The following is a 134,064-nucleotide window of genomic DNA, read 5'->3' on the forward strand; positions in this document are numbered from 1 at the left end:
GGCACAGCGCTGAGGCCTGGGGGCGGGAGGGGGCCGGGCGGGAGGCCTGAGAGCCCCCAGGGGAAATGGGGTGGGGGTGGGCGGGGGCGGCGCTCCCCACGGGGGGGCCCAGGCCTGCACCCTGGAGACTGCTGGGAACGCTCACTCCTGGGCGCAGCGCAGCCCCACGGGGCCGGAGCCCAGCGGTGCTAACAGGCCCTCTGGGGCCCTGGCCCAAGCCCACTGCAGTCGGGGGGCTGTGCCTTCACCCCTGAATGTGAGTAGGAAGGAGGGGCTGTGCCCAGGTCCCAGCTGGGTGGGGGTCAGGAGAGGGAGGGGCCAAGGGAAGGAGGCAGGGAGGGGTCAGCCGGGGCCTCAGGGCCGGGCCTGAAGGGCTGTCAGCGTGGACGCTGCACCCAGCATGCCCAGGAGCGGGGTGAGGGGCCACGTGGCCAGGGACACCGGGCCCGGTGTGGGCGATCCCCCCACGGCCGCGGCATCTGCTTAGGGCCAGCGTGTCTTATCCTTCACTTAGGGCTGATAGCTCTTCTCTCTCATAATTTCAGACGTGTTTCTTTTCTGCCTTCGCTCCCAAGCTGGTATCTTGTCATCGTTTACTCTTGGAGCTTTGATCGCCCCGCGGTGGTCGTCACTCCCGTGGGTGTTCCCCGCGAGGCCTGCGGTTTTCACAGGGGCTCATCTCAGTGCAGCCCATCCTTTCTGGTGGCCAAGGGCCAGGCCCAGAGGCGTCCCCAGGACTGACCCCCTGAGCACACACGCAAACCCCCCGGGGGCCCCGGCCCTGTGTTGGCACCCCAAGGCAGCCTGGGGTCTCCCCTGTGCTCACTGTGCCTGGTGGCCTGGGGTCCTCACAGACAGCATCCACCCGACGCTCGAGGAAGAGTCCGCGTTTCGTCCTTGCGAGCCCTGCCCAGTGGCCAGAGAACAGCGGGTTTAAAGTCACAAGGACGTGAGTGGATGTCGCTCTAGGAGCGTCCTGGGGAGCCCACCCAGGGTGGGGCCACAGCCATGCCCCTGCTGAGACCTGCCACCCAACGGTGGCCCCTGAGCCCCAGGCTGAGCATGGCAGAGGTGTTTGTGGGGGAAAGGCTCACACAGGCAGGAAGGGGGTGACACCGGGGGTCTCGGGCCTAAAGAATGCTTTCCCAGGTGAGGGCGTCAGATGGCAGCGGGGCCCTGGTGAGGGGGTCAGAGGGCGGCGGGGCCCAGGTGAGGGCGTCAGAGGGCGGCGGGGCCATGGTGAGGGCATCAGAAGGTAGAGGGCCCCTGGCCTCGCTGATGACTGCATCTCCATTGCTCAATCTTGTGGTGGGAGGGCTGAGACGTGGGCTTTGTCAGCAGGGCCCTGGGGAGGTCTTGGGACTGCGGGGAGGTCTGCACTCTCTGGGCAACACCAGAGCAGGTCCAGGCGTCCCTGGGCCCTCCACGATTGCAAGGTGTGAGCCAGACCTGCAGACCCCAGGGCGCAGCTCCTGTCTCGGCACCTGGTCGGGCGACGGCCATGTCCACGATGGTCTCAGGGAGGGTGGGGGGACTGCCTGCTCCTCGGGGGTCTCAGAGAAGGTGCGGGGGGACTGCCCGCTCCTCGGGGGTCTCAGAGAAGGTGCGGGGGGACTGCCCGCTCCTCAGGGGTCTCAGAGAAGGTGCGGGGGGACTGCCCCGCTCCTTGGGGTCTCGGGGAAGGTGCGGGGGGACTGCCTGCTCCTCGGGGGTCTCAGAGAAGGTGCGGGGGACTGCCCTCTCCTCGGGGGTCTCGGGGAAGGTGTGGGGGGACTGCCCGCTCCTCGGGGGTCTCAGAGAAGGTGGGGGGGTTTGCCTGCTTCTCAGGAGTCTTGGGGAAGGTGAGGGGGACTCTGCTGCTTGGGGGTCTCAGGGAAGGTGCAAGGGGACTGCCCACTCCTCCGGGGTCTTGGGGAAGGTGTGGGGCCTGCCCGCTCCTCCGGGGTCTCAGGGAAGGTCTGGGGGGACTGCCCGCTCCTCCGGGGTCTCGGAGAAGATGGGGGGCTGCCCGTTCCTCAGGGGTCTCAGGGAATGTGGTGGGGGACTGCCTGCTCTTCTGGGGTCTCGGGGAAAGTCAGGAGGACTGACCGCTCCTCGGGGGTCTAGGGGAAGTTGGGGGACATTGCCTGCTTCTCGGGGGTCTTGGAGACAGTGCAATGGGACTGCCTGCTCTTCTGGGGTCTCAAACAAGGTATGGGGGGACTGCCCGCTCCTCTGGGGTCTCGAAGAAGGTGCGGGGGGACTGCCTGCTCCTCGGGGGTCTCGGGGAAGGTATGGGGGGACTGCCCGCTCCTCTGGGGTCTCAGAGAAGGTATGGGGGGACTGCCCGCTCCTCAGGGGTCTCGGGGAAGGTATGGGGGGACTGCCCGCTCCTCAGGGGTCTCAGGGAAGGTATGGGGGGACTGCCCGCTCTTCAGGGGTCTCGGGGAAGGTGCGGGGGGACTGCCTGCTCCTCGGGGGTCTCGGGGAAGGTATGGGGGGACTGCCCGCTCCTCGGGGGTCTCGGGGAAGGTATGGGGGGGACTGCCCGCTCCTCAGGGGTCTCGGGGAAGGTGGGGGGACTGCCCGCTCCTCGGGGGTCTCAGGGAAGGCAGAGGGACTGCCTGCTCCTTGTGGTCTTGGGGAAGGTGCCTGGCCGTTTCTGCTCTGAGTGTGAGGCAGTGTCTCTGCCCCCAACCCCTTTCCCCTGAGTACTTTCGGTCGAGGGCCCCGTGTCTGGCAGCAGCAGGATGGGGCCCTGGAAGCTGCTGCACTGCAGGGTATCTCGGGGGAGGGTGAGCAAGCCAACCCCCAGTTGTTGAGGTCAGAGCCTCGGGCCGGCCAGGGAGCAGAGCCTGACCTCCGGAGGACGCGCCGCCTCCCTTGCCCTTCCCAGGCCTCTGCAGGTTGGCACGGGAGAGTCCATCCAGGGGCAGACTGGACACCTCAGAGGGAAGAGCTAGCCCTGCGCTCTGCCCGTCTCCGCGGTGGGGGGCTCCGTGGGCTCACAGGGTCCTCGAGGCAGCCTTCCTCCTGGCGATGCTCTGCACTCAGTGCTCTGACATCCCGGTCCCAGGACGGGGGCTTCCTGGGAAAACCTTTCTTCTCTGTGGCCTTGAGTGGGGTGGGGGGGTCTCTTCCTCCAGCCCCTGCCCTGGCCCATGGCTGCCTGCACACCCTCTGTGGGGCTGGAGGTGAGGGGCTGGCCATGCTCAGGGTCCCTGCTGGCCACGTAAAGGACACCGTGATGCTCGCCACTCCCCTGGACATGGCGGGCGGAGACACACGTGTTTGTCTCGTTCGGCTCTTACGTGTCTCTAGGAAGATAAACAGAAGGCAGGTTTCAGTTTGGGTTTCTCCTTCCTTTTCTCTGTCTCCTGTCATTTGTTAGGCCCACTGCCACGTCCCATGCGTACCACTCAGGTGGTCAGGGCGCAGAGGGGTGCCACCCAGCTTCTGGCCCGGGAAGCAAGCCTGGCCTTTGCAGGGCCATCCGCCTGGATGGCGCAGCTGGTGGGGAAGGTGGGCAGCTCCACTCTGGTGGGAGGGCTGGTGGTGAGGGCTCACCACAGTGGGGCCTTGTGTCTCCACAGCTCCGGGAGGAAGCCTGGAAGGGGTTCGCCACCCTGGATGACCCGCTCGCCACTCTTCTGGACATGCTGGACGCCAGCCGGGGCTTCAGGGGGCAGGGCCCCTCACTGGAGGCCTGGGTGGCCCGCGAGCTGGAGCGCTGGCTGCAGGCACAGCCGCGCCCGGGGCCCACCCAGGTGAGCCCCGCCCTCGGCCCAGGGCCTGTTCCCTTTCACCCCGTCCAGCCCTCCACATGGGGCCCCACGCCCACCTGACCTGGCCCCGGCAGCCCACGGGGGTCACCGACGGTGGGTGGGCCTCTAACAGCCATGTGCCAGGCAGCCTCGGCTCCCTTGTCTGTGCCCCTGCTCACCCACAAAATCTACCCACCAGCCTGAGGCTTCAGGCGCTGGCCGCCCCACACTAGGCCCACCCAGGCACCATGCCCCCTGCCCACATCAGGCCTCAAGACCCTGGCCACAGCTGCCGCCTCCACTGAGGTCAGGTCTGGGGTCTCCAGGGCGACCCAGCACTGAAGCCGCTGCAGGTCCGTGCAGTCCGGCTCCTCACTGAGGGCCCCCTCAGCCTAGTGGAGCCGCTGGTCAGCATCTTCCAGCTGCAGGACGCAGACCGGAGCCCCGTGCTGGCTCACATTCACCGGCTGCACCAGGAGGGCAAGTTCAAAGAGGTGAGTGAGCCCTTCCCTGTGGCTCTGGGCCTCTCTTCCACGGGCCGGGCCTCCATGTGGGTCAGTGGGGTGGGTGAGAGCCAGGCTGGGGGCGAGACGCCCACTCTGGAAGTGTCCCCTCTACCCTGGGGGCTGTGCAGAGGCCACAGGTCTGGGGTGCAGGGGACCAGTCCCCCGGGACCAGCCCAGGTTCATGCCTGGCGTGGGGGTCCTGGGCACCCTGACACTGACCCGTTGAGAGGTCTAGACACAGCCCCCCACATCCTGCCTGGTCTACAGCATGTGCCAGGGTCCTTTCTTCCCAGGTGCCCGCCAGCCTCTCACGCTTGGTCAGCAGCGTGGGGACGCCAGGTTCTGACCCAGGAACCCACACGGCTGTGGCCCACACTCCTTTGTTATTAATTCCGAGTGTGGGCGGGGAGGGGGCGTAGGGATGGGAGAAGCTTGCCACAGTCTCTGCCCACCCAGGCCACCCAGGGCCCAGGCCAGACCCTGGGCCTGCTTTCTCCTCCTGCCCCTGCCGATTCACCCCTGCTCACCCAGCCCCTGTTGGCACAGCCTGGAGGCATGGAGCCCATGGGCAGGAGCCGAGGCCCCTCTGCTTGAGGACAGGCCCTTCCTAGAACCACGGGTCGCGGCCACGACAGGCTGGAGGACTGGCCGCTTTGCCTCTGGGCCTGGGTGTCCAGCTGTCTATAGGGTGTCTGCCTTGGAGCCAGGGGCCTGCACTCTCTCTGGGTGGGGTCCACCCGTGCCTGTTTGCTGGGCCACTCTGGACTGGGTCGGGTCAGTGGTGGGGACCCTGTGAGGGATAGACTCCCTCAGGTCCTGCCAGATCCCCGCTGTCACCATCCTGCCAGCCCCAGCCCCCCAGCCCCCACCAGGGACCAGCCCTGGCACATCACGCGTCCTTTTCAGAAGATCGGGTGTGGGGTGTCATTCCAGTGTGGGGGTCCAGAGTCTCAGCCGTGTCAGTCACTCAGGAGCTCCCAGTGTGTGTGATGCGTGTGGCCGAGGGCGGGGAGGGCGGAGGGGTGGTGTTTTGCTCCCCTGTAGGAGGTAGGGCTGGCTCAGGGGGGCGTGTGGGCTTAGGAGTGCTGGCCTCTGGTGGGACTCCGGGGGCTTTTGGAAGCTCGGCGGTTTTGCTGATTCCTCTGTGAGCAGAGCTGGTTCTCGTTTAAGCCCAGAGGGTTCCGACATGAAGAGGAGCGCTGAAGTCGTGCTCTCGGTGTCCCTGGGCAAGGCGGGTGCTCTGGCGATAACTTCCGCTGAGGTGGGTGGGCGGGGCAGCGGCGGGAGGCCGGGCACCCGGCTGAGATCCCAGCGGCTGCTGCACCTGAGGTGCGGGCGCCCCGCTCCGAGGGGCCGCCTCCCTGGGGGATGAGTCTAGCGTCCAGGGGTCCAGAGGCCGCTCAGGACTCGCCTCCGCCACTGCCTCGTGGGGCCCGAAGGCGAGCCCACACACCAGGGGACGGTACTGCCGGCGCCCAGGAGGTCCCAGGTCCACCCCGCGCTCCCCCTCCCCGAAGGGGAGGCCCCTTGGAACGGAGGCGCGCGCCGGGCGGGCGGGCAGGCGGAGGACGCGCAGTCACAACGCGGCGGTGCGGGGCGGCCCGGCGGCCCGGCCGCGGGGAAGAGGCAGGCCGGTGTGTCGCGTCTCCTGTTACACTCGGGCCTTTCAGAGAGCGTCTGGACGGCGGAATGCGCCCCCCCTCGCGCTCCGAGGCTGGACTGGCACACAAAGAGCGCTCTTGTCCGGCGCGGGCCCCGCGTGCGAAGAAAGGCCATTGTCCCGGCAGGCGGGCCCGGCAGGCGGTGCACGCTCCAGTGCCCGCGCCGCGCCGCCGAGGGGCCGCCTTCAGGCCTGTCCGCTCGGATTAGCGGGGACTCACGGCTTCATGTGCTGCGATATTTCATGTCGAGGGCGGTGGCGGCTCCGGCCGCGTGAATGCCGGCTTTTGTCTGCCGAGTTATTTTATTTACGTTTTTTAAACAGCTTATCAAGGTAAAAAGATAGCTTTGCTTAAAAAAGAAAAAAGAAAAAGAAAAGGCCCCTTGGCGGCAGGCCCATGGCAAGCAGTGGGGGTGGGAGGCAGGTCGGTCCTGGGGTCTGGGCACCTGCCCCGGGCCCTGCTGGCCGGTCGGGGTCCTGCGTGCCTGCCCTTCCCGCTGTCACCGCCCCAGCCCCTCTGGTCTTAGTTACTTTTCACCAAAGCCACAGTTCTGGGGCCTGAGCTGTTTCCCACTGCCCCACCCTGACCCAGCCCAGGGCAGCCCTCTTCTCAGCAGCCCACTCTTGGCCTCCTGGGTGGAGGTCAGCGATGATGGCAAGGTGCCAGGTGGCCCAGCCCTGGTCTCGTCCCCTACCCTCCTCCCACTGTGGCTCCCCAGCCTGGCCTGGGGCAGGTCCCAGGCCCCTGGCTCAGCAGGCGATTCCCCCACCCTCAGGGCCTGCGTGACGGGTGAGCCATGAGCAGCCTGACCCAACAGAACCAAGGTGGGGCTTCCTGGAGGAGATGGTTCTGCTGCCACCCACAGCCTCCAGGCCACAACCCCCAGGGCTAGGGGGCAGAGAGGACCCTTCTCAGCCAGTCCCCAGGGGAGTCCCTGGCCTTCCAGCCCCGGTGCTCCGGCCACACCCTTGTGCCCACGCAGGCTGCCTGGCCGAAAGAGGGCAGCCTGGGTGCACAGACAGCTCTGGCGGGCCTGGTCAGGGGCTGGCTGCCGTGGAGGAAGCAGGCAGGAGAGAAGGGCTCCCAGGCCCTCTGGGGGCATCACCCTGTGCCCAGGGGTGTGCACCTCTCACAGGCAGGTCTGACCACACACCTGGGTGGGCAGGGCCAGACACTGAGCACCGCCTGCCCCGCTCCGCGGCCCCGCACTCTGCCCTGCCAGTGGACGCCGGGACCAGGGCCCTGACTGCAGGCCAGCGTGTGAGCCTCCCAGGCCTGGTCGGCACAGTGGGCCCCTGGGCCTTTCTGTCTCCTGGGAGGGGGAGGGAGAGGGGGAGGATGGAAGGAGAGAAAAGAGGGAGGGAGGGGGGTGTGGCCTACAGAGAAGGGTCTGGGGCGGTGGACTCTGCAGACTGTCCTCCTGCTGCTCTGAGGGGCAGTGCCTGGCCCGCCCTTGCCCCCACCGGACCAAGACCTGGGCCATTACCCCAGGCTGCCCCTCCAGTCTGAGGCTGGTTCTGGGGCTCAGAGTTCTTGGATGGGGGTGGCCTGCTGAGGAGCCAGACCCTCGGGTGATGGAGGCCAGCTGCCCTGGAGAGTGGTGAGGAGTCAGGGGCTCCCCTTGCTGCCTCTTCCGTCCTCTCCCAGGCCACTGCCCAGGGCCTGGCCTGGAGCGCAGAGGGTCCCAGGCCCCCAGTCCTCCCGCCCACGCCCCTTCTCCAACCCGCCTGTCCTGAGGGAGCCTGGGTCCAGATGCTGGCCCTGCGGGAGCCTGGAAGCCAGGATGCTGGTGGCGGGGCTCTAACGGGGTCTGAACGTGGTGTGTCCAGTGTGTGCACTCCACCCTTCTGGGCGGGTTCCAGAGCCCCCTCAACTTCCTGAGGGTCTCTTACCCAGAAGAGGTCAGAGCATCCAGTGAGGCTGCAGGGACACCTGGCCCCGCCCCCAGCCCTGCACCCGCTCCTCCACCCGGCCCGCCCCAGCCCCGCCCCAGGCCTTCGTCCCCTTTCCTGGCCCACCACCTCCCCTATTTTTGCCTTTCCCCCTCCCCCAAGCCCCGCACCCCTCTCCCCTGGCCCTGGGCCCCCCGGGGCCTGGCTGAGGCTGAGCTCCTGGATTCCGGCCAGGCCGCGGGGCGCTGGGTCAGCGCCGCGCAGGGAGAGTCCCCCAGCCCCGCGCCCCCCGCCCCGCGATCCCGGCCTCTGCCGGAGCTCCTTTCCCAGGCCGCTATTTTGGGCCTTTCTGTGAGCTGCGGGGGGCGGGGCCGGGCCGCCTGGCCAGTTATTTTTGCTCATAATGGGAGCGCGATGTATGGAAATTATTAATAGCAGCGCGGCCTGCTACGTGCGGGCGCTCAGGGCCGCCCGGTCTTCTTTGCAGAGTCCGGGGAGGGTCGCGCACCCTGCCCCATCTGAGGGACTGCCTGCGAGCCCGTGGCTTCAGAGCCACTTACTCTATGGATCCCAGGGCAGCTCTCTGCATGCCCCCGATGCACCGAGCACCCGGCCTGCCGCCCTGGGCCTGGGGTCAGCCCGCTCCATCAGACAGACTCTGAGTCGCTTTGGGGCGCACGCTGTGGCTTGTGGAAAGCGCTCAGAGGTCGGGAAGAGCCTGGCAGGTCAGGGCTGCAGTCCCTCAGGCGTCCAGAGCGCACAGAGCCCCACCGGCCCTCCCTGGGGGTACTGTGAATAACTGTGCCGGGCACATTCCTGGGCCGGTGGGGGAGCCTCTGGGAGGAGTGGGGACAGCAGTCCACACCCTGCCAGGCTCCGTGGGTGGGTGATGGAGGCCCTGCCCCTCCCTCCATCCACCCTCTCATCAGCAACCCCTGACCCAGGCCCCCTGCCCAGCAAGCACCTCAAGGCCCCATCTACATTGAACCCTAGCTGGGTGAGGGGGGACACAGGGGTCGTTCCAGCCACCCCACAGCACACATGGAGCCTGGCTTGGCACAGGGGCCTGTGGACTGGGATGCTTCCTGGTTCCAGGCCCCTTGGCCTGAGGCCACATGGCTGGAACTGAACAGGCCAGTGGCTGCCCCTACAGTGACTGGAGGCACCTGGGGGCCATGGGGAAGGGCGGGAGCCCCTTGGGTACACTCCTCACCCCCAGGGCACTGCCCATCCCCTGGCCCCGTGTAATCCTGACCCTCTGTGTTTCCCAGGCCATCGTGCTGGGCACGAAGCTGCAGCTGCAGGCAGATCTCGACGTGGAGAAGGTGAGAGTCTTTCTCATGTAGATCAGATCATGTCTAAGCCTCCAGAAGCATGGTTTAGGGAGGGTCCCCACCACTGAGCTGTGGGCTTTGTTCCCACAGGTGGAGCTGAGGTGCTGGAGGGCAGGGGTCACATGTGACCACCTGATTATGTGAGGAGGGCCAGGGAGGGGCCAGTGAGTGCCTGTGAGCCATCACAGGCTGGTATAGCAAGCTCAAAAAGCTGCCAGTCACTAGGGGCGTGCCAAGCTCTGGGGTGGCCTGAGGGGTTCTCAGGAGTGGGCGCCCCCATGAGGACTGTGCGCCTAGAGCCCTGGCCTGGCAGATGGGCCCACGACCGTCTGGTCTCCACACAGCCACGTGGGGGAGGGGAGGGCAGGTGAGGAGATTTCTGGGCACCTTTAGAGGTCTGGTTCTTCCAAGGGGGGTGGCCAGTATCTTCCAAGGCCCAATACCATGGCCAGGGGCTCCCTTGGGGCTTCCCAGGGGCTTGGGCAGCTTAGGGGATCTTGTGAGCGTGCACCAGGGCACGTGCTGGAGCCATCTTGACACAACCAGCATTTCTGGGCCACCAGGGCCGCGGCCGGTGGTTGATCTCCACCCTGCTCCTCCTCCTCCCCAGCCCACAGCACCCCCCCACTGGCTCAGGGACAACAGGGCTCCCCCAGGAGCCCCCAGGCCTGTTTGAGCCTCTAATCCTTCACAGTGGAGATGAGGGTGACCACAGAGCCCCCCAGGGATGGCCTAAGGAGCACCAGGGCCTGTGTGTGTATGTGTGTGTGTGAGCATGGGTGTGTGTGTATGTACATGGGTGTCTGTGTGTGCACATGGGTGTGTGTGTGCACATATGGATGTGTGTGTGAGCATGGATGTCTGTGCATGGGTGTGTGTGTGCACACATTGGGGGTGTACACACATGGGTGTGTGTGTGCATGTGTGTGTGAACATACATGGATGTGTGCATGTGTGTGCACTCAGGAGTGTGTGTGTGCACTGGGGGGGTGTGCGTGTGTGTGTGCACTGAGGGATGTGTGCACACATGGATGTGTGTGTTGTGCATGTGTGTGCGCACTGGAGTGTGTGTGCACACACATGGGTGTGTGTGTGCACATGTGTGTGCACTGGAGTGTGTGCACACACATGGATGTGTGTGTGTGCATGTGTGCGTGCACTGGGGGTGTGTGAATACACGTGGATGTGTGTGTGTGTGCGTGCACTGAGGGATGTGCACACACATGGATGTGTGTGTTGTGCATGTGTGTGTGCACTGGAGTGTGTGTGCACACACATGGATATGTGTGTGCACGTGTGTGTGCACTGGGGGTGTGTGAATACACGTGGATGTGTGTGTGTGTGTGCACTGGGGGTGTGTGCACACACATGGATGTATGTGTTGTGCATGTGTGTGTGCACTGGGGGTGTGTGAATATATGTGGATGTGTGTGTGTGTGTGTGCACTGAGGGATGTGCACACACATGGATGTGTGTGTGTGCATGTGTGTGTGCACTGGGGGGGTGTAAATACACGTGGATGTGTGTGTGTGTGCACTGGGGTGTGTGAATACACGTGGATGTGTGTGTGTGTGTGTGTGCAGGGGCCCGGGCGTGGGGCATGGCTAGGCGCAGTGGGTGGGCCTTCAGACTGCAGCGGGGCCCCTGAGCCCCCCAGGGGAGGCGAGTTGCACAGACCAGCCTCTGGGCCCTTTGGCACCGACACCCTGGCCACTCCCTGTGCTGGGCTGGCGGTGAGTCTGGGTCTCAGCTGCGCCGGAGCCGTGGCCTGAGTGGGTGTCTCCCCGCAGATGTGTGTGCCCCTGCTCCTGCAGGACAAGGTGGACCTCGTAGAGCGCTACGTGGACAGCTTGCCCCACCTCCAGCGGAGGCTGCTGACCCTCATGGACTCCTGGTGCCAGCCCGGCTTTGACATCAGGGTCGTCACCAGGTGAGCTCCACGGGGCCCAGGGTGGGGGTGGGGCTCGACGGGCAGCAGGCCTGTGGGGGAGCCGCCACACACCCCGCCCCGCCCGCCTTCACCCCGCTGAGTCCCAGCCAGTCAGCAAGGGGCCTGCTTCTGGAGCCAGGGGCCTGACTCCGGCAGCCACGCTCAGAGGGACCTAACTGCTGTGAGTCAGACAGAAATAGTTCTCCCCCGGGGGCCCCTTCCTTCCACGGTCCTGAGGTCGCACCTCTCATCCAGGCACTGACCCCTCTGTTCCTTCCTTTGTCTAATTAACCTGTATGGAGTGCCGGCAGTTACAGAGAAAAGGCAGCATGCCAGCAGGGAGCCCACATGTGTGCGTGCATGTGTGTGTGTGTGTGTGCATGCATGCGTGTGTGTGTGTGTGCGCCTGCATGTGCATGTGCCTGTGTGTGTGCATGTGTGTGCGTGTCTGTGTGTGTGACACCAGGGTGTCACCTGCGCATGGGCATCTGGAAGAAGGGCTTCCTTCCGCCTCCCTGGGGGTGGGTGAGGGGAAGTGGCGCTGAGGCTGCCCAGGCTCCCTGGGCACCTGTCCGTCAGCAGGCGGCAGCACTGGTCCCACGTCTGGGTGCCCTGTCCTGGCACCACACAGCCCTGACCATCTCACTTGAGAGTCAGGCCTTGGGCTCTGGTGGCAGGTCTCCCGGGGCCCTCCCTTCCCTGGAGCCATTGGGCAAGTCACTCCCATTTCTGGGTTTGTTTTCTCATCCATAAAATGGGGCTGATTCTGTCTCTAGGGGCCGCTGTGACTTCAGCTCCTATGGGACGGACAAAGCAGCAGGCCAGGCACGTGGCACATGGCTGCCATTGCTCTCATTATGTGTCAGAAACGAGAGGGAAACAGGTGGAGCAATAAGTGTGTGCAGATGGGGACGAAGGGAGACACAGGCAAGAAGTGGGAGGATCCTCAGGGTTAGATTTAACTGCAGATATTGTCTTAAATTAATGATTTTTTAAAAGATGTTCTCATTCTATGCCCTGAAAGGGTTCAGAAGCAGTGTCACCCTGTAGGAATGAGCACATCCAGCAATGAGATCTTGGCTCCTAGGGAACATTCTTCACTAAAAGAAACACAGGCTCTGTGGGGAATAGACTAAGAATGGAAACAGTAATAGAGTAAAAGACGGTAGCAGAGCACAACACCTTGGATTCGTAAACACGCAGGAGTCTTTAGGCTCAGATGGCTTCACTGGTGAATCCTTCAGACATTTAAGGAAAAACAGTACCAGTCTTACAAAAGTTCTTTCAGAGACTATAAAAAGAAAGAGCACATTCCACCATGTTTTATGCAAGAAGATGGGGAGGAAAGCTCTCCTTTACTCTGTTGTGCCAGCTAATACATGGAAAGGAACAATCAAGTTCGGAATCTCCATCTTGTAACTCCCAGAAAGATAACTGATTTAGGCACAACAGTGATAAAGATGATAAAGAGATGCTAAGAAAGGAAGATACAAATACAGATCTCCCATATCGGAAAAGAAAAGGATAACATCACTACAGACTCTAGAGACAGTAAATGATAATAAATGTTTACAACAATGCAAGTATATTTGACAGCTTAGATGTAATAGACCAAATTCTTGCAAAGCATAGTTGACAAAACCAAAAAATAGAAAATTTGAGTAGTCCTTTGTAGTTGTTCAGTCACTCAGTCGTGTCCAACTCTGCAACCCCATGGACTGCAGCACGCCAGGCTTCCCTGTCCTTCACCATTCAATTAAATAAATTGAATCTGTAGTTTAAAACTTCACCACAAAAAAACTTTAGGCTAAGATGGCTTCACTAGTGAATTCCTTCAAACATTTAAGGAAGAGAGCATATCAATCTTACAAAAATTTTTTTCAGAGACTATAAAAAGAAAGAGCACATCCCAGCATGTTTTATCAGCTAGTTTAAGCCTTGGTACTAAAACTTGAAAAGGACATTAGGAGAAAGAAAAGTTATACTCCAGTGTATCTCATGAGCACAGATGCAAAAATACTAAAAAAAAAAACAATTATCAATCAAATCAATTGACATGTTAAAGTGTTAATCAAGAAAAATGAATATACAAACTCAGAGTGTGAGATAATATTAGCAAATTCACATCTGGTAAAGGACTGTTATCCAAAAATACAGAAAGTTCTCTTAAAACTCAGCAGTAAGAAAACAAACAACCTGATTTAAAAGGTGGACCAAAGACCCAAATAGACGCCTCACCAGAGAAGATACACAGATGATGCATAAGCCCATGAAAAGATGCTGTACATCATATGTCATCAGGGAAATGCAAATTGAATCATGAGCACGCACCCCTATTAACATGGACAGAAGCTCACACCATGCACCCCTGCTAGAAGGGACAGAAGCTGACGCCACGCACCCCTGCTAGAAGGGACAGAAGCTCACACCACGCACCCCTGCTAGAAGGGACAGAAGCTCACACCACGCACCCATGCTAGCATGGACAGAAGCTGACGCCACGCACCCCTGCTAGCATGGACAGAAGCTGACACCACGCACCCCTGCTAGCATGGACAGAAGCTGACACCACGCACCCCTGCTAGAAGGGACGGAAGCTGACACCACCACCCCTGCTAGGATTTTGGACAGAAGGTGACGCCACGCACCCCTGCTAGCATGGACAGAAGCTGACACCACCACCCCTGCTAGAAGGGACAGAAGCTGACACCACGCACCCCTGCTAGAAGGGACAGAAGCTGACACCACGCACCCCTGCTAGAAGGGACAGAAGCTGACACCACCACCCCTGCTAGGATTTTGGACAGAAGCTGACACCACCACCCCTGCTAGCATGGACAGAAGCTGACACCACCACCCCTGCTAGCATGGACAGAAGCTCACACCACGCACCCCTGCTAGCATGGACAGAAGCTCGCACCACGCACCCCTGCTAGGATTTTGGACAGAAGCTGACACCACGCACCCCTGCTAGCATGGACAGAAGCTGACACCACCACCCCTGCTAGAAGAGACAGAAGCTGACACCACCGAGTGTTGGTGAGGATGTGGAGCAACAGAAACTGTCATCACTGCAGGTGGGGATGCAAAATGGTGTGGCCACTTTGCAGGACAGTTTGGTGGCTTCTTACAAAACTAAGCACATTCTCATGTTATGACAACCCATCATGTTCCTTGGTATTTACCCAAAGGCACTGAAAACCCCTGTCCACACAAAAACCTGTACTTGAGTGCTCATAGCAACACTATTCATAGTTGTCAAAGCCTGGAGGGAACCGAGATGTTCTCCAGTAGCTGACATGTGGGCATGCTAAGTCACCCAGTCGTGTCTGACTCTTTGCAACCCTACAGACTGTAGCCCACCAGACTCCTCTGTCCATGGGATTCTCCAGGCAAGAATACTGGAGTGGGTTGCTATGCCCTCCTCCAGGGCATCTATCCAACCCAGGGATCAAACCCGCATCTCTTACGTCTCTTGCATTGGCAGTCAGGTTCTTTACCACTAGCACCACCTAAGAAACCCCCAGTAGCTGGAGGGATAAGTAAACTGTGGCCCATCAACACAGCTGAATACTATTCAGAGCTAGAAGGACACGTGCTGTTAAGTCATGAAAGGATACTTGGGAAACTTAGATGAAGATTACAAAGTGAAAGGAGATTCCTGCTGTGTGACATTATGGAACAGGGGCCAAAATGCAGACAATCAGAGGATTAGGGATTGGGGCTGGGGCTGGGGTCTCAGGTGTGTACACACGTGTGCCTCCGTCGGCTGTGCACACACGTGTAGGTCTCTGGCCTGTTCCACTGCTCTGTCTGTACCACCTGTTTGACCGCTGTGGTCTTGTAGCAGCCCTGAGTCAGACAGGTGAGCCTCCCATGCTTTTCTTCTCTGTCAAAATTGTTCTTGTCTTATTCTGGACCCTCTGCATTTGTATATGGATTTTGGGATCAGTTTGTCAGTTTCTACCCCAAAAAGCTGCCTGTGCAGAGGGACCCAGTCAGGGCTCGGGGAACTCTGGCCAGCCTGCCTGGAGCCCAGAGGAAGTAGAAGAGCACTTGATGAGTATGAAAGCTGTAACTGAGATCTTCAGAGAGATTCCGTGTCCAGGATAAACCCCACAACTGTGCAAAGAGTGCCTTCGGGACTCAGAGCAGACTTGTCCATAGAAACGTGATGGCAGGATGGGACTGGAACTCTCAGTAAAAGGTTTGGAAGATAAACCTGAAGATTCTTCCTAGCCTTTCCAAAGAAGGAAAATCAGAGAGGAAAGGTTTAAAAAAAAAAAAAAAAAAGCCAACAGATTTTGTCAAGAACACCCAGCATCCAAATAATGGGGATTCCAGAAAGAAAGAGGGAAATGTGGAGGAATTCACTCCAGACACAGTCCTGAGTGGATGGAGAGAGACCCACACCAAGGACCAGGACTTGAACCCTCAGAAAGAGTAGGAGTCGGGCTCCGGGTTCCTGGAGCAGCAAATGTCCAGTGCAAATGGAGAGTTGCTTCTGCCGACCAGCCCTCCAGTGCAGTGTGAGTTGAAGGGCACCATACCCAGGTCGATTCCTGGCCCCAGGGAGCTGCCCGCAGAGTCACTTGGCTGCAGTCTGGAGGCAGGAGAGGTGCAGGGCGCCCTGGACAGGGAGGGGCTGTCCCCTTTGCGGTGGGGAGGGGAGTGACTCCGTCCTCATGACAGGTGGCTAAGGCAGCAATCAGACCAGCAAGGATTACCCCACCACCAGTCATACTTGCATGGCTATAATTCTGTGAAAGCAGCTGGCGCCCAACAAACTGGACCAAGGATGTCGTTGTCTGGGGAGGGGAGCCTTCCATGCTGAGGCCTCCGTGGAGAACGCCTAGAGCTGAATCCTCCAGAGGCCACCGTGCCAGGCTGTTCCTGGAAACACGGGACAGATCTAAGCCATCTCAGAATTGTTGAGCGGGGGGCTGTGATGGGCTGCCTTCCTCTGAGCCTTGAGGAAAACTTGGCTTCTGACCTGTGCACATGTATGATGATGCTGATGAAAATTAAGACCTTGAAATGCATCAGCCGAGAGAAAGCAGTGCTGACCAGAGCTGCGTCTCTCCCACAGGCGGTACCCGCACGTGCCCCTGCGGCTGGAGAGGCTGAGCCCCAGAGCCCTGGGTCGGCAGGTGCTGCGGCTGCTGGAGCAGTTCGGCCTGGATCCGGGTGAGTGAGCCCCCAACGTGCTGCTCGGGGGCAGGAGCTGGGCGGGTGCTGCTGGGGGTCCAGGGCCCACCGCCTCCCAGTGTTCGGTCTGGTCAGTGTCCGTCCAGGTCTCCTTGCTACACTTAGCAGCCTCTCTGCCCTTCTGGGGAGCCCCCGGGGAGTCTGGGCCCCATGGGTGAGGACCGCCGAGCCTGCATGGCACTTGCGCCCCTCCCCCACGGCGAGCACAGCGCCCTCATCCTGCGTCTCAGGGGAGCAGTCTTACTGACAGTGTCTTTAGCTTCACTTCATGATCATGGAAGTTCTTCTCACTTCCGGTCTGTGAGTGTTCATCAGAAACAGAGGTGGAATTGTGTCAGATCCTCTTTTTGCGCCTCTTGGGAAGATGCCGTGTGTTTCCCCTTTTGGTCTGTTAATGTGATGGGTTGCATTGACTGATTGCATAATGCTAAGTGATCCTCACGTGTCTGCTGTGGCTGAGTCTCCGCCAAGTTTACACTACCAGGTCTGGCTTGCCAACCTTGCTTTAACTTAAAGGACTTTGCGTCTGTGTTCGTAGCTGAAGCTGGACTCAGACTTCATCTTCCTGAGATGTCTGTTTCCAACTTCGTGTACAGATGACGCTGGCCTCTGAAAACAGTGGGTGTCCTTTCTTTCACGGAGGGTGTTTGTAAAAGTTGGACTTCTTTCTTCCTGAGAAGTTTGGTGGAAATGACCTGTGAATCTAGATTGCCTTTCCTTATGGAAACAGGACTCTTGACTCAGCTGTGGGATCTTTTCAAGGACTTTGTCTGTTTCACTTATGGTTCCAAACGTACTGCCATAAAGTGTCCCTAATACCCTTTCTTTCTTATGGCTGAGTGATATTCCACTTGTGTTTATAACAGGGCTGCTTTGTACATCCATCTGTGGGTAGACACTCGGGTGGCTTCCATGCCTCTGGGGTCGTGGGTGACTCTGCAGTCAGCGTAGGGGTGCAGATACCTTTTGGAGGCTGTGATTCCATAGCCTTTGAATAAACACCCAGAAGTGGAATAGCTGGATCGTATGGTAGTTCCATGTTTAATTTTTTTTGAGGAACCTCCACAGCGTTTTCCATAGTAGCTGCAATGATTTGCATTCCCATCAACAGCGCACAAGGGCGCTTCCCTGGCAGCGCAGTGGTTAGGGCTCTGTACTCCCCCCGCAGAAGGCACAGGTTTGATCCCTGGTAGAAGAACTATTATCCTGTAGGCTGAGCAGCCAAAAAAGAAAAGCACAGGGGCTCCCCTTCCCCCACATCCTTGCCAGCGTTTGTTATTTGTTCGTTTTGATGTGGCAGTTCTGACAGGTGTGAGGTGGTGCCTCTTTGTGTTTTGACTTGTGCTCCCCTGGAGATTAGGGATGTTGAACATATTTTCTTGGCCTGTCGACCATCTCTGTATCTTCCTTGGGAAAATGTCTCTTTAGTTCCTCTGCCTGTTTTTTAAATTCGGATTATTTGGCGGGTTTTTTGCTACTAAGTTCTATGAGTTCTTTACATAGTCTGACTATTAACCTCTTATCTTTACATAGTTTGCAAATATTTTCTCCCACTCCAGATATTTCCTTTCATTTTGTTGCTACTGATTTTGTTGCCCTGATTTTTGTGTTTTTGATCTTGTCAGTTGTATGCCCTGCTCAACCCACTAACTGAATCTTAGGCCTTTCTTCTTGAATGTATACCCCAAGTTTCAGTATGTATTACTTTTATTATTGCTCAGCTCAAGGCGTTTTTAATTCCGTTATAATTTTTTTTTCTTTTACCTGTGGAGGAACGCGCAGTGTGTTTGTAATTTCCAAGCTGTGACATTTTTGGTTTTCTCTTCATCTCACAGTGATTAGAGGCCATGCTTGCTGTGATGTCAGCCCTCTGATTGGGTTGAAATGTGTTGTTGAGAAGAAATCTAGCTTCTCACCTTTGGAAGCAGCCTCTCATCTTCTGGCCACTTTTAGTCTCTTCCCTTTGTCTTTGGTGTTCTGCAGTTTCGCTGTGAGGAGACTCATTAGAGGTTTCTCTTTATTGTTTTTGCTTGGGATTTATGGGACTTGGGGATCTATGGATCGGTGTCTTCAATCCGTCCTGGGAGGTTTTGGTCATTATTTCTTTTGGAGATCGCCTGTTCCCCCTTCCTTGCTCTGGTCTCTTCCCAGGACTCTGCACATATGTTGAGTCCACGCCGTTTTTGCTCTGCGGCTGCCCTTCTGCCGTGGGCCTCTGAGTGGGCAGACCCTGCGCTTTCTGTGGGAGGGCGGTCAGACGTGATGCAGGGTGAGCACTGCTCGCCCCTCTGCCCTGAGTGCACCCAGCCCTCTACCTGGGCCTGGATCCCGATGGAGCCCCCAGGCATCTGGCAGAGTCAGCAGGACCCGCCCGAGGTGGGTGGCTGAGTCTGGCTCACTTGCCACCTTTTCCTTTAAAAGATCTGCTTCCCAGAGGGGTGTGTGGGCTTAGATGAACCAGGCAGTGCAGAGGAGGTCTGAAGGTGATACTGTATCCATAGGCTTTTGACAAAGTATCTTATTGGTAAAATGATGTGTAACATTGTAGAAACTTCAGGAAAGCTGGTTTCTGTCTCCACTGGAAGGAGACAATTCTGTAATAGTTCTGGCTGCTTTTTCCCCCTTTCCTGACCATCCCTTCCTGCTGAGCACTTCATTCATCCATCCCTTCCTCCTGCAGTCTTGTCCCCAGCAGCCTATGGGGCACATGGTCCCTCGATGTCCTGCGTTCCTGCCTCAGCTGGAAAGGGGAGGGAAGGCTGCAGGGTGGTGGGCAGGCCCTGGCCCCAGGCAACCCTGACCTCTGCACTCCCGGACAGCGTCCCTGCAGTGAGGGTGCTCCCTGAGGACGTGCCCCTGTGACTGGGGCGGCCACACCTCTCTAGAACAGGGGGTCCTGGTCAGGGTCTGGTGGAGGCCTGAAGGTAGGCAGGCTCTGTGGTCAGCACCCCGCCAGACCACCAGGCTTCGAGGACAGCTGGCCCCGGGAGGGAGGAGCAGCAGCTGGCAAGAGGACAGGGGGTGAGTGGACAGTGGGCACCCTTCCCGGGCCTCCGTGGACTCTGAACAGAATGTGAAGGTGTAGCTGACAGGTCAGCGTAATTTGTAAACACAGAGCAGGATGGGCCCCTTTCTCTAGAAACGCGTGCTGGGGCATGGGGAGAAACAAAAGTGCCAGCTGCCTGGAGAGAATGGAGGAAAGCCCCGAGAGGTGGCTCCAGGAGACCCCAAGGGAGGGCAGGCCGGGGCGCCCTCCTTTACAGCCAGAGTGAAGGCCACTCGCGAGGAGTGTGCCGGGTGGGAGGGCAGGAAGACAGCGGGAGCCCCCGCGCCTGGCCCACACGCGCTTGTCCACCCAGCCCGGCTGGAGCACACCCTCTCTTTCAGCCCTGTGTCCCAGCGTGCTCGCTCAGCAGCGCCTGGCTGCCCTGCGGTACCTGTGCTACAAGCGGCTGGTGGAGGTGCGTGGACCGGGGCGGGGTGGAGGGAGCGCTAAGCGAGGCCTGCTCTCTGCTCCCGGAGCTGCTGAAAGGAAAGCTCACACTGGTGTCCACTTTTGCAGAGAACCATGTCCCAGGAGAGCTGGGCTGAGCTGGTGCAGGTGAGCTTGGAGGCCCCGGCACATGATGACCCGCCGTGGGGCAGGGTGGGATACAGTCAGAACGGCCGAGGGCCCAGGATCCTCCTTCCCCTCCCCATGGACAGAGCTCCCAGGTGCTGGGTGCGGAGAGGTTCACCAAGAGAAAATTCTAGACTGTCCTCAGGCGCCCTGTTTGTCATGGCTCTGTGATCTGAGGCCTGGGGTGCCCACGGACCCTGAGAAGGAGGCAGCTGCCCCTTGGGGTGATACAGGGACACAGAGGGCCGGACTGAAGGTCCAGTCCCAGGCTGGGGTCTGTCATCCCCTTAGGACACTGGCCTGCAGCCTTTGTCCCCAGTCCTGAGCTGGAGGCAGGGGTCATCACGGTGCAGAACCATCCCCAGCTCCAGGCAAAGTGGCCTGGGAGGAAGGTGGGCTCTCCGGGGACTGGGGGGCCGTGTGCAGGGCAGTCCGCAGTGGCGGGGAACCGGGGCCCTCCCCACCGAGTGCCCGCGCGGGGGTCTGCCAGCGGGGGGCAGTGCTGAGCCAACCCGCGCCTGCCCTCCCCCCACCCCGCGTGGCGGGCCAGGGCCGGTGAGTCATCAGAGAGGAACGCGGACCCGGGCAAGGCCCGGAAGGCCGGTCCCCCCTGGGTGCCAAGGCCGAGCCGGCGGAAGGGCAGCGGACATCCTGAAGAATGTGGAGGGGTTTCCACATATTGTCGTCCACGTGGGAACCTGCAGCTTGCGGGAAGCGGCCGCCGAGGCTGCCGGGGACAGAGCTGCGTGGGGAAGCGGCCCCGCCTGCCGGCCGGCAGGGACTCCTCAGAGGTGGGGTCCACTGCGGCCTGTGGCCCCGAGGATGCAGGCGGTCTGTGGGATGGAGCCCCCACCCCCACCAGGACCTCTATAGGCCGTGTGGGCCTTCATACAGAGGGACAGACAGACAGGAGACGTGGCCTTGTGAGCCCGCATGGCCCGTGCCTCCCCAAGGGCAGGTGGAGGCCCTGCGGACTCCCCCTCCCCCAGCACAGCAGTGCTGCGGGGAGATGCAGGCGGAGAGGAGGGCCCGGGAGAGGACGCCAGCTCGGTCACCGTGGAGCCTGTCATGGGGACTGCTGGTCTCCAGAGGACAGCCTCCACCTTGTGAAGGGCTTCAGGGCCTGAGAGAGGAGGTGGGGGCCAGGTGTGAGGGGGAGTTTGGGGCCAGGCGTGAGGGGGAGATCAGGGCCAGTCTGAGGGGTGGTCTTGGTCTGGGGGCTGACAGGATGGGCCCACCCCCTTGGGGCCGACCCTGTGGAGCAGCCCACACCCCATCCCCCAGGGCCTGGTGGGGCAGGACGAGTGGCTGCAGGAGCAGCTGCTACAGCTGCTGGCCTCTCAGGATGACGTGGCCATGGCCGCCCAGTGTGCCCTGGACCTCTCGTTGCCTGAGGAGCGACTCCCAGCCACAGTAGTGGCAGAAATGAGCCAACTCAGGCTCCAGGAGAGGTGAGCATCCCCCAGGCTCGGGGGGAGGGGAGCCAGAAGGAGGACATGCCCTTGGGCACCGCCCGTTGGAAAGTGACTGGGGGCTGGGGGTTAGAAGCAGGGAGGGCCAGGAGGGGCGCGGGGCACGTGAACGGCGTGCAGACACACAGGCACATCCTGGCCCTCCTCGGGTTCTGGCAAGGACCCAGCAGCCAGTGCCTCAGCCGGGCCACATGCCCCCCCGGCGAGGACCCAGTGTGCGAGGACAGAGGCATGGGAAGCAGGCCCCGAAGGCCCCGGGCACATGCCAGCCTTGAGGGCTCTCCAGCCCTGCAGTCAGCTGGGGATGTCCAGGGGGGCAGCAGAGGCTCTGCAGCTCTGCTCCTCCCCAGGACGGCCAAGGCACCTTCAGAGCACAGGCGGGACGACTGCTACCAGCTGCCCATCGCCAGGGAGGACATCTACTTCCTGGCCTCCTGGGAGGACCTGGCCAGGCATGAGGACGCGCTCCTGCAGGTGTGTGCCCGGCTCTCTCGGACGGCTGGCGCCCGGCGCTGCTCACCACAGCCTCTGGGGGCTCTGGCCACACTGGCACGCCCAGGGCCGGGCCAGCCCTCCCCACAGAGGCCGCCTCCCCTGGACCGCAGCGCTCGCCTCGCCGCTCCAACCGGTTCCTCTGTCTGCAGCCGGGTCAGGTGGTCGGTGTGGACCTGGAGTGGAGACCGTCTTTCGGCGCGGGCGGCCGGCCCCAGGTGTCACTCATGCAGGTGGCCGTGGCAGGCCGTGTGTTCCTGCTGGACCTGCCCCGGCTCTCGAGTCCCGCAGGAGGGCAGGCGCCCCGGGCCTTCTCCCAGCTGGTGTCCCGGCTGCTCTCAGACCCCTCCATCACCAAGCTGGGTCAGTAGCACCCGCCCTTGCCCCAGCCCTGCGGGACCTGGGGAAGGGTGTGAGACCGGCCTCTCCCTTGGCCCCCGTCACAGCGGTGCCCCCCAACTGCAGGTTATGGGATGGCGGGGGACCTGCGGAGCCTGGGTGCGTCCTACCCAGCCCTGGCGCAGGCCGTGCGGAAGCTGCAGGGGGGCCTGGACCTGCTGCAGGCACACAGACAGGTCAGTGCCGGGGGTGGGCTGGGGGCTCCCTGCTCCCTGCTCCACGGAGCTGCCTGCACGGCAACGCCTGGGCAACAGTCTCACTGAGGACTTGTCCCCCTCCTGGCCCAGCCCCGATCCCTGGCCACAGGTCACCAGGGACCCAGACACAGGGTCCCCCAGGAGAGAGTATCGCCACACATCCCCACACTGCCCAGGGCCAGCCCAGCTCTGCCCCTGCCCCCAGGATTCTCAGCACTACCCTGGGGGTTAAGATGTGGGCCCCAGAGCTGACTGGTGGGCGGGTGACCCCAGCCCTGAGGCCCTGAGACAGCCTGCCTGGGCCGCCGGCACCCCCTTTTGGGACGCTGTCCATCATGGAGGGCACAGGGCCTGCTCCAGGGAACCCCGTGGGACAGTGCAATGCTGTCTGCCCTCCAGGGCAGGCACCTCACCCCTGGGGGTGCTGTCTTGCAGATGCGGGTGGCGGACAGGCCAGCCCCAGCTGTGGACGGGGCCGCAGGGCCGCGAGGCCTTAGCCTCCTGGTGCAGCAGGTGCTGGGCAAGCCCCTGGACAAGACACAGCAGCTCTCCAACTGGGACCGGCGGCCGCTGGGCGAGGAGCAGCTGGTCTATGCAGGTGGGTGCCCCCTTTCCTGTCCCACGCCCCCACACCCCCCACACTGGAGCCTGAGGCTGACCTTGCCCACCCTAGCTGCGGATGCCTACTGCCTGCTGGAGGTGTACTGGGCGCTATGCAGAGAGCCTGCCCGCTTCCACCTGCCGGGGGCCCTGCCCTGGAGCCTGGGGCTGGGATGCAGCGAGAGACGCGGGACTCAGGAGCCGCCCCTGCAGAAGGCCTCAGCCTCCCCCCGACAAGTAGGTGAAGCCCCCCCAGGCCCTTTATCAGGATTCTCATGGGAAGAACCACTCTCCTTAAGACTGGGACCTCACAGAGTTGGAGACCTGGAGTGGGCGTTGGGGAGACCCTCTGCCCCGAAGGAAGGAAAGCAGGCAGGGGGTGAGCGTCCTACAAGAGGAGGGGTCCCCAGCCTGGCATGCCCCTCGCCAACATCCAGGGCAGCCTCTGGATGTCCCCGTGTGCCCCCGAGACCCTGGTGTACTCCAGTGTTCACCCCAGCCCCAGGAGACATGTGCCAGCCCCTGAGGTCCTGGGTGGTCTCGGTTGTGTTCCCTGCTTCCCTGCTGTTTTCTGTACTGAGTACACATCGCTTACAGGAACTGAGCACCCTGGGAGCCCTCCCTCCCCGCCTGCCCCCTGCCCCCTGCCCCGGACCCCGCCCGTCCCGGGTGGGCCAGACGGGCTGCAGCTGCTGAGCCAGGCTGTGTTGCAGGTACGCTCACCTGAGGACGCAGCCCCCGAGGTCCCGGCCCAGGCCTTCCGCGTGGTGTGTGACAATATGCTGGGGGGGCTGGCGCGGACCCTCCGCTGTCTGGGCGTCGACGTGCGGGTGCTGCACTCAGGCGAGGACCACCGGCAGGCCGCCGAGGTGAGCAGGCCTGGGCCCCCTGCGTCCCTGCGCAGCCACGGGGCTGGGGGAGTGTCAGGCAGCGGCTGTGCCCCAGCTGCGTGATCCCCCACCCCGAGCTGGGGCAAGGCTCCCCTGGCTGCCAGGGTGGAGACATTTGTTGCTGCCCGGCGCCTGTGGTCTGCAGGCTCCTTTGCGGGGTAGGCCTGGTGCGGGCAGACCCTGGGTGCTCCCGGCCCCTAGAGACGCCGCCACGTGCCCTTGGGCCCCTTCTTTCTGAGAAGCTGGTGCTCACCCCCAGGGGGGTGGGGGGAAACACAAACCCCGGGGCCCTGCCGAACACAAGCAGGGGTCTCAGAATTCAGGAGCAAGGACATGACCGGTAAACATTCTTTACCAGCTTCACTGAGAGGCGGCTCCCTCTCCCCACGATTCACGGCGTGCTTCGCACAGCTGTCCCCACGGTAGATTCTAGACTGTGCTCATCCCCCGTGAAGCCGCCCCTCCCGGCCCCGCCGCATCCAGGCACAGCCCCCCCCCGGCCCTGGCAGCCTGATTTCTGGCTGCTCTGGATGCTGCGTGCCCGCGGACCTGCTCAGGTGGCCTCTCGGTCCTGGCTTCTTTCGCCAGCGTGGTGTTTCCCAGGCTTGTCTGCGCTGTGGCATCTGTCAGCGCTTCACTCCTTTTTACAACCAAATAACATTCCATCGGATGGACCACAGCGGATCCATTCACTGGCCACTAGTGGACATCCAGGCTGTTGTGACTTGTGCAGCCACGAAAGAGCACAGAGGTGGCCAGGTCATAATTACGTAATTATGCGTGGTTTCTTTTATGCGTTTGGACACCTTCTTCTGGGTCCCCAGGCTCGGCAAGCGGGTGGCTGGGGCACAGGGCGGGGTTTGGGGGGGAGTGGGGTCTGAGCTTGGCAGGCGGCCCTTCCCCGGACACTGCACAGCCCGCTGGATGTTTCAGCAGCCTTCCCACACCTGCTAACGAGGAAGCTGGGGCCGGAAGGACAGAGGGGCTCTCTGCCCAGGGCTGCAGAGGTAGGGCTGAGCCATGAGGGAGCCGTCTGCCTCCCGAGCCAGCCCCCACGTCCAGGAGAGGATGTCCACCTTCCTCAGCCCTGGCCCCTCACAGCCAGCTCTTCCGGAGGCCTGGTCCTGGCTCCAGGGAAGGAGGCGTGATCGTGTCAAGAGTGGCTCTGGCTGCCGTCCCTGTCGGAAATCCCTGGGTCCTCCCACTGGGCTTGTTTCTAGCTTACAGAGGCTGAGACGAAAAGGCTAGCCTGGCTTCCTGAGGACCCCAGACAAGGTGTCTGCAGTCACGGGGGCCGAAGAGCACAGGGCCCCCCCAGAGCCTGGCCACTCGCACCCCCGCAGAACTCGGTTTGAGTTCACACTTCAGTGACTGCAGCCACAGAGGCAAACCAGTGGACACGGGAGCCAGGAGTCGGTGCTGCTGTAACAGGCGCCTCAGATGCAGCAGGGCCGCAGGAGGGGCAGAAGGAGTCCGGGACCTGACGGGGTCAGGATGGCCCAGACGGAGCAGACGCTGAGGCCCAGCAGGACCTGGACTAGAGCCAGGGGGTTGGACCTCAGAACCTGGAACATCGCAGTCTTGAGGCCCCAGGCCCAGTGCCCTCCCGGGGGGCGTGGCAGGCAAGGTGCTTCTTCCTGGGAACACGGCTGTAGCTCCAGCCCCTGTGGTTATGGACTGACTCTGCCCACTTGTCCCCTTGCCTTGTGCTTGGGGCTCCCAGGGCCTGTCCTCATGCCTGCCCTGCTGTGGGGGGCGTGGGGGGGTAATACTGTCACCTGTGTGTGTCACTCACGACGTGTTCTGGACGGCAGGGCGATGTGCCCGCCTCTCTCACACCTGTGATGCTCTCTGGTGCAGGTGGAGCCCTCTGGCCTTTTCTGGAGAGACTCTCTAGCCAGGGGACCCACGATGTCCCTTTGACATCTTCTCTTCTGTGGCTCTTTCCCAGCCATGTGTTTCCTGAGCAGACTCCCGAGGAGGTGACCTGGCTGTGGTGTACATCAGGGTTACCCTGTGGGTTTTATTGTCTATGATGAGCTCCGCTAACACTTATCAACATGCCTTTAACGAAAGACAGGATCACTGGCGAGGGAAGGGAGGAGGCTCCCGCCCCCGCAGCAGAAGCTCGGGGGCTGTGTCCGCACTTGCAGGGAGCAGACCTTTCAAGGATGAGCCGGGGTACCGGCCAAGGATCAGCCAGGCTGTGCTAAGGCGCCTCCCAGTCCTCCTGCTGCTAGTGGTCAAGTGTGAGTGAGGCCGTAGAGTCCACCGAGCAGAGAGCCGTCTGTCCGGCAAAGAGGAACCGGGCGTGACGGCTGGGGAGGTTCGCAGCCCGTGCAGATGCAGGAAGAGGCTAAAGCTCAGTGATTGATGGCTTCCCCCGGCATGGCCGGAGCTGAGCAGCCGCCCGCCCGGCAGGAGCCGGACTGGGAGCAGGTCCACCTGGGCGGCCGCCGCTCCGCCCAGGATCCTGATGGCCCCACTCTCCCCTACTGTCTGCAGTCAGTTCCCTGCAGCAAACCTCAGCGTGCCTCTGACTGGCTCCGCTGCCCCAGGGACCCGATGGATACAGGCACCAGGACAGACTCATCTGAACGGCTCCGATGTGTGCCTGGGCCACTAACCTAGTAGATTTAGGGCACTGAGGACCTGTCTCCACGGGTAAAGGGCTCACCAGTGTCCCTGACCTGCTGTGGCCTTGCTCCTCAGAATGTGGCTGTGGGCTTCCCCGTGGAGGTCCTGCAGGAGAGCCCGCGGGGCTGGCCGGTGGGCTGGGAACCGTGCCCAGGGCTCCATCCCGTGAGCGGCTGGATGGCACCCGCCGCAGTCGCCGCTTCACTGTCCTTTTACCCAGTCTTGGCAGTAGGCAGGCACGTCTCGCAGCACTTTCGCTCACCTTTCTCCAAGTATCGGTGAAGCCAAGCATCCTCTCTTGTGCTTGCTTGCAGCCTGTGCCCCTGCGAAGGGCCCTGGGCGGAAAGCTGCAGGTCTGACCCTGGCCTCGGAAGGCCCACTGGGCTGGCACAGTTGGTCTGCAACATGTGATGCTGCTTTATTTTCTGCTGATACACAGAACTGCATGGACCTTTAGTACTTAGTTGCCTGAGAATTGATCTTACCTCTGGAAACCTCGCAGAAGTCTCCTCAATTCTACTGAGTTGGCTGTCGATTCTTGGGTCTCCTTTGCGGACAAACCGTCTACAGACAGGAACAGTTTCATTCCTTCCTCTCCAGTCTTTACAGGTCTCGTTTCTGTCCATATCCTCTCACAGCAGTCGCAGCCTCCATGGTGGGGTTGAACAGATGGAACTGTGGCCGGCTGTCTCAGTTCTGACTTAACAGGGGCTGTTTCTCCGTGACGTGTGGTGGTTGCCAGGCCCCCACACCAGGATGCAGGCTCCATGTCTGCTGCACATTGTGTCAGGAAAGAAGCTGAATTCTACCCGATGCTGCCTCTGCAGCCATTGAGATCGTCCCTGTGATCTGTGCATGTGATGAGCCTTTTCAGTTTGGAGCCAACCTTGCATTCCAGTTACACCCAGCCTGGCCAACGTGTCACGTGGCTGGACCTGTCTTCAGGACCATTCTGACACAGGACTTCTCCTGCTCACCATCTTCTCTTCTGCTTCACAAACAAGCTGGGGAGTTTACCCTCCTGCTTTCTGCCACTTTGAGTAATACTTGGATTTTCCTCTCAAACACTGGCTGAGTTCCTTCAAGGCTGCCTTAGCCTCGTGTTTTTGGGGGAGGAATTTAGGAGTTCCTGACTCTTTTCACTTAACACTTTTAGGACTCCTTAGGCGACTGCGTCACTGAGTCACTCGGCAAGCCGTGCCTCTCTCTGGATGCGCCCCTTTCGCAGTGCAGGACCCGCTGCCCATGAGGCTCCGCGGGGCCTTGCGCTGACCAGGTTCACTCTGGCTGTTGTTCAGCTGTGCTTCACCTGTTTCCTGACCTTCCAGAGGGTTGTCACTTGAATGAGTCCCTGCAAATAACTGGTGTTTGGCTTTGCTGATCCTTTCTGTTGCATTTTTGTGTTTTTTAATATCATTAATTTCTCTTTTTATCTTTATAGTTTCCTTCCTTTTGCTTACCTGGGGTTATTTCCCCAAGAGCTAAGAGGAGTGCTTAGCTCTTTAACTTTCAGCCTCTTAAATCTTACGATGTAAACATGCAGGACAGTAAATTTTCTTGAAGTAATGTTTTCACTGCATTCCGTCCATTTTGATATGTAGTATTTTCATTACTTTTTAGTTCTAATAATTTTTGAGTTTTGAATTTGAGTTCAGATTATTTATTTGAAAGGCTGTTTTTCAGTTTCAGAAAGCTTGGGATTTGGGAGCTTTAACCTAAGTGAACTGTAGTCTGTATACTGCTGATTTAGACATTTGTGAGGACTAGCTTTCTAGCCAAGCAGACGATGCTTTTTATAAGTGTTCCATGTGGACTTTAAAAGGCCACAGCCTCTTCCAGTCACGTTCACTCCCCTCTCTTGCTTTCGCACACTCAGTAGGTCAAGCTTGCTCAATATTTCCTCAAATCATCTTATCTTGTTTTGTTATTTTTCTGCCCACTTCTATCGATGACCAAGAGAGCTGTACCGAAGTCTCCTGTGGACACTGGGTTTTTCAGGTTCTCCTTGTGGTTACGTCAGTGTTTGCTTTTCCTGTTTGAAGTTGTTATTAGTGGCACACGCACGCAGCTTTAGAGCTCATGTACCTCCCCGCTGAGACACTTCAATTATGAGAGAGGGGCCTCTTCGGCTCTACTGACGCTCTTTGCTATAAGGTCTATTTGAACTAATACTAATACCATCACTCCAGCATTTTTTGGTTAGTATTTGTGTATCATTTTCTCATCGTTTTGCTTTCAACCTTCCTTTGCTCTTGTTATAAATTGTTTCTAGCTGTTTTTTAAAAAATCTGTCTGACAGTCTTGTTTTTCAGCCTGTTAGTTTCATCCATTTACATTTATTGTAATTACTCATATAATTTGTGTTCAGTTGTAATATACTAATTTGTTCTATCTCTCCTACTTTTTCTGTTCTTTTTTCTCCTTTGTTTCTTATATTCTTTTCTCTTTTTCACCCTTGTTTCTATTTTTCCCTCTATTAATTTGAAAGTTATAACTCTTATTTCTCTTCTTTTAGGGGTTAGCCTGCATGTTTGAGTTAACAATGTCTGAAGTTAGAATCAATCCAAAGACTTCAGAGCGTGTTAGCTTTCTTACCTGCTTCCCGTCTTACTGTTATTTCCAGTATTTTTAACACATTGTGGTTTTCCTTAGTTTTGCAAAGTAGACATCACATTTCTTTTATATGTTCAGTGACTCTTAGAGTTTATGATGTATGGACATGCATAGACACTCTGAGAAAAGGCAGCCTTTTTTACTAAAGGGATTTCCTTTGCTATGACCTTTCACAGGGGCCATTTTTCCTTGAAAATTCTGTTTCCTCTCTCTCCTGAAAGAGCATGTTGCTGGGTTTGTGACTGGCTGGCAGGACTCTGAGAAGGGTCCTCTGCTCTTGTCATTGCTGTTGGACACCTGCCTCTGTCCTGTCACCCCTGGCTTTATTCTTGACTGCTCTGTTGTCTGGATCTTTCTTCATATTTACCTCAATTATGTGTGTTTATTTTTAATTCTGTTCTTATTCATCACATAGATGTGTATTTGTTTCCACTACAAAGTAACCACTTGCTTTATTGCGTTTTTTCTTTTATTGTGGTAAAATACACGTAACGGGAAATTGATCATCGTAACCGTATTTAAGTGTGCAGCTCAGCAACGTTACGTATGTGCAGTGTGTGACCATTGCCACTATTTCCACAACTTCTCATTGTCTCACACAAAACCTCTATATGCATTAAATAATCATTCTCCATTTGCCCCTCCCCCAACCCCTGGTAACTACTGTTTTACTTCCTGTCTCTATGAATTTAACCCCTCTAGGGACCTCACAGGAGAAGGCAATGGCACCCCACTCCAGTACTCTTGCCTGGAAAATCCCGTGGATGGAGGAGCCTGGTAGGCTGCAGTCAGTGGGGTCGCGAAGAGTCGGACACGACTGAGCAACTTCACTTTCACTTTTCACTTTCCTGTATTGGAGAAGGAAATGGCAACCCACTCCAGTGTTCTTGCCTGGAGAATCCCAGGGACGGCGGAGCCTGGTGGGCTGCCGTCTGTGGGGTCGCACAGAGTCGGACACGACTGAAGCGACTTAGCAGCAGCAGCGGTAGCAGGGACCTCACATAAGTGGAATCATATAAAATTTATCCTTTTGTGTCTGGCTTATTTCACTGAGCGTAATGTCTTCGAAGTCCATCTGTGCTGTAGCTGTATCGGATTTTCCTTCCTTTTAAAATCTGAATAAGTTCCATTATACATACATGTGTGTATGTGTGTGTGTGTGTGTATTTGTTTTTGTCACCTGCTGATGGACACTTGGGTTGTTCCATTTGGCTGTTGTGAATAGTGCTCCTACTATATACCATGATGTACAAGTATCTATTCACGGTTCTGCTTTCAGTTCTTTTGGATCTGACCTGGCAGTGGAATTGCTAGATCATACAGTAATTCTGTGTTTAATCTTTTGAGAAACTGTAGCACTGTTTTGCATGTCAGCCACACCACTTTACATTCCCATCAACAGTGCATAAGTGTTCCAGATTTCTGTACATTCTCATCAACACCTATTTTCCTTTTTAAACAGAAAGGCCGTGCTAACAGATGTGAGGTGAGGCCCGTGTATCGCGTGTCCCTGACGACTCGTGTTGAGCGTCCTTACATGTGCGTATTGGTCACCTGTGTGCCTTCTCTGGAGAAAATGCATTTCTCCAGAAGGTCAAGGTCCCTTGCCCACGTATTGACTGGTTTATCTGCTTTTCCTGTCATTGAGTTGTGGGAGTTATTTATATAATCTATATGTTAATCCCTGATCAGATATATGATTTGCAAATATTTTTCCCCATTCTGTGGGTTGTTTTTTCACTTTCTTGGCAGTGTCCTGTGATGTACAAAACTTTTTTAACTCTCACAAAGTCCAATTTATTTTTAATTGTGTTGTCTTTGCTTTTGGTGCCACAGCCAAGAAATTGTTGCCAAATACAACGTCATGACTATCCCTGGTGTTTCCTTCCCAGAGTTGCAGTGTTCAGCTCTCACGCTAGTGAGCTGGCCCCTTGCACTCTCCAAAGATAACACACGAGAAGGAACCAAACTGGACACGTCACAGCTGCCGCCTTACTGGTTCACACCGAGCCCCTCGTGGCACGCAGGGTGGGCCCAGTGGGTCCTGAGCCCTTTCAACGGGATCCTTGTAGACTTTGATAACTTCTCTGCTGTCCCATCTAAAGAGGTGCTCCAGCTCCTCAGATCTAGAATCAGCCGTTCCTCCAAAACTCCCTGGTTCCTTTTAGCACGAGCCCTGTCTGGAAATCAGCCTGCATGAGGGTGCTCACAGCGTCAGGGTTGGTTCTCATTTCTAGGCCTTTGTGGTGGGCAGAGTGATTAAGTACCTCTAAATATATATAACACCCATTAAGGGAGTCAAGAAGATCCCCTGGAGAAGGAAATGGCAACCCCGTCCAGTATTCTTGCCTGGAGAATCCCGTGGACAGAGGAGCCTGGCGGGCTACAGTCCATGGCGTTGTAAAGAGTCAGACACGACTGAGCAACTAACACAACATCCATCAAATATATATGACACCCATCCGAAGTTTCCCATTCAGATCTAGGGTTTATTGTGTGGTCTCCTTAATTTTCTCCCAAATCTTTCTCTTTCTAAGCTGAAAAATCCTAACACCACACCAGCATTACACATCTGTCTTATGTCAGAATTCACACACAAACATTTCAGAATAACCACGTTGACGTTGCCATCCCCGAACGTTTCAGAATAACCACGTTGACGTTGCCGTCCCCGAACGTTTCAGAATAACCGCGTTGACGTTGCCGTCCCCGAACGTTTCAGAATAACCGCGTTGATGTCACCAGCAGTCGTGTTACTGCAGGGTGTTCTTCATTTTGGTCTGTAGCCCGAGAGTCAAATGGTCAGTTCACTGTGGCTTCGTGTCATTTGGAATATTTCCCTATTTGTAGTTCATTTGTTTCATCATCTTTGGGTTTATAGAGATGGCTTTTTAAATTTAATTTTGTTAGCAATTCTGTGAGATGTTTGCATGATTCTAAGGCTAAATCTATTGCAGCCTGCAATGCCCAGCCTCAGGCTGCAGGAACCTGGTGGCTCAGATGGTAAAGAACCTGCTGGCAACGCAGGAGACCTGGATCCAATCCCCAGGTCAGGAAGATCCCCTGGAGAAGGAAATAGCTACCCACTCCAGTATTCTTGCCTGGACCACAACTCCAGGGACAGAGGAGCCCAGTGGGCTGCAGTCCATGGGGTCCCGGACAGCAGATCATAATTGAGCCACTAACACTTTCACTTTCCTTTACTTTCAGATGCGGGGGAGGCAGTGATGGGGGAGTGGGCTGGCGGGGGGCGGGGAGAGGGGGTGGCTGGCCCTGGGAGCGGGCCTGCAGCCTCACCTGCTGATCTCTCCTCCTGCACAGGTTGCCAGGCAGGAGGGGAGGGTCATCCTGACCGCAGGGCTGCCATACCACAAGGTGAGGACCCACGGCCCAGGCTGCCCCCCGCCCTCCCCCGCGGGCAGACTGGAGGCTCCGGGCTCACCTCAGTTGGGGGGGTGGGGCTTGGCTTCCGGCCCCACGTGAAAGCTGCTTCTGTCCGCAGCTCAGGGCCCAGGTTGGGGCTGGGCGCTGCCTGGCGGTGGACTGCTCCCTCAAGGCCCAGCAGCAGGCGAAGGCCGTCATCAGGCATTTCAACGTGCGTGTCACCCCTGCGGACATCTTCAGCCGCTGCCAGGTGGGTGCCGCGTGCCCCAGGCTGGGAGAGGGGCCCGTGTGTGCGGCCCAGGCTCTGTGACTGGCGAGGCCCCGCCATGTGGCTGGGCCTAGGTTTTCTGCTCCATGGAGCAGTAGCCTGATCTGTGCATTTCCTCCCAACCCCTTCCTCGGGAGGAGGGAAGGTGCACGTGTGGTGAAGACCCCAGGGCGTCGGGGGAGCCTGCGGGCACTTTTACCAGCTTTTCAGGACCTCTGCTGGTGCGTCATCTTGAGAAAACACAGTTGGGGAGCTGGGAGGACACCCCGCTGGCACCCCAGGGAGCCGGGGAGCCTTCAGACCCATGGGGGTGGCCGCTGCCCTTCACAGGAAGAATCCGGGCCGCATCCTAGCACCGTTCCCCTGCCCCAGCGGGAGCCCCGTGGAGGGCCCAGGCTGCAGGACACCCCCAGGGGTGGTGTGGGGCCAGTTCAAAGGCTGGGGTCAGAGCTGCACCCTGGTGGGGGGGAGCAGCAAGTGCCCTCAGGACAGGAGACAGTCCTGGGGGCAGCAGGGCCCAGGGAGGCGCTGGCTCTGACCCGGCTGCCGTGGGGAGGCGGGAGACCTGCAGTCCGTGGTGTACCTGCCCAGGTGAGCGGTGGTGGCAGGCGGGGGGCGAAGGTGGGGCGCAGGGGATCCAGGACACGCCTCACGGTGGGGCCAGGATCCCAGGTTTCAGGCTGAGACCCAGGTTGTCGACAGGGCAGGTCCTGGGTCTGGGCTCTCAGGCGGCTGGTCTAGGGGGTGGGCCAGGTGCCCCGAGCTCTCCCAGTGGGCGTGGGGGTGGCAGGAAAGGGGCTTCCTGCCCAGCTGTGGTCCTGCCAGCAGCGTCCCTGTGTGGTAGATGTGCGTCCCACACGTGGTCAGTGGGTGATGAGAGGTGAGGTCCCTGACCCCAGGACTGGAAGCGGAAGGCAGCCGCAGCAGCGGACACGGGGCTGCTGGGAGGGGGCAGGCGCCAGGCAGAGACCGTGTGCAGTTTATGGCCGCAGCCCAGGAGGGAGGCAGGGTTTCGGCACCCCATGGGTCTTTGTCGGGAGGGGTCCCCTGCAGAGCCTCTGAGGCCCAGGGCTGTCCAGCGGCCTCCAGCGGGACTCAGCTGCTGAGGAAGGTGGGCTGGGTGCACCCAGGGCAGGAACCCCCAGGTGGCAGACCGCTGTCCTGGGGCGCCTGCAGCCGTGCGCTGGGACCCCAGGAGGCAGGCGCAGCCACAGGCAGAGAGGGGTCCCTAAGAGCTTAGGGTGCTTGGATCCGCGCGCAGCCTCTCAGCACGCAGGCGTTGGGCGGGGCTCCCACCACGGTCCTCAGCCGTGGGCCTGGTCCCTGTGAGTGGAGGACGCTCCCTGCTGATGGACAGTGCCTGCTCCAGGGCGGGGCGCCTCAGGCCACACACCCCGCCTCCCCTGCCCGGAGCCCCCCAGCCACGACGCTCCCAGCCTCACCCAGGAGCTCAGCCCAGCGCGGTGGCTAGGAATGGCTTACCTTCCCGGTCCAGCGCACGGGCCACCTCACTTCCTGTCTGGTGCGTGAGCCGGCTGGTCTCAGGGCCTCCCACACGTGGATGGGGAAGCCCAGGAAGGGGCTGTGCAGATGCCCCGAGTGGATGCCCCAAGGCACGGTGACCAGTGGCTCCGTGTGACTGCGGACCCTGCCCTGCCTGAGGCCACGGCCCAGGCCCGCGTGGCCCCTGAGCCCGTGTGGACATCAGAGGGCACTGGCCACTGGCCAGCAGAGCGCCGCAAGCATAGGACTGACCGAGGGAGCACCTCCGAGCCGTTCTCGGCCAGCAGGGTCCCATCCTGTGCCCCCAGGGCCCGAGCTCCCTGGACGCTGGCTCAGAGCCACCACCGCCCCTGCCCAGGCCAGAGCTGGCTGCCTCCCTGGAGAGCTGCCGCCGCCAGGCTGAGTTTCCATTTTCTTTTCCTTCCTTCTGCTATTTTGGTGCTGTTCCCAGAGGGAAAGCCCACTGGACACACGAAGTGTTCCCAGAGCTGCCGGCCGCTCTCGGGGCTCCACATCGGGGTATGCGGCAGGAGCAAGTGAGGCTGGAGGGGCTGGTGGGCCCCGCCACGTGGAGGTGGCCCCTGACAGTAGGGAGGCAGCCCACCCACCCCAGGGCCCAGAGGGCGAGGAGCACTGGATCCCTCCAGCAGGGCAGGGTCGTGACCCCCGGAGCTGGTGACTGGGGCCTGGGACCGTCCATTGGGAACGTCCGCCAGGAGGACATTCCCAGTGCCGTCCACCCTGGGAAAGGATCTTATCAAAGAAATTTAAGCTTAAAAAAGTCCCAGAGCAGAAACCCAGGCACAGTTGGGCATAACGTCTATTTTACCGTCCCTGCGGCCCCTCTTCTGTGGTGGGGAGTGGGCTAAGCCCCAGTGAGGGGTGTCCTGGGGGTCAGTGACGTCGGCCCCTGGAAGTGGCCTCCAGGAGTACAGTCACCCCATTTGGGGGGGTGCACTCCGCAGGGGGTCCCCTTGGGAGCGGCGCTGGGGGAGGAGACTGCAGCTGGGGGCGGGGCCTCGGGGCGGGGCCTCAGGGGCGGGTTTACGCCCCCAGGATCCCCGCGCTGGGCAGAGGCCGTGGGAGGGAGGAGGGTGCTGCCTGGGCTGATGTCTGGTGGGGAGCTGGCTGAGCGAGGGCTCTCAGGGCCCGAGCACGCCAGGGCACCCTGGGCCAGCGGCCCCCAGCGCCTGCACCACACCTGGGAGGCCCGCAGTGACGGGGCCCGGAGTCCGGACGCAGGGGCCAGCGGGTCGCCGCTGCCCAGCCCGTCCCCAGGCGTGGAGACCCTCCCTGTGTCCTGAGGGGCAGCAGCAGACGTGGGGACAGACAGGAAGAGGCGGCGGCCCTGACCCCGCCCCTCCCCGGCCTTTGTGCTCTGCGGCCCCCAGCCCCGTTCCCACACTCGGTGCCCCTGGGGTCACGCAGGCACAAAGGCTGCGGGAGGAGGGGCCCCACCCTGTGCAGGCAGGGACCTGGGGCCACTGGCTCCCGAGGCCGCAGGAGGGGCCTGTCACAGGCCTCCAGGGCCGGGGCGTGGGGGGTGGCTATGGGGGCCCAGCATGCCCCCAGACTCGGGATGCCAGCCAGGATGCAGGGCCGTCAGCAAGCTCAGTACAGCCCCCTGGGGCAACACTCGGCTGGGCCCCGCAGATCGCCCCAGGCCTCCCCACAGCCCACGGGGCCGCCCTCCCGACACACTCCTCCCCTTCCGGGAACGCCCCGGGTCCACCAGAGCCCAACCCGGGTCCCAGCACTTGGCTCTTGGGGGACCTGGGGACCTGGGGACCTGGACCCCCCTGACCCGGGACCCCGCTCCTGGCAGCCCCCTTCTTTAGGAGGGCCCCGTGGCTGGCATGACGGCGGTGCCCACGCCCTCGCACTGAAGCTGGTGCCCCAGGTGCGGCGGCCAGCAGTCTGTCAGCGTACCGGCCCCACGTGGACCTCACACGCTCCTGCAGGGCTCCCAGGGGCCCGTGTTGTCCGAGATGTGTGAGGAGGCCCCTGGAGTGGCCGGGGCGGGGGCCCGGCTCAGTGCCCAGGGAGGTCCCTGGCCCAGCTGACTGCAGGTGCCCAGCAAGCACCCCCCTCCTGGCTCCGTCTGTCCTAGGGTCACTCCTCTCTGGACCTTGGTCCTGAGCATGTGTCCTGGGAGGGGCTCCTATCCCCCGTTGGGGGTCCCCCCGGGATGTACCTCCTGGACATTGACAGGTGCTCACTTGAAACACCTTGTCGCGCTGGGTCTGCTCTCAAGCTGCGATCCTCGGGTTTCTCCCGTTGGGGCACGCAGCATCTTGGGGTGCAGGCTTCAGTGGCTGTGGCGTGTGGGCTCTGCTGCCCCAAGGCCTGCGGGGTCTTCCCGGACCAGGGACTGGGTCGGTGTGCGTCTGTGCCCTCAGAGTTCTGACTCTAAGCGGGTCGGTCCTTTTCGAAAGTGAACATCTGGGGCTTCCCTGGAGGCCCAGATGGTAAAGAATCCACCTGCAATGCAGGAGACGCAGGTTCAATCCCTGGGTTGGTAAGAACCCTTAGAAAATGGAGTGGCTGCCCACTCCAGCGTCTTGCCTTGAAGACTTCACGGACAGCGGGACCTGGCAGTCTGCAGTCCACGGGGTTGCAAAGAATTGGACGCGACTGAGCAACTAACACTTTCATTTCCCTCGCTTTGCGAGGCAGATTCTTAGCCGCTGGACCACCAGGGAAGCCGCCAGAGGCTCACTGTTTAAGAGGGCCGACCTGCTTAAAATAGGAACTCCGAGGGTACAGACTCACCTCACAGAGGACAGGTGTGCGGCCCAGTGCCTGGGACGCAGCCTGGGATGCCCGGCCCCCGGTACACAGACCTGTGCGGTGGACGTGGTCCACAGCCACGACCAGGACGCTGCCCCTGCCAGGCCAGCATGACGTGGGCCTGAGGGGAGCCAGCGGGGGAGGGGGAGGACAGGCCTCTGGGGGCCGCCTGGTGCCCTCAGCTCCACCCTTCAGCCCGGGGTCAGTAAGGCACCTTGGGCAACAGGAGGGCACCCGAGGGTCTGGGGGCTCCTGTTCCTCTGCGTCCTCCCCCCAGCCCACAGCGGTGCCGGAACCAGCCACGGAGCCAGCAGGAGCCCCTGGACGGACATGTCAAAGTGTCGGTCCCTCAGTCGTGACTGACTCTTTGTGACCCGTGGACAGTAGCCCGCCAGGCTCCTCTATCCGTGGAGTTCTCCAGGCAAGAATACTGGAGTGGGTTGCCATGCCCTCCTCCAGGGGATCTTCCCCACCCAGGGGTCGAACCCAGGTCTCCTGCGTTTCAGGCAGATTCTTTACCGCCTGAGCCACCAGGGAAGCCCAGACACGTCAAAGGCCAGCTCTAGACCCACTGCCCAGTGAGCCCGAGAGGAACAGGGAGGGCAGGGCGCTGAGGACCTGCCTGCCTCAGGGTGAGGGGTGCGCGGGCCCAGCCGGGTCAGCAGGACGGGTGGAAAAGGGCCCATCTCACTGCCAGGGTCCCCCGCGGCCGGGCTGGCTGAAGGGCAGGAGACAACCTCCCCCAGAGGTCAGACTTCCCAGCCCAGGAGCCAGAGCCCGTGAGTGCAGGCCTCGGGATCTGCAGGGGAAGGTTCATTGCCAGCAGCCCTGCGTGTCACACACTGCCCACAGCTGCTCCTGCAGGGGCCCCACCCCAGCCCTGCTGCTGAGGCCAGTGCCAGAGAGGACCAGACGGACCCAGGGGCCTGGCCCACTGTCCCCCTCAGCCCTGGATGGAGCAGGCAGGACAGGCTTGGGGCCTCGGTGGGCAGCCCTGGTTGGGTGTGGGAGGGTCCTCGGGATGACAGAGTGGGGCCTGTGCAGGGGGTGCCCACGGGTGGACAAGCTCCAGGAAAGGCACGCGTCATCCCACCCCCACCTGGCCACCTTTCCCTCCCTGGCCGCAGAGTAGTTGGGGGGAGGGGACCCCCTTCCCACCCCCTCCCCACCCCCTCCCAGGCAGCCCCTCCGCCCACCCTCCGATGTGCCCATCAGAGGCACATCTGGGGTGAGCCAGGGTGGCTGGTGGGGCCTTGACCCGGGCGGGTGGGGGCCTCGGTGAGCCCACAGCCAGCCTGGGAGGGGGTGGGGGGGCCTCAGGAGAAGGTGGGCACTGGGCAGGGCAGTGAGTGGTGGAGTGGGGTCCCCTCCGGCGTGGCCTGACTCAGCAGCCCTGCTGACCTCACTGGGTCCCACACGTCTCCCCAGTCCTGGCAGCACCTGAGCAAGTGTTCTGCCCACCAGGCCGGCCAAGCCTGTTTAGATGCCACCTCCTCCAGGAAGTCTTCCAGGCCCCCCAGCCCAGTTTGCAGAGTCCCACCATCCTTTGGAGGAGGACTCCAGGGTGCGCCCTCCTTGGGCGCCCCCCGCTGTCTGAGGGCCAGGCCCCACTTGCCTGTGGCAGGGGCACACGGGGGGGCGGCCCCTCCCCGACGTCCCCAGCCCGCATCCCTCTCCCCGCCGGCTGGCGCCCGTCCCCTCCCACACGGCCCTGGGCGGCTGGGGTCCCCCGCCCCCCTCGGCCCCGCCGGCGCGGGAAGGCAGGCGGGCGGGCAGGCGGCCGTTTGCTTTTGAATCCGGGCCGGGCGCCCTGAGTGGCCCTTTCAAAGGCCGGCGGGGGTGGGGGCCGTTCCCAGGCGCGCCCCGCCCCCCGCGCCGCCCCTCCGCCCGCTTTCCCACGCGCCCGCCGCCGGCGGTTCTCACGGCCGCGCCCCTCCCCCGTCTGGGAACTGCCCGCGCCTGCTGCGCCGGGGGTGCCGGGGAGCCCCGGGAAAGGGGTGCCACCCGGGCTCCTGGGGACGGCGGAAGGGCACGGCCGCCCGGGGGGACCGCTGGGAGGGCTGGGTGCCGCCTAGGGGGGGTGCTGAGGGAAGGGTCTTGTGTGCTCCCAGTGGGGTCCTGGGGGGCCTAGGGGCACATACTGCCCGGTGGGGTAACCGGGAACCGCGGGAGGGGCTGTGTGCTGCCTCGGGCGTTGCTCGGGTGGGGGCCCAGGGACCTGCTGCCCAGGGGAGAATGAGGGGGCCCCAGGGGGTGGGGAACCGCCCCAGGGCCAGAGTCCCACTGCATTCTCTGACCCAGATTATATTTGAGTCAACCTGGAGCCTGTAGCTGCCCACCCACCCTGGCCTCACAGAGACACGGGGGTCCTGGCCATGCCTGCCTGTCCCCTGGGAACAGTGAGCTCTGCGACGCCTCCTCCCCGCGTTGGGGCCGCCCGATTGGGAGCAGGTCCCGGGGCAGCCGTTACTGCCTCTGCTCCTCCTAAGGGCCCGAGCGGCCGGTCGCTGGACTTGGCAAAGGCAAGGACAGAGCCTGTGGACGGGAGCGTCCGGCACACTCCCACCAGTGGTCTGAGACCCACGTGTCAGCCCCTGCACCCCCCTCAGGGGCTGTGACTGTCCACTGTGATGGTCCGGGAGGGTGGACTTTGCCACTCTTCTGGGCCATGCTCACAGCCCTCGGCCTGCCTGGGTGGACATCAGCGTCCAGGTGAGCGGACGTGGGGTCTTATCCTGGTGGCCTAAGCTGTCAGCCTGCTGTCCCCACACAGTGGTGCTGGGCTGGGACTGCGGCTGGGAGAGGAGGGGACGGCTTGAGAGGATTGGAGGACAAGGAGGGACCCCGACCGAAGCACAGCCTGCGGCCCGGACCCTGAGGGCGGGGCTCAGACACACCCCAGCCGGGGGCGAGCCAGGCGACGCTGGCTGGGCTGCCCCTCAGTCAGGCCCCTGTCGTCCAGGCTGCTTCTTGGACCCGTGCTGATCTTCCGCGGCACCAGACCTGCTTTCCTCTCACTGTCCCCAGTGCCCGTCCCCTCCCCATCTGCCTGCAGGGGCAGCGCTCCCGTCACGGCTCCTCCCGCCCCACAGTGGAGGCCGGGACACACCTCTGCAGCCTCATGCATGAGTGTCCATGCGTGCACAGGAGGGCCCCTCCACTCCTGCAGACACGTGTCCTCACCTGACACCCGACACACGGACACACGCGCAGACACACGTGCACACACGGACCCACATGTGCACACACGCATACAGGGACACAGGCACAGACACACGTGCACACCGGGACACACGCACAGACACACATGCACACATGGACCCACATGTGCACACACAGACACGTGCACACAGGGACACACGCACAGACACATGTGCACACACAGGGACACACACGGACACACACAGCCGCGCTGAGGTGGGTGCTCTTTCCCCTGAGGACCTGGGTGCTTCCAAGGCACCCTCGTGCAGAGAGGGGTCCACGCACCCGCCCAGACTTGCCCTGTCGGCGGGGTCTCCGGGCCCTAACCCGGTCCTGCCCCCCAGGGTGCCGACAGCGCCAGAGGCCCCACAAAGGGGCCGGGCCTGTGGGAACTGACCTCCCTGGGCCGGGGGGCGGGGCCGGCACCGAGCGGCCCCACGGGGCTGCTGGCCTGGGTCTCCAGCAGCAGGGACAGAGGCGCCGGCGGGGGGCTGGAGCCTGCTTCACGGGTCAGGAGAGCCCTGGCTGGGGTTTCAGACCTCCCCAAGCAGGCCCCACCCCAACCCCACACCTCCTCGGAGGCCTGGGGTGGGCCCTGCTGCCCCCAAGTGTGCTGGCGGGGAGGCGGGGGGGTCGCCCCCCCCAGCGCCTGAGGGCTCAGCCGGGGCAGGGGAGGGGCAGCAGGGCTCCCAAGCCCCCTCCAGGGGCCGCGGCTGGTCTGGCAGGAGGCTCACAGCCCTGCCTGGGTGCTCCAAGCCGACAGATGACCCAGGGCCCCTCCAGAGCCACCGGACAGCGTGGGAGAGCGAGGTGGAGGGCAGACCCAGGCAGCGCCTAATCGCTTCCTCCGCCGCCGCCTGTCCACGCACGCACGGGGTGTCAGGCCCGCCCCCGCCCCCAGGGGCCTTTCATACCAGCCCTCTGTCCCTGCGCCCATCACCATTTGTTGGGGCGGCTCTGGGGGGTCATGGTGCAAAAACTGGCCCAGGGAGGCCTCTGGACCCTGCCGCTCAGGACCTCAGGCAAGGATGTGGGGGCGGGTGGTGCTTGGCAAGGACCAAATGGGGCCAAGGGCCTGGGAACACACTGGTGTCCTGCAGCGGAGAACGGCTGTGCCCCCAAGGCCTCTGACGCGAGTGGGAGACGCCAAGTGCAGAGTGGGAGGTGTCTGCGACCCCCCGCCCCATGCAGAGTGTGGGGGCGTCTTCGAGCCCCTCCCCATGCAGAGTGGGAGGCGTCTGTGAGCCCCGCCCCACGTGTGCTTCTCTTGCCGCATGCTTGTGCAAAAGTGATGTTTATTTTTTTCTACTTTTTTCTGCTTTGCTGTAAATTTGCTCTAAATGAGTACATAAGGGGCATTATTCTAAAGCGTGTCATAGCTTCTCAGCCCAAGCCCCCATCTTCCCTGCCTGTGGGGCCTCCAGGGCCTGGGTACCAGACTGACCGCATCTCCCATCCTGGAGGGCCTAGCTCCCACTGGAGGTAGGCAGCGGGGCCTGTGGGGGTCCCCAGGGCGCCAGCCTACCAGGAGCGCAGTCCCAGCCTGCTGCTGGCAGGGCAGAGAGCCTTGCCCAGGTCCTCGGAAGTGGCTCCCTCCACTAGGCTCCCAGCCTGCGGCCCCGCCCCCTCAGGAGAGCTGGTTCTAGCATGCCCTGTGCCCCAGCGGCCGCTGGTGTGCCCCCCCCCCACCAGCCCCCGACTTGGCCCAGGACTGGTGGAGGCCTCAGGGTGTTCACAGGCAGTTTGCAGCAGGCTGTGCTGAGCCCGTGGGCAGGAGCATGGGTAAGGGTGAGGCCCCTGGCGTGCACGCCTGGCCTTCCCGTTGGCTTCTGTGGCCTGGCCAGGCCCACGGTGACAGCCCTCCCTGGCCCCCGACACCGGTGCACCAGCCGCCCCCGCCTGGTGGCGCAGCACACGCCGTGGGCTCTGGTGTGCGTGCGCCTGGGGCTGGTGGGAGCAGGCGTGCCTGGAGACACACAGCCCGGGACAGACCCGTGACCTCCCTCTCGGCAGGCGCTGCTGGATGCGGCCGGGATTCCTGGGCTCAGAGCTGAGAGCAGGCCTGCTTGCGGACGGGCTCCCAGTGCCTCTTCAGCTGTCCCTCCCCAGCTCTGTCTCAGAGGCTCACAGACCCGCCAGGCCCATCGAGGGCTGGGGTGCCTCCCAGGGAAGTAATTGGCCGGAGTAGCCTCTCGCCGCCCTCCTAGGGCTGTGGAGGGCGGGCCGCCCGGCCACGCCGGCCTGGCTTTGGGTCCTGGGCCACCACCAGCCCCCTGGGCCGGTCCCTGCTGGTGGCCTTCCCCCGGGGAGGCAGCCTCCCTGACGGTGGGCTCCAGCCCCTGCCTAGGAGGTCCTCACTCCTGCTCAGAGTCGGGCGGCTCAGCAGGCATGCGCTCCAGACAGCCTGGGCGCTGTGGGAGCCAGGCCCAGGCGGACCCCAGGACAGGGGAGCCAGGAGCCTGCCCATCCCTCCTGCCCCCACTCACCCGCCTGGCCAGGCTCTGGGGGTGGAGGCCCACCCTGCCCTCAGGCCCCCAGCCCGGATGGGGTCCCAGAGACCTCGAGGGACCCAGGAGACCACACTGTCCAGGGCACCCACAGCCCCCTGCTGGTATCTGCCCAGATTCGCTGACGTCCGAGCCTGGGGTCTGCACAGGCCCTACAGGGAGTGGGCCCGGCTCAGACACCACCTGCCTACACCCGCACAGTGGGGTGAGGCCCCTGCCGGGTGGGGCCCCCGGCCAGCAGATGGGTGACCATGAGCAGGTTCCTCAGCCCCTGGGAAGCTCCTTGAGAACAGGGGGTCAGAGGCTCCATCCTCCCTCGTCGGGCAGGGGAACGGGCTGTCAGCCTCTGACTGGGTGTGCGCTGAGCCCCCGGCTCTGCTCGGGGCACCGGGCAAGGGCGGCTGGACCCTGTGCTGGACAGGGAGGTCCTGGGTGCGGGCCCTCCTACAGACGGGGACCGCACGACGGGGTGGGCGGGTGGCTCAGAACCGGCTCTTCCAGCCGGGCGTGGCAGTGGAGGCAGGGGTGACCGCCGGGCCCGGCCGTGGGCAGCGGCCGTGGGAAAACCGGCACCGGCGCTTCCCGAGGGTGGGGCGGGCCTCACAGGGCACCGCGTGTTTGTCTGCGCGTGACTCAGCGTGAGCTGGCGCCCCGCCCCAGGCGTGCGCCACTGGGTGCTGGGAAGGCCGCAGACCCCATCAGCGGACCCCGCCCCACCGGGCTCCCGCACCTGCTGGTGCTGACCCTCGGGGGGCCTGGGCAGGGAGAGCCCGGCCCTGGGCAGGCAGCCCGGCCGGGAGGCCAGCTGGCCCGCCTCTTTGCAGCTCCTCCCCGGCTGGGCCTGGAGTGACCGCCGGCCTGACGTGCAGCCGGGCCCTGCCCACGCTCCTGCCCGCTCGGCCCTGGTATCTGCGATGAGAAGGCAGAAGCACCCAGGTGTCTCCCTGCGCTGGAGTCTGGCCGGGGGAGAGGAGGCCCTCCGGGGGGCTCTGGGGAATCGGCCTCGCCCCCCAGAGGTGGCCCTGCCCGTCTGGCACCTACTGTGCCACCTGCTGTGGCACCCCTGGCCGTGATGCTGGAGGCCGAGCTCCGTGATGAAAGGCTTTGGGGGGAAGAGGGTGTGTGTGAGTGGTGCAGGAGCCGCCCACCGTGGCTCCAGGGCCCCCGCCGCTGCCCGCCCCAGGCACTCCCCCTCCAGGGACTGACGGGGCTCACCAGGTGAGGGGGGTGCCAGGAACACCAAACAGGCACCGTCCTCCCGTGGACCAGCTCACCCCCTGACTGACAGGAAGCCTTGTGTGCCCATCTGGGAGCCGGCCAGCCCCCCGCCCTCACCCCGCTGTCCTGCTTGGCCCACCTTGCCTGCCCCTGGGAATCCTGTGTCTAGACCCCTGCCAGGCAGTGGCCATCGTGAAGTGATGGGGTGGCTGCATCGGGAGGCCCATCCCACCCCTGGGACGGTGAGGTTGGCGGGGCCGAGCCAAGGTCTTCACGGGCGCTCACTGCTAGACCAGGATCCTGCGTGGCTGGGCTCCTGCCCGCACACACTCGGTCCCAGCAGGCTCCAGACGGTGCCAGCCCCCGGGGGCAGGCGGGGCCAGGTGTCACTGAGAAGTATGGACGCCGGATTGGCCCTGGCTGGCTCCAAGATGGGCCGAGGAGTCAGAGCAGCTGTCGGGCCGCCCCCTTGGCTTTCTAATGCTGGGCCTCCGTCCCCCACCGGTGCTGAGCCATCAGGGGCCCAGGCTTGGCGCTGGGGTTGGGGAGGACCGCTGGGTGGTGGCAGAGTCCTGCCGGGGTCAAGAGTTGGACGAAGCTGCCCAGGGCCAGCTTGGAGCCCATGCAGTGGGGGAGGGCTCCCCGGAGGTGGTGTGCCCCGCGTCCTGCGGCGAGAGGAAGGGAAACGTCATGTGTCTGTGAAACCCCCTGGGCCGGGCCGGAACCACAGGGAGCACAGGGCCAGGGTCGGGGGGCTGCAAGAATGCCCCACGGCCCCAGCGCCTCCTCTGCCCCCCAGGCCTGCAACTGTGACCAGTACCTGAGGGTCTCCAAGGACGTGATGAAGCAGCTGGTGCGGCTCAGCGTCCACCCAGGAGGCCCCGGTGGTGCCGGTGAGTGGGGCTCCTTGGGGTCTGTGGGCAGTGGCCCCACCGCTGGGTGCTCCCGGGGCCAGCCCACTCGGGCTGCCAGGGCAGTGCCCGCGGGCAGGGGAGCCAGTGCTCAGGGCCAGGAAGAGGGCTGGGACCTCAGGCCCTCGGGGCCCCTGTGGCCGTGGCCCCTGCTTTCTCCCCAGTGGGCCCTGCTCAGTCACCCTGCCCCACGCGTGGAGTGTACAGGCAGACACACACACATGCACCTTGCAAGCAAAGACACATGCTCAGCAGCACATGCATGCTCACACGCCTGCCTGTGCACGCTCAGCCATGTGCACACACGTGTTCATCTGCTGGCCCTTGCATCACAGGCCTTGCCAAGCAGCAATCTGAACGTTGGGGAACCTGGGTGCCCGGGAAGGCGGGTGAGCCCTGGGCGTCCAGATCAGGGGCCCAGCCTCAGCTTCCCTGCCTGGCGGGCGGGCAGGAATGGAAGAAGGGCCTCTTGGGACCACCGAGGGGGAGCCTGAGCCCAGGGCGCCCCGGGCCCCTCTGCACCGTCGGTGCCCGGGTGCCATCTTCTCTGCCAGCCGCTCCTGTCCTGCCCACGTCCCTCGAAGGTTTGGGGCCACGCACGGTGGGTGAGCGCTAGTGATGGCAGTGTCCAGCGCTGGGCAGCTCTCTGCTCTCCAGAGCGTGGCTGTGACTTGCTTGAGGCGAGGAGGGGAGGGGCGGGGCATGAGCAGTGGCCGCCATAGGGGGCCCCCGACACCCCAACCAAGGGCTCGGCCTGGCCCTGGGCAGCAACCCTCGGGCTGTCAGGTGAGGCCTAAGGTCGTGGCCTCGCTAGGCCCCACAGAGGCAGCGGGACTGGGGGGGCCGCCTCCATTCAGACTCCGGCTGCAGTTAATCTGGAGCCATCTGCAAGGAGATGTTTGCCGAGCAAATTACCAGGGTCAGCGAGCCTGGGGCCGCTTCTCCCACCTGCTGGCAGGGCCCTCTGTGGGGGTGGGCCTCTCGCGGGGTCTCTCCTGCACCCCGAGGCCCCACGGTCCCCTGGGCCCCTGCCCGCCCCACCCCGCCCCATGCTAGCTGGTTGCGAAACTCACTCCTTGGCAGTGGGCTTATCTACTCATCGCCACGGATGGGCCGCCCCCACCCCGCCCGGCCCACGGTTCTCAGGCCCCCAAGTGCCCTAATCAGCCGATCTTGTGCCCAGAACTTGTTTCCCAAGGACCTTTGAGCCCCAAGAATGTCCCAAGGTGTGAGTTCCCATGGGAGGGAACTGGGCTGGCACAGAGCGTCTTGGCCCCCTGCCCTTTGCCCTGTCCCCGCGGGGTGGGGGCTCGGCACTCGGAGGTGCCTCGTGGGTGCTGGGGCCACCCACCCTTCCCTGGGACTGACCCTGACGTCCTTGATTGACAGGCAGTGAGGCCCCCCACAGCGATGGTGAGCAGGAGACAGGTGAGCCCGGGGGCCACCCACCAGGGACACAGGAGCCCCAGCATCGGGGGGAGGGAATGGGCCTGTGCCCCATGGGGAGGGCAGTGCCAGGGAAGGCCGGGAAGAAAGAGGCCAGTCCCCTGTGACCCAGAGGGCCCCTCGTAGGAGAGGCCGGGGGCTGAGGGAGGAGCCGCCGAACAGTGTGGGGTGGGGGCCGCCTGCCTGAGGGCGGGGCTCAGGGTGGCCGCTTCCATGTCCAGGCTCAGCCCTGGAGGAGGCCCCCGAGGGCTGCACCTATGACCCCCCTTGCCGTTGGCTGGAGGACACGGACCTGCAGACCCGCGTGCCAGCCACGCTGGCCAATGGCACCCGGCTGCAGCTGGCGGGCATCCCAGCAGGCGTGCTGCGGCGGCCTGGGCTGCAGCATTTCTACTGCTGCACCGGCTGCGGCAAAGTCTTCTGGGAAGGCTCCCACCTGGCCCGAGTCACCAGCAACTTCCAAGAGGTCCTGGAGGGCACCCCCCGCCCAGCCAGCGGCCCCTCCTGAGAGAGGGGCCCAGGCCGCCCAGAGTAAACGTGCAGAAGCTGCACAGGTGGTGGCTGTGGGCTCCTTCCTCTGGGCTCCGCTCCCACCACGCCCCTCGCTCGCCACCCCCTCGCAGCCTGAGGGCTGGACCCAGGTGGCCCCCCAAACCTGCTGGAGCTCAGTGGGTGGGAGGTGCTGTGGCCGTTCCCATCGCCTCCTCCACCAGGCACCCCCCAGGGCGAGGGCCAAGGCCCCAGGCCCCCGGGACAGGGTCTTCCCTGCTTTCCCCCAGTGAAGCCAGCCATGGGACTCCCCCGGGACGTCAGACTCCAGCGAGCACGGGAGGTGGTCCTGGGGGACAGACAGGCCCCTGCCCAGCCAGGCCATGACCCCGCGTGGCCTCAGCCATCGGGCTGGGAGGCCCCCGCTCAGGTCTTCGCCATGTAGAAGGCCCTGAACACACGTGCGTTGGAGCCTCATTGTCACAAGGCAGGAAGTAGCTGCCCTCTCGCCCAGGGAGACACAGGCTCAGACCCCGCGCTGACCCCCGGGGGGGGCTCATGCGAGCAGTGGGCCTGGGCCCAGACCACGGCCTGCCCTCGCCTGCCTCCCCCTGGCTCAGCCCCAGGAATGCACACCCACCCTGGCCCACATCCCTTTCCTGTCCTTCCTGCCCAGAACGGAAACCAGCACAGATTTGGCCGCGGGGCCGGGCGTCTGCACCCTCTGCCCCGCCCCGTGTTCCTGACCACACCAGGGACGGCCGTGGCCTCTGAGCCCCCCGGGGTGTAGCCCCCGCCGTGTGTTGGGCACGGACCCGCTCAGCCCCCCAGCAACGCTGGGCCTCGCTGGGCCAGGGCACAAACCACAGATGGGTTGGCCCGCCTGGGGTCGAGGGCAGTGTGCTGGGGCTGCTCTGCCCACCGGACTCCCCTCTCCCCTGAGGTCACTGGGCCTGGGCTGGGCAGGGGTGCCAGGGTGAATGGGTCCCCATGGGGGCAGGGACCCTCTGCAGCTGGGGTCCCGCTTCCAGGAGCAGGACCTCCGGCCCCATGTCCTGTCCTGGGACAGCAGCCCCGACCACTCCTCCCCCGCAGGGTTAAGAGGAAGCAGGGTGGGGGGGGGTCCCAGCCAGCTGCGTCCTGGGGACTCTGCCCTGACCCGCGGCCCCGGACAGACAGAGGCCAGGGCCACAGGCTCAGGGGGCCAAGCCATGTCCTTCCAGGCCCCAATGTGGGTCCGCCCCGGGTCCGCCCCAGCCCCGCCCAGCACTCCACGGAGAGGAGAGGACAGCTGAGCAGGACCCGGTCCTCAGGCCTCACGGCCCCGGCCCCGCCAGGCCTGCCTCCCGCCCCCCGCCCTCTGCTGCCAGGCCGGCTGCCTGCGTCCGTCCGTCCATTCGTCCGGGGACTCCCAGACTCACAGGCTCACTGCTAGCCCATCCAGGCCCCGGCCCCCTCCCTGGCCCTCGGCCTGCGGGAAGCACCCTCCGCGCCCCGTGACTGCCCTGCCCGCTCTGGGCTAGGGGTCAGACACTGGGCCGGCAGGGTGGGCTGCGCCCGGGTGCCAGGCCTCGGGGACTGTCTGCCGCAGTTCCTGCCCCGGGCTCCTTCCTCCGCGGCCGCTGGCCCGGGGCTGGTGTTTGTTATTTGATCTCTATCCTCGCGCCCTTCTACCAGGTGTCTGGGCTGCTGGGAAGAAACGCTCTCCTCTTTCCCACGCTCCCCGACACATTTTAATGAATTAGCTAGAAGCCCCGCCCCGCGGCCCGCAGCCCGCTCAGCCTCCCTCCCCTGCCGAGCACGTTAAGGTGGCCTCGGCCTCCTGTCTCCGGCCAGTGCCCCTCCCGCGATGTCCTCCCCGCCACCCCACCCAGTCCTCCCCAGCCGGGGAGGGGGGGAGCTTTCTGTCACCCACTGCTCTGAGCCTCTAAAGGAAAGGGGTCCCCCAGGGGAGGAGGCCATCCTCCAACCCTGGACTCCTCCTGGGGCCGCACCCCTGGGCCAGCTCCCAGGAGGACATCGGTTTAGCCTGGTAGTCAGCGTTGGGCCTGTCACCCCAGATCCAAGGTTGAGGGCTTCTCCTTCCCAGCCAGTGAGCCCCTTGTCTGTTTGTGTAAATGACATCACCAATGCCACAGACACTGGGGGCTTCTCCAAGCCCCAGGACAGGGCCTGTCAGGGTCCCCAACCCCCGCCTCCCCGCCCAGCACATCATTTGGAACAAATGTCCTCCTTTTGGACACGTCCTTCAGCAAACATCAGGAAGTGCCTCCTGGAGCCAGCGCCCCCCACGCCCCACTCTGGTCCCGTCCTTGGACGGGGCAGCTCCGGGCACACGGTGTGTGGACCACAGCCACCGAGCACAGTTCCCCTCGGCCTCGGAGAAGCAGGAGCCATGGGCTCCCCGCGGACAGGGTGGCCATCACCCTGGCCCCACAAATGAGCAGAGGGCTGGGGGCTGGGTGACCGCAGGGCTACACCTGTCTGACCCACACTCTGAGGCCGGGGTCGGGGGCAGGGGGGGGCAGCAGCGACCTCAGGCTGGGCTCCTGTGGCCTCTCTGGCCACACCGTCCCTGCCCGGGGGCACCGAGCTGACAATTTCATGCCCCGAGGTGGTGGCCTCGCGTTCCCACACTGAGCTCACAGGGCCCCTTTGTCTGCCGCCCGCTGCGGTGTCAATGGGACTTTTCTCCCAGGCTCTGCTCCCGGGCCCAGCGGGGTCTCCAGACGCTCTTCTCCAGGCCAGGGGGGCCTGAGCCCCCCACCTGGGTGGGGCCTCGCTCTGTGAACCTACCACCTTCTGGGGATGGGCCTGGGCGCAGCCGGGCCTGGCAGATACACAAAAAGCACAGACGCAGACCCGTCCTCAGAGTGCCAGCCCCTCCGTGCCACTCCGGAGAGCGGGTGCGGGGTGGCTGGGGTCCCCCGCAGGTCTCGGCTCTACACAGGGTCACCCCTTCTCACTCCGGAGGTGGACATGGGCCTCCCTCCCAACCACAACTCGTCTCTCGGGCTGGTGGGGAGGGCGGCTGGAGGTGGGCAGGGATCCCCACTCTCAAGGTGGTCAGCTCAGCAGCCACTGACCCCAGACCCCCTTACTGGGCCCAGGGACGTGTCTTTGCAGGATAAGTGGGCAAAGGAGGGGCTCCTCAAAGCAGCAGCACCCCAGTCACGCCAGGGCCAGGCTGAGCACAGGACCTGGGCCGGGTCTGTGCTCAGCTCAGGGCATAACCACCTGCATACTGGGGAGCAGAGCTGAGAAGGGGGGCTGGACCGCCAGCCTCAGGAAGAACAGAGCAGGGGCCTGGGTGGCCCTGGCCACCAGAAGGACCCCAAGGTGGGGCAGCCAGGGTCTGAGGTCTTGCCTAGTTCGTTCCGCGGTTTGGCTGTGACTCCTCCCAGGTCACAGAGCGGGGGTGGGCACTTCACCCACGTGGGTCTCCAGGCCTAGGGGACATGGGACAGACACCCACCCAGTTCATCACCAAACAGGGCCTAACAGGGTGGTCTCCCCAGCTGCCTCCTGGGAATCCCCAGCGGCCTCCGAAGGAATTCCAGTGGCTGCAGTCGCCCTGGGCCAACTGCTCTGAGGTTCATTCCTCCTTAATTTCCAACGACCACAGCAGAGCTATAAACTGTGAAATTCTAATGAGGAAATTTGGCGGCAGTGTTAGAGTGTCAATAAAAAGCAGGTTTACTGTTTAGAAGTGAGTCATTTCAGAGTTCCCTTTCAGCACAGCATTGGCACCTTACCTGGGGCCGCTCACCTGGCCAGGCCTCACCCGGCCCAGTTCCTGCCGATCGGGTCGGCCCGGGAGAGGAGGCAGGCCCCTCCAGAGCGGAGTGGCTGACTGCCAGGCCGACCCCAGCCCCGGGGCCACAGACTCGATTCTGCTGGGGCAGTGCTGAGAAAACCTCAGGGCCTGGCTCCTCTTGCCAGTCAAGTTAGGGAGCTAACGGGGTGACCGAGGCCCCTGGGGGAGCGGTTCTCCAGCGGAAAGGCCCCGCGTGGCTGAGGTCACAGGCCCGAGGTGTCCTGGAGTTGTCGCCCTGGAGGAAATGTGTCCCACAGGCCGGGCTGGGCGAGCCTCGTCCCTGCGAGCGCCTGGGGTGCTGGGGACGTGGAGGGCCCGCGGCCAGCACTCCAGGAGCAGGGAGCGAGACTGGGGGTCTCTACCCGAGCCCCGCCCCCCACCCCCAGTCTGAGATGCCAGCAAAAACCCAACCAGAGGAGGCGGCCCTCGCGCCCCTCGGGGTCGCGCTAGGCCCTGGGCTGGACCTGGTCTGTCCGCGCACGGAGCTTGGAATTCCCCGGGTGTCTAGAGGGAGCGTGGGAGCGGCGGCGGCCGAGACTCGGACCCCCGCCCACCCGTGGCCACCTGGCTCCTAGCCCCGCGCCGCCGGCGGCCAGCGCCCCCTGCCGCGCGGCCGCCCAACCGGACACGCCCCTCGCGGCCCCGCCCCGCGCGGGCGCTGCCCAATGGGCGGGCGGCGGGCGCGCGCGTCACGGGCGCCTATTGTCATGCAAATATAAAGGAGGTAAAAAGCGTCCTCGCGCGGCGGGCGGGCGAGTGCAGCGGCGCCTGGGGAGGCGCGTGGAGCCGCAGCCCGAGAGCGCAGGGACCGGGAACGCGGCGCCGCCGCTCCGGCCCGGCCGGCCCCGCGAACGCAGCGCCCGCCCCCGTCGCCCGCCCGCCGGGCGCGGCTGGATGTGGCGGGGGTCCCGAGGCGGCGGCCCCCGGCCCCCAGCGCCCGGAGCGCCCAGGGGTGGCGTGCAGGGCCCGGGGGCGCCGCCACTTCCATGCGCCGAGGCGCGCCCCGAGGCAGCCGGGGGCCAGCGCCGAAGCCGCCGCCCGCGCTGAGCCGCGGCCCGCGCCTGGCGGAAGCATGAGCCAAGCCGAGCTGTCCACCTGCTCGGCGCCGCAGACGCAGCGCATCTTCCAGGAGGCCGTGCGCAAGGGCAACACGCAGGAGCTGCAGTCGCTGCTGCAAAACATGACCAACTGCGAGTTCAACGTGAACTCGTTCGGGCCGGAGGGTCAGACTGCGTTGCACCAGTCGGTCATCGACGGCAACCTGGAGCTAGTGAAACTGCTGGTCAAGTTTGGCGCGGACATCCGCCTGGCAAACCGCGACGGCTGGAGCGCGCTACACATCGCCGCGTTCGGCGGCCACCAGGACATCGTGCTCTATCTCATCACCAAGGCCAAGTACTCCGGCGGCGGCCGGTGATGCCGGTCGAGACCCCGGCCCGCACGCGGGCCCCGCGCGCATCCTCCTTGCTGTACCTTCCCGCCAACTACCTCGGTGTGCGCCCGGCCCTTGGCGCCCGCGGCCACCACGAGTCCGGCGCGCACGTCCGTGCCCACCGGGGACCGCGCACGCCCGAGACAGGGGGCCGGGGCCGCCTCCCCCCGCGGCCACCGGGGACCGGCCGGGGCGCTTCCCACGGCCCCGCCCGCCGCCGCGCGGGTGGGGGAGGAGCGCGAGCCCCAGCCCCTTTGAAATTTGAGTCTCGCCACCAGCAAGTTCGGAATCCCGAGACACCGGATCCTCCTGCTCGAAATGTTTTCTCCCGAAGGTGGAAGGACCCGTGGCCGACGCGCGACGGAGGAGACGCTCTACCGTTCCCGGGGCTCTAAACTATTTATCACGTGTGTGCATATTTGTGGGTGATGTTTGTGCGCCTGAATTTTGTGTTTGGAAAATATTGTGCGTGGTCAATGTGGTTAAGTGGGGGGTGGGGGGGGTGGGCGGGGAGATGTACTTTTTTTTTTTTTTTAGTCTTAAAACTAAAAACTTGAGTCTTGTCATTTCTTGGTTGCACTGAAAATACCGCCGGCTTGATGGTTCCCCCGCGCTGCTCCGTCCCCTCCGGCTTCTCCCCCTCACCTCCCCTCCTCCGCCCGCCCCGCCTTCCCCTCTCACACACACGATTACGCGTGAGTTTTGGAAGCCCCGGGGGCCCCTCCCCTTCTCCGGTGAGAGGTCGCCATCCGCCAAGCCTGCCGGTTTGCAGAGCTTCCGTGGGAGCCTGGGTGCTCGGGTGTGGCGGTGACGGAGGTAGGGATCAAGCCTTTCTAGTTAGTTCTATTATAGTTAACAGTCGATTGCACACTTTTTTAAAAAAAGTAAATGGATTTGCCACAATTAAATGTCATAACATTTATGACAATATAAAATATTAACATTTTAAGCCAAGTTTTAGGTGTTATTTTTTGAATCTTGGTTATAGACCCAATTTTAAAGGGCGTTGTATCCAGCGTTGTGAAGGCAACTGTACCCATATTTATATTTTTATAAAATGCCTGTAAGACTGTGAATCTCTTGTGCTACTTGCCGAGTGAGCTGAAGGGCCCGTTACCCCTCTTCAGCCTCCCAGAGCTTCCAGGACCCGATTCGAATCCGAAAGCCCTGCCAGGCGGGAGGGGCCTCGCGAGGACCCAGGCCGGAGGCCGTCCCTCTGCGTCACTCTTAGTCCCGAAAGGCGCCCTTCCTGGTCTCCGAGGTTCCAATTTTCTATGCAACCCCACACCCCTTGTTGTTTTGATCCTGAGAAATAAAAGGGAGGCTGAATTATTCAAATTTAAATGAGGCTTCCCCAGGGTAGAAGTGCTGCTGACCCTTCGTGCAAAAATGGGGAGCACTTGAGGACACAGGTGGGTGGAGGCCCTTTGTGCGTGGCTGGTCAGATTTGGGCAGTCATCTGTGGCTTTTTATAAAACCTTGTGTGAGAAGAATATATTGATAATGTCAGTGAAAAGCAGACATTGAAACTGAGGCACAGATTACTCCAAAAGGAGTTTTTCTGTATATTTTTTTCTAGATGCAAATACCTTTTTAATTATGTTAATTAATGTTAAGACTCTAGGCTTACGTGGAAGCTGTGTATGGGTCCCGGTGTGATCACTTCTAACTGGATGAAGTCTGCAGCACATTCCTGAGTGTACGATATAGACTTGTAGCCCAGCGTGAAAAATTTATAAATAAATTTTTCATTGATCTTTTTATATTAAAGAGAGTCTGTTGGTTCTTCTTGGGCTTGGCACGGGATGAGAGTCAGGCTGCAACGTGCTGTTTGCAGTGACAACCGCACAGTGCTTGGCTTGTCTCCACCGCAAGACAGAGATGGCTCTGGGCTCAGCTCAGAGGCACCGCAGTGGCCACGCACAGGGCTTGTGAGGACCCCGCCTGCCCACCTTCTTCCAGCTGCAGGAGGGCGGCACCCCAGGGCGCCCAGAGCCGCTTCCTCTGCTCCTGGCAAAGCAGCCAAGGCCTCCCCATGGGAGTTCTGCTTGAAACTACCCCGCCCCCCTAAAGCCAGCCTGCCAGGGCCCCTCTTGTCTCCTCGCCCCCAGCTCCTGGGGGTTTCTGCTGGACCACCTGCTGCACAGAAAGGGTGCCCTTCAAATGTTGGGGGGCTTCTGATGACTGTAAGGCCCCTCCTTCCCCTCTGGTCCTAGTGGCTCCTGAGAGTTAAGGCCAGCATGCCCCAAGCAGCCACTCCCCCAGGGCACAGATGCTGAAGGCCACTCTAGTCCACCCCTGGGGCTGGCATAGGAGGGGGTGCAGGGCACAGACAACCACCCCCTACTCCCCCAGCCTGCCTTCCCCTGCAAGAGCCACCTGCCCAGAGGGGACTGGGAGAGCCAGGCCTAGAAGTTTTAACTTGTTCTTTCAGACACCCCTTCCAGAAGCCTGAGGGTGTCGGCTTCCCCTCAGGAGGGTTACAGCTACATTTTGTTCCCTAGACACAAAGACGCATTGTCATTTCCCTGTTCCTACTTTGCATCTCCAGCTCTGTTCTGCCCTGAGGATTTTCCAAGGGAATTTTCAGTTGGTTAAACAGACATTCACGGACCCCCAGCAGGCCCACCCGATGGGCCGGCTCCCTCCTAAAACACCACAGAGAGGAACAGAATATTTGATGCAAATGAGCCCCCAGGGGAGGTGGTGTCCACCTGGCCACTCAGGTCAAGTGAGAAGGTCTGTCCCGGGGGGAGGGGTGCCTGGCCTCAAAGGAAAAGGTGCTGCAAGAATTTGGACACCGTTGGGGCATCTGGCCTGGGTACTACCTGGCCACCCAAGTGGCCGGACCACAGTCTCCACTTCCCAGGCTGACACCGCAGGGGAGAGAGTCAAAGCTATCAATAAATGAAGGGAGGGTGCAGGCTCCTGCCGCAGGCCCCCAGCTGAGCGGTCAGGGCCGGGCGCTCACAGCGGTGAGTTGGCCAGCGCTTCACCTGGGGTCCCCACCACCCCGCCTCAAGCTTTAGATGCGGGAACAGCTCTTCAAGCCTCTTGGTGGCCTGGGTGACAAAGAGGTGCAGTGACCCCCCGACCTGGCCTCCAGGATCCCACGGTGTGTCCGAGGAGGCCAGGCCTCCCAGCCAGGGCACCCAGGGGGGAGCGGTCTGGCAGGCAGCCCTTGAGCCTCTGGGAAGCCCCGGAGTGGCTGCCGTGGAGGAGGCAGTCAGACCAGCGACCAAGGGCAGGGCGGGAGCCCTTCTCCCGGCCAGGACTGCCGGCAGCTCCTGGCCGCTGTCAGGCTCTCTGACCTAAGCCCGGCGGAACTCAGGAAGTGTTTACTGTTGGAAGGGATGCCAGAGAGACCAGGAAATGCAGGGAAATGGTCAGCCAGAAAGAGTGACGTCCAAAGCCAGCAGGCGTGGGAGCCAGGACAGAGCCGGCCAGAGCTGAGAGCGGGGGCGGCGGGTGAGGAGGGCGAGGGGGCCGGCGGCCCTCCGGCTCTGCCCCGCAAAGGCCCTGCGGTCAGCAGAGGCCGCTCAGCCGCGTGCACACGGGCAAGGGCCGCGGCGCGCAGGTCAGAGCTGCGGGAGGCAAGTGCCTCCTCGGGCCGCGTGGAGCCTGCGGGAGGAGGCTGGCTTGCCAGGCTCTGGGGGCAACTGGGAAACAAAGCCCGAGGCCAGAGTCTGCTCGCGCGGCCCCGGGAGGTCTGGGAACCGCCGAGGGCGCCTCCCGAGGCCTCCCGGGCACCCCCTCCCGAGGCTCCTGGGTTTGGGGAGGCCCCTCCCCCACCGCCCCGCCGCGGCCAGCCCGGGCTCCCCTCCTCTCTGCCCGGCGCATTCTTCTGCTTGCTGTACGTCGGGTCGTCGCGGCTCGCGTCCGTCTGTCGATCTTTCTTCTCGCGCCCCCTCCAAAGCCGCGGGCCCCATTCATTCTCGAGGCCTCTGCCCTTTCCTGCGCGCGGGTCCGCTCGGCGAGCAGCTGCTATGCTAATGAGGACGGGGCTGGGGGCGGCGGGGATCGGCGGGCGGGGGCGGCGAGGCTGCGGGGAGCGGGGCGGGGGCCCCCGCGGGGGGAGCCGGCGTGGAGAGGCCGGGGGCTCGGCAGTGGGGGGCGGCGGGGCAGTGGAGCCCGGCCGGGGGGCGGGGTGACGGGGGGCGGGCGCTCCCAGAGGCCGGATCTCTGCGCCGGCCGAGGGGTGTGCGGGGTAGAGACCAGCTGTCACCTTGCTCTGGGGTCGCGGCCTGGGGAGGCCGGCTGGTTCTGGAGGCTCCCGCCCCCGCGCCCACCGGTGCGCCCCCCGCAGGCGGGGGACTGGGCCGAGACGCGGAGCTCTCGGACGGCCCCGCTGCTCCCCGGCCCGGGAGGTTGGACGCTGGTCCCCCGAGGCGGTGCCCGGCGGGGAGAGGGGGCCGGTCGCGGCGAAAGGGGACGGGGCGAGACGGCCGGAGAGGACACGCGGCGTCCGAGGGGCGACGACGGCTGAAAGCGAGTGGCTTCTGAACCCGGCTCTCGGCCCGCCGGCGGGGCGCCCACGAGCGCAGACAGCGAGCAGCGCCCAAGGCCCGGCTCGGACCCGGGCGGGGAGGCCGGCGGCGCGGGCTGTGCTGCCGCCCCGCGGCCTCCGCGGACACTGCGCCAGGGGCAGGGGCTCCCGGGCCGCACGACCCCCGCCTGCCGCGGATCCCGGCCCAGGGGTCCTCCGCGCACCACCCTCGCGGGCCCGGCGCCCGCGACCTCGTCTTCTCCGAGGGGCCCGGGGCGGCTGAGGGCCGGGACCCGACGGTCAGGGTTCGAGCCGAAGGCGGTCGGGCTGCTCGCAGGCCTGGCTCGAGTGCCCGCGGGGGACAGCGCCCTGCAGGCCCCGGTCGGTCGCCGCTGCGGTGACAGCACCGGCCAGGCCCGGGGGCACCTGTGGAGGGGCGGCCGCGGAGGTCCGCTGCCCAGCGGGTAGGACGCTGGAGCAGGTTGGCAGTCCGAGGAAGGGGCAGCTGTGTTGACCCTATTGACGGACATTGAAAATGTACAATTTTCAGTGTCCTGAGCTGAGTTTTATTCGGGATCTTAGGGAGCACTGTAGCCCAGGAGACAGCTTCCCATAGCTCTGAGTGAGGGGCTGCTCCCTAACAGTGGGGGAGCAGCCAGCGTCCTTGCGACCTGGCCTGGGGGGTGGGGGGCGCCCCCAGGGGTGAACGCCTGTCATGCTGCAGCCAAGCACACAGTTCAGCAGAAGGTAGCTGGGAGCATTGATGATTTTGTTTTTCTATGTATGGAAAGACGCCACAAGTTTTCCTGAAATATATCTAACTCTCTAAGGGGCCTGTTTTCCCAAAGCACAAAGTGCCTCATCCCGTCTTTCATCCTGAATTCCGTTCAGGGTGCACTGTAGGTCAGTGACTGCAGTGGCTGACGACTTGATCTTTGTACAATCCATCGTGGCTTCTACAGGCCCCGGAAAGAGACCCAGACCAGGGCCGGGGGAAGTGAGCCCATCACGGCCCTCGTGGAGGGACTGGCTGTAGTGTGCTGTTCTCCTATTTGGTCAAAAGGGGAAGGAAGGACATTCCAGGGCCCCGGGCCACAAAGAGTGGATAGTCAGCAGGACACAGAATGAGCCCAAGCCCTGAGGACATGGCCACCACGTGACTCACTTCAAGACACAGACTGCATCCGTCAGAACCACCGGGTCCAGTCGTGGGCGCTTGTGGCACATCCACAGAGCCTGGAGCCCCAGCAGAGGGGCCCGGTGGGGGGCACGACTCCGGGGGTCAAATGAGGCTGGCCCTGGGACTGCAATCTGCTGGCCATCTCCCTGCTCCATCCCCCATGCCACAGAAAGTGTCTGTGCTGGGCGTGACCAAGGAAAAGACTTCTCTCTCTGTCCGAACTCTTGCCTGGCTCAGAGGTGGGGGCCTAGAGACCAGGTTTACCCCTGGTGAGTAAAATCTGCCTCTTCACGTCTGGGGGACCCTCACTGGTACCCTGTGGACAAGAACCCCCAAGGGAGCCAAGCCCAAACTGTCCCACAAACTTTCCAAAGGAATATGATAATATGCAAACAAGACAGAATGTATTTCTCATCGTGAAGTTAGAGTAGGTGGTATTGGGCTGGCATGTGGCATTAGGATACAGACTGCTGTTCTGCTGGGTGGACTTTCATTCACATGGCTCAGAACGGCAGCCCTGTCCAGCCATCAAGACTACATTCCAGCCAACAGTGAGGAGGAGGAGGAGGGGCGGGGAGGGGAAGAGGTGAACTAGAGCCTGGGCCTTCTTCCAGGACACTTCCTAGAAGCCTCTTTGCCAAATCTCCTCATATCCCATTGGCTAGAACACAGTCACATGACCAACCTCACAGCAAGAGAGGCTGGGAAGGGCAGTCTTTATTCAGTGATGTGCCCGGCTTAAAGCAGGGCCATAGGAGGAACCCAGCCTGGGGTGCTCTGTCTCTACTCTGGCAGCAGTGTCCGGGCCGGGTCATCAGGCAGGCTGGACTGTGTCTTGTTCTTGCCCGACGAGAGGTTTGTGCTGAAGAACTTTCTAAGAATTAAAAAACTGTCCAACAACGGACTGATCAGATGAAAAGCGGAAGCACTCCTGGGTGTGGACGACAGTCAGCCTCATGTGCACTGGGGTTTACACCTCCGGGGCCTGGCCGATTACACTTGCACCACCCCAGGAGAACCCCAAAGCAGGGGCACCTCGTCCCCTTCTCTCCCAGAGCCCTGACGCTGCAGGTCAGGTGAACAAGGCGCTGCCGTGTGGCCGTCGGGAGGTGGAAGGCCGGGCCGCACTCAGGACGCCCTGCTCCCTGAGTGCCCAGGGCAGGCCTGGGCACAGAGGAGGGTCAGCCTTTGCACCCTGCTCCCTGTTCCCGGTTCTCCAGCCTCCCGCTCCCTTATCTCAGGGCAAAGTAATGAGTAACCCAGGACTTGGAGTTCTCAAGGTTATTTTGTCAATAAAGTTCTCCTTCTCAAGTGTCCCAAGACGTCTTTTGGGGCATGGCTTCTTTTCATTTTAATCAAGGTTGAAAGAAAATCGTTAAGTTTATCATTCACATTCCTAAAAATCAACTTTACTGTGGTACAATCTACATACAATAAAAAGCAGCCATTTAGAGCGTGATAAGTACTGACAGATCTGGGCACCCAGATAATCAACACAGCCCAAACACAAAGCACTGCCATGGGCCCCGTGTTTCTCCCGGCTGGCTCCGCCTGCCCCAGCACCGGGTCGCCTTAGCTCTCCCCGTGGGTCACAGGATCACCTACAACAGGGCTGACGTGTGCACCTCCTGGATTTCTGACTCCCGCTACCACACTCACCCAAGTTGTGGCAGTAACTTTGGAGAGGTGGGTAGGTCTTTTTTACTTTATTTTTTCCACTAGAAAAATCTGGCTGCTACCACACAAAACACAGGATAGCTTTCATTGGTAGGATTCCTGTGAACAGAATTGTCCTAAATAAAGGTCCAGGCAGCACAGGGCCACCACAGAGAGCTCCGGGGCGGGTGGGCACAGGCCCCCCATTTCCCAGAGACCCCACTCCCGTCTCTCAGGCGCTGATCCCTAAGGCCTGGGGCTCTGACCCCAGGGTGCTGCTAGACAATCATCTTATCAAGTTAACGTTTAGAAAATAAAACATTACCCTGGGCATTTATCCAGAAAAGGTGAAAACTCCACTTCAAAAAGATACATGCACCCAGTGTTCACAGCACCACTATTATTTACAATAACCAAAACTGTCCAAGGGACTCTCAAGAGTCTTCTCCAACACCACAGTTCAAAAGCATCGGTTCTTCAGCCCTCAGCTTTCTTTATGGTCCAACTCTCACGTCCAGTCATAACTACTGGAAGAGCCATAGCTTTGACTAGACTGACTTTTGTCGGCAAAATTGCTTTTTAATACACTGGTAAGGTTTGTCATAGCTTTTCTTCCAAGGAGCAAGTGTCTTTTAATTTCATGGCTGCCACCATATGCAGTGATTTTTGGAGCTCAAGAAAATTAAAGTCTCTCACTGTTTCCATTGTTTCCCCATCTATTTGCCATGAAGCGATGAGACCAGATATGATGATCTTAGTTTTTTGAATGTTAGGCTTTAAGCCAGCTTTTTCACTCTCCTCTTTCACTTTCATCAAGAGGCTCTTTAGTTCTTCTTCACTTTCTGCCATAAGGGTGGTGTCATCTGCATATTTGAGGTTATTGATGTTTCTCCCAGCAATCTTGATTCCAGCTTGTGCTTCATCCAGCTCAGCATTTCTCATGATGTACTCTGCATATAAGTTAAATAAGCAGGGTGACAATATACAGCTTTGACATACTCCTTTCCCACTTTGAAACCAGTCTGTTATTCCATGTCCAGTTCTAACTGTTGCTTCCTGACCTGCATACAGGTTTCTCAGGAGGCAGGTCAGGTGGTCTGGTATTCCCATCTCTTTAAGAATTGTCCACAGTTTGTTGTGATCCACACAGTCAAAGGCTTTGGCATAGTCAATGAAGCAGAAGTAGATTTTTTCTGGAACTCTCTTGCCTTTTCTGTGATCCAATGGATGTTGGCAATTTGATCTCTGGTTCCTCTGCCTTTTCTAAATCTAGCTTGAATATCTGGAAGTTCTCGGTTCATGTACTGTTGAAGCCTGGCTTGGAGAATTTTGAGCATTGGTTTGCTAGTGTGTGAGATGAGTGCAATTGTGCAGCAGTTTGAGCATTCTTTGACATTGCCCTTTGGGACTGGACTGAAAACTGACCTTTTCCAGTCCTGTGGCCACTGCTGAGTTTTCCAAGCTTGCAGACATATTGAGTGCAGCACTTTCACAGCATCATCTTTCAGGATTTGAAATAGCTCAACTGGAATTCCATCACCTCCACTAGTTTTGTTTTCAGTAATGCTTCCTAAGGCCCACTTGACTTCACACTCCTGGATGTCTGGCTCTAGGTGAGTGATCACACTATCGTGATTATCTGAATCATTAAGATCTTTTTTGTATAGTTCCTCTATGAGACTCACAGACATAGAAAATGAACTTAGGACTTCCCTTGTGGTCCAACGGCTAAGACTCTGGGCTCCCAATTCCAGAGGATAGGGGGTTCGATCCCTGAGTCAGAGAACTAAATCCCTATGCCACAAATAGAAGTTCCCATGCAGCAACTAAGATCTGACACAGCCAAATAAATCATTACTTAATTAAAAAAAAAAAAGATGATCAACTATACTCCAATAAAGAGTAATTTTTTTTAAACAAGACAAACCTCTACAAACTACTATGCATATATTAGATAACTAATAAGAACCTGCTATATACAACAGGGAATTCTACTCAATACTCTGTAATGGTCTATTTGGGAAAAGAATCTTAAAAAAAAACAAAAACACAGTGGCTATTGATATATGTGTAACTGATTCACCTTGCCATATACCTGAAATTAACACAACATTGTAAATCAACTATACTACAATAAAAATTTTTTTTAACAAAACTAAATTAAAAAGACAAACCCCCCAATTTTTTAAATGGGTAAACCCAGAACAGACACTTCATATACACCTGTGCATACAAGCTAAGTCATTTCAGTCGTGTCCGACTCTTTGTGACCCTATGGACTGTAGCCCGGCAGGCTCATCTGTCCATGGGATTCTGTGGGCAAGAATACTGAAGTGGGTTGCCATGCTCTCCTCCAGGGGATCTTCCCGACCCAGGGATGGAACCTGCGGCTCCTGCATTACAGGCAGAGTCTTTACCACTGAGCCCCTGGGAAGCCCTCATAAACACACACTAACACCAGTGTTCAACAAGCGTGTGAAAACGTGCTCAGCATGATCAGTCAGCAGGGTGACACATATCGAAACAGCAACCAAATACCACCTGAGTCTAGACCGACTAGAATGGAAAGGCCCAAGAACACCCAGCGATGCTGTGGGCTGAGTCCGCCGGAGGCCACGCCCACTGCAGGAGGGTGTGTCAAACGGAGAAGACACCGCGCAAACCCGCCTGGCAGTTCTCACAGAGCCAAGTGTTCACCTACCCTTTGACCCCAAAGAAATAAAACATAAGAACACAACATACATTCAAGAATCTTCATAGATGCTATATTCCTTAGCACCCCAAACATCTGTCAAATTGTCATTTTAAAAATTGTGACATTCCTATAAAGGACCATGGCTTAGCAGTGGAAAGCTGGACATTGATGATGACTTCATATAATTCCATTTCTACCAAGTTCTAGAGGTTTTATAACAGATAAAACCACCCTCTGGTGGAAAGTAACTTCCCTGGTGTGGGGTGGGTGATGAAGGCTCAGGGTCCTTCCAAGGTGACGAGAATGTTCTCTATTATACGAGTGATGTGGGTCCCAGATACATGAATTTGTCACAGGTGTGTGCACACTGGCATCCCATTCTGTTGATTACTTCTCAGTTTAAATAAAAACACCAGAATGTGGTGAACCCACATAATAAAATGCTGTTAGTTCAGTTCAGTCACTCAGTTGTGTCCGACTCTTTGGGACCCCATGGACTGCAGCACACCAGGCTTACCTGTCCATCACCATCTCCCAGAGTTTACTCAAACTTATATCCATCAAGTCGGTGATGCTATCCAACCATCTCCTCCTCTGTCACCTCCTCCTCCTGCCTTCAGTCTTTCTCAGCATCAGGGTCTTTACCAATGAATCAGTTCTTCGCATCAGGTGGCCATAGTATTGGGGCTTCAGCTTCAGCAACAGTCCTTCCAATGAACACCCAGGACTTAGTTCCTTTAGGATGGACTGGTTGGATCTCCTTGCAGTCCAAGGGACTCTCAAGAGTCTTCTCTAACCCCACAGTTCAAAAGCATCAATTCTTCAGCACTCAGCTTTCTTTATAGTCCAACTCTCACATCCATACATGACTACTGGAAAAACTATAGCTTTGACTAGATGGACCTTTGTCAGCAAAGTAGTGTCTGCTTTTTAAGATGATATCTAGGTTGGTCATAGCTTTTATTTTAAGGAGCAAGCATCTTTTAATTTCATGGCTGCAATCATCATCTGCAGTGATTTTGGAGCCCAAAAAAATAAAGTCTGACACTGTTTGCACTGTTTCCCCATCTATTTTCTGTGAAGTGATGAGACCGCATGCCATGATCTTAGTTTTTTGAATTTTGAGTTTTAAGCCAACTTTCTCACTCTCCTCTTTCACTTTCATCAAGAGGCTCTTTAGTTCTTCTTCACTTTCTGCCATAAGGGTGGTGTCATCTGCATATCTGAGGTTATTGATATTTCTTCCGGCAATCTTGATTCCACCCTGTGCTTCATCCAGCCCAGCATTTCTCATGATGTGCTCTGCATATAGGTTAAATAAGCAGGGTAACAATATACAGCCTTGACGGACTCCTGTCCCAATTTGGAACCAGTCTGTTGTTCCATGTCTGGTTCTAACTGTTGCTTCTTGACCTGCATACAGATTTCTCAGGAGGCAGGTCAGGTGGTCTGGTATTCCCGTCTTTTAAGAACTGTCCACAGTTTGTTGCGATCCACACAGTCAAGGCCTTGGGTAGTCAATAAAGCAGAAGTAGATTATTTTCTGGGAACTCTCTTGCTTTTTTGGATGATCCAATGGATGTTGGCAATTTGATCTCTGGTTCCTCTGCCTTTTCTAAATCCAGCTTGAACATCTGGAAGTTCTCAGTTCACATACTGTTGAAGCCTAACTTGGAGAATTTTGAGCATTACTTTACTAGCGTGTGAGATGAGTGCAATTGTGCAGTAGTTTGAACGTTCTTTGGATTGCCTTTCTTTGGGATTGGAATGAAAACTGACCTTTTCCAGTCCTGTGGCCACTGCTGAGTTTTCCAAATTTGCTGGCATATGGAGTGCAGCACTTTCACAGCATCATCTTTTAGGATTTGAAATAGCTCAACTGGAATTCCATCACCTCCACTAGCTTTGTTTCATAGTGATGCTTCCTAGGCCCACTTGACTTTGCATTCCAGAATGTCTGGCTCTAGGTGAGTGATCACATCATCGTAGTTATCTGAGTCATTAAGATCTTTTTTGTATAGTTCTTCTCTGTATTCTTGCCACCTCTTCTTAATATCTTCTGCTTCTATTAGACAGAGAAGGCAATGGCAACCCACTCCCGTACTCTTGCCTGGTAGGCTGCAGTCCATGGGGTCGCTAGGAGTCGAACACAACTGTGCGACTTCACTTTCAGTTTTCACTTTCACGCATTGGAGAAGGAAATGGCAACCTACTCCAGTGTTCTTGCCAGGAGAATCCCAGGGACGGGGAAGCCTGATGGGCTACTGTCTATGGGGTCACACAGAGTCTGACACAACTGAAGCGACTTAGCAGCAGCAGCAGCTTCTGTTAGATCCATACCACTTCTGTCCTTTATTGTGCCCATCTTTGCATGAAATATTCCCTTTGGTATCTCTAATTTTCTTGAAGAGATCTCTAGTCTTTCCTATTCTATTGTTTTCCTCTATTTCTTTGCATTGATCACTGAGGAAGGCTTTCTTATCTCCTTCTATTCTTTGAAACTCTGCATTCAGATGGATATATCTTTCCTTTTCTCCTTTGCCTTTTTTTTTTTTTTTCTGGATCTATCTTTTTTTTTCCATTCATTTTTATTAGTTGAAGGCTAATTACTTTACAATATTGTAGTGGTTTTTGCCATACATTGACATGAATCAGCTATGGATTTACATGTATTCCCCATCCTGAACCCCCCTCCCACCTCCCTCTCTGCCCTATCCCTCTGGGTCTTCCCAGTGCACCAGGCCCGAGCACTTGTCTCATGCATCCAACCTGGGCTGGTGATCTGTTTCACCCTTGATAATATACATGTTTCGATGCTGTTCTCTCAAAACACCCCACCCTCGCCTTCTCCCACAGAGTCCAAAAGTCTGTTCTGTACATCTGTGTCTCTTTTTCTGTTTTGCATATAGGGTTATCATTACCATCTTTCTGAATTCCATATATATGCATTAGTATACTGTATTGGTCTTTATCTTTCTGGCTTACTTCACTCTGTATAATGGGCTCCAGTTTCATCCATCTCATTAGAACTGATTCAAATGAATTCTTTTTAATGGCTGAGTAATATTCCATGGTGTATATGTACCACAGCTTCCCTATCCATTCGTCTGCTGATGGACATCTAGGTTGCTTCCATGTCCTGGCTATTATAAACAGAGCTGCGATGAACATTGGGGTGCATGTGTCTCTTTCAGATCTGGTTTCCTCGGTGTGTATGCCCAGAAGTGGGATTGCTGGGTCATATGGCAGTTCTATTTCCGGTTTTTTAAGAAATCTCCACACTGTTCTCCATAGCGGCCGTACTAGTTTGCATTCCCACCAGCAGTGTAAGAGGGTTCCCCTTTCTCCAAACCCTCTCCAGCATTTATTGCTTGTAGACTTTTGGATGGCAGCCATCCTGACTGGCGTGTAATGGTACCTCATTGAGGTTTGGATTTGTATTTCTCTGATAACGAGTGATGTTGAGCATCTTTTCATGTGTTTGTAAGCCATCTGTCTCCTTTGCCTTTAGCTTCTCTTCTTTTCTCAGCTATTTGTAAGGTCTCCTCAACCATTTTGCCTCTTGCATTTCTTTTCCTTGGGAATGGCCTTGATCACTGTCTCCTGTACAATGTCACAAACCCCCATCCATAGTTCTTCAGGCACTTTATCTATGAAATCTAATCCCTTGAATCTATTTGTCACTCCCAGTGTATAATCATAAGGGATTTGATTTAGGTCACACCTGAATGGTCTAGTGGTTTTCTCTACTTTCTTCAATTTAAGTCTGAATTTGACAATAAGGATTTCATGATCTGAGCTACAGTCAGCTCCCAGTCTTGGTTTTTTTTAATTAATTTATTTTTTAATTGATAAGGATAATTGCTTTAAAGGATAATTGCTTTACAGAATTTTGTTGTTTTCTGTCAAACCTCAACATGAATCAGCCATAGGTGTACATCTATCCCCTCCCTTCTGAGCCTCCCTCCCATCTCCCTCCTCATCCCACCCCTCTAGGTTGACACAGAGCCCCTCTTTGAGTTTCCTGAGCCAGATAGCTAATTCCTGTTGGCTATTTTACAAATGGTGATGTAAGTTTCCATATTACTCTCCACACACCTCACCCTCTCCTCCCCTCTCCCCATGTCCATAAGTCTATTCTCTATGTCTGTTTCTCCATTGCTGCCCTGCAAATAAATTCTTCAGTACCCTTTTTCTAGATTCCTATATATGCAATAGTATATGATATTTCTCTTTCTCTTTCTGACTTACTTCACTCTGTATGATAGGCTCTAGGTTCATCCACCTCATTAGAACTGACTCAAATATGTTTCTTTTTATGACTGAGTAATATTCCATTGTGTATACGTACCACAACTTCTTTATCCATTCATCTGTCGATGGATATCTAGGTTGCTTCTGTGTTCTAGCTATTGTAAATAGTGCTGCAATGAACAATGGCATAGATGTGTCTTTTTCAATTTTGGTTTCCTCAGGGTATATGCCTAGGTGTGGGATTACTGGGTCATATGGTGGTTTTATTCCTAGTTTTTTAAGGAATCTCCATACCATCTTCCATAGTGGCTGCATCAATTTACATTCCTACCAACAGTGCAAGAGCGTTCCCTTTTCTTCACACCCTCTCCAGCATTTATTGTTTGTAGACTTTTTGATGATGGCCATTCTGACCAGTGTGACGTGATATCTCATTGTAGTTTTGATTTGCATTTCTCTAATAATGAGCAATGCTGAACATTTTTTCATGTGTTTGTTAGCCATCTGAATGTCTTCTTTGGAGAAATGTCTGTTTAGGTCTTTTCCCCACTTTTTGATTGGATTGTTTGTTTTTCTGGTATTGAGTTGTATGATCTGCTTGTATATTTTGGAAATTAGTCCTTTGTCAGTTGTTTCATTTGCTATTATTTTCTCCCATTCTGAGGGTTGTCTTTTCACCTTGCTTATAGTTTCCTTTGCTATGCAAAAGCTCTTAAGTTTAATTAGGTCCCACTAGTTTATTTTTTGTTTTATTTTCATTACTCTAGGAGTAATGGGTCTGTGACCGGTGGGTCATAGAAGATAATGCTTTATGTCATCAAGTGTTCTGCCTATGTTTTCCTCTAAGAGTTTTATAGTTTCTGGTCTTACATTTAGGTCTTTAATCCATTTCAAGTTTATCTTTGTGTATGGTGTTAGGAAGTGTTCTAATTTCATTCTTTTACATGTAGCTGTCCAGTTTTCCCAGCACCATTTACTGAAGAGGCTGTCTGCCCCATTGTATATTCTTGCTTCCTTTGTCAAAAATAAGGTACCCATAGGTGCATGGGTTTATTTCTGGGCTTTCTATCTTGTTCCATTGGTCTATATTTCTGTTTTTGCGCCAGTACCATACTGTCTTCATGACTGTAGCTCTGTAGTACAGTCTGAAGTCAGGAAGGATGATTCCTCCAGCTTCATTCTTCTTTCTCAAGACTGGTTTGGCTATTTGGGGTCTTTTGTGTTTCCATATGAATTGTGAAATTTTTTGTTCTAGTTCTGTGAAAAATGCTATTGGTAATTTGGTAGGGATCACATTGAATCTGTAGATTGCATTTGGTAGTAGAGTCATTTTCCCAGGATCATGGAATATCTCTCCATCTGTTTATGTCATCTTTGATTTCTTTCATGAGTGTCTTATAATTTTTGGTGTACAGTTCTTTTGTCTCCTTAGGTAAGTTTATTCCTAGATATTTTACTCTTTTTGTTGCAATGGAAAATAGGATTGATTCCTTAATTTCTCTAATTTTTCATTGTTAGTATATAGAAATGCAAGTGATTTATGTGTATTGATTTTGTATCCTGTGACTTTGCTAAATTCACTAACTCTGGTAATTTTCTGATAGTATCTTTAGAGTTTTCTATGTACAGTGTCATGTCATCTGCAAGCAGTGATAGCTTTACTTCTTCTTTTCCAATATGGATTCCTTTAATTTCTTTTTATTCTCTGATTGCTGTAGCTAGGACTTCCAAAACTATGTTGAATAGCAGTGGTGAAGGTGGACATCCTTGTCTTGTTCCTGATCTTAGAGGGAATGTTTTCAGTTTTTCACCATTGAGAATAATGTTTGCTGTGGGCTTATCATATATGGCTTTTACTATGTTGAGGTAGGTTCCTTCTATGCCCATTTTTTAAAGAGTTTTAATCATAAATGGGTGCTGAATTTTGTCAAAGGCTTTTTCTGCATCTATTGAGATTATCATATGGTTTTTACCTTTCAATTTGTTAATATGGTGTATCACATTGATTGACTTGCATATATTGAAGAATCCTTGCATCCCTGGAATAAACCTAACTTGATCATGGTTTATGAGCTCTTTAATATGTTGTTGAATTCTGTTTTGTAAAATTTTGTTACAGATTTTTGCATCTGTGTTCATCAGTGATGAACATAGTGGCCTGCAGTTTTCTTTTTAGTGTTGTCTTCACCTGGTTTTGGTATCAGGGTGATGGTGGCCCCACAGAATGAGTTTGGAAGTGTTCCATTCTCTGCAATTTTTTGGAAGAGTTTTAGAGGGATAGGCTTTAGCTCTTCTCTAAATGTTTGATAGAATTCTCCTGTAAAGCCATCTGGTCCTGGACTTTTGTTTTTTGGGAGATTTTTTTTTTATCACAGCTTCAATTTCAGTGCTTGTAATTGGATTGTTCATAATTTCTATTTCTTCCTGGTTCATTCTTGAAAGATTGAACTTTTCTAAGAATCTGTCCTCTTCCAGGTTATCCATTTTATTGCCACATAATAGTCTCTTATAGTTCATAATAGTCTCTTATAATCCTTGGTATTTCTGCATTGTCTGTTGTAACATTTTTTTCATTTCTAATTTTGTTGATTTGATTCTTCTCTCTTTTTTTCTTGATAAGTCTGGCTAAAGGTTTGCCAATTTTGGTTATCTTCTCAAAGAACCCACTTTTAGTTTTATTAATCTTTACTATTATTTCTTTCATTTCTTTTTTCATTTGTTTCTGCTGTTTTTTTATGATTTCCTTCCTTCTGATATTGGGGGGGGGGGGTTGTTCTTCTTTTTCCAGTTGTTTTAGGTATAAAGTTAGGTTGTCTATTTGATGTTTTTCTTGTTTCTTGAGGTAGGATTGTATTGCTATCAACTTCCCTCTTAGAACAGCTTTTGCTGCATCCCTTAGGTTTTGAGTTGTCATGTTTTCATTATCATTTCTAGAAATTTATTTCCCCTTTGATTTCTTCAGTAACCTGTTGTTTATTTAGAAATGTATTGTTTAATCTTCATGTGTTTGTGTTTCTACTTTTCTTGTAACTGATATCTAGTCTCATAGCATTGTGGTTGGAAAAGATGCTTGATACGACTTCAATTTTCTTAAATTTACTGAGTTTTGATTTGTGACCCAAGATGTGATCTATCCTGGAGAATGTTTCATGTGCGCTTGAGAAGAAGGTGTGTTCTGCATTTGGATGGAATGTCCTGAAGATATCAATGAGATCCACCTCATCTAATGTATCATTTAAACTTGTTTCCTTATTAATTTTCTGTTTTGATGATCTGTCCATTGGTGTGAGTGGGGTGTTAAAGTCTCCTGCTATTATTGTGTTACTGTCAATTTCTTCTTTTATGTCTGTTAGTGTTTGTCTTATGTATTGAGGTGCTCCTATGTTGGATGCATCAGTTCAGTTCAGTTCAGTCGCTCAGTCGTGTCCGACTCTTTGAGACCCCATGAACCACAGCACGCCAGGCCTCCCTGTCCATCACCAACTCCCGGAGTCCACCCAAACTCATGTTCATTGAGTCGGTGATGCCATCCAACCGTCTCATCCTCTCCTTCTCCTCCCGCCTTCAATCTTTCCCAGCATCAGGGTCTTTTCCAATGAGTCAACTCTTCGCATCAGGTGGCCAAAGTACTGGAGTTTCAGCTTCAGCATCAGTCCTTACAATGAACACCCAGGACTGATCTCCTTTAGGATGGACTGGTTGGATCTCCTTGCAGTCCAAGGGACTCTCAAGAGTCTTCTCCAACACCACAGTTCAAAAGCATCAATTTTTCGGCACTCAGCTTTCTTCACAGTCCAACTCTCACATCCATACATACATGACTGCTGGAAAAACCATAGCCTTGACCAGATGGACCTTTGTTGGCAAAGTAATGTCTCTGCTTTTTAATATTTTGTCTAGGTTGGTCATAACTTTCCAAGGAGTAAGCGTCTTTTAATTTCATGGCTGCAGTCAGCATCTGCAGTGATTTTGGAGCCCCAAAAAATAGTCTGACACTGTTTCCACTGTCTCCACACCTATTTCCCATGAGGTGATGGGACCAGATGCCATGATCTCAGTTTTCTGAATGTTAAACTTTAAGCAAATGTTTTCACTGTCCTCTTTCACTTTCAGCAAGAGGCTTTTTAGTTCCTCTTCACTTTCTGCCATAAGGGTGGTGTCATCTGCATATCTGAGGTTATTGATATTTCTAATGGTAATCTTGATTCTGGCTTGTGCTTCTTCCAGCCCAGCGTTTCTCATGATGTACTCTGCATGTAAGTTAAATAAGCAGGGTGACAATATACAGCCTTGATGTACTCCTTTTCTTATTGGGAACCAGTCTGTTGTTCTATGTCCAGTTCTAACTGTTGCTTCCTGACCTGCATACAGGTTTCTCAAGAGGCAGGTCAGGTGGTCTGGTATTCCCATGTCTTTCAGAATTTTCCACTGTTTATTGTGATCCACACAGTCAAAGGCTTTCGCGTAGTCAACAAAGCAGAAATAGATGTTTTTCTGGAACTCTGCTTTTGCGTAGTCAATTAAGCAGAAATAGATGTTTTTCTGGAACTCTCTTACTTTTTCAATGATCCAGTGGATATTGGCAATTTGATCTCTGGTCCCTCTGACTTTTCTAAAATCAGCTTGAACATCTGGAAGTTCACGGTTCACATATTGCTGAAGCCTGGCTTGGAGAATTTTGAGCATTACTTTACTAGCGTGTGAGATGAGTGCAATTGTGCGGTAGTTTGAGCATTCTTTGGGATTGCCTTTCTTAAGGATTGGAGTGAAAACTGACCTTTTCCAGTCCTGTGGCCACTGCTGAGTTTTCCAAATTTGCTGGCACATTGAGTGCAGCACTTTCACAGAATCATCTTTCAGGATTTGAAATAGCTCAACTGGAATTCCATCACATCCACTAGTTGGATGCACAGATATTTACAATTGCTATGTCTTCCTGTTGGATTGATCCCTTGATCATTATATAGTGTCCTTCCTTATTTCTTGTAATATTCTTTATTTTAAGGTCTATTTTGTCTGATATGTGGATTGCTACTCCAGCTTTCTTTTGCTTTCCATTTGCATGGAAGATATTTTCCATCCTCTAACTTTCACTTTATATGTGTCTTTAGGTCTGAAGTGGGTTTCTTGTAGTCAGCATATATGTGGGTCTTGTTTTGTATCCATTCAGCCAGTCTGTGTCTTTTGGTTGGAGCATTTAATCCATTTACATTTAAAGTTATTATTGATATATATGTTCCTATTATCATTTTCTTAATTGTCTGGGGTTTGATTTTGTAGCTCTTTTACTTCTCTTGTATTTCTCGACTATAGAAGTCTCTTTAACGTTTGTTGTAAAACTGGTTTGCTGGTATTAACTTTTGCTCGTCTGAAAAGCTTTTGATTTCTCCATCAATTTTGAATGAGATCCTTGCCAGGTAGAGTAATCATGGTTGCAGAATTTTCCCTTTCAGTACTTTAAATATATCCTGCCATTCCCTTCTGGCCCACGGAGTTTCTGCTGAAAGATCAGCTGTTAAATGTATGGGATTTCCCTTGTATGTTACTTGTTGCTTTTCTGTTGATGCTTTTAATATTCTTTCTTTGTGTTTAATCTTTGTTAGTTTGATTAGTATGTGTCTTGGCATGTTTCTCCTTGGGTTTATCCTGTATGGGGCTCTTTGTGCCTCTTGGACTTGATTGACTATTTCCTTTTCGGTGTTGGGGAAATTTTCAACTATAATCTCTTCAAATATTTTCTCATATCCTTTCATTTTCTCTTCTTATTCTGGGACCCCTATAATACAAGTGTTGGTGTGTTTGATATTGTCCCAGAGGTCTCTGAGACTATTCTCAGTTCTTTTCATTCTTTTTACTTTATTCTGATCTGCAGAAGTTATTTCCACCATTTTATCTTCCAGCTCACTGATTCTTCTCCTGCTTCAGATATTCTGCTATTTATTCCTTCTAGAGTATATTTAATTTCAGTGATTGTGCTGTTTGCCTCTGTATGTTTATTCTTATTTCTTCTAGGTCTTTGTTAATTGATTCTTGCATTTTACCCATTCTGTTTTGAAGGTTTTTGATCATCTTTACTATCATTATTCTGAACTCTTTTTCAAATAGTTTGCCTGTTTCCTCTTCATTTATTTGGACTTCTGTGTTTCTAGTTTGTTACTTCATTTGTGCAGTATTTCTCTGCCTTTTCATTACTTTTTTAAACTTATTGTGTTTGAGGTCTCCTTTTCCCAGGCTTCAAGGTTGAATTCTTTCTTCCTTTTGGAAGAAAGGTTGGTGCAGTGGTTTGTGTAAGCTTCTTATAGAGTGAGACTTGAGCTGAGTTTTTTTCCTCTGATGGGCAAGGCTGAGTGAGGTGGTCATCCTGTCTGCTGATGACTGGGTTTGTGTTTTTGTTTTGTTTGTTGTTTGGATGAGGTGTCCTGCACAGGGTGCTACTGGTGGTTGCCTGATGCTGGGTCTTGTATTCGAGTGGTTTCCTTTGTGTGAGTTCTCACTATTTGATGCTCCCTAGGGTTAGTTCTCTGGTAGTCTAGGGTCTTAGAGTCAGTGTTCCCACTCCAAAGGCTCAGGGCTTGATCTCTGGTCAGAAACAAAGATTCCACAAGTGGTTTGTTATGGCTTTAAGTGAGATTAAAACAAATACCCAAAACCAAGAAACCAAAGATAAACCCCAGACAAATGGCAGTTACAAAATCAGGCAAATAAAAATTAAAATAATGGAATATACACATATTCATATACACCTATAAGCAAAATCAAGAGTCCAACAAAAATAAAGTACAATAGATTGACCTGGCGAACAAAGGAAGCCAAAAATTATATCTACCAGTTAAGAACAAAACTAACTAAAGCACAAACTGGAAAATAAAACTACAGCAAGGTGCCAAGTGGGGAATAAAGCAATGAAAACAAAAACTAACAAATATGTTGTGAGGAAAGGAAAGAAAGAAAAGAAAGAATAGATATGCAAAGTTAAATAGAGGTAGATAAGGTTTATATACATTAAAGATTAGCTTCAAGGGGAAAAGAATAGTAGGAAAAGCAAACAAGCGAAAAAACATAGAAAAAATATTAATAGGCTTGAAAAAATTTTTAAAAAGAGGAAGAGGTAAGAAAAAAAAAAAAAGGAAAACTCCACAGAGCTGCAAAAGCCTAATGTAGAGGCAGAGATTTATAACGACAATAAAAAGTGTGACTGAAAAGAAGAAAAGAAACTCTAAAACTTAATTAGATTTCATAGTGCCAATAAAATCGACAACTACAAGAGGGGGAAAAAAGAAAAAAGGAAAGAAAAAAAAATCCAAAAGAAACTACAGAACAAGTCAAAACATAAGAATAACAAAAGTTTTTCTTGAGTCACTGCTGTCAGAGCCCTTTCCCTTGCTGGGAGTCACAGTCCGCCTCACCTCCCTAGGATGCCCTCCAACACTGCGCTGGTCTCTGGACCTGCTGTGGGGGCAGCTCAGACTCTAATCTGCTCCTACTCCTGTGTGTTCTTGCCTCCAATGTCCACAGCTATCAGAACTGGTGTCTTTTCTTTTGTGGGAGCTCTCAATGGCCTTTTATCTATTCCATAGACAGAGAGTCTGCCTAGTTGATCGTGTGGATTTAATCTGCAGATTGTGCAGCTGGTGGGAAGGTTTTGGGTTTTCTTCCTTAGCTACACTGCCCCTGGATTTCAATTGTGGTTTTATTTCCACCTCTGCATGTGGTTCATCCACTGGGGTTTGCTCCTGAGGCTGCCCTGGAGGACTTGGGATTGCCCAGTGAGGGCCAGGTGTGGAGGTGGTGCAGCTGCTTTGGTCGCAGGGGTTCTGGCAGCACCAGGTACTCAGGGGGTTGGCGGCTACGGCAGCAGGAAATATAGTGCCCTAGAAGGGTGTAGCAACCAGTATTGGCCAATACGCTCCACTATCCTTGCCTCGAGAGCTCCCCTGATAGAAAGCCTGGCATGTCACAGTCCACAGGGTCGCAAGGAGTTGGATACAACTGAGGCGATCCCGTGTGAATATATGCAAGACTTCTTTTGCCGGTGGCAGCTCTGCCCCAGTGAGGGTTGAACGTGAAGGTGGCGCAGCTGCTTGGCTTGCGGGGACCCTGGCGGCGCCAAGTGTGCAGGGACACGAACTGCCTCCACCGCAGGAGTTATCTGCCTATCAGAGTCTTTTTTTGAGCCTCTTGTAGCTGGCGATCAGAAGGCCTCTTTGGCCAGTCTTTCTCCATAGCTCTGCCTGTTGAGGTACTTGGAGGGCTCCCTTGCCCGGGGTCCTTCTCGCTTGTTCGGCATGTCAGGCACATAGAGGGGCCCCCCCTGGGTGGGGTCCTACTCTGTATTCAGTGCGTCAGGCCTTTGATGGGCCAGCCTCTCTATTGTTCAGCTGCAGATGCTGGCTGTGGGGAGAGAGGCTATGGTGATGGCTCCACCTCCTACACGTGACTCAGCAGTATCGCCTTGCTTCCAAGGCAGCCTGGCTTTCCTCCACAGGCATTTCCCACCAGTCTCCTCCCTCACCTCCCTCAATTCATCTCTCCACAGTCAACAGCAGCCCTCGCACTGGGGTTGCTCCACAGTCCCTAAGCTCCAGCTCCCAGCCTCTGTGCCTTCCAAGGGACCTGCAAACCTGTCCGGGATATGCAGGGCTGCGGCAAGGACTGTCCATCCTCATTCCATTTAGGCTGCCACAGATCAGCTGTTTCACTCTCAGCCTTAAATGTTTCTCCTCTGACTCAGACAATTGCCCCAGTGTGGGATTGGACCCCTGCTTCAGTTCCCCCACCCGCCCGCCAAGGGCAGGTACAGTCCTAGTAACACTCCTGTTTCCCCCCTAGTTCCTTCATCCTGCTGAGTTTTGCGAGGCTCTATGTATTTTTTTCTGCTGGTCAGGTACTCCTGCCTGCTCTCAGCTCGTGTTCTGCATGCGCTTCTGTGTCTGAAGGTGTGTTCCTGATGCATCCGTGGAGACAGATGCACTCCACGTCCCCCTAGTCCTCCACCATCTGTACAGCCCAGTCTTGTTTTTGCTGACTGTATAAAGCTTTTACATCTTCGGGTGCGAAGAATATAATCAATCTGATTTCAGTGTTGGTCATCTGGTGATGTCCATGTGTGGAGTCATCTCTTGTGTTGTTGGAAGAGGGTGTTTGCTGTGACCAGTGTGTTCTCTTGGCAAAACTCTGTTAGCCTTTGTCCTGCTTCATGTTGTACTCCAAGGCCAAACTTGCCTGTTACTCCAGGTATCTCTTGACTTCCTACTTTTGCATTCCAGTCCCCTATGATGAAAAGGACACCTTTTTTGGGGTGTTAGTTCTAGAAGGTCTTGTAGGTCTTCATAGAACCGTTCAACTTCAGCTTCTTCAGCATTACTGGTTGGAGCATAGACTTGGATTACTGTGATAGTGAATGGTTTGCCTTGGAAACAAACGGAAACCATTCTGTGGTTTTTGAGACTGCATCCAAGTACTGCATTTCAGACTATATTGTTGACTGTGATGGCTACTCCATTTCTTCTCAGGGATTCTTGCCCACAGTAGTAGATATAATGGCCATCTGACTCCAGTCCATCTTAGTTCACTGATTCCTAAAATGTTGATGTTCACTCTTGCTGTTACTACAGTCCATAATATTCTTGAAATATTTAAACATATGAAAAAACAGTGATTATCAAGTGTTTAAGTAACAACAGCAGTCATGCTGTGTACATATAGGTATACATTTGTTTGCTTTTACACTGGAAAATATACACCAAAATGTAAAAAAAAAAAAAGATTATCATATAAATGATTTAGAAATAAATCTTAAAGAAAACCACTGTGTAAGCTCTCTACATGTGAAACAAGAAATCATTGCTGAGGAGTATTTTAAAAACATAGACTCACAGAAGCTAAGCCAAGCTCAGAGGTGAGAAGATTCAGTATTACAATGATTCATAGGTTCCATGAAACCCTAATGAGAATCCTCAGGGTTCAGGAGAAACTTGTCAGGCTGACTCTAAAACTGTTGTGAAAAATCCAAAGGATGGAGAATAGGTGGGGACTGGTGGGAGGAGGTGCTGCCTGAGACCCCAGACTCAGCGCTGCCCGTGGTGGGTCTGAGAGGTGGCCCAGGGGTCCGCGAGACCCAGCTGATGCCAGAAGCCACCGTGGCTCGGGGCACACTGAGGAACACATCGAAACTAAAACAAAATTCAATCTCAGGTCACATCACACACAAAACTCAATTTGGTCAGGAGAGATTTGCAGGCCAAACAATTCTCATTCTTGAGCATAATATGGGTGCCTGCCTCCTTGCCTTCAGGGGTAAGAAAGGATTTCTTAAAAAGGACACAAAAAGCCAAAAAAAAAAAAAAAAAGGAAAAAGTAATATACAAGAAAACATTAAAACTGGGAACATCTGTTCATCAGCTACCAGGAAAAGAAAGACAGGGAGGAACATACCATCACCACACATACCATCAGCAACAGGCTTGTCTTCAGAACCCATGAAAGTGTGAGAACTGAGAGTGTTCATCGTCCATTCATGTCTGACTCTCTGTGGCCCCGTGGACTGTGGCCCGCCAGGCTCCTCTGTCTGTGGGATTCTCCAGGCAAGAACACTGGAGTGGGTTGCCATTTCCTACTCCAGGGGATCTTCCTGACCCAGGGATTGAACCTGGATCTCCGCAGGCAGATTCTCTACTGTCCAGGCCACCAGGGAAGCCCCCCAGAATCCATGAGGCACTTACAAAACAGGAAGAAAAAGACAATCTACTGTATAGTACAGGGAACCATACTCAATATCTTGCAATAACCTATAACAGGAGAGACTGCTTTGGGGAAAGAATATCTGTCCATATACAGTTTGCCGTCCACCTGACACCAACACAACTTTGTAAATCAACAAGATTTTAACAAAAAAAAAAGTTTTTAAGACAAAAGAAGACAATCCACTTCAAAAATGTTTAAAAGACTTGAATAGGCACTTGATAAAAGTCATCCAGGAAGTGCAAGCTAAAACCTCCAGGAGACACCTCTGACAACACCGACTATCCGTGAGTCTGTGGTCCGAGAGGGACTCCCCCGGGTGCTGCGGTGAGGGTGCGTCTCTGGGGACAGTGCAGCTTAGTGGCTGAGACCCCAAATTCCACCCCAAGGTATACACACAGTCCTCCTCCCTAGGGCTGCCCTGACAGCCCCCCAGTCTGCGTGACTGAAACAACACAAGTGTGTTACCACTCAGTCCTGGAGGCCAGGAGTCTGGACTAAGCAGTGGGTGGCCAACTTCCCCCTGGGCCTCCCTTCTCTGCACGGGCTTCCCAGGTGGTGAAGAACCCGCCTGCCAGTGCAGGAGACACAAGACAGGGGTTCAGCCCCTGGGTCGGGAAGATCCCCTGGAGGGGGCAATGGCCACCCGCTCTGGTATTCCTGCCTGGAGAATCCCATGGACAGAGGAGCCTGGCAGGCTGCAGGCCAGGGGGTCGCAGAGAGCAGGGCACTCTGAGCGCTCCCCTCTGTGCATGTCTGCCTGGGTCTAAACTTCCCGTTTTTATAAGGACACCAGTCACTTTGGATGAGGGCCCACCTCAGAGTCCTCAACTTAATTTGATTACCTCTGGAAAGAACTTTTCTCCAAATAAGGTCATATTCTGAGGTGCTGGGATTAATACCCAACATACTAATTCTGGGGAGGGACACAGTTCAGGGCCTAAGAGTACCCAAACTGCTGTGCATGCTCCGTGCACAGAGATGTGTGCACAAGTACTTAGGGTGGTTACTCACAACAGCAAAAATAATGCAAATGTCAAGTACCGGCAGTGTGATGGATAAAGAAGACGTGGTAGATTCCTAAAACGAATGTTTGCAGTGAGGAAACTGGAGACTAGACTGCACATTGCAACAGGGGTGCGTCTCACAAACACTGTGCTGATCTGAGACCAGACGCAAAATGAACACACCACGTGGCTCCACGGGTGCGAAGTTCTGCCCACAGGCGACTGAAGCAGAGATGGAGAGGCATCCAGAGCGGAGGACTGAAGAGCCCAGAAAGCCTTTCCCAAGAAAGCTAGAATACAAGCAGAAATTTCAGGACCTTGGGAACTGATCAAGGGCATTGGGAATGCTTATTCAAGAAAAATGGTGGGAGCTCAGAGGGCACCCATGGGGACCTACGGCAGTTTTGCCAAGGTGGTCCTGTCACCCCCGCAACAACTGTCCTCACACAGGAGAGTCACCACCAGGCCTGGCTGCCCCACTGCTGGGGCGACTTCCCAGGGAGTAACCCGAGAAGATCTACTACCAGCCAGAGTGGCTGTGATAACATTAAAGTCAGGAGACACGCAAACAAGAAAGTATAATGCATACACAAGGGGGAAAACAGTCATTAAAAACTGTCTCTGAGGGAGTTCCCCTGTGGCCCAATGGTTAAGGATTCTGGGCTTTCACTGTCATGGCCCAGGTTCAATCCCTAGTCAGAGAACTAAGATCCTGCAAGCCATGTGACTTGGCCAAAAAAAGAAAACTGTTTTTAAAAAAAAACCCCAAAACTGTTTCTGACAGAGCCTAGATGTTGGACTTAGCACAAAGGGACTTCAAAGCAGGTATTTTAAATATTTTCAAAAATGTAAATGATGAAAGAAGAATTATATGTATGTTTCTGAGTGTGTGCGTGTGCTTCCCTGATGGCTCAGCAATAAAGAACCTGCCTGCAAACCAGAAGACACGGGAGATTCAGGTTTGATTTCTGGGTCAGGAAGATCTCTCGGAGGAGGAAATGGAAACCCACTCCAGCATTCTTGCCTGGAGAATCCATGGACAGGGGAGCCTGACAGGCTACAGTCGATGAGGTCGCAAAGAGTCAGACACGATTTAGCAACTAAAGCACAACAACATGTACTGCAGATTATCAACAAACACAAAGAAGAGCTAAAAAGGGCGCCTGGTCCCTTCCTGCCTTGGGTCTAAGACTCAGAATGTCCACGTGGGATTAAAAGCGACAGCGCACACCGGACTTCCTGTGGTCCGGTGGTTAAGACACCGTGATTCCAATGTGGGGGATGCAGGTTTATCCCCTGGTCAGGGACCTAAGATATCCCACGTCATGCAATTAAGCCAGAAATAAAATAAACAATAATTTTTAAAAGGCTACAGCACACAGTGGAGGCCAGGGCACGGAGCAGACGGCGCTCCCTCCATCTGACCTCTTGTGCATACCGCAGTGAGGCCAAAGTCCTCGACCAAGAACCACTTCAAGACCCACGCCGACGTCAGCCCCATAACTTTACAACCTGAATCCCACATGTGTCGCTGGACTTGCCCTCAGTGACTGAACTATTTCAAAACTCGCAAAAGGAGAAGTTCATTCCGAGGAAAACTCCACGCATTTTGTACTTTCCTGGAAAAGGTATCCATACAATGCTCTTTTGGGTGCATAATCCCGTCACTTCTAGAAAAATAAAAATTAAGAAACCCTATAGCCACCCAGTAGCCTCCAAAAGCGAGAGGGTGGAGACCACCAGCTCAGACGCCCGGATAGTCACCAGGCGCTGGGCAAGTCTCCCTTCCTTTCCTCTGGCACGTCGCGTAGCAGAAACGCTGCAGAAGGTCACGGACGCGCCCCAGAGCAGCGCGCGCAGGGCGCACGGACGGCGGAAGCTGCACGGCTTTGGGAGCGTAGGAAGCTGGCTGTGGGCTCTTCTCTCCCGAGCTGCACTGACCCCTTCTGGAAGCACGGAGTACTGCAGCCGCCGCCGGTGGCGCAGTGCACCCGTCAAGGCTCCCGCGGACCCGCCCTCCCGCCCGCTGTCGTCTTCCCTGGCAGTCAGAGTTCGTGTGCAGAGCTTCACACCGGAAGGACCCAGGTGTGTCCGCAGGTTCCACTGCATCTCCATCGTTTTGGCTTTGACTGATCCTTGTGCAGCAAGAGCTGACTCCCAGCTTGGCATTCTAAAGAAAACGTTGCTCTGTGACCCTTCATCTCAGCCACTGACGCTTCCAGAGAAAGTCTGAGGCTTCTTCCCTGGATCTTCAAAATGCTTTTGTAGACTTCCATCACTTTTCACTGTTTGCAAACATTTCAATTCTTCAGTAAGAGAAGATGCTTTGGTTCTAAAACTTTCAAGACTGAAAATAATATTTCTTTGTAATAAGTGATTCAAAGACAAAAAAAAAGTAAGCAAATGGAAAATCTGGAGATAAAAGACACAACTGAAATGAAAAATCCACAAGATTCTGTCAAGAACAACTGGACAGAACAACTGAACATCCACATGAAAAAAAAAAAAAGTTAATCTAGACGCAAAACTTGCACCCTTCATAAAAATTAATTGATAATGGATCAGACTTCAGTGTAAAATGCAAAACTACAAAACTTCTTCCAGATAACACAGGAAGAAATCTAGATGACCTTTGGTTGGGCGATGACTTTTGATATACAAAACCAAAGGCACAATCCATGAAAGAAAGAATTGATAAACTCGTTACTTCATTAAAATTAAAACCTTCTGTTCTGGAAAAAATACTATCCAGATAATAAAAAGACAAGCCACAGACTGAGAGGATATCAGCAAAAGACTTACCTGATAAAGAACTGCTATAAAAAAAAAACCCTGCTATCCGAAACATACCAAGAGGGTCGTGCTCTGTGGTCCAGTGGTTAAGAGTCCGAGAGCCAATGCAGGGGGCACAAGTCCAGTTCGCGGCTGGGCAGGGCTCCACATGCTGTGGAGCAACGAAGCCCTCGCGCTACAGCTAGAGAACCCGTGTGCCAGGATGGAAGACCCTACAGAACACAATGCCACAACTAAGACCCAAAGCGGCCCCAGAAAAGGAAATACAAAAGATGGCCGTTATCCCCAACCTGATCTCTAGACTCAATGCGATTTCCATCAAGACCTAGAAGCTTTTTTTTTAATTTCCCCAGAAGTTGACAAACGAAGTGAAAGTCACTCAGCATGTCTGACTCTTTGGGACCCCGTGGACTATATACAGTCCATGGAGTTCTCCAGGCCAGAATACTGGAGTGGGTAGCCATTCCCTTTGCTGGGGATCTTCCCAACCCAGGGATCAAACCCAGGTCTCCCACATTACAGGCGGATTCTTTACCAGCTGAGCCACTAGGGAAGCCCAGAAATTGACAAGCTGACCTTAAAATTGGGCTTCCCAGGTGGTGCTAGTGGTAAAGAACCCGCCTGCCAATGCAGGAGACATAAGAGACCTGGGTTTGATCCGTGGGTTGGGAAGATCCCCTGGAGGAGAGCGTGGCAACCTACTCCAGTATTCTTGCCTGGAGAATCCCACAGACAGAGGAGCCTGGCAGGTTATAGTCCATGGGCTTGCAAAGAGTCAGACACGACTGAAGTGACTTAACACACACAATGTTAAAATTATATAGAAAGGCAAAGAACCCAGAACAACAACAACAACAAAAATCTTGAAAAGGAAGAACAAAGTGGAAGGACTCACACTTCCCAATTGGAAATATGACCACAAACTTAAAGAATCAAACAAATGCTCTTCTGGCATAAGGTCAGACATGCAGATCAATGGAAAAGAACTGAAATTCCAAAACCAAGTCTGTACATTCACGGCCAATTAATTTTTTACAAAAGTATCATGACAGTTTGGTTTTTGTTTCTGTTTATTTTTTTGGTGGGGGGCGCCACACTGCATGGCATGCTGGATCCTACTTCCCAGAGCAGGGATCCAGCCCACGCCCCCGGCAGGGGGGGTGTGCAGTCTTAACCACTAGGCCAGCAGGTGTCCCAGGAGGGACAGTTTTGTGTCCTCTTGGTTGGGCTACAGCTCCCAGTTATTCAATCAAAACCTAATCTAGGTGTTGCTGTGAAGGTAATTTGTAGACGAAGTCCATAATCATTTGATTCTCGGTAAAGCAAAGGATCCTACATGGCCTGTTATTGTTTAGTCACTCAGTTGCGTCTGACTCACCTGCGACCTCCATGGACTGTACCCCATCCTCGGTCCATGGGATTTCCCAGGCAAGAATACTGCAGTGGGTTGGAATGGGTCCAATTCAGTTCTTTAAAAGCCCCTAAGAGAACAGCTGAGGCTTCCCTGAAGAATAAGAAATTCTATCCATGGATAACTCATGCCAGAGGTTCAGCCTGCCATTTCCAACACCTGCTCTAAGTTTTTTTTTAGCTTGCCTAGTTAGCCATCTTGTAGCTGATTCCTAGAAACAAATTCCTTAATACATATCCCCTACTGATTCTTTTTCTCTGGTTGAACCCTAAGTGACACAGGTGTCAAGAAAAATCAATGAAGAAAGCATAGTCTTTTCAAAGAATGGTGCTGGGAAAACTGGCTATCAACAGGAAAAAGATTAATTTAGACTCTCACCTCACAGTTCAGTTCAGTTCACTCGCTCAGTCGTGTCCGACTCTTTGCAACCCCATGGATTGCATCACGCCAGGCCTCCCTGTCCATCACCAACTCCCAGAACTTACTCAAACTCATGTCCATAGAATCAGTGATGCCATCCAACCATCTCATCCTCTGTTGTCCCCTTTTCCTCCCGCCTTCAATCTTTCCCAGCATCAGGGTCTTTTCAAATGAGTCAGCTCTTCACATCAGGTGGCCAAAGTATTGGAGTTTCAGCTTCAGCATCAGTCCTTCCAATGAATATTCAGGACTGATTTCCTTTAGGATGGACTGGTTGGATCTCCTTGCAGTCCAAGGGACTCTCAAGAGTCTTCTCCAACACCACAGTTCAAAAGCATCAATTCTTCAGTGCTCAGCTTTCTTTATGGTCCAACTCTCACATCCATCATGACTACTGGAAAAACCATAGCTTTGACTAGATGGACCTTTGTTGGCAAAGTAATGTCTCTGCTTTTTAATGTGCTGTATAGGTTGGTCATAGTTTTTCTTCCAAGGAGCAAGCGTCTTTTAATTTTATGGCTGCAGTCACCATCTACAGTGATTTTGGAGCTCAAAAAAATAAAGTCTGTCACTATTTCCACTGTTTCCCTATCTGTTTGCCATGAAGTGATGGGACCAGATGCCATGATCTTAGTTTTCTGAATGTTGAGTTTTAAGCCAACTTTTTCACTCTCCTCTTTCACTTTCATCAAGAGGCTCTTTAGTTCTTCTTCACTTTCTGCCATAAGGGTGGTGTCATCTGCATATCTGAGGTTATTGATATTTCTTCCGGCAATCTTGATTCCAGCTTGTGCTTCATCCAGCTCAGCATTTCTCATGATGTACTCTGCATATAAGTTAAACAAGCAGGGTGACAACATACAGCCTTGACGTACTCCTTTTCCTATTTGGTACCAGTCTGTTATTCCATGTCCAGTTCTAACTGTTGCGTCCTGACCTGCATACAGACTTCTCAGGAGGCAGGTCAAGTGATCTGGTATTCCCATCTCTTTAAGAATTTTCCACACTTTGTTGTGATCCACACAGTCAAAGGTTTTGGTGTAGTCAATAAAGCAGAAGTAGAAGATTTTCTGGAACTCTCTTGCTTTTTGATGATCCAGCAGATGTTGGCAATTTGATCTCTGGTTCCTCTGCCTTTTCTAAATCCAGCTTGAACATCTGGAAGTTCTCAGTTCACATGCTGCTGAAGGCTGGCTTGGAGAATTTTGAGCATTACTTTACTAGTGTGTGAGATGAGCACAATTGTGCAGTAGTTTGAGCATTCTTTGGCATTGCCTTTCTTAGGGATTGGAATGAAAACTGACCTTTTCCAGTCCTGTGGCCACTGCTGAGTTTTCCAAGTTTGCTGACATATTGAGTGCAGCACTTTCACAGCATCATCTTTCAGGATTTGAAATAGCTCAGCTGGAATTCCATCACCTCCACTAGCTTTGTTCATAGTGATGCTTCCTAAGGCCCACTTGACTTCACACTTCAGGATGTCTGACTCTAGGTGAGTGATCACACCATCGTGGTTATCTGGGTCATGAAGATCTTTTTTGTATGGTTCTTCTGTGTATTCCTGCCACCTCTTAATATCTTCTGCTTCTGTTAGGTCCATACCATTTCTGTCCTTTCTTGTGCCCATCTTTGCATGAAACGTTCCCTTGGTATCTCTAATTTTTTTTTGAAGAGATCTCTAGTCTTTCCCATTCTATTGTTTCCCTCTATTTCTTTGCATTGATCATTGAGGAAGGCTTTCTTATCTTTCCTTGCTATTCTTTGGAACTCTGCATTCAAATGGGTAGAGCTTTCCTTTTCTCCTTTGCCTTTCACTTCTCTTCTTTTATCAGCTCTTTGTAAAGGCCTCCTCAACCATTTTGCTTTTTTGCATTTCTTTTCTTGGAGATGGTCTTGATTCATGCCTCCTGTACAACATCACTAAACTCCATCCATAGTTCTTCAGGCTCTCTGTCTGTCAGATCTAATCCCTTGAATCTATTTCTCACTTCCACTGTATAATCATAAGGGATTTGATTTAGGTCATACCTGAATGGCCTAGTGATTTTCCCTACTTTCTTCAATTTAAGTCTGATTTTGGCACTAAGAAGTTCATGATCTGAGCCACAGTCAGCTCCTGGCCTTGTTTTTGCTGACCGCATAGAGCTTCTCCGTCTTTGGCTGCAAAGAATATAATCAATCTGATTTCTGTGTTGGCCATCTGGTGATGTCCATGTGTGGAGTCTTCTCTTGTGTTGTTCAAAGAGGGTGTTTGCTGTGACCAGTGTGTTCTCTTGGCAAAACTGTATTAGCTTTTTCCCTGCTTCATTCTTTACTCCAAGGTCAAATTTGCCTGTTACTCTTGGTATCTCTTGACTTCCTACTTTTGCATTCCAGTCCCCTATGATGAAAAGGACACCTTTTTTGGGGTGTTAGTTCTAGAAGGTCTTGTAGGTCTTCATAGAACTGTTCAACTTCAGCTTCTTCAGCATTACTGGTTTGGGCATAGACTTGGATTACTCATCTCACCGTATATACAAAAATTAGTACAGAGTTGATTCACAGACCTAAATGTAAGAGCTAAAACCATAAAGCCACATATAAAACATAGTAAATCTTTATAATCCTGGATTAAGCAAAGACTTAGCTACAACATCAAAGGCATGATCCAACATAGAAACAAATCAATAAATATCACTGCATAAAAGTTAACAACTTCTGTACTCCAAAAGACATTTTTAAGGGCATGACCCAGTATCTTGTAATAACCTTTAATGGAAGAGAATTTTTAAAAAGAATATACATATATTGAATCACTTTGCTCTCCATCTGAAATTAACACAACATTGTAAATCAACTATATTTCCATAAAAATCTAAAAACAAAGTATTTTTAAATTATTAAAAAAAAGAGAAAATATTTACAAATTATGTAGCTGGTAAAGAGACTTACAGCTAAACTATATAAAGACCTCTTGCAACTCAGTAATGAGACAAACTCATAATAGAAATGGCTGATAAGCACATGGAGAAATGCTTAGCACCGTTAGTTATTAGGGGAATGCAAACTGAAGCCACACACTAGTATCACTGTAATAAAAAAAGACTGTCAGTACCAAGTTTTAGCAAGGATTCAGAGAAACTTCACCCTCACACACTGCTGGTGGAATGAAAAACGGCAGTCACTTTGGAAAGCAGATTGGACGTTTCTTCAAAAATTACACACACAAAAATTTATATGACTCAGCAATTCCACTCCTTGATATTGGTTCAAGATAAATAAAAACGCATGTCCACACAAAGAAATTTTTGGCTAATGTTCCTTGCACCATTTATGCATAAAAGCCAAAAAATGGAAACAGTGCCAATGTCCATTAATTGGTGAGTGAGTAAAGGAAGTGCCTTTGATCCATTTAATGGAATCCTATTTAGCAGCAGAAAGAAAGACACCATCTACCAATGTTGTCCGAGGGCATGGGTGAACCTCAAAAACGTGTTAAGTGAAAGAAATCAGACACAAAAAACAACAGAAGATTCCATTTGCATGAAATGCATTTTCAAAAGGGCAACCTATAGAGACAGAAAGAGGATTAGCGGTTTTCAGAGAAACAGGTGGCAACAGGGACTGGCGGAAAATGATCAGGATGGCTCTTTCTGGATGATGGAAATATTCTAAACCTGAACTCTGGTGATATTTGCACAATTCTGCAAACTTACTAAAAATCAATTGTTGCTGTTCAGTCGCTAAGTCATGTCTGATTCTTTGATGCCACAGACTGCAGCACGCCAGGCTTCCCTGTCCTCCACCATCTCCCGGAGCTTGTTCAAACTCATGTCCATCGAGTTGATACTGCCAACCAACCTTATCTCATCCTCTGTCCTCCCCTTCTCCTCTTGCCTTCAGTCTTTCCCAGTATCAGGATCTTTTCTATGAGTCAGTTCTTCACATCAGGTGGCCAAAGTATTGCAGCTTCAGCTTCAGCATCAGTCCTTCCAATGAACACCCAGGACTGATCTTTAGAACTGACTGGCTTGATCTCCTTGCAGTCCAAGGGACTCTCAAGAGTCTTCTCCAACACCACAGTTTGAAAGCATCAATTCTTCAGTACTCAGCTTTCTTTATGGTCCAACTCTCACATCCATACATGACTACTGGAAAAACCATAGCTTTGACTAAACGGACTTTTGTTGGCAAAGGAATGTCTCTGCCTTCTAATATGCTGTCTAGGTTAGTCATAATTTTTCTTCCAAGGAGTAAGCGTCTTTTAATTTCAGGGCTGCAGTCATGATCTGCAGTGATTTTGGAACCCAAGGTAATAAAATCTGTCACTGTTTCCATTGCTTCCCCATCTATTTGCCATGAAAATGGGTCTGGATGCCATGATCTTAGTTTTTTGAATGTTGAGTTTTAAGCCAACTTTTTCACTCTCCTGTTTCACCTTCATCAAGAGGTTCTTTAGTTGCTCTTCACCTTCTGCCATAAGGGTGGTGTTATGTGCACAACTCAGGTAGTTGATATTTCTCCTGGCAATCTTGATTCCAGCTTGTGCTTCATCCAGCCCAGCATTGCTCATGATGTACTCTTCATATAAGTTAAATAAGCAAGATGACAATATACAGCCTTGATGTACTCCTTTTCTGATTTGGAAACAGTCTGTTCCATGTCCAGTTCTAACTGTTGCTTCTTGACCTGCATAGAGATTTCTCAGTAGGAAGGTAAGGTGCTCTGGTATTCCCATCTCTTTAAGAATTTTCCAGCTTGTTGTGATCCACACAGTCGAAGGCTTTAGCATAGTCAATGAAGCAGAAGTCGATGATTTTCTGGAACTCTCTTGCTTTTTCTATGATGCAACAGATGTTGGCAATTTGATCTCTGGATCCTCTGCCTTTTCTAAATCCAGCTTGAATACCTGGAAGTTCTCAGTTCATGTACTTTTGAAGCCTGGCTTGGAGAATTTTGAGCATTACTTTACTAGCATGTGAGATGAGTGCAATTGTGCAGTAGTTTTAGCATTCTTTGGCACTGCCTTTCTTTGGGATTAGAATGAAAACTGACCTTTTCCAGTCCTGTGGCCACTGCTGAGTTTTCCAAATTTGCTGGCATACTGAGTGCAACATTTTAACAGTATCATCTTTCAGGATTTGAAATAGCTCAGCTGGAATTCCATCACATCCACTAGCTTTGTTCATAGTGATGCTTCCTAAGGCTCACTTGACTTCACACTCCAACATGTCTGGCTCTAGGTGAGTGATCACACCATTGTGGTTATCAGAGTCATGAAGATCTTTTTTGTATGGTTCTTCTGTGTATTCTTGCCACCTCTTCTTTAACATCTTCTGCTTCTGTTAGGTCCATACCGTTTCTCTCCTTTATTTTACCCATCTTGGCATGAAATATTCCCTTGGTATCTCTAATTTTCTTGAAGAGATCTCTAGTCTTGCCCATTCTGTTGTTAAAAATCAATTAATTGTCCACTTAAAACGGGTAAATGTTGTGGTATGGAAATGATACCTCATTCAAACTGTTTTTTAAAAAATAAGCAGACAAGAAAACTAGAACATAAAATACAAGCTCAAACAGACTGATTAGGGTTGTAAATTTAGGTGGCTAAAATATGAAGAAAACGAGATGGTAATTATCTTGAAAGTTGGGTGTTATAGAGTAGGGTGGGGAAGGGGCGTGGGGCAGGTGTGGGGGTGTCAGTGAGTAGAGAGGAGGCCAGCGGATCCAGGAGACTGACTGTGTCCTATTTCTTGACCTGGATAATGAGCACACGTGTGTTTGCTTGGCAGTAAAGCTTTATTTTATTTCATTTTTGGCCACACTGTATGGTTTTGCGGGATCTTAGTGTCCCCACCAATGACTGAACCTGGGCCACGGCAGTCAAAGCACTGTGTCATAACCACTGGACCGCCCATTAAACATATATTTTGTTTTATATACATTTCTTGATGTATGTTATATTACACAACAATACCAATCAAAAATGTACTGTTTCTGAGAATACGTCAAATAAAAATGAGCAAGACCTGTCTTCAGCAAATTACAGGCTCTACTGAAAGACATTCAATCAGGTCTTAGTAAGTGTAAAATAGTGTGAAGGGATCGTTATTCCCCAAATTGATCTGTAGAGTCAGGGCAATTCTGATCAAATCCTAAAAGGCTTTTCAAAGAATCTGACAAGGACTTCCCTGAAGGTGCAGTGGTGAAGGCTCTGTGCTCTGTCCTCTGTTAGGGCTCTGTAATGCAGAGGGCGCAGATTTTGTCCCTGGTCAGGGAAGTCACTCTGCCACTCCTCCAGATGGGCCCTCTGGTTGTCATGGCCCCTGCCAAGCTGCCCTGCTCCCCATAAAAGCAAGTTCCCCTTCTTGTTCTCTGGATTTGCCTTTGGTCTATCACACTTCTAATACCCTGAATTGCAACTCCTCTGCTATTTTCAAATAAACTTGCCTTTGCTGGTGAAATAACTAGCTACCACTTATCAAGGTTAATCTATATGGTGTCAGAAGTGGGCTCTGAAGGAGGTGAGCCCCAACAGACTATGGACCCTGGAGCTGAGCGAGCCCCTCATGCTCATCGCTTTCCTGGATTTCGTCTTGGACTCCACACTCCATTCTTTGTGCGTCTTGAGCTCTGACTTGTCCGGGATCTGGACCGGCTTTGCCCTCTCACGGGGAGGCTTCATCTTTTCTTGGTCAAGGCTTCATCCTTGGTGAGGACTCGGTTGTTTTCTGGAGAGTGCAGTAGTGACATTATTTGGGGGATGAGCTAACTGGAATCCAGTGACTTGTTTTATTCCTTTTGGAATCTGGTCTAGGACTCCAACAACTTTCTTGGGCTTCCAGGAGAACTTAGGGAAAAGGGATCCTGGGCATCCAAACTCTCTGAGGGCGGCCCTCCCTCAGGGACTCTAGCAGGTCCATGTTTAAAAGCCTGGACCCTGACAGGCTCTCCCCCGGCAACATGTTCATTTTTTATAAAGTGGGCCAAACAAACTAAAAGTAATCCAGAATTAAGATGGCCATTACAGGGAACTTTTGATCATCCCAAACTCATTTTTCTAAAGATTCACTTGGAGGACTGTGGTTCTAAAATTAAACAAAAAGAATGGCATATCTATTTTCATTGGTACCTGGAAACTTCCAAATGTGTGCAAAAGTCTTAATTGCTTGTTTGCAAGATAACATTTCTTAACTGCCAAAACAACTGAAAAACTTGAAAAGAACAAAACAAGCCCTTTACAGTATACTAACACATATATATGGAATTTAGAAAGATGGTAATGATAACCCTATATGCAAAACAGAAAAAGAGACACAGATGTACTGAACAGACTTTTGGACTCTGTGGGAGAAGGTAAGGGTGGGATGTTCGAGAGAACAGCATCGAAACATGTATATTATCTAGGGTGAAACAGATCACAAGCCCAGGTTGGATGCACGAGACAAGTGCTCAGGCCTGGTGCACTGGGAAGACCCAGAGGAATCGGGTGGAGAGGGAGGTGAGAGGGGGGATCGGGATGGGGAATACATGTAAATCCATTGCTGATTCATGTCAATGTATGACAAAACCCACTACAATATTGTAAAGTAATTAGCCTCCAACTAATAAAAATAAATGAAAAAAAAAAAGAACAAAACAGTTTCTGAAGCCTCAGGTTGCTTGATTCCCCCTCCCGCAGTGGGTTTGTCTCTGGCACCCTCTTGTGTCTTCACTTCCTTCTTCTCAGACTCCACCCACTTTGTCTCAGACTCCACCCCCTTTGTCTCAGACTCCACCCCCTTTGTCTCAGACTCCACCCCCTTTGTCTCAGACTCCACTCCCTTTGTCTCAGACTCCACCCCCTTTGTCTCAGACTCCACCCCTTTGCATCTGACCCACCCCCTTAGTTTTGTCCTCTCCCCTCCGCTATGGAAACCTGCCCCTTCAAAATCAATCTTCTTAGGATCCTGCTGCTAAACCCCTAACTATGGAGCAAATAAATAACTAGAAAGAAACATTAAAATAGCAAATGCCCTCAATTTTTTGTAATATACAAATATACTCCAAAACTCCTAGGAGAAAACTTGCTTTCTGTTACTATTTGTTGAAATCTTGGTAAGTCACGCATTATGTTTGTAAAGGGGAATTTTGTTTTAAGTTAGTCCACCTTAAGGGGCACCATTAAAATGGAGGATTCCAAACGTCCTGATGGAGATTACCAGTTGGTCAATACTGAAATCAGATTGATTATATTCTTTGCAGCCAAAGATGGAGAAGCTCTATACAGTCAGCAAAAACAAGACTGGGAGCTGACAGTGGCTCAGATCATGAACCCCTTGGTGCCAAATTCAGACTTAAATTGAATAAAGTGAGGAAAACCACTAGATCATTCAGGTATGACCTAAATCAAATCCCTTATGATTATACAGTGGAAGTGACAAATAGATTCAAGGGATTAGCTCTGAGGGACAGAGTGCCTGAAGAACTATGGAAAGAGAGATAAGAAAGCCTTCCTCAGGCCGCTGCACTCACCCTCTGCGATGGCCCACACTCTGTGGAGGGTGCTTTTCTCTGTACCTGAATAAATTCACTTCTTACCAAAAGAAAAAAAAAAAAAAAAAAAAAGAAAGCCTTCCTCAGTGATCAATGCAAAGAAATAGAGGAAAACAGTAGTATGGGAAAGACTAGAGATCACTTTAAGAAAATTAGAGATACTAAGGGAACATTTCATGCAAAGAAGAGCACAAGAAAGGACAAAAAATGCCATGGACCTAACAAAAGCAGAAGATATTAAGAAGAGGTGGCAGGAATACACAGAAGAACCATACAAAAAAGATCTTCATGACCCAGATAACCACAATGGTGTGATCACTCACCTAGAGCCAGACATCCTGGAATGCGAAGTCAAGTGGGCCTTAGGAAGCATCACTATGAACAAAGCTAGTAGAGGTGACGGAATTCCAGTTGAGCTATTTCAAATCCTGAAAGATGATGCTGTGAAAGTGCTGCACTCAAACTTGGAAAACTCAGCAGTGGCCACAGGACTGGAAAAGGTCAATTTTCATTCCAATCCCGAAAAAAGGCAGTGCCAAAGAATGCTAAAACTACTGCACAATTGCACTCATCTCACACGCTAGCAAAGTAATGCTCAAAATTCTCCAAGCCAGGCTTCAACAGTACATGAACTGAGAACTTCCAGATGTTCAAGCTGGATTTAGAAAAGGCAGAGGAGCCAGAGATCAAAATGCCAACATCTGCTGGATCATCAAAAAAGCAAGAGTTCTAGAAAAACATCTACTTCTGCTTTATTGACTACACCAAAACCTTGACTGTGTGGATCACAATAAACTGTGGACAATTCTTAAAGAGATGGGAATACCAGACTACTTGACCTGCCTCCTGAGAAACCTGTATGCAGGTCAAGAAGCAACAGTTAGAACTGGACATGGAATAACAGACTGGTTCCAAATAGGAAAAGGAGTACGTCAAGGCTGTATATTGTCACCCTGCTTATTTAACTTATATGCAGATTACATTATGCAGAATGCCGGGCTGGATGAAGCACAAACTGGAATCAAAGTTGCTGGGAGAAATATCAATAACCTGAGATATGTAGATGACACCACCCTTATGGCAGAAAGTGAAGAAGAGCCTCTTGATGAAAGTGAAAGAGGAGAGTGAAAATGTTGACTTAAAATTCAACATTCAGAAAACTAAGATCATGGCATCCAGTCCCATCACTTCATGGCACATAGATGGGGAAACAGTGATAGACTTTATTTTTGAGGGCTCCAAAATCACTGCAGATGGTGATTGTACCCATGAAATTAAAAGACACTTACTCCTTGGAAGGAAAGTTATGAACAACCTGGACAGCATATTAAAAAGCAGAGACATTACTTTGCCAACAAAGGTCTGTCTAGTCAAAGCTATGGTTTTTCCAGTAGGTATGTGTGGATGTGAGGGTTGGACTATAAAGAAAGCTGAGACACTGAAAAATTGACGCTTTTGAACTGTGGTGTTGGAGAAGACTCTTGAGAGTCCCTTGGACTGCAAGGAGATCCAACCAGTCCATCCTAAAGGAGATCAGTCCTGGGTGTTCATTGGAAGGACTGATGCTGAAGCTGAAACTCCAATACTTTGGTCACTTGGTTCGAAGAGCTGACTCATTTGAAAAGACCCTGATGCTGGGAAAGATTGAGGGCAGGAGGAGAAGGGCCGACAGAGGATGAGATGGTTGTATGCCATCACCAACTCAATGGACATGAGTTTGAGTAAACTCGGGGAGATGGTGATGGACAAGGAGGCCTACTGTGCTGCAATCCATGGGGTCGCAAAGAGTCGGACACGACTGAGTGACTGAACTGAACTGAACTGAATTCATATGACTGAACTGCATAAGCATTTGTAAAACTTTCACGGAAAACCAGTTGCTTTAATGTTTTGTTTTCCAGACACAACGGATCCCCTTTTCTCCTCTCCTTTAAGCTGTCTATGTGTGCCTGTGTGCTAGGTCGCTTCCGTCATGTCCCACTCTTTGCGACCCCATGGTCTGTAGCCTGCCCAGTTCCTCTGTCCATGGGATTCTCCAGGCAAGAACACTGGAATGGGCTACCATGCCCTCCTCCCGGGGTTCTTCCCAACCCAGGGATGGAACCTACGTCTCCTGTGTCTCCTGCATTTGGCAGACTGGTTCATTACCACTAGTGCTACCTGGGAAGCCCTACACAGTCTATACCTTACAATTTGGTAAAGTGTATCCTTGACATTTACATTTTTCTCCCTACCTGGTCCCTCAAGAGTTCTGAAACTGTTATTGAATATTAGTTTTTCATGACAGTGGACATACTTGCACAGGTTTGATGGGGTCTGTTCTCCCTGGAACAGAATACCCAGTGCACGTGTCTCCTGCCTCTCTGATCCACAGCTGAGAAAGGGAGAAATGTTTCTTCACTGCTTCTATTGAAAATAACCAGCGGGGGAATTCCCCGGTAGCCCAGTGGTTAGACCTCCCCATTCCCACTGCCAAGGGCCTGGGTTTGATCCCTGGCTGGGGAACTAAGATCCCACATGCTGTGTGGTGCAGCCAAAAAGATTAAAAGTTTAAGAAGATAACCAGTTGGAATTAACATACACACACTACTGTACAGAAAATAGATAACCAATAAGGACCTAATCTGTAGCACAGAGAACCATTCTCAGTATTTTGTAATAACCTATAAGGGAAAAGAATCTGAAAAAGAACATAAGTGTTACTGAATCACTTTGCTATACACCTGAAACTAACATATCATTGTAAATCAATTATACATCAATTAAAAAATAAAACGTAAAAAAATCACTGGGCTCTGGCAGAGCACCCCTTTTGCTGTGCACTCCCAGAAGAGCAAGACCCCCACACCACGCCCCAGAGGCCGGAGGTCCTGGAAAAGGCACCCCTAAAGGACCCCCTCCAGCCTCACGTGAAGGGCACCGCCAGGCCCTGGTGCCTAATCATTGTGCCACCAACTCCAGGGACGAGGCTCCAGGCCCAGCGTCACGTCTAAAGAGAGCACCCAGCCCCAGCTGGACCTGCTCACTGTCTGCAGACCTGAGGATAAACGTCCATCAGGACCGGAAGCGGAGGACAGCAGCTTCCCCACGATGTCCGGACCCGACCCGTGCACATTCACTTCAACACAGCCCCTCACCTCATCCCCCTCCCTCCTCCCACGGAAGGACAACTCCCTCATTCGTACTTCCCAATCCCTGGAGAAAGGGGGCTTCCCTGGCAGCTCAGATGGTAAAGAATCTGTCTGCAATGCAGGAGACCTGAGTTCGATCCCTGGGTTGGGAAAGGCCTCCAGGGAAGGGAATGGCTACTCACTCCAGTATTCCTGCCTGGAGAATCCCATGGACAGAGGAGCCTGGTGGGATACAGTCCATGGGGTTGCAAAGAGCTGGACATGACTGAGTGACTAACACTTTCACTTTCTGGAGAAGGGGGCCACCTCTTTGATTGCCCGATTTGCCATCGGAAGCCTCAGCCCACCCAGCGAAGCAAGGACCCTTTGGTTCCCTCTCTAGGTAATTTCACTGGGGCTCTAGACGCTGCTGTCTGTCCAGACTGCTCCTTGGGCCCGTGTGGTACAGCTAGGAAGCTGAGCCCACCTAAATGTATACTGATAGAGCTAGGGAGCTGAGCCCACCTAAGTGTATTCCTTGTTTCAATGTGACCTGACTCTGGAATGGGAAAACAAGATCTTCTGAATACCTGCATGGAAAGAACCCATGCAAGCTGAGTCACCTTTAAACTTGCTGACACATCGGCACATCTAAGTAACTTCCTGGTGTGTAACCACATCTCTGAGCCTCGGTGACGCGATGTCAGTGCCTCTGACTGGTGAAGGAATCCCAGGCTCCATCACACTTGGTGAAGCTTTGTGTGCGTGCACTCCTTGCGTGCACCTTCTTGTGCGGAAGTTTGGGGGAGAGCCACTATGCTCGGGCAGCCTCCTGTCTCGAGGCTGGAAAATGGCACGGTGCGCCTGCTGTGTTCACTGTCCTGCTCTCCCCGCATAACTGAAGAGAAGCCTCACATGCATCCATCCCATTAAACCTCTGTAACTGCCTCAAGAATTTGCAGGAGGCCTAAGGACTGCAAGGAGATCCAACTAGTCCATCCTAAAGGAGATCAGTCCTGGGTGTTCACTGGAAGGACTGATGTTGAAGCTGTTTTGGTGGGCTCCAGGAGTTGGTGATGGACAGGGAGGCCTGGCGTGCTGCGATTCATGGGGTCGCAGAGTCAGACACGACTGAGCAACTTCAGTTTCAGTTTCCTTCTGTAGGGAGATCCTTCCTCCCATGGACAGGAGTGAGCACCAGCAAACATATGATCAGGAATTCCTCCCAGAAGCTAGGACTAGCCAACTCCAAGGCAGTCTCAGCTCAGCCACGGTCACTTAACCCATTGGCCACAGTGGTTTTAGATAAACACGTGCCTGTGATCACTATTTGCTGAGCAAGCACATTGGCTACAGCAGTATCACCTGGCAGCCCACTCTTCCAGGTGTGTCCAACTGTATGCCTGCAGGTCCGGCTCCCGGTTTAGAACGAGCTTGCAGACTGGGTGTCCCTGGGAGCCCCAGAGCTGGGAGGAGTATGGCCTTTCGCGACAGGACGTGCCCCCTCCCCATCCCTTCCTGTTGGGGCCCAGGGTCTGCATGCTGGGTGGACAGGCTGGCCACTTCCCTCTGCCGGGAGGGACCCAATTCCCTCCTGGACAGACGGCTCACCATCTGCAGCCGACCACCACGAAGAGGACGGGTGAAGGGAAGGGCTCTTACCCTGGGGGACCCTCAGGGAGGGGCCTGTCAGGGGCTCTAGAGACATCAGCCTGTGGGCCTTGAGGTCTCACGAGGGCAGGGGTCAGGCTGAGTGCAGAGGTGGGGTCTGAAGCCCCTGGTACAGCCCATTTCCCGTTGGCAGCACCCCCACCAGCCGCCCCCCTCGGCCCCCTTCTTGGGCTGCTGCTGCTCCCCAGTTGTGTTCTAGGCCCCCTACCTCCCAGGTCACACCTTCCTCCCAGTGGGCTGGTCCAGGCTGACCCTGTGCCCATCAAGGAACAGCACTGAAACCACCGCACCTGCCCCCTTGGGAGCCCAGCATAGGAGGTGCCCCAAAGTTCAGCGCTCACCGCCCCCTTCCCTAGGAGCCACCGAAGCTCCTGCAGTCCTGCTCCAGGAGGCCGGAGCCTGGAGGGCCTGGGGAGGAGCCAGGATGGCAGGCATGAGGCCCGGCCCCAGGCCTGGGACGCACTGCAGACCAGGGAGTCTGAGAGAGCCCTATTAGAGGCTTCCCAGGAGTTCAGCACCCTGGAGCCGGTGGGGGCGGGGGAGGGGGTGGGCAGGACCTCCCACATGGGCCCACTGCCTACTTGGATCACCCTGAGAGGACCCCTTCTGGAACATTCAGAGGGCTCCCCGGATCAGCTCATTGGGTGGAACGCCCACCCAGCCCTTTTCCTCTCGGGGAGCCCCTGGGCCTAAGAGGCCATGAGTCCAGGCCGACCCAGGCGGTTCTGCCAGAGGAGAAGCGGCCAGGACTGGGGGGTGGGGTGGGGGGTCGGTATGGCCGCGGCGGGTGCTTTGGAGTCGTGCTCATATCCAGCTCCGCGGGGACCACTATGCCACCCTTGGGGGCTGCTCGCCCTCTGTGACCATTCGACCGCTAGACCACAGGGACAGACGGCCCACTCCTAGGGTGTGGGCCCTGGGGGACACACTGGCATTGGAGATGCAGGCTGAGTTATGGACCAGCAGGTGGCAGACGGGGGCTGAGGGACTTGGCACTGGCAGAAGAGGTCAGAACTGACCCGGCCTGGCCCTCCCACTCCAGGTCCCAGCGTGAGTTGGCGGCAGGCCGCGGACAGATTTATTCGGGCCTCACAGGCCGCAGCAAACCCGCAGTTCCCCCCCTCCAACGACTACGGCCACAAGGACTTCCCATGGTGGCGCAGCGGGCAGCCACGTCCAGGCGCACCTGCGCTACAAGAGGTTGACCGTGGCCACCACCTGCTTGCAGCCGGTGACGGCGAACTCGCGGCCGGCCACGCGGTAGTAGCTGAGCTGCGCGGCCAGCAGCTCGGCCCGGGCCTGCTCCGGGAAGAAGCCCTCCCCGGCCATCTCATCCCGGAAGCAGTTGACCACGTCCCGCTTGTCCAGCAGCAGGAAGGGCACGATGGCTGCGGCCTCCCACAGCGGATGCTGGCGGATCAGCAGCGCGCGCAGGCTGGCGCGCAGCTCCTCCTCGGCTGCGCGCAGCTCCTCCGGCCCGTCGGCGTGCCCCGAGCGGGACGCGTTCTGCAGCACGAAGCGCGTGACCTCAGCGCCGCCCGCGCCGCTGAGCAGCACGTAGACGGCGTTGTGGAAGCGCGGCGGCCGCTGCGGCTGCAAGAGGCCATGCAGCTCGTCCAGCAGCGCCGGCGGCAGCAGCTCCGCGTCGTCCAGCACCAGGAGCGGGGTCTTCTCCTCCGCCTCGGCCCGCGCCAGCACGTCGGCCACGCGCCGCGCCAGCTCCTCGCGGCAGCCGGCGGCGGCGCGCGGCGCGGGGCAGTGGTGGCGCGCGTGGTACTGCAGCACGAGCGCGCCGTCCGCCAGTACCGCGCGGAAGTGGCGCGCCAGCAGGCGGCCCACGTGGCTCTTGCCCACGCCGCTGGGCCCGTGCAGCGCCAGGAGCAGCGGGCGGCTGTGCACGTGCGTGGCCAGGTAGTCCCGCAGCAGAGCCACGAGGCGGCCCATGGCCGCCGGCTGCCCGAACACAGCGCGCTGCAGCGTCTTCTCCAGCCCGTCGAGGTCATAGCGCAGCGCGTTGTCGTCCAGGTTCTCGATGGCGTTGAGCACCTGGAAGCCCACGATGGCCACGAGCAACAGCAGGCAGCGCTGGGCGCGGCTCTGGCGCTCGGCGCGCGGCCCGAACTTGCGCGAGGTCTCAGGGTAGAGCACCAGGCGGCTGCGCCGGCGGCGCTTCCGCGCGGGTCTCGAGGCCAGCTCGGCCGGCCCGTCGAAGGTGAAGAACTGCGGCTGCTCCCGGAGGACGCGCGGCGCCGCAGCCCCGGGGTCCGGCTCCACGGCCGGCGGGGGCGGCCGCCGCTTGCGCAGGAGGCGCACTTGGTGGCGTAGGCGGACGACGGCGCGCACCGGAGCGATCACGCTCGGGCTGGGGGCGACCGGGGCCGCGGGCTCCGGGCTGGACTGGCCGCGGTCCATGGCGCAGGGGCGGTGCTTGGCATGCAGGTCGCCCTCCCTGCAACAGGAAGGCGGGGATGGTCTGCAGACTTCCGCCCGGCCGACTGGGACCCTCCCTCGGGATCTCACCCCCCTGCGAGGCCCCCGGAGGGCGGCCCGCTGCCCGGAGACCGGGACCAGCCTCTGCCCAGGAAGCGCCTCCCCGCGGGGCCCCAGTGCAAATCTCTTGGGTCCTCGCATAAACAGCCTCGGGCCTTGAGGAAGTGACTGCGCGGGGTGGGGGTGGGGGGCGCAGTTTATCGGCCGGCAGACCGCCCGGGCTTCCTGGAGGAGGGGTTCTTGCCGGCCAGGCGCCAACTAGGGGTAAAGCAGGGTCAAGGCCGGCCCCGCCCCTGCCACAGCTCGCCTGCCGGGCGCCTAGAGGGGGCCAGGGCGAGCAGAGGTCCGAGCACCCCGGAGCTCGGAGGTGTCCCACACGCGAACCCTGGGCTGGGGGTTGCGGGGGTACTTCTCTTTAGATTGGGCTCCAGCCCCGTTCCTGAGATGAGCCCAGGCCTCCCAGCCCCAAACGAGGATCCTCCCAACATCCCTCCGGTGGACACACGAATGGAGGGGGTGCGGGGAGCTCCTAGAGATGGGTTGGGGTGGGGAGGGGGGGTGAAAAGATGGACAGAAAGACAAAACTCGGAGAAGGAGGGATAGTCCATGAGGAGACAGCTGGAGAAAGGTGGGGTGATGCCCCGGCCCACCCCGGTACCTGCAGCTGCGTCAGGTCAGGCTCTCACTGGCCCCCAGACCCACACGCCTGCCCACGCCCGAGGCTGGGGCCTACCACTCAGGAAGCCGACCGCGCGGGCTTCTCTGCGTGGGTCAGGGCGGGGTGAGGGGCCTCACCGGGTCAGCGACACCTGCGGGTACCCTGGGAGCGTCCGGACTGGAGAAAGCCCTGGGGAGGTTTCCGCTTCTTTGCAAAGGAAGTGAGTCAGGGGTGCGGCGCGGGCGGGACTTCGGCTGGACTGCGGCTGGACTGCGGCGGCGGCGCTGGAGGGGAGGCCTGGCGGGTTTACCCAGGTCCCCAGCCGGTGGGTCATCTACCCTCCTCAGCCCTGCAGCCCTCCCAGACCTCCTGACTCAGCCCAGCCCAGGACACCCCCAGGATGCACCTCCCCTCCCCTGGGGCCATGGACCCCAACCTCCCCAGGGACATCTCCTGCACCTGACGCCCCAGGGCCCGTGGTGAGGGGGATGGGTGTGTCCAGGCTGCCTGTTCACAGGAGCGGAGGGGGTTGGGGGGTCCTCTCCCCCTTCTGCTCCCCCAAACCCAATCTGGGGACCCCGCAAAATAGGGCTCATTTCTTTTTCCTCCCCCTCTTCTGCCAGGACGCCGGGCCTCATTGCCCCCTCCCATCTCTGCCTTTGTCCCCTGTACCCCAGCCTAGAGCCCCACCCCCCCCGCCCCGATACAGGGCAGCTCATGCTGGGACAGAAGCCCTGTAACTGGGGAGAAAGCCCCACACTGGCTCCAGCCCTAGCAGGAGGGCGGATTCAGCAAGAACTTGCACCAAGAGTTGGCAGGTGGAGACTGGGTCCTTCCCCAGCCACCAGTGTCACGCGGCCCCACCCGAGCAGGCTGGCCAGCCTGGGGCGCCCCCGGCTCCGGAGCTTGTGTCTGCAGGCCGCCCAGGGCGACTCTGCTAACCAGGAGTGCCCCCAAAACCACACTGGCTCTGAGCCCAGCTGTGTCCCATGGGCGCTGGCGGTCCTGAGCCCCCTGATCCTGTCCTGCCCATGGCCCCTCATCCTCCCTGTCTTTCCTCCTCCACAAGGGTCCCTCTGCCCAGCGTACCACCCCTCCCCTCTCCCTAGCTTCCCTCCACCTCCTTGCAAGACCTGCATTCAGGGAAGTATTGGTCATGGGCTGGGGGTTCTGTTGTCCCCAGAAGATGGGAGCCCTGCCTGTCTGCATGTCTGTGCCCTCAGGCAGCCTGAGAAGCCATGGCTGCTGCGCGCACACACACACACACACACACACGGCCTCGGACCTGCACACACACACACATACACACACACACGGCCTCGGACCTGCACACACACCACACACACACACAACACCACAACGGCCTCGGACCTGCACACACACACACGGGCCCGCGGCCCTCGACCTACCCACACACACACACACACAGCACACACACGACACACGCCTCGGACCTCTGCACACACACACCACACACACACACCACACGGCCCAGGACCTGCACACAGCACACACACACACACACACACACGGCCTTCGGACCTACACACACACACTACAACACACACCGCCTCCGGACCTGCACACACACACACATACACACCACACACATCACACGCCTCGGACCCACCACTAACACACACACAACAACGGCCTCGACCTACAACATCACAACACACATCACAATCACACCACACAACACACGGCCTCGGACCTGCCACACACACACACCACACACACATCACACACACACACATACCACACACACCACACACACATACCAAACACACCACACACATACCACACACACACCACACACACACACACACACACCACACACATACACACCCCCACACACACACACACACACACACACACACACACACACACACACACACACACACACACACACACACACACACACGCCTCGGACCTGCCCCTGCCACCCGCCTGCTGCCTCTGCGCTGAGCCAGGGGCCCAGGCACCCCTGCGGCGTCCCCTATGTGGCCCTCACTCAGAAGGACAGGACAGAAGGGTGTTATCTGTTCAGGCCTCTCCTGAGCTGGGGTCCTTCGGGATCTTCAGGCTTTCTGCAGTTTCCACACTTCTGCCTGAGGGGAGGGCAGGGGCCTTGAAGGGCAGATGCAGAAAAAGATTGGGGAGTAGCGAGGAGCGTGGCCAGGCCTGTCCTCAACCGGTCAGCAGCTGCTTCTGCCAAATGCTGGTCTGCCAAACTTTCTGGGGTCCAGAGCCCCCCCACGGGGGTGAGGAGGGGGTACGGGGTGTGGCAGGAGTCAAGACAAGTCAGGCCTCGGAGGGCCCACAGCGGCCGTGTCAAGAGTGAACCTGAGCCCTGGGCTAAGGCCTCTTCCCCCTGCACTCTCCCCCACCTCTAAGGGGACGTCTCCCCTTCACCCCTCACTCCAGCCCACGCCCCACCAACCCAGAATTCAGGTCCCTGTCTTTAACCTGGTCTCTGCAGACCCCTCACCTTGCTGCCCACCGCGACCCCTCTACCAGTCCAGTGGGGCGCTGAGGTTCCCAAACTGCTGGCCTGGAGGTGGGCAGAGCCCCCACCTCTCACGTGCTCCTCTCCTCCCTGAGTTCCCGCATGGACGCTCCCTTCCTCAGACCAGACCTCCCAGCCCCCGGCCTCCCACAGCCCTGCCCGGTCCAGCCTCAGGACCCCCGCCTCCCTCACGGCCCTGAGGGTCCCTGAACTCAGCTGCCCCCTCCCACCCACCCACTTGGGCCTCCTCCTTCCTGCAGCCGCCCACCCACACCCGTCCTTGCAGCTCGTGCCCTCTACCCGCCAAGCCCCCACCCACACTCTTGTCCGGCTCCTGGTCCCTCTGTCCGGGCAGGAGCCTGGCCCCGCTGACCTGTCTGTCGGCTGACCTCTGTCCACACTGCCCGCGAGCCTCAGGTGGGTCACGTGGGCCCTGCCCGGGCACTCGCCCCTCCCCAGGCCCAGTTCCTTCCCCTCCCTCCTCAGCCCCACCCCATCTGTCCTGATTTCCTGCCCAGGACCTGGCTCCCTGCTTCCTGGAGGAAAAGCAGCAGCCGGAAGGGATCCCCTGTGCCCGCAGCCCAGACCTGCCTCCTCCCTGAAAACCCTGTGCCGATGAGGGGCGGTGCCTGGCACAGCCCCCTCACCGGCTCGGTGACACCCCAGCCCGTCCCTCCCACGCCCCTTCCCCTGTTCACGCATTAAACACCCAGGCTCCTCCTGACCACCAATGCCCAGGCCCCCAGGCCTCACCTCCCCGTCACCATCTGGACCAGCGCCTCTCCGCCCCGCAGAGCGCGCCTGTCAACATCACAGTGACCTCCACACAGCCTGACCCTCGGCAACTGGGTCCCCCCAGGGCCGACCGTCTCGAGTTCTGTGGCCCCCAGCACCGCCAGGCCCAGGCCCCGCCATCCACGGCCGCTGTCTCCGAGGGGCCAGGTGTCACGGCCATCCCCACGGAGACAGAAACACGCCAGGAAAGCTCTTACTGGCCCGCGCTGCCGCCAAGCCTGGGTGTGCACAGAAGCCGCTCGGCTGCTGGGTTTACCAAAACACCTTTTATTTACAAAAGTCGCAACTATGAGCAACAGCTGACCCTCGCCCGGCCGTGCGCTCCAAGGGTAAACCGAGGCAGCGGGTTTTCCTCCGTCTGCAGACACCCCTGCCAGCAAATTGCGTGATTCTGCCAATCTGTGACAACCATCCTGGCCTGCCCTCTTCCCCGTGGGTCTCAGGCCCCGCCCCACCCCTGGGAAAACAGGTGGCTTTTTCCCAGTCCCAGCTACTGCTCGTCTGTCTGCCCGACAGCAGTGGAAACCCCTGATTCGAGGAGGAACAAGCAGGCAGCTTTCCACGGTGTGGGAGTGGGAGGGGGCGGCAAGGCCTGGAGCAGGGCCGGGGCTCCAAGGAGCTGGCCAGGGACCTGGGAGCAGCAGGGGCGTGGGCCCCTCACACAGGAGGTGAACGCCTCCCAGGACCCAGTTCAGGGCACGGCTGAGGTGCAGAGCAGGGGGGCCCTGCCCACAGGAGGCCCCAGGAACGGCGAAACCACCTCCAAGAGAGGGTCTGTGGGGCAGGAAGGAGCCTCGTCTCCAGGCCGACCGGGGCCACACCCCCAGCAGGGGCCCTGCCCGCCCTGAGCAGCCCCAAGCAGAGCCTCAGAGCACAGCCGGGGCGGGCACAGCCGGCAGGGGCAGCTCCAGGGCTGGCGTCTCCGGGGCCTGGGCTGGGCTGGGCTTCCGGTGGTCCAACTGCTCGAGCTTCTCTCCAAGTTGGGAGTACAGCTCCTTCACCGCCTCTCCACTCTGTGGGGGAGGCCCAGGGCACGTGTCTGCGCCTGCACGCGCACACACACCCACACACACGGGCAGGCCGGCACAGGGACACACGCACACGCGCACACACAGACCAGCGCAGGGACACACACACCCGTGCACCGGGTCGGGCCAGCACAGGCAGCGCGGCCCAAGGGCACAGGCGGGTGTGGGGGGCGCACCTGGCCGGTGGGCTCCAGCGCCTTCTGCAGCGCCTCCAGCTTGGACGGGGCCACCCGGTGGTGCAGGTGCAGCAGGAGCCGCAGGACGTGCCGCTGCACGCTCTCCTTCCTGGGGGAGGAGCCGGCGGGCTGCAGGCGGCCCAGAGCCCCCGCCCCCGCCCAGCTGTGCGCCTTACCGAGGCCCCGCCCCCGCCCTCCACCCCCAACCCAGAGGCCCCGCCCCGCCCTCCACCCCCAACCCAGAGGCCCCGCCCCCCGCCCTCCACCAGCAACCCAGAGGGCCCGCCCCCGTCCCCACCCCACCCCTCTCCCCGGGCGAGAGGAAGGCACCTTGGGGAGGCGGTGAGGAGGAAGCCGTCAAAGAGGCTGCTGCAGAAGTCCTCCAGGGCGAACTCGTCGGCCAGCAGGGCCAGGCTGCCCGTGAGCAGGTGCAGGAAAATGTCCCCGAACGCCAGGTCGCCGAAGGTCTCCACTGCAAGCACAGCAGGTGTCCCCCAGCTGCCCCCACCTCCCAGACCGGGCCTGAGATGGAACCGACCCAGGCAGGCAGGCAAGTGCTGGGCGGGCCTGGGGGCCCTGGGCCTAACTGGGGGCGGGTCCCAGGGCGAGGTGAGGAGGGGACAAGATCCTGTCGTAGGGTTCCGCCCAGCGTCCAAGGGGATCGGGGTGAAGTGGACTCCAGCACACACACAAGTGCCAAGGCGGGCAGCCCCTCGAGCCCACCAGACTGTGGCACTCGAGGGGAGAGGACGGAGCGAACGGGCCTTCTTTTAAAAGCCAGGGCCGTCAAGCCCCGGGAGACAGACGGTGAAGGTAACTACCACGTCACCCTGTCACCGGGAGCTGTGCCCTTGGAAACGCGGGCACTGCCGAGACACAGAGCCCCCAGCTGGGCGGGAGACGCGGCCCCCCCCACCGCATCCGCCACAGCTGACGGAGGTCTCCGCAGCCTCGCCCGGCTCACACAACACTGAGGCAGGCGCACGGTCAGTGTACCAAGGGACGCGGCCAGCCGAGCCCCAGCCGGGGAACAGGTGCCCTGGTTCCCCCGACAAGCCCCACGTAGCCCTGCAGACCCCAAGACTTGAGGGGCAGCAGGAGAAGTGAGCTGAGGGAAGACCCCTGTCTGACTCCTGACCTGAACAGACCATCTGCACGAAAACATTACACAACAACAGGGGAAACTGTCAGGGCCTGGACCCCAACTAACCGTGATGCAGTCACGGCTTTAAGACTCCACCTCCCATCAAGACACCTGCTGGGCCCGGGCCATGTCCAGTCCATCACTGAGGGGATGGAAGCCACATACAGCCCCCTGCAGGTGGGCAGTGGGCCCTGGGCTTCACTAGCCTGCACTGGAGTTCATAAAAAACTCCCACCAAAAAAACATTTAAAAGCAAAGAGGATTTTTTAAAACCGACAGCCATCTTTACTAGAACCTTGCAGTAACAACAAAGCAGCTTCCTCTCCAGAACGTGATTAGAGACCCGCCCAATGGGTGGGATTAGACCTGCACCCGGCCCACCAGGTGGGCAATGTTGACATTCCCACCACCAGGACACCCATGTCTACACACGTGATTCAACCAGACAGACACAAAAGTTCCCAAGTGAGCAGGAAGAACGCGGTTAACCCAAGTTTCTAGAACTATGCTCCTAGAAGTCCCCCAGCAGAGAACTCTCCCCCCCCAGAGAACTCCACATGCTGATACTAGAGCCAGAGAACTCGCCCCCCGCCCCCGGGGTATGGGGCCCAAGGGGAGAGATGGTCCGGCGGGCCCCTTAGGAGAGGGAGGTGGCTGGTGAGAGTGCCAGGTCAGAGCCAAAGACACGAGAACGGGAGAAGCTGGACGGATGAACTGTGATGGGGCCAGAGCCAAGGACGGGGTTTCTGGGAGCTGGAGGGGACAAGAAGGGTCTTTTCCGGGGCCTCCGAGAGGAGCAAGCCCCACGCACACCAGCTTTAGCCTTGAGAGACCCACTGTAGACATCCGGCTCCCAGAAGCCTAAGAGTTAATTGAGTTCCTGTTCACCAGTTAGGTGGTGGCTGTATAGAAACTAATACCCACAATAGACAGCCTCCTCCACAAAGAAAAGCCTGGAAACTGGCACCAGCATCAGACCCGTCAATGACCCACGTGCACGCTGCGCGAGCAGCGTCACACCCTCTCCACGAAGCTGCAACACCCCGACAGAACTGAGCCAGCAGAGGCCCTGGACCTGTTGTGGGGTGGGCAGGCTAGGTGCCGCCGACTGGCGCCCACGCCCCGACTCAGCCTGCAGCTGGCTCCTGACGGGGCCCCCGGATGCCCCCCGGTCTTCCTGGCTTGCAGGGTCCCTCCAAGCGTGCAGAGCAAGGTTGCCGGGGGAACTGGCCTCTCCGCTGCCTTGGTGGGGAGCGCTCTCGCCCTGGTCTGAGGAGCTGGGAGGCTCCGGGCCCCTTGCCCGCTAGGGAAGGCTAACACCGGCTCTTCGGGAACATGGGTTGTGGCGAGGGCAGAGGGCGTCTGGGGAGGACAGGCTGCCCTGCCGCCCTCACACTCACCGAGCCCCGGCAGCAGGCGCAGCAGCGCGTTCTTGTTCCTCTGCTTGGTGATGTGCAACACGTAGTACAGCCCCACCTCGCAGGCCATGCGCTGCTCCTGCAGAAACCTGCGCCCCGGCGCCGTCAGCCCCCGAGGGAGCCCGCGAGCCCGGGCCCTCCCCGCGCGCCCGCAGCCATACTTGGTGAAGCTCTCCGGCAGCGTGTTTGGGTACGTGACCGGGGCCTTTTCCTCGGCCGGGAGCTTCTGATCCACGTTGAAGGTGTGGTCGTCCACCACGAAGGACATGAGCATGGGCAGGAACCTGGTGACCAGCTCCACCTCCTGGGGCGCAGGCCCAAGGGCTGTCGCACACTGTGCCCACCCCCGACCCGTCCTCTGACCACCCCCAGTCGCGGGCCCGGCACCCCCAAGCCCCGCCCTGCCCCCAAGCCCCTCATGAAGGAGCCCGCCTAACCCTGTTACCATCTTGGGCTCCTTGAAGACCTGGCTGTCGATCATGTCCCACGCGCCCTGGCCCAGCGCCAGCAGCCGGAGCAGCAAGAGGAGGTCTGGGCTGTCCTGCAGGGAAACGCAGGCCTCAGGGGGCTCGCCCAGTGTCCTGCCCTGACCGCACATACCCAGGGCTCAGGCCCAAGTGCCCTCTGCCTGGAGGGAGCATGGGCTTACCCCAGGGTCACGCCCCGACTGCGGCGGGCGGCTGGCCGGGCGCACTCACCCTGGGTAGCACCTCCTGGCCCACCAGCTCCTGCAGGTGCCTGACAGTGCTCAGAGACAGGGTGTTGATGGCGAAGGGGTCACACAGGATCATGGACAGGTCCCTGTGACGACACGCCCACAGCGTCAGTGAGGGAGGCTCCCGGCCCGTGGAGTCACTGGCCTGGGAGCCAGCCCTTCCTGCAGACCAAGCCACCCCACTGTGGCCCACTTTCTAAAAGCTCATGGTTCACAACTTTCCCTTAACATACCCAATAAACTGAAAAACCACAGGTTTTTTAAAAGTTAAGGTCACATTTTGGTCGAGATCCTGACCGAGGCTCCATAAATTCATTCAGGTTCCCTCAAGCCCAATCCCAGACAGAAGCTGGGACAGGGCCCACCCAGACAGCACCTTGCCGGTAGCCAGGCCGCCACCTCTGGACGCAGCAGGCCTGTCTGTCCACGGGCAGGCCCAGTCTAGGTGCCCAGCGCGGCTGGGACGCCACAGCCTCACCCGGGCAGCCGAGCCTCTGTCGCGGGCATGGGCACCAAGTGGTCCCCTAAAAATGCACGGGAGGAAACGCCGCTCCCGACGGCAGGCTCGGACAGGTGCCCACACCAAGCGGACCCTCACCCCAGGACTTGCTCCTGCCCCTTCTTTACTCCGTCAAGGAAGCCCTGTAGCTCGCGGGCCCTCTTGCTGTCCACGAACCGCTCTCGGATGCAAGCATCCAGGCACCAGGTGAACTGCGGGGAGAAGGCAGGGTCAGGACTCGGCCAGAGACCGCGCCTCTGGGCAGTTTTCCCCGTTGCCTGAGCATCCAAGCCTGGGGTGGGCACCAGGATCCCCACCTTGTGTCGCCAGGGCCCTGCCTGGTGCGAGGAACAGGACCGCGCAAAGCAAACGGGCCCAAGGACCCACACCCCACAGGCCCGGCGGCGCAAGAGAGAGGCCACTGCATTTTGTTCTGAAACGGGCCTTCCCGGGGTTCCCACTGTGTGGTGGGCAGTGCCGGCTCAGAGTGTAACGCCACGAAGCCCCTAGGGACGCCGTGGGGGGGGTCACACCGCATCCACGTCAGGACGGGGCAGCGCGGAAAGCCCTGTTCCAAGACAAGGAGCTCACCACGCGGGCTCTGGAGCGGGGGAGACAGACCCCGGGGAGGGCAGGGCGGGGGGCGGGGGGGCTCGGGGTCAGGGGCTCCGACACTGGGCGCCCCGTGGAGGGCAGAGGCTGCAGAGCAGGGGCAGGCAGCCGGGCCCAGGGCGCCGCAGGGGCCCACCTTGTGGCAGGGGTCCACGGAGCAGATGTCGCCCACGTCCAGGTCGTGCAGGGACATGAGCAGCTCGGCGCGGAGCGTGCAGTAGTGCACGTTGCGGGTGCGTAGGAAGAGCGTGCGCAGGAACTGCAGGACCATGTCGTAGAGCTTCACGTTGCGGCCCACCATCCGCGTCAGCCTCTGCACCACCTGCCGGACGCCAGGCCTCAGCGCCCACCCGCCCCCGCCCCCCGGGGCTGGGCTCCTCTCTCACAGGACGTCGGCTCACGCTGGGGGACGTGAGCCCTCAGGCCCTGAGGCTCCTCCCAGGGTGTCAGCCTTGGCCCCAGACTCCACATCGGTTGGGCCTGCTGCGGCCACCCCGCTCCTGCCTTCTCTCTGTGACTGACATGTGACATCTAACGTGTGGGGTCCACCCCGTGGGAGCCTGAGTACCCCAGGAGGTGCCCTGATCCCTGGGGTCACTGAAGGGTCCAGGCACCCGTGGCAGTGAGTCAGTGTCCAAAAAACACTTGTTGCACAAGAAACAAATCAGAGCCAGACATGGGGAGACCCCGGGGCTGAGAGCGGACAGAGGTGGCCAAAAAGGCCAACCAAGCCACCCAGCACGAAGCACACAGAAAAGAGCAACAAGATCCACACGTACGGACGGTGCTGCAATGCCCCCGGCCAGCCCCGCAGATGGGCCCAGGCCTCCAAGAGCAGACAGGCCGGCTTTCACGGGGGCAGTAAGGGGCTGGCCAGGGGGGCACGCACACAGACCCGCCCCGCCTCACCTCGCCCTGGCGCCTGGTTTTGGGGGAAGGGCTGAAGAAGTTGTGCAGGACAGAGAGCTCCGTGCTGAAGAGCGCGCTCTCCTTCTCCACGATGTACTGCTTCAGCAGCGGGGAGACCTCGTCACCGAAGAGCGCCTGGTTGTCCTGCCAGATCTGCCGCTTCACCTCCACCGCACAGGCCCGGTACAGCTCCTTGTCAGCCATCACCAGCTTCAGCTTCTTCTCAGGAACCTACATAACCCACAAGCCACCGTCAGCAGCACCCTGCTCCGGCGGTTTCCCTCAAGACAACTAGCAGGCCTCAGCTCCCCCACAGCAGAGACCACATCCAACCCAGCCCAACTGACAGGGACAGCTGGGACAGGGCCCCCAGGCTGTGGCACAGGCAGCAACCACAGACAGCTTTTTCCCAGAAGGGGCTCCACACCCCGGAGCTCACACCAAGCTTCAGTGTCTGCTCGGCTCAGGGAGAAGCCAGCGCAGGGAGCCGTGCTCCGAAGCCATCTTTCCCAGGACAGGCAGTTCAGGAACGCTGACCAGAGGGAGCCGGCCGGGCAGCTGTTACCTTGGGCAAGTGTTTCATCACGCACATCACCACTGGCTGCAGAGACGGCATCTTCACCAGAGAAAAGCTCTTCTCCAGGAGGTCCTCCAGTTTCTTATACCTGGGAAAACTCACATTGCTGAGGAAGCAGCACAAAACCAAGGAGGAAGCAGCCACCTGCGGGTCCCCAAACCGGTGGTGTCACGGGCGGCTCCCTTTTCAGGAAGGATGTGTAGCCACGAGGAGGTGAGCGCTGCTGACTGGGGGTTCCTGGCTGGGGAGGGGGCTGCCTGTCTCACTGACCTTTCCTCGGCCTTCCCCTCTGAAGCGATGGCGGACACACGCTCCAGCAGCTTGTCCCGAAGCTCATCAAAAACCGACTGGTGGAACTCCAGCCGCGGCGTCCCATGCAGGTCCAAGAAAGGCAAGGCGGACTGCAGGGAGGGCAGCAGCACGCCGTTTTCTGTCTAAGGAAGCAGAGGTCGGCGTTACTTCCTCGGCGCGGCAAGAGAGACCTCAGCCGCACCCGCTCGTGGTCAGGCACCCCGGCTGCCCTGAGCGCGCGAGGAGGCAGGCAGAAGGGTGTCCGCGCCGCGCCGGCTGTAGCAGCTGACGCTGGGAGCCGCCCGCCGGCCGAAGCGGCCCGAGCTCGGCGTGTCCGGCCCCTCCGGGCCGCGGAGCAGACGGATACGCCCACTTCACACGCGCGCCCGCGCCCGGCCCCTCGCGCAGCCTCACCTGGAACTGCTCGATGGCCTTGAGAGGCTCCGTGCAGTTGGTTAGCGTCTCCTTCAGGTCCTCGCCGTTGGCCACACCCAGATCCTGCAGCCCCGCAAACAGGGCCGAGGCCCCGGTCCCCACCCGGCCCGGCGCCCCATCCCCGCCGCGCTCCCCCGGCGCTGCCGCGCTCGCCACGGGCCCTGCAGCGGTCCTCTCGCTCGGGCCTCGGGGGCCGCCCGCGCTCCGCTCCCCGGCGCCCTCCAGCTCGGCCAGGTCCCTCCCGCAGCGCCGCTCCGCTCTCCCCGCAGCCGCCCACTTCCGCTCCGCGCAGCCAGGTCCGCCCGCCAACGGGCTCCCCGGAAACGCCGCCGCGGTCGCGCAGGGGTTCCCGGGAGGAGCGCCGCGTCCCGCGCCCAGCAGAGACAGAGCGCGAAGGCGGTGCCCGGATGACGCAGGGATCGCTGCCGAAGCCCCGCCCACCGGTCCGGCCCCGCCCAGCCAGGCCCCGCCCTGCCCTCCTGCGCGGCCCCGCCCAGCCTCCCGGGGCCAGCTTCCCCTCGCCGGGTAGAACGCGGTTCGCGGGCGGGCCCCTGGGAAGCGAAAACGAGAGCAGGGCTGGAACACCGGGGCCGGTGCCACCGGTGGGTTGGCCTGCTTCAGTAGATTCAGAACTGATACTTTAGCCAAGTGCATTTGACTTAAGAAATTTTTGGCTGCGCGCCGGGGAATTGAACCCTCATCCCCCTGCAGTGGAAGTGTGGAGTCTTAATCACTGTACCGCCAAGTGCATTTTATTTTTTTTAATATTTATTTGGCTGTGCCGGGTCTTTGCGGCTAGCGGGATCTGCGTTTTAATAATCGTGAAAAATCCTTTTGCTGACCTCAGCGCCCACCAGCTGCAGGACCCTCTCATCCTGGAACTTGCTTTCCTCCCTGTTCAACCCGAAGAAGCTCACGCCACAGAACTGTCGCAAAGACCAGACTCTAATGGGAAGTGCCTCAAAGTAGGAAGTGCCTAGCAGAGACCCGGGCACGCCGTGGCAGTGTGACAAAGATGGCTGTCCTCTCACTGCCCTGAGCGTCTAATCCCCTGACTAACCCAAAGTGCCAGGCCCTCAGGCTGAGGTCCAGCCCCACTCAACAGCCCACCTTGCAACACAAGAAGCCCATACAGGGCCCCTAGTGCCCTGACCTTGGGCCAGACTCGAAAGGCCAGGGCTCCACAGCTCTGGTCAGTCCAGGGCCCAGTGCCCATGGCCTGCCGTCCCACTGTTCTGAGCCCTGGGGTGCTGAGGCTTGGCCGCCAGCGGGCTCAGCCCTGGAGGAGGGTCCAGTGCACAGCACTCACCCTCCCTTGCCCTTGGCCTCCCTGCGGAAAGGGATGATGCCAGCACCGTGGGAGTAGCTCTCGTGGTACCTGTTGAAAGGGTTGAGCTTGGACAGAAGAAACAGAGGAGGGGGTCTGGCCGAGGGCTTGGGGGACACGGGGAAGGCCCCTGGAGGAACTGGTGCAGTGACAGGAGTCACCGCAAGCTGCAGGAGGCCCCTGCAGGGAGTCAGTCTTGGGGCCGACCCCTGCGCAGGAGGGCGGGTTGATGGCTGGCGATGAGGAGCCCATGCCAGGCTGCGGCTGTGGGCGAGGCAGGGCCTCACGGTGAAGCCCAGGGCGTCTGTTGGCCGCATCCTGGCCTGCACGACTCTGGCTGAGCTCACAGGGTCTTTGGGCAGCTGCAGGGAGATGTGGAGCCAGGCCCTAGTGAGCAGGTCCTCTGGGCCTTACCTGGCCGGGGAGCAGGCTGACCACTCAGGATGGTCAGCCTGCTGACTGTCCCCCACCTCCACCCCAGCAGTTGACTCCTCAGCTCAGCAAGCAGCCTGACCCTTGGGGAGTCCGGCAGCTGGACCCCTCCACTGGCTGGCACAGCTAGGTGGGGGCGTTCGCACAGCCCACAGGGCCCCACCCCACCCTGCACCAGGCCAGGCAGGCTCAGGCCGCCACCCCAGCCACCCTAGAGGAGAGAGCCCGGCCAGGGCACAGCAGACGTGACAGGCCAGCCGCAGGCCACGTCTGCAGGACGGCTCGGGGGGAGGGCCAGCGGTCAGCAAGCACACAGAACTCGGACGAACCAGCAGCACCTCGGTATATAGTGAGGGGGTGGGCCCGCCTCGTCTGCAGCTCAGAGGGGTTGGCTGGTCGGGAGGGTGGATCAGAGGGGCTCAGAGGCAGAAGGCCAGGCCAGGGGGCAGTGAGTTCCAGAGGGAGGCTCAGCAAGGCCCCCGGGGGGCGGGGTTTCATGTGCTAACCCGGCAGGCTGGGTGCACCCCGCGGGCTCTAGAGCGCACAGAACGGGCCAGTGTCGTGGCGCTTGGGCCTCCGCACACCTTGGATGACCACCCCGGGTGCTGAGGGGAGCTGTGACCTGTAGCAGTCCTCCACGTTGTAGGCGGCCGGGCCTGGGGTGCAGGCTGCAGAGGGGAGGCGGGTGCAGTCACTGTGTCCACCTGTGCTGCCCAGGCCCACCCCTCCCGCCCCCCGCCTCCACCCCCTTACAGGAGCCCACCCAGGAGGCCAGCAGGGGTGAGCGGCCCATGGAGAAGGCGGGTGGGCACGGGCCCTTCAGACGGCAGCCAGGAAGGATGTTGTAGGTGCTGGGGCCAGGGCCCGTCTTGTCCCCTGTGGGCGGAGGGGCCTGCAGGAGGGGCTGGGCCCGGGGTCCTGTGCCCCAGGCCTGCAGCACCCCCTGGCGGGCTCGGGCCTCAGGCGGCCTGGAGGCAGGGCGGCCCCTGAAGCTGAAGGCTGGGCACGCAGGCGGGCTGGGCAGCTGGTAGTCTGCAGGCGATGGCCACTGTGGGGAGATGCGGCTGCTTCAGGCCCGCCCCTCGGGGTGGCCCACCCTGCCCAGGACCTGCCAGGCCAGCCCCCACCTTCTGCTCTCGATTGAAGTCAGCTTTCTGAGTGAAGGGGCTTTCACTCTGGAACCACACTGTCTGCCACGCCCTGCGGCCACCACCCTCTGCAGTGGGGACAGGGTCACAGGGGTGCCGGTGGCCAGGGTCCCTCTCCAGGTGAGAGGGCGGGCGGTGGGGGGTGCGGGGAGGGGCACGCACCGTGGGTGGGGTGCCTGCGGCCGATGCTGAAGTGGGGGTGTGGGGAGGACTCTCGCACCGACGCGTCTGGCACCTGGTACTTGGTGGGGCCAGGAACATGCAGGTCGGTCATGATGGGAGGGCGTTGCTCCAGCACTGGCGGAACAAGCCCTGGGCCTGGGTCCTCCCAGCAGCCCCCGCCCACCCCTGCCTCTTCCCCCGACCGGCCCGGGGCTGGGGAGCCCGAGCCCTCACTCACACAGCTCCCTCAGGTTCCGAGTAAGGGGCTCCTGGCGGGGGCTGGTTTGCGTCCTGAGCCCCACCTGGAGCTCCTGCACCGCTGTGGGCCACATCTCCTCCCAGGAGGCCCCCAGCCCTGGTTCCAGGCCTGACAACAGCACAGCAGCATTGAGCCTGCGAGAGACATGAGCAGCCACCATCCACACGGCCGGAGGGCCACCCCAGGCCGCTGCCCTCCAGCCAGCCCACAGCGCGGGCAGTTACTGGGAAGTCACAGGTGGCTTCTGCTTCAGGGAGCCATGGGTCCAGTGTCTGCCTCCATTGATGTGAAAACTTGCCAGGAATTTCACCGCCTTCTGGTCAAAATTCATTATCAGGGTCTCTGGCTCCCCTCCCCTAGGGACATCACAGGGTTCTGTGACCTCACTGACTGGACATGGGTCCCCCTGTTGCCAGGGACTCCCTGGGACGCACTGTCCAGCCCTGAAGCGCCCCTCCCCTGGTCCGAGAGGTGGGTTGCCCTGGGATCAGCCACGCCCAGCAGGCCCCCAGGAGGCCCCCAGGAGGCCCCCAGCAGGCCCCAAGGAGGCCCCGGTGACTCTCGACTCCCCGCTGCCCTTCCTCCCTCCTCCCCTTTCTTGTCCCAGACCTTCCGATCTCCTGGACTTTCGGGTCTCCCAGGGTCCTAGCGTCCACTCTAGTAGCGCTCAGGAAGGACTAAGGCCCTGGCAGAGGGTGGAGAAGGGAGCAGGGGCTGTGGGCTGCTGAGCCTGCAGGGCCAGCTGAAGGAGACACGGGGGAGGGCGGAGGGGACTCCCCAGAGGAGGGGGAGGCAGGCCTGGCGGCTCAGGTGAGGCTGGGGGCACTGTCCTCTGGGGCGCGCAGAGGTGGACGTCATCACAGACTCAGGGGCTGCTGAGGCTGAAACACGAAGGCACGATGAGGCTGGGTGAACGGGAGTCTGGGTGGGCGCCAGACCCCCGCAGTGCCTTCCGGAGGTGACCAGCCCCGGCCCTGGCCTTGGCCTCACCCGGGCAGCACAGCCAAGGATGTCCTGTCCCCCACGCTCGCCCGCCCATCTCTCCCTCTCCAAGGCCCTCCCATCCAGCGCCGCTGGGCCTGCCTGGCGCTCCTGTCGGTAGCGACTCACTTGAGGAAATGCACCTTTAATCAGGGCAAGGGGCTCCCCACCTGCTCCTGGGTCGCTCCCCGGGGAGCAGGTTGGGTTCGCACACCTGCGCTCCGCGGGCCGTCTGCTCGGGACCGACGTGCCGAGTGGAAGCCGCAGGTCAAAGCCCGGCTGCCTGTGTCCCCACGTGAGAGGTGGTCTCTGTGTGGGGAGGCGCGTCAGGCCGCCAGCGTCCTCACTGGTTTAACCTAGGCTCGGCCCTCACTGACTCTGGGCACGTTCCTCGTCCTTTTCTACTGGGTGTTACCTTCTCCTAGGTTTGCTTTATGAGCTTGTTTCTGCTGATATCCTATCTGCACGCGACACTTGTTGCAGACACGTCCCCCAGTCTGGCATCAGTCTCTCAGTATTGATTATACTGTTTTTTGACATGTGCTTGAACCTGCTGACTGTCCCCTTTATGCTACCTTTCCTCGTTTTTATGCTTAGAAAGTCCTCCCTACACCAAAAAAAAAAAAAATCAGGATTTGTTTTAAATGGAAAATAGTGACAGATAAGAGACGTGGGTTCGATCCCTGGGTCGGGAAGACCCCTTGGAGAAGGAAATGGCAACCCACTCCAATCTTGCCTGGGGAATTCCATGGACAGAGGGGCCTCTGGGCTAAGTCATGTGACTTAGTGACTTATGACAGCAATGCCAGCTCCAGGGCAAAGACCCTCGAGGACAGAGTCCCAGAGGCTCCGGGCCTCAGGAGGCTCACTTGCTGAACCTCGTGCCTTCAGAGTGGCCTGCGCCTCGTGTCTGAGGAGGGGGCTTGGGGTGGGGGGCTCCCTTAGCCTTACCCCAAGCGGCTGCTTTTCACTGGGTTCCCGGCCTCCCGTGCGTTGCAAGCGTCCTGGCCCAGGCCTGCTCCTCACTGCCCAGCAGGGCTGCCTCTGGGGTTCCTGTTCTCCAAGTGCTAGGTCCCCAGTGTGACGCCCCCAGCCTGCGGCCCCGCCTTGAGGTGGGAGTGCTCACAGGTGCTGGCTGGGCGGCCCAGCAGTCAGGCCTCCTCACAATGGTTGCCAGGCAACAGGGCTCCTTTCTGGGAAGGAGGCAGGTGCAGGCGCGGCTGGAGGCAGCCCCACAGAACTGAGGTGCGATGACAGCCACTCAGAAGCACAACCTTTTCTCGCCAGAACCTCACTACATCCCTGGGTAAGCGCCACAGCCCTGGGGCAGGCCTGGGGTCCCCGGGGGCGGCGGAGCATGACCGGGGCCGTGAGGGGTGAGGGGACCCCAGAGCTGGGTCTCCAGGAAGCTGAGGCCAGAGCAGGGGGCTCTTGGGCAGGAGCCGGGAACCGGGGTGCCTGGGGAGCGGGGTGAGGCCGCGGGCCGGTCAGGAGGGCGGGGGCAGGTTTGCAGGGGCCTGGCCGGCCCACCCTGCCGGTGCAGCCCTGCCACGTGGTCCGCACGCCCGCGGGAGCAGAGACCGGGGACAGCGCTACAGTGGGGGGCGCTGGCCTCTCCCTCCAGAGTGCATCCCGCTTTAAAGAAGAGCTGAGCTGGGACAGCCCTGGAGGTCCAGGGATTAGACTCTCTGCTTCCACCGCAGGGAGCAAGGATTCGGTCCCTGGCCCCGGAGACTAAGACCTTGCGTGACTTGTGCCCCCAAAACATGAAAAAATAAAATGAAAAAATAAAGACGAGATGAGCACCTGGCGTGAACTGATGGGCATTGCCTTCAGGCTGCCTTGCTAGGTGTCCCCTCGTCAAAAACAGAAACGGGGACTTCTCTGGGGGTCCAACGGTTAAGACACTGTGCAGGCGGCACAGGTTCGATCCCTGGTTGGGGAACGAGGATCCTGCCTGCCACGCAGCGTGACCAAAAATGAACAGAAATGGGCCTCCACAGCGTGTGTGCACACTGACACACACTCAGCCCACGTGCCAAAAAAGGCTAGTAAGAGCAGAACCAACTCTGGTGACACTGAAGAGGCCCTGACCTTCAGCCTCAGCCTCACTCAGCTGGTTGACTAACAAACCTGCATTCACTCGAGCAGTTTTTAAATAGATTTGATTTTACATGACCCCGGCTGCACCGGGTCTTTGTGCACGGGCTCTCCCTAGCCGTGGCGAGCAGGGGCTGCCCCTCATGGTGGTGCTCGGCCTCTAGTGCGGTGGTGTCTGGCGGAGCACAGGCTCGAGGTGCAGAGGCTTCAGGAGTTGCAGCAGGCAGGCTCAGCGGTTGTGGGTGCTACTACAACGGCCTTGGTTGCTTTGTGGCATGTGGAATCTTCCCAGACCAGGGATTGAGCCTGTCTCCCTTGCACTGTACCACCAGGCAGGTTTTAAAAAGAAAACAGCGCACACTCCTTACTGTGACACAGGCCACTCCTCGGGGCTTAGCTGTGGCACCCACGCCACTTCCCCACAGACCTGAACCTACCCCACCAGCAGCGTCCCCCACACCTTCCCGGTATCCTGCCGGCTCCCCTGTGCCTCAGCCCAAGGAAGGCCCAGCCTGTCTCCTCCCTGTGATGCTTCGGGAGGCAGAGCTCCCTATTCTCTCATCTTTCAGCCCCTTGTTGGAAAATGGCTGGCGGATGGCGCCGGATGGTGGGGAGGACGACGCAGCTCCCCTCCCACGGGCCAGGCCTGTTCTCAGTGCTTGGCCTGAGCTGCCCGCTCAAGCCCCAGCAGCCCCAGATGGCGGGGCTGCCGTGACCCCGCTCTGCAGGCAGGTGGAGGCTCTCGCCTGCAGCCAGCAGCCCAGACCCACACCTGCCTGTGGGGCCCTGCCTCGCCCTCTCGCCTGCAGCTATGCCGGCTTCTACCCGCAGCTGCGCTATCAGGTGGGCAACACCTACGGGCGCACCACGGCACAGCTGCTCACAGACCCCAGTGTGCAGAAGAGCCCCTGCTCCGTGCTGGCCCCCATCGCCAAGCCCAAATTCATCGAGGACTTCAGCAAGCCCAAGCCACCTTTTGTGCCCTGCCGTGACCTGATCGAGCCCTACATACCCCACTACACTGGTAAGCCACCTGCCCCGCCCCCCCCCCCCCGCCCCGGCCCTACCACACCCTAGGATGCCCTCCTGCCTGCTGTGGCTCAAGTCTGCCCTGTCTACACAGGTCTGAAGCCCTACAAGAACTTTGAGATGCTGGGCCGGTTCCCACCCCAGGAGGTGGATGCCCAGGGGTCCCTGGGGGGTGAGAATGTATCCAGGCAAGAACCACTGCCTGCAGGCTTCATGCCCTATCCCCCCTACGCCCCCTGCCCTCCGGGCAGGAAGGGGGGCTCCAGGGACCTTGGACACCCGGGGTTGCGGTTGGCACTCGGGGAAGAGGCCTGGAAGAGCACCACCCCTGCCTGCGAGGCCCCGGGGCAGTACCAGGTAACTGAGGGGCACCCTGGGAACACGGGCCCAGGCCCCACCCCAGCCAGACCTGGGCAGGGGCTGGGCAGTGACCCGCACCCCCGCCCCCTTCAGCTGTACCACTGCAGGAGGGACTGGTCCCCACCACTCGCCCACTGGCAGGAGACACTCGATGTGGGCAGGTTCCACAGGCTGCCCCAGCTGGACCACCCCAACCTGATCCAGCGCAAAGCCATCTCAGGTGCGTGCCCTCCCCACCAAGGGCCCAGGGGGGAGAGCAAGTGAGGAGGCTGCCCTTGGGCCCTTCCCAAGGGTGGGCACTCTGAAGGCCCACTCCTCTTCCAGAAGGGGTTGGAGCCCACACGCACTGCCCTGACACCCCTGGGGGCAAGTGGGGACCTGCAGGGGACCCTGACCTCCTCCCTCCCCAGGTTACGCAGGCTTTGTCCCTCGGTTTGCCTGGGTGATGGGGATGAATTATCGCGATGGGGTCACACAGGCTATGGACGAGTTCGACAAGAGCCAGGTGTGTGAACACCACCCCTGGGTGAGCAAGGCCGTCTCCACCCTCTGGCTTCCCCTGGAGGAAGCTCTGCTGGCCCAAAAAGGCTATCCCCTTCTTGCTCCTAGTCATATCCTTCTGACTAGGTCTTGACTCCCAGGTCTGGAGTGTCATGGGGAGGGAAGACCCCTGAGCCACTCACTTCCCAAAATGCCAGCCTTGAACCCCCGGGACATTCTGCTCAGTGGTTTCCAGCTGGGGGAAGCAGGACATGGCAGCACCAACCTGCCTGTTTCCTCAGTTTCTGCTCAGAAATCCCATCTGTGCCCTGGGTGAGAGGCTGCCCCGAACACACTGGCCCAGCAACACTATCTACAGAAGCCAGGGCCTGATACCTTTCTACATGGGCTTCATACCATGTGAGTGCCGCGGGCTCCTCTTAGAAACACCGTGGGGCGGGGCTGGGGGTGGGGCCCTCTCAGCCAGGCCAAACCTCAGCCAAGGTTCCCTTGGGACAGGACCCAAGGTTCCCTCAGTGCCCCCTTCCCCAGTGCAGAAGGGGCTAGCCCGACAGCCCTGACTAAAAGCCAAGAGGCCCAGTGCCTCCAGACCTCGCTGGCCTCCTGGGGGTTTGTGGTGCACAGGCTGGGCCCACCTCCGGGAGGCAGCCCGCAGCTCCCAAGCCTGCATGTTCGCAGGCCCCTGCCCCTGCAGCAGCCCTTTGTCCCCCGTGCGTGCAGTGGGCCCAGGGGCTCAGCAGCAGTGTTGCCCCTCACAGCCATGCAGGACAACTATGCACTGACCTTCGGCAACAGTACCCGCAAGGCCTATGGGAAGGAACTGGACAGGCGCAGCCAGACACTATGAAAACGCTTTAATGGTGGCGGCTGTACAGAACGTGATGTCAGGACAGGAAAGCACACACACAGTGAGACAGACTATCAGAGCGGCTGTGAGTGAATAAAGAGTTCCCACGGCCTCGGCCTCCCGGCTCCGGCGGCTCTAGGCCACCTCCTCCTCGGCCTCCTCCTCAAACTCGCCCTCCTCCTCGGCCGTGGCGTCCTGGTACTGCTGGTACTCGGACACCAGGTCGTTCATGTTGCTCTCGGCCTCGGTGAACTCCATCTCGTCCATGCCCTCGCCCGTGTACCAGTGCAGGAAGGCCTTGCGCCGGAACATGGCCGTGAACTGCTCCGAGATGCGCTTGAACAGCTCCTGGATGGCCGTGCTGTTGCCGATGAAGGTGGCCGACATCTTCAGGCCGCGGGGAGGGATGTCGCACACGGCCGTCTTCACGTTGTTAGGGATCCACTCCACGAAGTAGCTGCTGTTCTTGTTCTGCACGTTGAGCATCTGCTCGTCCACCTCCTTCATGGACATGCGGCCCCGGAAGACGGCAGCCACGGTCAGGTAGCGGCCGTGGCGCGGGTCACAGGCGGCCATCATGTTCTTGGCATCAAACATCTGCTGGGTCAGCTCGGGCACCGTCAGCGCCCGGTACTGCTGGCTGCCCCGGCTGGTCAGCGGGGCGAAACCGGGCATGAAGAAGTGCAGGCGGGGGAAGGGGACCATGTTCACGGCCAGCTTCCGCAGGTCAGCGTTGAGCTGGCCCGGGAAGCGCAGGCAGGTGGTGACCCCGCTCATGGTGGCCGACACCAGGTGGTTCAGGTCCCCGTAGGTGGGGGTGGTCAGCTTCAGGGTGCGGAAGCAGATGTCGTAGAGCGCCTCGTTATCGATGCAGTAGGTCTCATCTGTGTTCTCTACAAGCTGGTGGACCGAGAGGGTGGCATTGTAGGGCTCCACGACAGTGTCTGACACCTTGGGCGACGGCACCACGCTGAAGGTGTTCATGATCCTGTCTGGATACTCCTCCCGGATCTTGCTGATGAGGAGGGTGCCCATCCCAGACCCAGTCCCCCCACCCAAGGAGTGGGTCAGCTGGAAGCCCTGCAGGCAGTCACAGCTCTCCGCCTCCTTCCTCACGACATCCAGCACTGAGTCAACAAGCTCCGCGCCTTCCGTGTAGTGCCCCTTGGCCCAGTTGTTCCCGGCGCCACTCTGACCTGCAAGAGAGAGGGCAGCCGGTTGCTCTTCAGCCAGGCATGTGGTCACCACTGGTGCCACAAAGGCCAAACGACACAGCGGGAGGTAACACCCAAAACCCACCCTGCAGGTACAGCAGACGGGCCCCCAAACTGATAAGATAAAAACGTACTGGACGAAACACCAAGATGGTAAGCTAACATAGTTAAACAACAAACCAGCCCCTCCCACGGGCAGCCTCTGCCAACTCCCAAGAGCAGAAGAGCTGCCACTGCCTCCAGCTCAGCCTTCCCAGCATGGAGATTACATCTGCCTGCTCCTTCCCGGCAGGCAGACAGCTGGACCTTCTCGGCAAAGCCGCTTTAGGTGAGGGGATTGAGTGACTCTAGAGGGGAGGAGGGCGTCCTGGAACCCAGCTTCTACTGAGCATACAGAGTAAATCAGAACTTCGGCTCTGCGAATCCTGAAGATGGCGACGTTGGGCCCCCCCGACCTTTGCGCCGTCCTGGCTATCAGCCGCCACCCACCCCGATCCGCGGCTCACCGAAGACGAAGTTGTCCGGCCTGAAGATCTGCCCGAAGGGCCCCGAGCGCACAGAGTCCATGGTGCCCGGCTCCAGGTCCACGAGCACGGCGCGGGGCACATACTTGCCACCTGGGGGGCGGGAGAGCGTCAGCGAGGGTAGGGCCGCGGGGAGGCGGGGGGGGGTGGGGAAGGGGCGCGGGGTCTCACCGGTGGCCTCGTTGTAGTACACGTTGATTCGCTCCAGCTGCAAGTCGCTGTCCCCGTGGTAGGTGCCGGTAGGATCGATGCCATGCTCGTCGCTGATCACCTCCCAAAACTGCGGGAGACGCGGGCGGGCCGGTCCGGGGCTGAGTCACGCCGGAGGTGCCCGGAGCCGGCCCCGCCCCGGACGGCGCGGCGCGGCCCTCCCTTCCCCCGCCACCCGGCCAGCCCCACGGACCCCAGTCGCTGCCAGCTGCCTCGACCCCGGTTCCGGCGCCGCGAGGGGCCGCAATGCGGGGGAGACGCCCGCCGGATGCCGCCATCTTTCCCGCCGCCAGCTCGCCCCGCCCGGAAGACCCGCGCCGGCCCAGACGTCCCAGCTCACCTTGGCGCCGATCTGGTTGCCGCACTGGCCGGCCTGCAGGTGTACGATCTCCCTCATGGCGGCGGCGGCGGCGGCAGCGGCGGCAGCAGTGGCGGCTGCGGAGGAAAGACCTGAGCGAAAGCCGAGGTGCGGGCGCGTAGAGTGCTACAACCGACGCTGCGCTGGCGCTTATATACCCGCCGCGCCCGCCCCCGCCAGCCTCTTATTGGGCGTCCGGAGCGAGGCTGGCAGGCGACCTCGTTTGATTGGCTGTAGCCCCATCAATCGAGCCGCCCAGCGCCCGCCTTCCCGACACCGCTCCCCATTGATTGGTCCGTCGCGGCCTCTGCGCTCCCTATCCAAGTCCCCCCCCTCGCTCTGCGGTGTTCTGATCATTGGCTGTTTCAAATGATTGATTTGTGCTCCCATTGGCCGGCTCCGCAGAGCACGCCGACAGCCTACCGCTATTGGCTGGCGGGACCGGCGTCCTGGTAACCGCCGCAGTGCCGCGGGGACCGGCGCGGGCGGGGCGCGGGCGCGGGCCCGGGCGGGGCGCTGCGGGGGCCGGCCGAGCCCGGGGTAGGGGGGCGGGGCGCGCCCCGTGGCCCTCGCGCGAGCCCGGGCCTCGCCGTGCGCCTTTTCGAGGGCGGCCGGGCTCATCTTGCGGGGTCTTGGAGCGGGGAAGGGGCGCAGGGCCGTTCACACGGACGCCCGAGGGGACATGGGGCCGAGGGGCGGCGGCGCCGGGCCTGCCCCCTGAGCTTTGGAGGCCTTGGGGCCGCCTGCCCCCCTCTTCGTTCTTCAGGCCCGCACGGGTCGTGGGCAGGTGGGCGAGCGCGTGGGGCCGCGGCGCCCGGACGGGGAGAGGTGGGCGCGGGGCGGGCGGGGCAGGACGGGGCCCTGCCCTGCAGCGGCTTGTTGTGGAGACCGCGCTGGCCTGGTGCCCGTTGCCTTGGTGCCTTGGCCCCAGGAGTGCACAGAGCTGCGTGGAGACACGAGGGCCGCGCCCAGGCCTCTGGGCAACCACAGATCGGTACACCTGGCTGAACAAATGCTTGTACTTTTCCTTGAATTTTGTTTGGAGAAAAAAAAATTTATTAAAAAAAAAAAAGTTAGCTTGCATGTAGTGACGCTTTTAATTAATCATTTTAAAAACAGTACCATTGCATTATATTTTCATAATGTCCGCCATGGACAGTCTCTCTCGCTGTGGCCACGGGTCCTCTCTAGATTCTGGTTTTCTCAGCGATGTTCTTACCCTCCTTTGCTCCCCAGCCCACAACATCTGTGGTCAATACCTGGTCATTTCTACCTAGAGAGGTTGTGCTTGCTCTTCACCGTGTACTTCATGACACCGCCGTTTCCTGGCGTGCTGCAGCGTTAGGGCACTTCACGGTATGCTTAATCTGGGGATGAAATTATTGGGAAGTAGCACACTGGCATAGGGATGAGTCTTTCCGTACCCTGAGTGGTCTGCTGCTGCAGTCCTGAACCTGACCTGGAGGGTGAGTCAGCATGTCAAAGTAATAGTCCCGGAAGGGCCTAGGGGACCAGCCCCTTCCCCAACACCAGTTCAGGAAGGTGGGCCCAGCTGGTGCTGGCCACAGGCAGTGGCATATCGGGTGTGCAGGGTCCCTGCCTGGTATCTAGGGTTCTCACAGTGCCCCGCAAAGTAGCTTAGCTGCCCAAGCAGGCCTGCGAGGCCCTGGCACTGCAGCAGGGAGGCTCCAGGGTCTTGCAGCACTGAGTCGTCACAAATCAGCAAGAAAGGGAAAAGTTCAGACTTTGCTCCAAGTGAGCCAGTGAGTTGGGGCACTTTGAAATGTTTGTCAGAGCCTTCCCTCCTCGCCCCCTACCCTGGGCTGAGATCCCCACTGGCGGAAGTCTCTGCTTCCTGTGACCAGTGCCCACAGGGCCGGGAGCTCAGCGTGGCACCCCTACTTTGCAGGTAACAAAACAGTTGTGTCACCCACCCAGGCGAGAGCTACAGGGGCCCTCATGGCACCAGGTTGTCCCCCTTGCCCTTCCAAAGTGGACACTGGCTGGGAACAGGCAGAGGCCTCCCCGTGGCCCTCAGCCAAGGACCACCGTCGGCACTGCTGCACAGGGCCGGTGGCGGGGGCGGCCCTGCAGGTCCCCACCCTTAACCAAGGGTGTTCCTGCCGCAGGCTGGAGGTGGGCTCAGTGAGCCACCAGGTCCAGGCTGGGGGGAGGCCCGGGCCCAGGGGGGATCTATGGCCCAGCGGGACGCAGGGCAGAGTGGGCGGGGGCTGTGGGTGTGCCGGCGCCTGGCCCTCCCGCCTGAGCCTGCAGCTGTTGAAGGCGTCCTCAACGACGGCTCTGTTTACCGGTGGCCATGGTCCCAGTGGGAGGCTGCATTACCGCCAGGCGGGAGCAGCAGGCAGACAGGGGTTCACGGCCTCAAAGGACCTAGCAGTCAGCCTTTGTGGGCGGCCTCACCCGCCCCCGGAAGGAGAGGTACTTGCTTCCCCTCTCACTGCCTTCCCACCACGGGGAGGGGGAGCCCCCCCCACCTTGTCCCTGGGAAAACAGCCAGGCCCAGCCCCTCCTGAGGGACTTCCATGGGAGTCAGGCTGATGTCAGAAGGGCAGGTGTGTCCTGGAGTCACAAAAGTGGGGGGAAGCCAAGAACGGGTACATGGACCTGCCTCAGGGGTCTTGTCCCCACGAGGCCCCTTGTGGGTCTCAGAGCAGGTGGCTAGCTCCTTCGGAAGCCGGGGTGAGCCCCAGGCCCAGGAGATCTAGAAGCTTGTTGGGAGGACAGGAGACACGGGGAGCTGAGAGGGGCTGGGGGACACGGGAAGGGGAGTCCGTGAGAACCCGAGAATGAATGAGAGGCCACCATTGTGGACGGTAATTGGTTCTGGGGTCCCCGTCTCATCTTCCTGGCCATTCACACCTGTCCCCCCACCGGGTTTGGCTAGGGACACCTGGGGAGCGAGGAAGGAATGTGGCCCCCATCCCTGGATCAGAAGGCAGTCACCGGTTGCAGCTGCAAACCGAGAAAGCAGGCAACACACCCCGCCCCCAGCCCTCCCCAGGTCCGAGCTGCCCAGCGGTCTGCACGTGGGCACCCCAAGGTGCCAGGGTTCTGGGGGAGAGGCTGCATCCGCCAATGCTCTCCTCTCAGGGCTGCGGAGGCTCAGGGTCCAGCCGGTGTTGGGGGCAGCCCTGAACCGGAGGGGTGTCCGGTTACCAGCGCCGGGCTCCAGACAAAAGCCTTCCTATGTGAAAACGCAGCCAGGAGGGGCAGGGGGAGGGGGAGGGGAGCCACCGCCGGGTGGGCACCTGGCCCAGAGATGGTTTAGGTAGGTGCGGCCTCCAGGGGCAAGCGACGCCGGGCGTGGGCAGGACCCACTCCCCGGGGTGGGGGCACTGAGCACCTGCTCTGCCCAGGTCGGCGGGGTGGCGCCCCTGGCCGCCCCGGTGCAGGCCGGCGTACATGGGTAACCGCACACTGGTCCGCCGGCCCCGCGCCCCCGACCCGCAGCCCCGCACCGCCCCCGCGCCCCCACCCCCGCAGCCCCGTGCCCCGCAGCGGCGGGCGCCGCGCCGCGGGAGGAGAGCGGGGACGCGGGGGAGCGGGGCGTCTCGGGGCCACCTGGTCCTCACCGGGTCCCCACTCTGCGACGCACCTGCGGAATTCGCGGCCCCACAGCGGCCACGTGACGCCCTCCAGGCCGACCGCCGACTGGGGCTGGAGGGCGCCCGAGCTGCGCGCGCGTCCGCCCTCCCTCCCTGCACCGACAGGGAAGGCCTCGGCCGCGTCCAGCCTCCCTGGACCCCGAGCTTCTTGCTGCGGGGAGTCTCCACGCTCTGGATCGGCCGCACTCAGGGCCTTCTGCCGCCAGCGGCCGCGGAGAGAGTCACAGCTCCAGCTTCGGGTCGGCTGTTTGGCCGTACCTCCGGGGACTTCCAGCTCCTACTCGGGCTCGGCGCTGGCCCCCGCGTGTCCGCTGGGTGGCGGCAAAGGCACTGCCCCACCCCCACTCCCTACCGGGCAGAGGCGGGGTGGGGGGAAGTTGGGGGTCGAGGGGGGCCCTCCCCATGCTGCCCGCGATTGGGGAGAGAAGACCGCCCACACCTGGGTACAGGCATTTTTTATTTGCAAAGAAGGCGCCCCAGGTGATTCAGAAGCCCTCAGCTACTGGAACCCCCCAGGGCCGCCAGAGGTCAATGGGGCGGGGGCGTCCACCCTTCACAACTGTTGGGAGGCCAGAACCTGGGGATTCTCATAGCAGTGGGCCTCCTTGGACGCAGCCTGAGGGGGGCTGCAGGCCTGGCAGGGGCAGCAGCATCTCACCAGGCGGTCCCAAGGCTCCAGAGAGCGGAGCCAGGGGGGCAGCCAGGCCCAGGAGCGCAGGCGGCGGGGCAGCCAGGCCGGCCGGTGCCGCTGCAGGACGGTGACCAGGGCGACGAGGAGCACCAGCACTACCAGGGGCCCGCCGACCGCAGCCAGCACTGCAGCCCCCGCCAGGGAGAGCCCGAAGGCGGCCAGCGGCAGCAGCAGGAAGCAGAGCAGCAGGTAGGCGACGGCCACCCAGCGGTAGCTGGCGGTCAGGTTCCCAAAGTGCTTGGCCAGCGGGATGGGCAGCCGGAGGATGGGCACGACGTACCACAGCAGGATGCCCACCAGGTTGAAGCAGAAGTGGATGAGTGCGACCTGGAGGGAGGGCAGGGGGGCGGGCAGGACTCAGGAAGGAGCCTGGGCTCCATGCGAGGCTCACCCCTCCCCGTCCTGGCAGAAAGGGGAGGCGTCCAGGTCTGTCTGAGATGGCCACCTGGGAGGGCAAATTCTGGCCAGCTGTGGTGGGCACGCTCTTCCCACACCCCACAGTGCCCTGAGGGTCAGGAGCCTAGTATGGCGTCACCAGGTGGTAAGTGCGTGTCTGTCGGCCCCGTGGGCCCCACCTCCCCCTGCGCTGGCTTCGCTTGCCGATGCTTCATCCACAGCGACCCCACTCATGCTCATCCCAAAGTGGGCTTAGCCACCCAGCCCCAGGTTCTGGCCTGGCTCCTGCGAGGAGGAGTTGCAGGGCTACACGTGGAGGGAACACAATTCTCTCCAGGGGTTTGCTGGAGAAGTCGAGGAGCCGCTGTGGTGGGTGCAGTCCAGAGGGCTTCCTGGAGGAGGGGGTCAGGGCCCTGCACTGGGAGGTTCTAAATGGACAGAGACAGAGCCGAGGCAAGAGAGCAGGTGGGTGTTGGGAGCGCTGAGGTTCATCTCTTCTCGGGGGCAGCAGTCCAGTGAGACCCAGGCTTTCCAGAGCTGCACCTATCAGGGTGCAGCTGGGATGGAGGCAGTGGGGCCCAAGGGGCAATCTGGAGAGAATCAGGGGGACTGAATGGGACTGGGCGTGGGGCTCAGAGCTGGGGGGCTGGCAGGAGGCATCCTGGAGGCAGAATTGGGACTGGGTAGGGGTGTGCGGAGGGAGATGGGGCATCGTCCAATTGCGGACCTGTGCTGTTTAGGCCACTGGGTATGGGGGGCATCCCAGAGGTGATGAGATGGAGGGGCTTGAGGCCACAGTGGTCCCTCAGGAGAGCCGCCAGATGGAATTGGGAGGAACGCCTGGGGCTACAGGGTCCTGGAAATGACGAGGTTGCAAGGGAAGAGGGGAAGGCCTGGCACCCCGAGAACTCCCACAGGGCCCTTTGGGTCCCAGGAGGTGAGGCTGTGGGCTTGAGTGGGCAGCCAGAGGTGGAGTCCAGGAGAACTGGGGCCTGAGGCCCCAGGATACACATCCCACCGCCAGCCTACAGGACCGGACAGGAGGGGGACTGACCCAGAGCGGAAGCCCCAGGCCCGCGTTGGGAGTGGAGGGGCCTGCAGGCCCGGGAGGGTGCGGGAGGGCGGTACCTGGACGGCACTGAGCAGCCTGTCCGAGGGGCTGGCCAGAGCCGCCAGCAGGGCCGTGGTGGTGGTGCCAGTGTTGGAGCCCAGGAAGAGAGGGTACGCTCGCTCCAGGCTGATCACCCCGACCCCTGGGGGAGCCGAGGGTCATCACGGGCCCTGAGCCCACCCAGCCGCCCAGCCCGGGAAGAGAGGGTACGCTGGCTCCAGGCTGACCACCCCGACCCCTGGGGGAGCCGGGGGTCATCACGGGCCCTGAGCCCACCCCCCCAGGTGCCGAGGGCTCTGCTCACCTATGAGCGGCACGATGGCCGAGGTGAAGACGCTGCTGCTCTGGAGCACGAAGGTCAGGCTGGCACCCACGAGGATGGCCAGGTAGCCGCTGAGCCAGCCAAACGGGCGGGGGAAGTCTGCAGGGCAAGAGCCGGTGACCCCCGAGCCCCGCTTCCCCGCCCCCACCCCGGCGGCGGCCCCGCGTCCCGCCGCACCGGCGTTGATGACCGTCCTCACGGCCTGGGCGACGCGGCCCCGCAGCGTGGAGTTGAGCAGCTTGACGATGAGGACGAGGCAGGAGCAGAGCACGAGCAGGGAGGCGGCCAGTAGGATGAGGCCCACGGCCAGGTCCGTGAGCGCCGCGCCCGCGAACAGGTGGCGGCCTGGGGCGGGGCAGGGGCAGGTGAGCCGCAGCCAGCGGGGGGCGGCGGGGGCGCGCGGGGCGGGGGGCGGCTGGCACGCGGGCCGGGCCTCACAGGGCAAGGGCTCCTCAGACGCAGAGCCGTTCTTCCCAGGGCAGGGGCCCCCCGCCGCCGCTCCGCAGTGGCTGCTGTTCCCCGCGGTCTGGGAAGGCAAGGCGGTGGGGCTCAGAATGGGCTCAGAGTAGGCAGGGTGGGGTTCAGGGGTCAGCGGCCCCTCACCGTCTGCTCCCTGGTGCCGCACCATCGCTTGATAAGGCTCCGGTTGGTGGTGTTGCCCGTGGCGCTGCCCGTAAGGACATCAGCATCCAGCTGGGGACAGAGGATCCGGGTCTGGCGTCGGTCCTTCAGGACTGGCCTGGGGCTCGGAGGACTGCAGCCAGTCCACCGTGCTGGACCCCTCTCCTGCCCCACCCGACCCCAGGCCCAGACCCGTCTCCCCAGCAAAGCCCTCCCAGCCAGGCCCTGGCCTGTGGGTCCTGCCGGAAAGGAGCCAGCAGCCTCACCTGCACGATGAGGTGTGTGAGCGGCCGGGTCAGCACCTTGAGGATGTCGGGTGCATGCCCCCCGGGCTGCAGGCTGGCGGCGCCCAGGGTCAGCACACTGAGCCTCTCCAGGGGGGCTGCGGCACTCTCCAGCGGCAGCAGGACCAGCGCTGTGAGCCAGTTGAAGATGCCATGCACGGCTGAGCCGCCGAAGGCCCTGGGGTCACACAGAGGCAGCTGGGTGCCGGTCTCGGCCACCACCCGTACTGCCACCCTGGCCCCTGTCCGCCCCTTACCCCGCTCACCTCCGAAACTCGTCCCGGTCCCCCGACTGTGCCATCGAGACCAGGGTGCTGGTGAAGGATGTGCCCACGTTGACACCCATGATGATGGGCACAGAGGCCCGGACGGTCAGCACTGTGGGGGCGCTGCGTCAGCCAGCCGCCCTCACCCCCCCACCATCCCGGGAGGGGAGGGGCACTCACGCTTGGAGGCCACCATGCTGACCACGATGGAGGAGGACGTGCTGGAGCTCTGCACCAGGACCGTGACCAGCACGCCAATGACCAGTCCAGCCAGGGGGTTGGACAGCACCACGTTATCCTTGAAGATGTCTCCGGTTACTTTGCCTGCACCCAGGAGACAGGTATCCTGAGGCTGGGGAGGGCGGGCTGGCCACCAGCCCGCAGCCACCTGGTGGGTCACTCACTGCTTAGCAGCTGGAAGGCGGAGCTGAGGATGTCCAGGGAGCAGATGAAGAGGTAGAGGCCGCCCAGGAGCCCGCAGGCCTTGAGGAAGCCGACGAGCACCCGCAGCGCCCTGCCGGCCGTGCTGAGCTCTGAGGACACAGGGCAGGGCCGTCCTTGGCGGGTCCCGCCCTCCCGTGCACCCCTCCCAGGCCCCTTTTCTCCCCTTTCCCAGGGCAGGGCCCCGACGCCTCTTCTCTGTCCCTTGGCAGAATGCTCAGGCCAACAGCCCTCTGGGGTCTCCTGGGAGCTTAACTGCCCACAGGACGGAGGAGGAGGGCCAGTGTGGCGGGCAGCAGTCCCGCTGAAGGACCGGGTGCCCTGGTTGGGGTCTGTGGTGCGTCTCCATGTGGCCTCTTGGAGCAAAGCCCCTCCTCGCTCTCTCCCCGAGAACCCTCTCCAGACACACCCGGCGAGGTAGAGCTGCATTGGACCAGCTGCCCGGTGCCTCCGAACATACCTTTCCAGGACTGGCCGGTGTCTTTCAGCTGAGGGAGGGCCCAGGGGTCCATGTCTCTGTCTTCCAGGATGGAGGCAGAACCAGAGATCCCTGTAGGGGTCGGGGTCAGCTAGGGCCAGGGACCTAGCTGTTTCCTGGACACCTTCAGGTGGGGGGAGGCCGCAGCACAGGGGCTTGGGGTGAGGGAAGGAGGGATCTGGCCTGTGGGCTCTCCTGGGGACCGGCTGGTACCCTTCTCCCAGCTTCCCCAGAGTGATGGGTCAGGGGCCAGGTGGGTGGGCAGGGACGCCGGTGGAGGTTGGGAACCTGGGTTTCTGGTACCTGCATTTCCCAGCCTCTGTTCCACCAGGCCAACTGTGTCCAGAGGGGCGGGAGGGGCCAGGCCACCGGTGAGGGGATGCGGCATGGATTTCAGGCAGGAACAGACCCAGGCCCAAACCCAGATCTGCCAGGGAGAAGGGCAGTTCAACGTTGCCCCCTGCCCGCCAGCTCTTGGGGTGCCCTGGCCCGAGACCTTCCCACTGGCCCCCCTTCCCACCTGCTGTTGGTCTCAGTGGTCTCCCCCTTCCTCCGTCCGCAGGGGGATGGCTACAGTGACCCCAGGTGGCTGTCAGGCGAGCGCAGTCCGGTTTAAGGGGACAGGGTGGAAGGAGCCCTGGCTCGCCGCTGGTTCTGGCTGGAAGGAGGGCTGGTGGGTGACCCAGGTGCTAGGGTGTAGCCGGAAGCGGTCGGGACTCCGGGGCGTCTCCTATCGGGTGTCATAGAGACCACTGCAGACGGTCACAGCTTAGACTTTGGCATTGGGTACCAAACAGCAACGTCTCCACTTGATAAGGGCCCACTCCCAGTGATGGGGAGCAGGACAAGGGGCTTCACGCCCCACCCCACCTCAAGGTTCCTTCCTCAGCCTACTGGGCCTGGAGCCCCCAGGGCCCGGGTCCTGGGGAGCCTGCGGTAACCTCTCCCTCTGGCTGCCCCCAAGCTGGTCTCTCAATCTCAGCTGCTGGAGAGTGAGGTGGGCGCTAAGGCCTGGGCCTGGAGGTCACCCAGCCCTGACCCCAGTGTCCTGGGCCCCCGCCTGGTCCTAGAAGCTCCTACCTGTGTGGGCAGTGAGGGGCACCTTCGGGGAGGAGACACGGGCTGAGAGCAGCTGCAGGTCAAAGATCCGCTGGGCGCACACATGACCTGCTGTGTACTGAGCCCATTAATGTTTACCCAGGAGCCAGGGCCCCCCAGGGGTACTGTCGCAGCCCTGGGTGCCTGCCTCTTCCAGCCCCCACAGTCACCCGGGGGGTGAGCGGGGCTGGGCAGCGGGCCCCCAGAGCTGGGCTCCCGCACATGGATTTCTGAGGAACACGACAGGATGCTGCATGCTGGCCGCCTGCGGCAGGCAGGATGCTGGCACGCTGGCCAGCTGGCCTGGAGACCCCTCAGGAAGTCTGCCCTCATCTCTGCAGGCCTTCTCGTGCCTGTCCTGCCACGGTCACATGGCCAGAAGGAGCTCTTTGCGCCAGGTGGGCGGAGAGGGCAGCAGCCCCTGAGGTCATCCAGTTCAGGGCTGGGCCTGGCAGAGCTCCCAAGTGGTGCAGCCCCAGAGGTGGCCGGCAAGGGTCACAGTCACAGGTGTCATTGACTTCTTCTGCAAGTGGGAGGGCCCACCCCAGGCCACACTGCTGCTCAGCCCAGCGTCCGAGCCCGCCCGGCTCTCTCCCCAGCTGAGCCGGCCCCCTCGCTCACGGGTGCCTCTTTCTGGAGTCGGGCCCCTTCCCGCTCCAGGGATGCAGGGAGGGGGAGCGGCCCCGCGGGGGCCAGCCCCGCCCCGGCTGGCTGGTGTCTCGAGCCCCTGCCTGTTGTCCACCAGCCGCTGGTGCCGGGGGGACTTTGTCCCCGGGAAGGAGGAAGCTTCCGAGTGTTCTCTCAGCACATTCTTTGACCCGTCCCTCCCATCCTGCCCCCCACGGCTGGGGCGGGCCCCTTGGCCCTTCCAGGGGTCCTGAGCGACAGCCCCTTCTTCCCGCGCGGGGGTGGGCATGCGGCCGTCTGACCGGTGGGGTCTGTCTCCGGTCCCTCTGAGGGTCTGTGTGGCCGCCCCCGGGAGGCAGAGGATGCCATGGGCCCGGGGCGGGGGCGGCTGTCCTGAGCGCCCCTCAGCAGTCACCCCCCGGCCTGGAGTTCCTTGCACACCTACTGCAGTAGCAGCCACCGTGCTTGCAGGGACCCTTCCCAAACAGCGCCTGACACAGTGGAGGCCCGGGGCAGTGAGCGTGTGGGCTTCACAGAGCCGCCTCGCAGGCCAGGGTGCAGGCAGTCACCTCCTGCCGGGCTCAGGGCTCTATAAGGAGGGGGCCTGCTCCAACAGGGCCAGGAGCAGCCTCTGCAGGCCCTGCCCACCTCCCCCAGCCTGCAGCCCAGGCCCGGACACTGGCCCCCAGGCCCTTTCAGGAGCCGCCTCTGAGCCGCGTCCAGACCTGGGCTGGGCTCGCAGGCGGCTCTGACAGCAGCACCCCCGCAGTGCACACAGACCACCGTGGGGCCTGGGGGTCCTGGCCCGGATTCCAGCTCCTGCAGGGGCGCACTGCACTGTGGGCACAGCTTACGACCTTAGATGGCGACCCCTGGGCGAACACGCGGGGCGGAACCCGGGGCACCCCGCCGCCAGGCTGTTTCTGGAAGGCCGTGCCTCGTGCTGCAGGCCAAGGCTCCCCTCCGAGGGGCGGCACCCAGCAGAGCTCAGAGCTGGGGACTGCCTGGGGGATGCCAGCAGAGGCTACGGCATGCTGGACAGCAGCCTCCGGGCTGGGGGAAGTGGGGCGAGGGGCCCGACGCGGGGAGGAGTCTGGCTGGCTGCTGAGTGATGGTGGGGCTGCCCTTGTGGGGCCCGGCGGGCTGCAGCTCCAGGCGAGACGGCCCCCGCCCGGCCCTGACGGCCAGGAAGGCGGCCAGGTCGAGGTCCAGCATGGCCACCCCTCCGCGGGGCACGGGCGTGCTCTGGCGGCACTGCGGGCAGGGGACCCAGCGCTGCTCGGGGGCCGGCGTGGCCAGCTGCCGCACACATGCCTGGCAGAAGGTGTGGCCGCAGTAGAGCCGGCGGGGCAGGTGCCCGGTGAGGTCATAGGCCGAGTAGCAGATGACACAGTCGCCGTGCTGGGGCCCAGCAGCCATGGCCTCTTCAGAGGCTGGGGGCTCCTCTGGCAGCAGCATCCTGGGGAAGGATGCGGGGGGGCGGTACAGCCTCTGCAAGTGTCCCCCAGGTTTGGGCTCAGCACAGGAAATGCTCCCCCGGCCCCAGAGGACAGGAGCCCAGGCCTCTGCAGACCTGGGAGGTGGGCGGTGGCCGGTGGGGCTGGCCAGCACTGGGGCCTGGGCGCAGGCTCAGTCCTTGTGACTGCCGGGCGGGCAGTGCCCTGGCCTCTGGTCCGGTCTCGATGGCCCTCGGGCACCGTCCCAGGCTCGTACCCACCGCCCCCCCACCCCCAGCCTGCTCCAGCCCCGGGTCTGTCTTACCTGCATCTGCTCTGCCGGGCGGCTCTGTCCACACCGAGGGTTACCGGGGCCAGGGTGGGGGGACCCGGGGCGCCTGGGGCTCCCTCCCTGGGGCTCACGTTACTGGCTGAACATGGACCAGTCAGCAGGGAGGCAGGTGGTGGCTGCGGGCTGCGTGGGCTCCCCTTTCAGCCACAAAGCGCTTGCAACTGGATCCACCAGCACCGCCAACAGGACTGGAGCCGGGGCGCCCCTGCTCTGCCTGCCCCGCCGCCCCCCACGCCGTGCAGCACTGCCCGGTCTCCTGCCTCGCGACCTGGACCTGCGCCCACTCCTACTCGACCGCCACTCACGACGGGAAAGCCTTCTGGCTTCCGCCTGGGTGCTGCCTGCTCTTCAGCACTCAGTTCAGACGTCACCTCCTCCAGGAACCCTGCCAGGACCCCCACCAGCTCAGAGCCCCGAGGGCCCCACCGCACCGTGGCTCGGGCGCTGTGTGTGAGTCTGTGCTGAATTGTCGCAGAGCCTTTTCATCCCCTTGGTGTTCCCATCACAAGCC

At 58.2% G+C, this 134,064-nt stretch overlaps 10 protein-coding genes across 13 annotated transcripts in view; 4 read left to right on the forward strand and 6 right to left on the reverse strand.

Annotated features, from left to right (window-relative positions):
* The first annotated feature begins 3,387 nt into the window (after positions 1–3,387).
* EXD3 (exonuclease 3'-5' domain containing 3) lies at positions 3,388–50,615 on the forward strand. The gene is made up of 20 exons (XM_043470396.1): positions 3,388–3,501; positions 3,573–3,746; positions 4,070–4,237; positions 9,074–9,127; positions 10,927–11,066; positions 16,156–16,253; positions 19,662–19,735; positions 19,837–19,875; positions 21,178–21,344; positions 21,716–21,839; positions 22,010–22,220; positions 22,323–22,432; positions 22,889–23,051; positions 23,127–23,290; positions 23,767–23,922; positions 32,515–32,568; positions 32,696–32,827; positions 44,864–44,957; positions 46,365–46,403; positions 46,643–50,615. Exons 1-20 carry the CDS (start codon positions 3,388–3,390, stop codon positions 46,927–46,929), a joined length of 2,562 nt encoding a protein of 853 aa, XP_043326331.1. The 3' UTR covers positions 46,930–50,615.
* A 626-nt stretch (positions 50,616–51,241) lies between these two features.
* Positions 51,242–53,929, forward strand: LOC122442384 (NOTCH regulated ankyrin repeat protein). The gene has a single exon (XM_043470160.1). The coding sequence runs from the start codon at positions 51,800–51,802 to the stop codon at positions 52,142–52,144; it is 345 nt and encodes a 114-aa protein (XP_043326095.1). The 5' UTR covers positions 51,242–51,799; the 3' UTR covers positions 52,145–53,929.
* Positions 53,930–97,097: 43,168 nt separating this feature from the next.
* TOR4A (torsin family 4 member A) lies at positions 97,098–99,919 on the reverse strand. Its single transcript, XM_043470161.1, has 2 exons — positions 99,245–99,919; positions 97,098–98,545 (listed from the first exon to the last, which is right to left on the reverse strand). The coding sequence occupies exon 2, from the start codon at positions 98,506–98,508 to the stop codon at positions 97,288–97,290; it is 1,221 nt and encodes a 406-aa protein (XP_043326096.1). The 5' UTR covers positions 98,509–98,545; positions 99,245–99,919; the 3' UTR covers positions 97,098–97,287.
* Positions 99,920–102,795: 2,876 nt separating this feature from the next.
* On the reverse strand, positions 102,796–111,996 carry NELFB (negative elongation factor complex member B). Its single transcript, XM_043470397.1, has 16 exons — positions 111,967–111,996; positions 111,662–111,846; positions 111,195–111,246; positions 110,332–110,928; positions 109,897–110,060; positions 109,615–109,714; positions 109,050–109,280; positions 108,277–108,462; positions 107,628–107,740; positions 107,013–107,115; positions 106,760–106,855; positions 106,476–106,618; positions 106,297–106,403; positions 104,083–104,224; positions 103,753–103,861; positions 102,796–103,561 (listed from the first exon to the last, which is right to left on the reverse strand). The coding sequence occupies exons 1-16, from the start codon at positions 111,994–111,996 to the stop codon at positions 103,415–103,417; spliced, it is 2,505 nt and encodes an 834-aa protein (XP_043326332.1). The 3' UTR covers positions 102,796–103,414.
* Positions 111,997–112,645: 649 nt separating this feature from the next.
* STPG3 (sperm-tail PG-rich repeat containing 3) lies at positions 112,646–115,828 on the reverse strand. Its single transcript, XM_043470550.1, has 7 exons — positions 115,613–115,828; positions 113,905–114,036; positions 113,660–113,814; positions 113,422–113,556; positions 113,239–113,327; positions 112,865–113,159; positions 112,646–112,779 (listed from the first exon to the last, which is right to left on the reverse strand). The coding sequence occupies exons 2-7, from the start codon at positions 114,009–114,011 to the stop codon at positions 112,646–112,648; spliced, it is 915 nt and encodes a 304-aa protein (XP_043326485.1). The 5' UTR covers positions 114,012–114,036; positions 115,613–115,828.
* Positions 115,829–116,818: 990 nt separating this feature from the next.
* Positions 116,819–119,517, forward strand: FAM166A (family with sequence similarity 166 member A). The gene is made up of 6 exons (XM_043470170.1): positions 116,819–117,785; positions 117,885–118,147; positions 118,244–118,370; positions 118,561–118,655; positions 118,933–119,050; positions 119,410–119,517. The coding sequence occupies exons 1-6, from the start codon at positions 117,290–117,292 to the stop codon at positions 119,496–119,498; spliced, it is 1,188 nt and encodes a 395-aa protein (XP_043326105.1). The 5' UTR covers positions 116,819–117,289; the 3' UTR covers positions 119,499–119,517.
* On the reverse strand, positions 119,491–121,958 carry TUBB4B (tubulin beta 4B class IVb). Of its 2 annotated transcripts, XM_043470166.1 has the most exons (4): positions 121,787–121,958; positions 121,408–121,516; positions 121,219–121,329; positions 119,491–120,694 (listed from the first exon to the last, which is right to left on the reverse strand). In XM_043470166.1, exons 1-4 carry the CDS (start codon positions 121,841–121,843, stop codon positions 119,634–119,636), a joined length of 1,338 nt encoding a protein of 445 aa, XP_043326101.1. In that variant the 5' UTR covers positions 121,844–121,958; the 3' UTR covers positions 119,491–119,633. The 2 variants fall into 2 exon arrangements, with proteins under 2 accessions (XP_043326101.1, XP_043326100.1); XM_043470165.1 differs by having other exon boundaries at positions 121,219–121,516.
* Positions 121,959–123,763: 1,805 nt separating this feature from the next.
* Positions 123,764–125,093, forward strand: LOC122442388 (collagen alpha-1(I) chain-like). The gene is made up of 2 exons (XM_043470167.1): positions 123,764–124,243; positions 124,710–125,093. Exons 1-2 carry the CDS (start codon positions 123,764–123,766, stop codon positions 125,091–125,093), a joined length of 864 nt encoding a protein of 287 aa, XP_043326102.1.
* Positions 125,094–125,868: 775 nt separating this feature from the next.
* On the reverse strand, positions 125,869–131,109 carry SLC34A3 (solute carrier family 34 member 3). Of its 2 annotated transcripts, XM_043470162.1 has the most exons (14): positions 130,561–131,109; positions 130,344–130,467; positions 130,023–130,112; positions 129,526–129,654; positions 129,302–129,445; positions 129,122–129,233; positions 128,838–129,033; positions 128,554–128,643; positions 128,389–128,476; positions 128,128–128,295; positions 127,933–128,049; positions 127,646–127,770; positions 126,796–126,945; positions 125,869–126,448 (listed from the first exon to the last, which is right to left on the reverse strand). In XM_043470162.1, the coding sequence occupies exons 2-14, from the start codon at positions 130,426–130,428 to the stop codon at positions 125,984–125,986; spliced, it is 1,959 nt and encodes a 652-aa protein (XP_043326097.1). In that variant the 5' UTR covers positions 130,429–130,467; positions 130,561–131,109; the 3' UTR covers positions 125,869–125,983. The 2 variants fall into 2 exon arrangements, with proteins under 2 accessions (XP_043326097.1, XP_043326098.1); XM_043470163.1 differs by lacking the exon at positions 126,796–126,945.
* A 1,640-nt stretch (positions 131,110–132,749) lies between these two features.
* Positions 132,750–134,064, reverse strand: part of RNF224 (ring finger protein 224) — a 2,207-nt gene continuing 892 nt past the window's right edge. The window contains exons 1-2 of one of the 2 annotated variants that reach the window (XM_043470169.1): positions 133,527–134,064; positions 132,750–133,224 (exon numbers count right to left, since the gene is read on the reverse strand). The exon at positions 133,527–134,064 is cut by the window's right edge and continues 892 nt beyond it. In XM_043470169.1, the coding sequence (XP_043326104.1) occupies positions 132,753–133,223 (471 nt within the window). In that variant the 5' untranslated portion in view covers position 133,224; positions 133,527–134,064 and the 3' untranslated portion in view covers positions 132,750–132,752. Of the gene's footprint in view, positions 133,257–133,526 lie in introns of both variants that reach the window. The other variant, XM_043470168.1, reaches the window with a different exon arrangement.

The sequence above is a fragment of the Cervus canadensis genome, chromosome 5 (assembly GCF_019320065.1).
Source record: "Cervus canadensis isolate Bull #8, Minnesota chromosome 5, ASM1932006v1, whole genome shotgun sequence".
NCBI classification, from domain to species: domain Eukaryota; kingdom Metazoa; phylum Chordata; class Mammalia; order Artiodactyla; family Cervidae; genus Cervus; species Cervus canadensis.

Coding starts and splice junctions, on each gene's coding strand:
- TOR4A (XM_043470161.1), bottom strand. CDS start 98,508: ATGGACCGCGGCCAGTCCAGCCCGGAGCCCGCGGCCCCGGTCGCCCCC.
- EXD3 (XM_043470396.1), top strand. CDS start 3,388: ATGCGTACCACTCAGGTGGTCAGGGCGCAGAGGGGTGCCACCCAGCTT. Junction 9,128..10,926: donor CAGATCTCGACGTGGAGAAG/GTGAGAGTCTTT, acceptor GTCTCCCCGCAG/ATGTGTGTGCCCCTGCTCCT. Junction 22,433..22,888: donor TGCTGCAGGCACACAGACAG/GTCAGTGCCGGG, acceptor GCTGTCTTGCAG/ATGCGGGTGGCGGACAGGCC.
- NELFB (XM_043470397.1), bottom strand. CDS start 111,996: ATGCGGCCAACAGACGCCCTGGGCTTCACC. Junction 110,929..111,194: donor TGCAGCTGGTGGGCGCTGAG/GTCAGCAAAAGG, acceptor CCGGTGTTCCAG/CCCTGCTCTCGTTTTCGCTT. Junction 106,404..106,475: donor CTGCCGGAGAGCTTCACCAA/GTATGGCTGCGG, acceptor GCCGGGGCGCAG/GTTTCTGCAGGAGCAGCGCA.
- LOC122442388 (XM_043470167.1), top strand. CDS start 123,764: ATGGCACCAGGTTGTCCCCCTTGCCCTTCCAAAGTGGACACTGGCTGG. Junction 124,244..124,709: donor ACCCGCCCCCGGAAGGAGAG/GTACTTGCTTCC, acceptor GGGTTTGGCTAG/GGACACCTGGGGAGCGAGGA.
- TUBB4B (XM_043470165.1), bottom strand. CDS start 121,843: ATGAGGGAGATCGTACACCTGCAGGCCGGCCAGTGCGGCAACCAGATC. Junction 121,517..121,786: donor GCAACCAGATCGGCGCCAAG/GTGAGCTGGGAC, acceptor CGTCTCCCGCAG/TTTTGGGAGGTGATCAGCGA. Junction 120,695..121,218: donor GCCGGACAACTTCGTCTTCG/GTGAGCCGCGGA, acceptor TCTCTCTTGCAG/GTCAGAGTGGCGCCGGGAAC.
- LOC122442384 (XM_043470160.1), top strand. CDS start 51,800: ATGAGCCAAGCCGAGCTGTCCACCTGCTCGGCGCCGCAGACGCAGCGC.
- STPG3 (XM_043470550.1), bottom strand. CDS start 114,011: ATGAATTTTGACCAGAAGGCGGTGAAATTCCTGGCAAGTTTTCACATC. Junction 113,815..113,904: donor AAGCCACCTGTGACTTCCCA/GTAACTGCCCGC, acceptor TGTCTCTCGCAG/GCTCAATGCTGCTGTGCTGT. Junction 113,160..113,238: donor ACTTCAATCGAGAGCAGAAG/GTGGGGGCTGGC, acceptor ATCTCCCCACAG/TGGCCATCGCCTGCAGACTA.
- FAM166A (XM_043470170.1), top strand. CDS start 117,290: ATGCTTCGGGAGGCAGAGCTCCCTATTCTCTCATCTTTCAGCCCCTTG. Junction 118,148..118,243: donor AGGCCCCGGGGCAGTACCAG/GTAACTGAGGGG, acceptor CGCCCCCTTCAG/CTGTACCACTGCAGGAGGGA. Junction 118,371..118,560: donor CCAGCGCAAAGCCATCTCAG/GTGCGTGCCCTC, acceptor CTCCCTCCCCAG/GTTACGCAGGCTTTGTCCCT.
- SLC34A3 (XM_043470162.1), bottom strand. CDS start 130,428: ATGCCGCATCCCCTCACCGGTGGCCTGGCCCCTCCCGCCCCTCTGGAC. Junction 128,296..128,388: donor GTCTGAGGAGCCCTTGCCCT/GTGAGGCCCGGC, acceptor GCCCCGCCCCAG/GCCGCCACCTGTTCGCGGGC. Junction 127,771..127,932: donor GGCCATCGTGCCGCTCATAG/GTGAGCAGAGCC, acceptor CGGCTCCCCCAG/GGGTCGGGGTGATCAGCCTG.